General features: G+C 34.8%; 1 protein-coding gene across 1 annotated transcript; it reads right to left on the minus strand.

Annotated features, from left to right (window-relative positions):
* Positions 1 to 27,911: 27,911 nt before the first annotated feature.
* Pgap1 (post-GPI attachment to proteins inositol deacylase 1) lies at positions 27,912 to 104,806 on the minus strand. Its single transcript, XM_005324349.4, has 27 exons — positions 104,536 to 104,806; positions 98,395 to 98,548; positions 94,781 to 94,956; positions 85,490 to 85,661; positions 82,164 to 82,321; positions 77,708 to 77,760; positions 76,887 to 76,953; positions 74,270 to 74,375; positions 73,591 to 73,646; positions 71,057 to 71,140; positions 66,743 to 66,789; positions 66,320 to 66,371; positions 62,398 to 62,475; positions 57,346 to 57,421; positions 54,934 to 55,007; positions 54,778 to 54,829; positions 54,242 to 54,308; positions 53,680 to 53,788; positions 52,201 to 52,239; positions 48,602 to 48,695; positions 43,277 to 43,367; positions 41,978 to 42,175; positions 40,248 to 40,383; positions 38,978 to 39,028; positions 38,294 to 38,481; positions 36,799 to 36,903; positions 27,912 to 35,402 (listed from the first exon to the last, which is right to left on the minus strand). Exons 1-27 carry the CDS (start codon positions 104,680 to 104,682, stop codon positions 35,264 to 35,266), a joined length of 2,769 nt encoding a protein of 922 aa, XP_005324406.2. The 5' UTR covers positions 104,683 to 104,806; the 3' UTR covers positions 27,912 to 35,263.
* Positions 104,807 to 144,179: the final 39,373 nt, after the last annotated feature.

Here is a 144,179-nt window from a genome sequence, read left to right on the forward strand (position 1 = left end):
GTAAGACAAACTTTTATCAAATCCTTAGACCATAACATGTGTAAATATAAATGATGCTAATTTCTGTGAGGAAAAGGAGAATGTGATTCAGTCTCCAGGTCAGGGAAGGCTTCTGTGAGAAAGTGACCATCCATTAGGTGTTGCCTAGGCAACCGGAGGTAGAAAGAGGGAGAAGAGTTTCACACAGCTGTACAGAAAGAACTGTGGCTAAAAAGGAACATTGCACATTAACTGAAAATAAGTTAGTATGCCAGGAGAAGAGGGAATAAGGGGGAAGCCTGATGGGAAGTAGAACCAAGAGACTGATTATGATCTTTCTGCTGTAAGCAATGCTAAGTGATAAAAATGTTTTAAGCACCTAAATGTCTTTATTGGTCCAGAAAATTTTAAGATTATTCCGGCTACAGTGATGAAAACAGAGTGAGCTAAAAAAAGAAGAATGTACAAAGCCAATTAGGTGGCTACTGCAGGTAGTCCGGGTAGAAAACACATTAGCATAGATTAGGGCACCACTAGCACAAATGCAGAGATATTTAGAAGGATTGGTAATGAACTGCATACTGTGGTGGTGGTGGGGTGTGGGGAGAGAACTAAGGGAAAGGGAGGTTCAAAATTAATCCGAGGTCTTTGGATTATGTAGCCTATGGATCACAGTGCTATTCACTGAGATATCAGACACAGGCGTGGAGGAGAGAAGATCATGATTCCACCCATTTGCAACATGTTGAACTTGAGATCTCTAAGCAGCAATGGATAGAATTTAATGGCTATGCAGTTCTGAAACTCAGAGGCAAAGTCTTAGAAGGAAATATAAACTGAAGTGGTTGACATAGACATGGATGAGATTAGCTCAGTAAGGTTCAGAAAATGAAAAGAAAAAGCCCTAGGGCTTGAGCTTTGAGAGATTCTAATATGTAACAGCCATATATAGAATCTACGAGAGACCTAGGAGGTGGTGTTACAGGGCTGGGTCCTTATAGGAAACTAAGGCAATATGAAGACCCCGCCCCCACCTTCAAATCCCAACTCTTGCAATTAAGTCAGAAAGATTTCAAACATGTCAGAGTAACAGTCATAAATTTATTGAAGGGATTGGAAAAGGGAACGGGGACACCCTCAGGGGAGAGTGTGGGCCCTCTTGGAGAGGAGAGGAGTGTGTTTCTCCTGCACTCCAGTTTTATTGGCAATCCCAGAGAAGCTTCCAGAGAGTCCTACCTAGCTCCACCTCTTACAGCAGAGTGACATCAGTTTTTCAAGGCCCCACTGTCATGACAACTCTAGGACACTTTGGCCTATGCTGACCAGTTCTAATTGGATTTTTAACAATAAATTATTATATAGTTTATGATTAGGAGGAATTATCCTTATCTCTGAATTTTGAGTTTCTGGATATGGTCTGTGAAAAGGGTCATAAAAGTTTCCCCCTTCAGGGTAACTTGGGGTCCTCTTATCAACATTATTTGGGGCCTGCATTTTTCCTGTAGGTAGTTTGCTAGGAATGTGACATATTCTGTCTACTTAAGCTGGGCAGGGCTACAGGTAAATTGCTTGTTGAAAAAAGCATGTGGGGGTCAGCACAGTGGATCCATTTTATAGAATTGTTCCCTTAACCTCATGTACCCAGCACACACATCTATTTGTCCCCTATCATTCGGGAACTCAGGACAGAATGGAAATAAGAGCATTTCAAGAAGAGATGAGTAATGTTTTGAACGACCAACAATAAAAAAAAAAAAGACTTAAAAAAAAAAAAAAAGAAGAGATGAACTGGACAAAATGAAGCCTGAAAGGGGTCAATGGAACATTAGAGTTGTTTTGGTAGGTGGGAGGAAAGTCAGATGAGAAGGGATAAAGAAAGAAAATACAGCAAGCTCTTGAGTAATTTATCTGTGAAGGGAAAGAGAGAAGGCAGTAACTAGAGAAAGTGGAGTCAAATGAAGGTGTCCTTGTAGTTTTAATGTGAGAGACTAGTTTGTTTAAACATCAGTGGTTAATGAGTAAAGGGACATTCTGGAATTTCATTACTCTCCTTAAAACTCCAGGACTCTGAAATTAAAATACCTAATAAGATTGAAGTACTAAATTGTTGATGAGGTTACAGTAAACTCAACATACCATAAACTCCTTAGACACAGTTCACTCTTAATTTCCCAGGGCCTAGAACATTGAGCTCAATACACAGGCAATGCACTTTTTAAATAGAAGAGAGCCACTGAATAAATTAGATTTTCATAGCCATTGATCACAAGTAACTTCTAGTATTAATTCCATTTTTGTAAAACACAGCTCATTTGTTCTCCCTTTTCTCCCAGTTTTTGACAGGAAAAAGCAAATTTATCACGAGCTCAGCAAGGGATTATTTGATTCTACTCATCATATAATGTTCTCCCTTTTAAGAGCTCCCCACTTGGGAAATATTTATAGTTTCTTATAGTACCAATGGACTACAGGCAACAAATACATACGATAATCTCATTCATGAACACCAGGGTTTCCCTGATTGCTAAAAGAAACGATTAATTGATTGATTGTTTGGTTGGTTGATTTTGGTATCAGGGATTGAACCTTGGGGGTACTTAACCACTGAACTACATCCCCAGCCCTTTTTATTTTTTTATTTTGAAACAAGCTCTCACTAAATTGCTTAGAATGTCGCGAAATTACTGAGGCTGGCCTCAAACTTGCAGTGTTCCTGCCTTAGCCTTCCAAACCACTGGAATTACAGGTATGTGCCATCATGCCTAGCAGAAATTATATATTTAAATTAAAAAAATTTTCAAAAATTTCCTATGCTGCTTATTTTGAAATCTGTTTCAAAGGGTAGAAGAATGTACTATTATAACAACACTGCACTAATGGATATTATTCAATTTTTTTGTCAACAGGAGAGAAGAAGAGGGGGTGGGGGGACATTTCAGGTTCCTAACCAGAATTAGTTTCTGGTCTAAATTCTAAATGTTTTCATTTGGCTTCTTCATTAAAAAAAAAAAAAAGCATTTGTAAATGTAGCCATTGGGACATTACAGGCAAAAAGGTGCTTCTACACCCAGAGGCATCTCAGTGATTTTTCTTTTTCTTTTCTCTTTTCTTCCTTCCTTCCTTCCTTCTTCCTTCCCTCCTTTCTTTCTTTCTTTCTTTCTTTCTCTCTCTCTCTCTCTCTTTCTTTCTTTCTTTCTTTCTTTCTTTCTTTCTTTCTTTCTTTCGACAGTGGGCAGATTTCAAATTGCCGGTGGAATAAAGAGAATAAGAGAGATGAGAGACATGAGAAGTAAACCTCTTGCGATGCACAGAACAGAAGCCAAGAGCTCTTTGGTCCAGGGAGCAACCGTGACTAGGAGGAACAGGAGAGGAGAGTCTGGCTCATCCCTCATATCCTGGCCCTATGAGACCCTGGGGAGGTGAGGGAAGGCCTGGAAACTGCTGGAATCGTGGCACACTCTCTTTCTCTTTCTCTCTCTCTCTCTCTCTCTCTCTCTCTCTCTATATATATATATATATATATATATATAGTGAGTGAGTGATATATATATATATATCCCCCTGTTGGTATAGGGGTTTAAAGTTAAGAAAACCCATGGCATTCTCAAATATCTCCACAGTAAGGCTCACCATCTGTCCTTTTGCAATGTCAACACTAGATGTCAGTGTTTCTGATTGCATAGATTTGGCCCTCAGATTCTATAGCTATGGAGAAATCCCTGTTTTATTCTTTGCAATCACCAGCTTTGTTTAAAAATGTTAAAGGGAACCCAGCACGGGGGTACACACCTGTAATCCCAGCTACTAGGGAAGCCCAGGTCAGAGGATCACAAATTCAGGGTCAGCTTAAGCAACTTCGCACTTAGCAAGACCCTGTCTCAAAATAAAAGGGCATGTGCTCATATGGGATGTATCTCAGTGGTAGAGCACTCCTGGAATCTCCAGTACTGCTAAATAAATACATACAGACATAAGTAAGTAAGTAAGTTAAAGGGGTACATGTCTGCATAAATGACAGCTGTTTTTACCTCAAAAGACCAGAGTGTGAGCCAATTCCGGAAGCCTGAATCATCAAGGGAAGAGGCCACGCTAAGTGGGGTGACCATTCTTTCTTGAGAGCGTTGACTAGCCTCACAGCCTCTGCTCTCCTCAGGTCTTTATTATCAGTGGGTGGGTTAGGGCAGCGGACTCCTTTTCAACCTTCTCTGGCCTGCCTTCTTCACATCTATCAGCCATCCCTAAACATAAGTGTCACAAAATCAAAGAGGGCTAATCAGGACACACCTTTAAACCCTGCCCTAAATTCAAGCTCTCTCTCCTAACAAAGAGGAAGGAATTGAGGCAACAAAATGTAAACACCATGATAATCATGCTTGAACTGAAGCCAGCTGGCAGAAAGAGAACAGCAACTAGACATCTAGATTCACACAGGGTCCTAGTCCATCTTCTGTTGCTATAATTGAAGGTCCGAGACTGGGTAATTCATAAAGAAAACAGGTTTAATTTTGCTCAAAGTTCTGGAGCCTGGGAAATCCAAGATCAGGTGTTTTCATCTGTTGAGGACCTCAGGCTGTGTCATCTCATGGTGGAAAAGAAGACCATATGGACACATGCATAAAAGCAAATGGGGACAGCAGAACTCCTGTGATAGTGACCTATTCCTTTGAGAAAAGCTTTAATCCATTCATGAGGGCTCCACATTTATGACCCAAACACTTTCCAATAGACCTCACCTCCCAACACTGCCACATTGAGGAATTAAGGTTCTAACACATGAATTAGAAGGGCACACAATCAAATCTTTGCCTCCCTCTATGGCCTCCAAAATTCGTGTCCTTCTCATGATGCAAAATACATTAATTCCATCCCAATAGTCTCAAAAGTCTTAACTCGTTCCAGAATCAACTTTAAAGTCTAAAGTCCAAAGCCTTATCAGAGACTCCATCAGTGAGCCTTTAAAAAGTTATCTATTTCCAATATACCGTGGTGGGATAGGCATAGGGTACATATTTTCATTCCAAGAGGTAAAAATTGACCAAAAGATAGGAGTAACCATCCCAAGCAAATCTGAAAACCAAGAAAGCAAACATTAAGGTTTAAAGCTGGAGAATCCTCATTCCATGCAGCCTTCTGGACACACTGAGGGTTGAGCCCCCCAAATGTTGGACAGCCCCAACTCCTGGGCTTTGCTAGGCTCAGTCTATGCTTGTTTTCCTTGGGTTGGAGTTGCAACTGGTGCCTGCAGCTTTTCCAGGTGTGTGTTGCACATTGGTGGTGGTTCTGCAATTCTGGAATCCCAAGGGTGGCCCTACTCCCATGGCTCTATGAGGCATTTTAGTGAAGAGTCTGTGGGAATGCTGATCTTGGAAGAGATTTCTGTCTAGACTCCCAAGCAACTAGATGGAGCATCCTTCAAAATCTGGGTGGTGCCACTATATCTCCATGCTCTTACACCCTAATCATCTGCAGAATATGCCCCCTGTGGGCTCCACCAAGACTTACTGCTTGATCCTCTGGGGAGGAGGCACAAGCTGCGCTTGGGGCCACTTGAGCTCCCCACACTGCACCAGAATGCAGGGAGCAGAGTCCTGAGGTGGCCCTGGGTATGGTCTTGGACTAGTACCCCTAAGCCACTCTGCCTCCTGGTGCTCTGAGTCTGTGATAGGAAAGGCAGATTGAAGATTTCCAAAATACCTTCAGGGCCTTGTTCCATTGTCCTGATGAATAGCACCTGGCCTCCTTGCAGTTGTACTGATATCTTCAACAATGGTCACTTGGCCACACTCAGCATTCTCTGCCAAACATGCTTCTTCATTCTACATGGTCAAGCCAAGAAAGATTTTTATGCTTTGCTTCCCTTTTGATTATATATTCCACCTTTAGGTCATCCCTTTGCTCTTGTTTCTCAGCACTTATGGTAAAAAGTACCTGTGATAGTTAAATTTGTTCCTTCAACAAAAAGCTTTAACGCATTCATGAGGGCTCCACCCATGACCAAGCATCTCCCACTTGGCCCTTCCTCCCAGATCTACTGCATTAAGAAAGTGAGCTTCCAACAGGTGAATGTGGGGGAGACACACTTAAAACAGAGCAGAGAGTAGTTTAATAACTGAACTCTATAAACTGGATTTGAGACCCAAGTACTCCTGTAATATCAAACTATATTGACTCTGCAGAATTATAATAGAAGAAAAGGATTCTTCCTAAAGTATAGTAGGCTTTTTTTTTTTTTAAATTCTGAGACAGGGTCCTAGGAAGTTGTTCAGGCTGGCTTCAAACTTGTGATCTTCCTGACTTAGCCTCTCAAGTGCTGGGATTATAGGCATATGCCACTATGCCTCGAAAGGTTATATTCTAAGGGTTTTGTAAACAGATTTTTCAATAGGCACATTGCTTTTTCGGCAGAGACAGTGGGATCACTTTTGGTTTGACCCCAGAGCAAAGACAACTGAAATTTACTAACTACTTACCAACACCATGCCTACTTCTCGAAGCTTCTTGACAACCTAAAATAAAGTCTAAACTCTTGAATCATGATGTTCAAGTTCTCAATATGACCTAATCCCACCATCTAGACACCTGTTCTCTCCAGTGACCATCACCAATACTCATCCCTCAGTGCCTTTGAACTTCTTGTTGCTTCTGCCTGGTAGGTCTTCCCAACCCTTGTATGCTTCTCAGAATCTCTCCTTGTCCTTCAAGACTCAGATAGAATGTCACTCTTTTGAGAAGACTTCTTAGTCACTTCAACTGCTCTTACCACACTGAGTTTTAAAATAGACTGAATGTACTCCCCCCAAATTTGTAAAACCGACAATATGACTGTATTAGAAGGTGGGACCTTCGGGAGATGTTAGATCAGGAGGTAGTGTTGAAAGCCACAGCCGAAGGGGCCCCAGCAAACTTCCAGCTGCCAGCTGATTGGCTCCTCTGTGGTGATGCTCATTGGGCTGTTTCCCTGCCCTTTCAGACCACTGGGATGCTCATTGGGGGACTCTTTTAGCTGTGTGCCCGCACAACCCAGCCAATCGGCCTCAAGAGCAGGAGGGGGGGGGGTTGAGAGGCTTATGGGAAGCCAGTGGTGGCAGCTGGCTCTGAGGGACTTCCTGAAGAGCTCCTGTGGTGCTGCGTGTGTTCTAAAAATAAAGTTCCTTTCTGTTTGATAAGTGGCTCGTGAATTTTGCCCAGCCAGACTTGGGCAAGGTAGAGCCCTGATAAATGGGATTAGTGTGCTAATAAAAGAGACCTAATAAAAGAGGATCTCTTGCCCTTTCCCCAACTTGTAAGAATATTATAAGAAAACAACAATCTGAAATCTAGAAGAGGGTTATCACCAGAACTTGACCATAGTGGCACTCTGATATCAGACTTCCAGCGTCCAGAACTGGAAGAGATAAGTCTCTGTTGTCTATAAGTCATTCAATCTATGGTACTTTGCTATAACAGCTGAAATGGACTAAGACAATTAAGCAAATTACATTTGCTTCCACATGTCTCATAGTTTACAAGGTGAGCCCCTTGAAGTAGCAGTGTCTCTCTCGCTCTTTTTTTTTTTTTTTTTGGTTGTTTTTAATCATTGATTCTTCAGAGCTGTACCTAATACATAATGCCTGCCATAGAATAGTTATATCACCAATGTTTATGGAATTAAAAATTCTTTAGGTAGAATTTGACCTTAGATTCCTATTATATTCTATTGAAATTTGAGCCTTGTTATACATTTCTATTTAGTATAGTTTACCTAGAGACTAACATCAAGTTTTAATAAAGGAAAAGATCATTGTAAGTGGCCAACAAATATTGTTTGACTTGATTTGAATATACCATCAATGGACGAGTAAAGTACAAACCAATATTATATTTTATCTAGTGCTTACATCCAAACCAATGGAAACTGGGGGGAGTATGACACTTATATGACTTTCTACTTAAATTTGTCTGTATTTGAAAAAATGAGACAGATATATTTTGCCCAAGTTCAAAGATAACACAAGTAAGAAAAACAGTCAATAAGAAATACATATTCAGGGAACTAGGCATGATGGTGCATGCCTGTAATCACAGTGACTCAGAAGGCTGATGCAGAAGGATCCTATGTTCAAGGAACTCAGAAAGAAAGAACTGGTCTCAAAATTTAAAAAATAAATAAAAATAAAAAGGATTGGTGATGTAGCTTAATGGTAGAGTGCCCTGAGGTTCAATCTCTAGTAAAAAAAAATATATATATATATATATTTTTTTCTTTTTTTAGAATAATAGTTCCTTAATGAAGTGTTATCCTATTAGTTATCAATGAATAGCACCTTGGGAGTTCTCACCTCTTCTTTTGCACCTTTTAAATAATTGTTTAGATGTTTACCTCATTGCCAAATTTTAAGGTTGGCTTGCCCTTCTGATATAAAATGTATGGTATCTATTAGGTGATTTTGTCACCTATCATTGTTAATTTTCACAAACCAATAAATAGACCACATTCTTTTCATTTTATACATTGGAAGTGGTGTAGGAATGAAGGTTACAGGAGTTTTTCAACTGATTTCTTAGCTTGTTACTTTGCGTAAATATAAATGTGTTTTCTTATGAGTTTGCGCCTAGTGTGCATCTAAGGTTTCAAAAAATAGGAAATATATGAACAAGAATTCTATGAAATAATCCTTGTTTCTGAGATGATCCTGGGCTTCAGTGAAACTGGTAATGCAGATCTAAACTTCAGATTCTCTCTGAGGATTTGGGTTTCCTAGGATCTATATTACCCAAAATACTCTGGGGCACTGGGAGATGTGGAAGACTGAAAATGTCTCCCCAAAGACATTGACTCCTAATATTTATAAATGTTATGGTTTGGATGTGAGGTGTCCCCCTAAAGCTTGTGTATGAGACAATACAAAAAGGTTCAGAGAAGAAATTACTGGGTTTCGAAAGTCTTAACCCAATCATAGAATTAATCCTGATGGGATTAACTAGGGGGTAACTGAAGGCTGGTAGGGTGTGGCTGGATGAGGTAGGGTATTGGGGGCCTGGTTTGGGGTATATATTTTATATCTGGCCAGTGGAGCCTCTCTGTCTTCTCTCTGATCATCATGTGAGCTGCTTCTCTTTGCCACACTCATCCACCATGATATGTTCTGCCTCACCTTGAGTCCAGAGGAATGGAGCCAGCCACTTATGGACTGAGGCCTCTGTAACTGTAAACTCCCAGTTGCTCTGGTTGGGTCTACTTTATTTGGGAAAAGGTCTTTATAGATATAATTAACTTTAGGTTTTTGATATGGGAAGATTATCCTGAATTATCTGGATGTCCTCAATGCAACCAGTAAAACCTCTTGGCTTTAAAAAAGAGGCAGAGGGTGAGTCCATAGACACACAGAGGGTAAGGTGATATGAGCAAAGAACAGAGACTGGTGCCAGCCTTGAGAACCAGAGAGATGCAGCCACAAGCCAAGGAATGCCAGCGGCCAACAGAAGCTGGAAGAGGAAATAAACGAATTCTTCCCTAGAGTCTACAGAGAGAACATGGCCTGCCCACACCTTGATTTTGTTCCAGTAATATTGATTTTAGACTTCTGGCTGTCAGCACTCCAAGATAGTGCATTTCTGTTGTTTTAAGCCCTCTGGTTTTTGGTACTTTATTACAGCCAGCACAGGAAAAGAACAGAGGGGATGTGGAAATGTCAGGCCAATAACAAAGGAGGAAGGTCCATGACTCACCACAACTGCTTTAAGTTCTACTGAACATGCTGCATTGTAGACAGAAAAGTTGGATCCAAATTCTTAATTTCCTTTTGCGAAATCTGAGCTTGTTCTGCCATTCAACTTCTAATACAAAATGGGTATGGTTTGAAAGGTCTATTGTGAACCTGGAATTTTAAATATGGAAACCTACACTTTAACACATCTTTTTGATACAAAAGGGATTAGATCAGACCCTACGAATGAGTCACATAATTTTGTAATACACTGCATATTTTAACCCTTAATAAAATTATTCAAGTATTTGGGAAAAAACACATCTATTTTATAAATAGAACCTCCCTAAATTTCCAGGTACACATTTTGTGTGATAAAGGAAGTAGTTTCAGAGAAGGAGGAAAATGAGAACAAGACAGACAACTATTTCTTTGGATATTTTGGGGCATAATTGGGCATATGATTCTTTTAGTACTATTCATCAATTGTGAGCTCTGAAATAGAACCAATGAGCTTTCATCGTAAGGAAATAAAAAAAGTCAACAAAAAACAAAACCCAAAATACTCCTCCTCTTCTTGACAAAGGATATTAGCGCCTAGCATTCTGGCATGAAATTGTTGAGGGCCACAGCCGAGTCGGGATGACGCATGGCTTTATCTATTTATTTTATACAAAATAGAATAGATAATAAACCTTTATGCTCCACCTTAAAAAATGCATTATGTAAGTCTGGCTCTGGGAAAAATTCATGAGAAACCTCAGTAAAAAAGATGATTTCATCCTAAATCATCCAACATTAATATGCATCCAAATACTGGTAGTTCAAAGTTTCTGCTAAAAATATCATATGCTGACCACTGCTTAAGCATTTCACACTTATTTTTAATTTAAAGGAAACATGTATTTTTAAGTTCTCAAAAATATTTTTAAAAATTTTAATTGACAGGTAATAATTGTACATATTTGTGGGGTATGGCATGATACTTCAATACATGTGTACAATATACAACGATCAGATCAAGGTAATTGACATATTTATTAACTTCACATTTACCTTTTTGTCTTTAAAATTCAAAATACTCTCTACTAGCTAATTTGAAATATGCAATTAATTGTTGCCAACCATAGTTGTCAACCTACTTGCTACAGAATATTAGAAGATAGTCCTCCTATCCAGGGGTACCCCGTACCTGTTAACCATACTTTCCTCATCTATGCTCCCCAACCCTTCCTAGCCTCTGGAAACTACTATTCTACTATCTACTTCTGCAATTTTGTGATATTTCACATATAAGTGAGAAATGTGGTATCTGTCTTTCTGTGCCCGACCTATTTCACTCAACAAAATATCCTCCAGTTCCATCTATGTTGCTACAAATGACAGAATTTTATTCTTTTTTATGGCTGATCCATATCTTCACTATGCATTCACCTGTTGATGGACACCTGAGTTGCTTCCATATTTTGGCTACTGTGAATAGAGCTACAATAAATACGGGGGTGCAGATATCTCTTTGAAGTACTGATTTCATTTATTTGGGATATGTACCCAGTAGTGGGATTGCTGGATCATGTCATAGTGCTATTTCCAGATTTTGAAGAAGATTCATTGTGTTTTTATAAAAATAATGGCTATATTAATTTACAATTCCAACCAATAGTGTTTGAGAGTTTCCCTTTTTCTACATCCTTGCAAGCACTTTTTTTTGTAAATGTTTGTCTTTTTGATAAAAGCCCTTCTAATTGGAGTGAGATGACATCTCATTGTGGCTTTAATTTGCAGTTCTGATAATTAGCGATAACCATTTTTTAATACACTTGTCCATTTATGTGTCTATTCAAATAATTTTACTCCTTTTTAAAATCAGGTTTATTTTCTTTTTATTGTTGTTGAATTGTTTAGATTCATTATATATTCTGGATTCCCTGTTGGACAAATAGTTTGCAAACATTTTCTCCCATTATGTATTTCTTAATTCTGTTGATTATTTGCTTTACTGAGCAGAAGCTTTTTGGTTTGAATGAAAGAAAATTAAAATTCTGCTTTTACAAGATGGGTTATTTCTAATTATGAGTTGTACAAAGTCTTTATATATTTTGGAAATGAGTCCTTTGTCAGAAATATTTTTTTATAGCTCATTTGTTAATGCTGTCTTTTGATGAGCAAGTCTTTAAATTTTATGGAAGATATCTACCAATTTAAAAAATCATTGTTGCTTTCTGTTTTCTAAGCATCTTTGCCTACTGTCATGTTATATTCTTCTTTTTCTTCTTTCTTTTGGGGGATGCTGGGTATTAAACCCAGGGAGTCGCCCACCCACACTAGGCAAGCATTCTATCACTGAGTTACATCCCCAAACCTTTTCAAATTTCTTTATTTTGAGACAGGGTCTAAGTTGCCTGGGCTGAACTTGAAATTGCAATCCTCCTGCCTCAGCCTCCCAGATTGCTGGAATTATAGTTGTGCACCACCCAGATTGGCTCAGAAACTTATTCTTGATTACAATAGCTTTGGAGAAAGCCTTGAAAGCATGTAATGTGATTCTTTTCAAAAATATGACTATTCAAAATGCTTTGCTTTTTCATATAAACTTTAGAATAAACTTCTAGAATTTTAGAAACATGCTGAATTTTTGCTTGAGGTATTTGATCTACATCTTATTTTGAAAATTGACATTCCAACAATTTTGAGTTTTCCCGTCAATGAATACTGTATATTTATCTTAGGGTTCTTAAAATTTCTCAAAGTATGGCCAGGCATATAGCTCAGTGGTAGAGTATGTACTTAGTATGTGAAAGTCTCTGGGTTCTATCTGCAGCACTACTGAAAAGAGATGAGAGAGAGAGAGATTTCTCTAAGTAATATTTTGTACCTTTTGGTGTAGAAGTCCTGACCTTTTCATTTATTCCTAAGTATTAGGTCAGAATGCTCTAAGAAATCTCTCAAGACAGAGTCTCATGCTCAGAAACTAAGTTTATTAGCAGGAAAGGCCTGCCAGGCTGCCCAATATAGTGGTGCAGCAGCCAGAGTTATTTAAATAGGGGTTTTATATCTTTTTAAACAAGGGAACAAGAGCAAGCTGGAGATGACCTTGGGTGCAGCAAGTTAGAATTGATCTTGGATGTAGGTGGTTGGGTAACAACAGATTTTTTAAGTTAGGGAACTTGGGAGGGTGGGGTGTGGGAACTGGGCTCTTAAGTTTCTTTTTCTTGGTAGCTTTGGTTCTGAGTCCCAGAACCAAAATAGAATTGTTAATGTCTAGGATATCCCATTACTAAGTATCTTATTTTTGTGATAATATAAATGGTATTTTCTAAGATCTATTTTGCAATTGGTTGATGCTTGTATACAGAATTTTTGTAGTTTTTTTAATAGATTTTGTGATCTCTCTACATTCAATTATTACTACTAGTTGAATTGTATACTTCTTCCTTTTTAATCTTTATGCCCTTTGCCTTTGCTGTATTGACTAGGATTTTTAGAACAATGTTAAAAAGAAGTTGTGAGTATACAATCATGCTTTGTTCTTGACCATTCCCGATTTCACCATTAAATATGATATTAGCAGCCAGGTATGGTGGCCCACACCTGTAATCCCAGTGATTTGGGAGGCTGAGGCATGAAGATCACAAGTTAAAGATCAGCCTCAGCAACCTTGTCTCAAAGCAAAAAGTAAAAGGAACTGGGGATGTATCTCAGTGGTAGAGTACCCCTTGTTTCATTCCTAAGCACAAAAAACAAAACCATACATAAATATTTGTTAAGGACAAAATACTAGCAAATCAAATCTATATAAGAGATATTTGTTAGTTAGTAACATCATTTTTGTAATTTCTTTATCATGCCCTATTAACAGGTCACACTGTGTCATGAAGTGATTTGTGAAGTGACCCTTCCTTTTTTTGTTTTCTGAAAAAGTTGCCCAACATTGGTCTTACCCAACATTCAATGGAAACAACAGTTCAAAGAATTCACTAATAAATTATTGGTCCTACAACATCCAGAGTGTAGGGAGGAGAAGAATAGAAGTTAGTTGGATTAAACAAAGGGGAATGAAGGGAAGGGAGTGGGAATGGGAATAGGAAAGACAGAATGAATCAGACAACTCTCCTATGTTCAAATATGAATATGTGACCAGTGTAACTCCACACCATGTACCACCCCAAGAGTGGGAAATTATACTCCCTGTATGTATGATAAGTTGAAATACATTCTGCTGTCATGTATAACTAAAAAGAACAAATTTTTAAAAAATCACTGGAACTAGAGTTTTCTTTGTGGGGGCTCTTACTTTTTAAGTCAGGTTTATTGACTTATATGCATATAGTTGTGTAAACACCATGAAAATTAATGTTTAGGACATTTTTATGACCCTTCAATAGTTATTGGAAGCCCTTTTGGAATCAATTCACCCTGTAATCACTCATTTGTTTTCTCTCTATAGCTTTTCCTTTTTCTGTCACATACATGGAATCATATAGAAATGACATTTTTAAACTTAGCACAATGCATTTAAGATTGATTTATTTATACATTAAGGACTGAGGATCAAAACCAGGGGTACTGATTTCAAGCACACATCCCCAGCCCTTTCTCTTATTTTTTACTTTGAGACAGGGTTTCGCTAAGTTGCTATTAAGGATGCAGGAGCATCCTTAAGTTGCCAGGCTGGCCTCAAACCTGCAGTCCTTCTGCCCCTGCATCCTTAATAACCAAAATTACAGTTGTGTGCCCCCATGCCTGGTGATCATTACTTCTTATGTCAGCCATTTTCTCTTTTTTTCTGCCAAGTAATATTACATTCTATGGATGTGGTACATTTTTTTTATGCATGAGCCAGGTGACAAGACACTTGAGTTGCCTTCAATTAATGAAAATTAATAATAAAGGATCTATAAACATCTGCATATAGAATTTTATGTGGATACCTTTTATTTTTCTTGAGTAAATAAATATGTGGGAGTGGTATTGCTAGTCTATATGGTAATTTATGTTTGTAAGAGGTAGCCTATCATTTTGCATTCCCAATAGCAAATATGAGAATTCTAGCTGTTTCAAATCTGGTATTGCCAGTTTTTGAAATGTTCGTTTGGGCATTATTTTAATTTGAATTTTTCTAATGACTATGTTGAGCATCTTTTCACATGCTTTGTTTTGTCATCCACATATCTTCTCCAGTGAAGTGTCTGCCTAGGTACTTTATCCATTTTTTAAAAATAGGTTATTTTCGTTTTTAGTTTTGAGAATTCTTTATATATTTTGTATAATGCTCTTATCCAATGTTCTTAATTTTCTCCTGCCTTTAAGTTGGCTTTCCATTTTCATAATACTATTTTGAAGAAGTTTTTAGGTTTTTTTCCCCTTGTTTTTTGTCTGATCATTTGTTCAGGAGCTAAACTACTACTACTACTTCTACTACTACTACTACTTCTACTACTACTACTACTACTTCTACTACTACTACTACTTCATTATTATTATTATTATTATTTGGTTTGTTTTAGTTATACACGACAGTAAAATTCATTGTGATATAATTATACAAGCATGGAATATATCCTATTCTAGTTAGGACCCCACTCTTATGGATGTACATGATGGTGGTATTCACTATGGTATATATTCATCTATGTATACAGGAAGATTATTTTGAATTAATTCCACCAACTTTCCTTTTCCTATCCCCCTACCCTTTCCTTTATTGCCCTTTGCCTAATTTACTGAATATCTATTCTTTCCTTCTTCCCCCCTTATTATGGGTTAGCTTCCATATATCAGTGAAAACATCTGACCTTTGGCTTTTGTGGACTGACTTATTTCATCTAGTATGATGATTTTCAGATCCATCCATTTACTGGCAAATATCACAAAGTCATTCTTCTTTATGGCTGAATAATACTTCATTGTGTATACATACCACATTTTCTTTATACATTCATTTATTGATGGGCATCTAGGTTGGTTCCAGAGCTTGGCTATTGTTTTGAATTTTGTTGAAGACAATTTATGAATTTTTTCTTTTATGGTTTGAGCTGTGGGAATAATTTAATGTTTTATTTTATTTTATTTGTTTAAAGTTTCAACAATTCTTTGTGTTAAGTCAAACCAAAGTATTTCTATAGGTGGAGAAGAAATGTCTACGTAGCAGTCAACATGGCTAGTTTACTTAGGCCTCACATTTGTACTTCTACATATATTATATCACAGCACAAAATATCCCCCATCTTGCTCTCTCAAGCTACCAGATAAGTCAGAAGATTAATTCACACTGAGTGGGAGCATCCCTGGATATCTATGTAAAGGGTAAAGATGTGAAGTTGCCATTTTCTTGGGTCACTCTCAAGATCTCTTCTTTCTCTTCAGTATTTTTATACCCTTAATTTTCTTCTATTTACCAAGAATTGACATTGCAACATTTAATGGCCAATTTGCCACTTGTTTACACCAGTTCTTTGAAATAGTATTGCCTATAGTCCATGTCATGTTCTTTGTACAACATAATCTAAAAGTTGTAGACATCGAACAATTTAATTCAATGGTTATTTTCATAATAGAAAAGAATGAGGAAGTCAGTTCCTAAGTCCACATGATGGAGAGTTGGGCTTACATTTTCTTCCAGTAGGCACAGGGTCTCTGTTCTAATGCTTAGGTCCTTGATCCACTTGAGTTGGATTTTCTACAGGATAAGAGATTTCATTATGCTATGTATGAATATCCAGTTTTCTCAGCACTATTTGTTAAATAGGCTACCTTTCCTCCAATGTATGTTTATGAAGCCTTTGTCTAGTATGAGATGACTGTATTTATGTGGTTTTGTCTCTGTGTCTTCTATCCTGTTCCATTGGTCTTCATGTCTGTTTTGGCGCCAATACTGTGCCATTTTTGGTACTATAGCTCTGTATTATAAGGTCTGGTACTGTGATGCCTCCTGCTTTGCTTCTCTTGTTAAGGATTGCTTTTGCTATTCTGGGCCTCTTATTTTTCCAAATGGAATTTCATGACTACTTTTTCTGTTTCTCTGAAGAATGCATTAGAATTTTAATGGGAATTGCATTAAATCTGTATAGCACTTTTGGTAGTATGGCCATTTTGACAATATGAATTCTGACAATATGTATTCTGCCTATCCAAGAACATGGGAGATCTCTCCATCAACTAAAGTCGTCTTCAGTTTCTTTCTTTAGTGTTCTCTGGTTTTCATTGTAGAGATATTTCACCTCTTTTGTTAGATTGATTCCCAAATATTTTTTGTTTGTTTATTGTGAATGGGATAGTTTTTCTAATTTCTCTCTTAGTTGATTCACCATTAATGTATAGGAACACAATTTATTCAACTTTCTCAACAAAATTCCCAAAGTGCAAGAAGTAAAATCAAGAATCAATAAATGTAATGGTATCAAAATAAAAAGCTTCTTCTTAGCAAAGGAAACAATCAAGAGCATAAAGATAGAGCCTATAGAATGGGAGAAAATCTTTGCCACCTGCACCTCAGATACAGCATTAATCTCCAGATTATATAGAGAACTGAAAAAAAAACCCTGAAAATAAAAACAAATAATTCAATCAATAAGTGGGCAAAGGAACTGAACAGGCACTTCATAGAAGAAGAAATACAAATGTTGTCAACAAATATACAAGAAAATGTCCAACTTCTCTAGCAATTTGAGAAATACAAATTAAAACTATACTGAGATTCCATCTCACTGCAGTAAAAATGGCAATTATCAGGAATACAAGCAACAATAAGTGTTGGTAAGGATGTGGGGGGAAATGTCCACTCATGCATTGCTGGTGAGACTGCAAATTGGTGCAACCACTCTGGAAAGCAGTATGGAGGTTCTTCAGAAAACTTGGAATGGAACCACCATTTGACCCAGTTATCCCACTTCTTAGCATATGCCCAAAGTACTTAAAATCAGCATACTACAGCAACACTGCCACATTAATGTTTATAGTAGCTCAATTCACAATAGCTAAGCTATGGGACCAGCCTAGATGCCCTTCAACAGATGAATGGATAAAGAAAATGTAGTATATATACACAGTAGAATATTGCTTGGTCATAAAAAAGAATGACTTCATGACTTTTTCTGGAAAATAGATGCATCTGGAGAAAATCGAACTAAGGGAAATAAGCCAATCCCAAAGGCAAAGATTGAATATTTTCCCTGGTATATAGAAACTAACCCATCATAAAGTTGGGGGAGGGAAGAATAAAAGTTCATTGGAATAGACAAAGGGGAATGAAGGGAAAGGAGATGGGATTAGGAAATGAATTAGATATAACTTTCCTATATTCATATATGAATACACCACCAGTAAAACTCTATATTAGTTACAACCACAAGAATGGGATCCTAATTAGAATAAGTTATATTCCATGTATGTATAATATGTGAAAATGTACTCTACTATCATGCATACCTAAAAAGAATAAATTTTTTTAAAAAAAATAGAATACAATGATAAAAATTCAGTTGACAACTTGGAGGATTTTATACATTTGGAAGTATTCTGTTTTGTTTTCATGACCTAAAATTTCTCACTCAAGTAAACAGACTTCATTCCTTAACATTTATTATAGCTTTCTCTGCTAGAAACGGAAGCAAGTTTTCCAACATATTTGTCCCAGGGGAACAAAATAAATGCTTTCCCAAAATGGAGCATAAGTCTTCTTTAAATATCAGTGTTTCAGCCAAGTGGCACTCTACTATTGAGCTTAGCTGGAATTACAGGCATATGTCATTACATTACAGCACATATCATTACCTGAAACATACTACATGTTGAGTGCATGTGTTATGGTGAGATTGCAATAAATCACTGAGTCAATCTTAAAGCAGGAGACAGAACCATCTATTCACAGGTGGATGGTCAAAGGGCAGGCTTTTGATGACCTCCAGGGGTTAGAGCACACTTTTTATACCATAAGTAAAGCATGTCAGTACATTAATCATAAGCGGCTGTTGCTATGATTCAAAACTACAGACAAACATCATGAGATCTAAAATCATAAGCAGAAAGGGAAGTGGGTAAAAATAATCCTGGTTGAGTACAAGTTAAAGAATGGTTACTAACATCTAGACAAACATTCTCAGTGTCCATTGCCTGAGAAAAATGGGAACCATAAAGAGATAATTTTACATTGTATAAGAAGAACAGAAACATTTGCATTTCTAAGCAGGGTGTGCTAAGCAGGATTAGAATAGCAGAGGTAGAGTTTTCTCATGGGAGAAGCATTTCTTACATGACATTGAGTCTCGGGGTAAAATGGAGTCTGTTTGGTCATTGCCCGATATAGCTTGGCCCATAACACGTGGTACAAAATTCATTTAATCTTCATGTAAGATAGATATTACAAGGCATAATTTATGGATAAGGATACAGACTCAAGCTAATCAAACTTTCTTCAATCAGGAAACTTAGGTCAAGAACTGAGGGAGCAAGCCTGTCTGACTTGGTGAATCATCTATTAAGAATATACTGGGGCTGGGGCTCAGTGGTACAGAACTCGCCTTGCATGTGAGGGACCCTGGGTTCGATCCTCAGCACCACATAAAAATAAATTAAAAAAATAAAGATATTGTGTCCAATGTATAATTAAATATATATAAAGAATATACTAACATTGGAGTTGGATGAAATCTCTTAAAACAAAGCATAGCAAGAGTGAAAAAGAAGGCTGTGGACAGAACTTTGTAAATAACATTTTTTTTCAAGGTAAAAAGAATGTCAAATATGGTCAGAAAAGATTTTGACAGAGAGGAGGAAATGAACTATATTATTACATATTACAGGTTTTCTTAGATAATATTTATTTATTTATTTACTACTACAGGTAAATGGTTTAATTTCTCTGAGCCTATTTCCTTTTTTGAAATGTAGGAATTGTAATCTTTTCTCTAAGGTTTTTTTTTTTTTTTGAGAATAAAATGAGAAATTTTATTCTCAGTGTATTTGCCATGGATTCTGGTACAACTGGTCTTCAATCTCTGCTCAAAGGACCAGGTAGAGCTGAAATGGAAGTCTGCAAAACCTCACAATATGGTCCAGAAAGTTTTTTTCTAAAACATATTTATTTTTTAGTTGTATTTGAATATAATTGTGGGAGATCAACCTTACCTGTGACTGAGTCACACTCCCCGGCTGGGTGCTGAGGCGCTCTTCGCAGAAATGTGGCAGAGCTTTCCCCACCCTTGTTGGGTTCCAGGGTTGGTGTCTCATGCATGGGTGTGTCTTGCTACAGCCCCATGGGTGAAGCTATGCTCACCTGTTCCTTTGTAATGTAACCCCTTGCCCTGTTTAGGATAGAATCTTCCATGGAAGTGCCTTGTGTGTGTCCCCTGCTCTTACTGTGCCCTTGGGTGTGGCCTACCCAGGTGTCAGTCAACCTGCTGACAGTGGACATCAGGAAGATAGACTCAGCCCCCTGAAACCTGACCCCTTGCCTCATTTGAATAGCTTCTCCTCAATAAAAGGGGTCAGCACATGCCCTTGCTCTCTCTCTTCCTGCGGACCCTTAAGTTCGGCGGAGCCGTCACAGCGACCCCAAACAAAAAGGTATTTGTGTCTCTTGTGTGGTTATTTCATACAGCCCAGTTAGCCCAGTTTAACTGGAGTGATTCCTGAGCCTTTTAGTTGTGAGAACAGAAACCCAGCACACAAAACCATTTTATTTTATTTTATTAATTAATTAAATAATTTATTTAATTTATTTTTATGTGGTGATGAGGATCAAACCCTGGGCCTCGCACATGCTAGGCGAGCTCTCTAGCACTGAGCCACTTTGCACTCCCCAAAGTTGGCTCTATTAGTTTCATTCCCGCCTATCCCACTCAGAAGTTATGGCATTTAAGTTGTCCTACGTGATGAATACTCTCAAATCATTTCAATATTAAATGTTTCTAACACTACTGTAATGAGTCCAATTAAAATTAGAAAATTTCAAAGAAGTTCCAAATTGTCTTATTCTTTAGGTCCCAACCTTTTTCCTGCTGGGACCTGTTCCTTGTTTTCTCCAGCTTGCTACAGGCCATCATCTCAGGCTGAGAATGGAAACCTGAGGTGTCCTCAAGGCCTTGCCCTGGCACCAGGAGCACAAGAAGTCAGGAGAACCGGAACTGAAACATAGCACCAGCTCACAGTCTGGCTGAATTGACAGTGTATTTCCTGGCTTTTTGTTCCTCTACAATGTAATGCTTCTTCTGCAGGATGGGTGAAGGCAAATTAGCTGTTTTCCCAGTTTGGGCCAAACTGTGACTAAATTCATTTTTCCTTTTTAAATAGTTTTTTTTTTCTTATTTCTGATGCAGGTGGATGACTGAATCAAGTCAGTTGGGGCCTTGAATTCAGGGCTCTGACCTGGACTCTAGTAGCAGTATTGCCAAGAGGCAGAGAGACAACATTTCTGGCCCTGTGAAGACTACCAGGGAGACAATGCCACACAAAATCTTCGTGTTTCTGCATGGCTGGGCTTCCTCAGCAAGGGAACTGACATGCTATAAAGTTAATGTCTTCTTTCTCCGGAGTCATTTGCTCTTTAATGCTCTTCCTCTGCTGGCCTCCTGTCTGGTGAGGCCACATGTTTACATTTTAAGGGGGAGGAAGATGAATTTCTGAGCCATTTGTTTGTATTTCAAAGGACCATAAAACATTTAGGAGCACAGGTTCCCTCCCTTTCTCAGGAGGGAAGGAGGGAAGCATGTTGCTTCTACAAACTGTCAAAATGATAATTTTCCATTCCTCTTGTGTTGTGCAAAACAAAACTAAACTACACAAAAACTCCTTTTGCACTTTCAGGGTCTGTTGGCTCTCCTCACATTACTCTCAAGGGAGAATTAAAAGCAAGGAAAAATGACAAGAATATTATTTTTATGTAATAGCTTCTGATCCAGAAACCTCACTTTTCATTCAAGATAATATAAATATAGATATTAAAAACCTATTAAAACCTCTACAAACCCATTATTTATCTTAGAGACATAATATATATTCACACATGCATATCATTAAAGTACTCAGCAAGCCTAGTTATTTGGATTTCTTGCATAAGTATTTAGCTTTTTGTAAGTTCAACATGTAAATTTTGAAGTCATAAATAGAGAGATCTATGTGTTTGAAATATAAATGATATATATGGATTAGCATGTACCTGTATATTACTAAAGATGCAACAAATTGACTAGTGATGTCTAATTATATGGCTAGCAGTGTAATTTATTCAGACTGTATTTTTGTACAGAGCAGTACACACTAACCTATGCCTCTGTGTCCTGTTTAATGCCTAAAACTGTGCCTAGAAATTTCATCTGTCTTAAAAAATACAATATACTTCATGCTGTTTACACTGTTAATTTCTCTACTGCTATACTGTATTATTTTTAAATATAGGACATTTTTACTACTTAAATATGAATTTTTTAACCTGGTTACTTTTTAAAAACAGTCATCTGGGGTAAGCCTGTTTATCACTCCAGTGATTTTGAGTATGCAGTTTCATGATCAGTTCATTTCATTACTTTTGTAGTTGACATGAAGTTATCTATCTGGAAGAAAATAAAAGTGGTTTCATTGAAAAAAAAAACCCTCAACTTTGCACAGCAAAGGAAACTAGCAAAGGAAACAAAGGAAATCTGAGGAATGGGAGAAAATATTTAGACAGCACACATCTGATAAGGGGGTAATATTCAAAATATGTAATGAAAAGCAACTCAATAGCAAGAAAACAACCTGATGAAAAAATGGGCACAGGTCAGACATGGTGGTGCACGCTTGTAATCCTAGCTACCATTGAGGCAGGAGGATTGAACGTTTGAGGCCAATCTGGACAACTGAGGGAGAAGGGTCTCAAAATAAAATGTAGCTCAGTGGTAGAGCACCCTGGGTTCAAACTCCAGTACTGCAAGAAAAGAAAAGGACAAAAGATCTGAACAAATAGTTCTCTAAATAAGACACACAATGGCCAACAGGTTTAAGAAAAAATGTTCACCACTAATTATCAGGGAACTGCAAATCAAAACTATAAGGAGATAAACACATGGGCTAGAAAGGATGTTATCAAAAAGTCAAAGGAAAATAAATGCTGGTAAGGATGTGGAGAAAACTGCTGCTTGGATGGTAATCTGGTACAGCCTATGGAAAACAGTATGACAGTTCCTCAAAAAGTTAAAAATTGAATTACTATAAGATCCCCAAATCCCACTTCTGGATATCTATTCAAAGAAAATGAAATTAGTATCTTAAAGAATTACCTGCATTCCCATGTTCATTGCAGCACAATCCACGATAGCCAACATACGGAATCAACCCTAAGTGCTCATCGATGGATGAATAAAACAAGTGGTGTGTGTGCACACCCATATACTAATAATGGAATATTATTTCTCTTTAAAAAGAGAGAAATTCTGTCATTTTGACATAGATGTCACAGAGGACTATTACATTAAGTGAAATAACCTAATGGCACACAGGGAAGTCATATACTGCATGATCTTGCATATGGAATCTAAAAAAGGCTAACCACATAGAAGCAGAATGGTGGTTATCTGAGTTTGGAGGATAAGAGAAACAGGAAAATACTGGTAGACAAGTACAAAGTTTCAGTTATGTAGGATGAATAAACCCTGGAGATCCAATGTACATGTTGAGTCTTAGCAGTCAATAATTGTATCGTATACTTGAAATTGCTAGGAGGGGGCTGGAATTGTGACTCAACAATGGTGGAGTGCTCACCTACCACATTCGAGGTCCTGGGTTTGATCCTCCACATAAATATAAATAAATAAAACAAAGGTATAAAAAATTATTTTAAAAAATTGCTAGGAGGGCACATCTTAAATGTTTTCAACACACACTCGCTGGCGCACACACACGGTAATTATAAGAGGTGATATAGTAATTAGCATGATTGTGGTAATTATTTCACAATGTACACGTATATATCAAAACACCAATTATTTATTTATTTATTTATTAGGTATACATGGACACAATATCTTTATTTTATTTATTTTTTTATGTGGAGCTGAGGATCGAACCCAGGGTCTCTCATTTATGAGGCGAGCGCTCTACTGTTGAGCTATAACCCCAGCCCCAATTATTTATTTTTAAGTTATTTTTATTTATTCCTGAATAAAATTGGGGAAAAACAATCTAAAAGCATTACAGAATATATTCTAAGTTTCTCCAAATGGGGTTTGTACATTGTGAGTGATGTGTGTGCAAGACAATATATTTAGATGTGGGAGGAAAATGACTTATTTTCATGTATTTAGAATTGTTACTAGTATTTTATACACCAAATGACACCAACACACACCCATCTTTATCGCAGATGACTGCAATCAAGTGTGTGGGATGGAAGCTGAGAGAAGACTGGGGATGCCACTGCATGTAGGATGATAGGCATTCTACTACTACTCTCTTCATTTGCTTGTTCCCTTTAAGCTTATTGTGACATAACTGTACATATAAGTAAGTTAAAGAACTCACGTATTGTACTATGAAGGAAATACACTCTACTCCTTTACCAGCTTCATGAGGAATTGAAAAGAATAATCATATCTGATAATTTAATGTCATTTCTTCCCATTAAAACTCACCAGGATTTGAAAAATCAATTTATATCCATTATTGCCCTAAGTATATTTGATCAAGGTATTAGCTACTGATTGTATGAAGTATTATAATTAGCAAAATATTTTAAGATTTAAAAAACATATAAATCTTCATCATGTCATTGTAGATATTATTTACATATTAGCATAGTGGTATGTTTATGGGGGGAAGTTTAAACTTTTTTTTTAACAATGAAGGTGTGCAATCAAAAAGCTCTTGAGGTCATTATCTAACATAGCCACATTTCCCTTTGTGGATCTGTAATTTCAAAAATTAATTAAAAATTTAAAGTAAGTATCATGGAGAAAGTAAAATAGTAGTTACCAGAGACTGGGGAGGAGAATAGAATGGTAAAGTTTTAATGGATATTTCCAGTTTGGCGTTCCCCCCACCCCAGAGTTGGGGATCAAACCCAGGGCCTCACACATTAGACAAGCACTCCAGGCTGAGCTACATTCCCAGCCCCAGCACTCCATTACAAAGACGAAAAGTCATGCTGATGAATGGTGGTGATGGCTGCAATTATGGAGGTATTTAATATCACTACATACTTAAAGTGTGTAAGATGTAAATTGTCCTGTGCAATCTAAAACAAAAATTAGGGAACAAAACTAGTAAGAACAAAGATTTCTAAATATAGCAAATGTTATACTTTCTTAATTAGAACACAACTCTATTCTTTTATAAATGGTAAAGCAATGCCTTTCTAAACCTAAAATCCTTTTTTTCCCCCTCCAGTAGGTCAAAAATCTTTTACAGAAAAAAAATCAACTTCCTCCTCTCTTCTATCCCAATCCTCTGCCATCTTAAGGGCAACAATGCCTCCCACCCCATGTGAAATGCAGTTTCCTACATGTGAGGAAACAGAGACTGAATCAGAAAAGCTACTCTTTGTCATGTACAAAAAAGAATAAATTCAAAAAAGAAAGAAAGAAGTTACTCTTTAAGCACCTTTTAAACTTTTGTGGTTCTAGACCAAGTAGGCCTTCATTGCTTCAGCTGAATTTTACACTTTCACTCCTAGATTATTTTAACTCTTTTCTCTTAAGCTCTATAATTCTTTCTTGATCCGAATGGCACCACATAGTAAATGTAGAAAGCACAGTGACTGGGTCCTTTTCGTTGAACATGTGTTAATATGAAATATGAATATTTCTTATAGAACTATTCCATACAGGAGATGATTTGCATGACTATTTATCTTCATGAGCATGTAGCTTTGCAAAACCCAAAGCTTTCACTTCCATAGTATACAGGGATTTATGCACACTTAGAAAGTCTATGGAATTTAATTCTTTCTCTCTATATATATTCAAGAGAAAATTACTATAACTCTTTTTTTGATACTGGGGGTTGAACCTGGGGTGCTTAACCCTTGAGTTACATCCTCAGCTCTTTTGAGACAGGACCTTACTAAGTTGCTTAGGGCCTTGCTAAATTGCTGGGGCTACCTTTGAACTTGGAATCCTCATGTCTCAGAATCCCAAATTGCTGGGATTACAGGCATGCTATTATTTTTTAAAAGCCAGTTTGATCTATCATTTTACTTGAGTTTGTCATTATTCCCCACTCATACCCAACAAGAAATTATACCTGTTAAGTACAGTTAAATGCTACAACTCAATAAGGCAATTTGGTATACTCTTCCTTAATATCAGGCCACATCACCCCGCAAAAGAACAAATCCACCTCTCACCTAATCTCATGTACAAGAAAAACAACCCAGGAGTGAGAGACATAATTTAGTCTTTTAAAGGCCATTTAAAATTCAATGACTGCATCGAGGGGCTTTTTTTTCCCCCCACAAAAAATTTTATATTTAACTCATCAGCTCTCTGAATTAAAATTAAGGAATTATTACATATAGCAGTTATGCAAAAACACTTTAGTTCAATGTTTTATGTGGTAGGCAGAATTCTAAAATCCTTAAAATTCTCATGCCCTGGTATACATACCTTGTATAATAATGAATCCCCCCTCCTGGATGGTGGGTGGAACCTGTGACTATGATGGAAATATGATTATTACATTATATGGCAAAGAGGATTTTGCAGATGAATAATTAAGGTTGACTTTGAATTAACCAAAAGCGGGAATTATCACTGGATTCTAGCTATTCACTTAAGCCCTTTAAATCAGGGTTTAAAGATGAGAGGGAGAGAAAGTAAAGTGGTTTAAAATGTGGTTCTGCTGGTCTTGAAGGAGCAAATTGCCATGTTGTGAGGTGTTAGGTTGTAGGACATGGCACCAAAGTGCAACAGTCCCAGGTCAACAGCAAGAAAACAGGAAGCTCAGTCCTATCACCCACAAGGAAGTGAACTGGATAACTTGAATGAACCTCAGATGGCTTAACAGAGTCATTTGAGTGATTCCAAAAGTCCAAGACTCAATAGAGAACACAGTGGGTTGTGTTTGAACTTCTACAGAGTTGTGAACAAATAAATGGTTGTTGTTTTAAGTTGTAAATTTTGTAGTAATTGGCCATGCAGTCATTACATGGGAGTTAACTTATATATAAGGGAAAGGGAATGAAGAGGAAATCGAAAAGGGGGAGTAAAACTGGTGGGAAAGGCTCACAGGTTTTCATGTTGCATGCTCAGTCATTTCACAATTTTGTTGGTTTCAAGATAATCCTCTAGATATCCAAAGAATACACTAAGGTTTCTAGTTATGTATTTCTTATCCTTAAAACTTTACATTTTGGGGTATATATAATAATGTACACAATATTAGTGTATGTGGATAACTCAAATATTCATGTACTTAGGAATTCTGGTTAAAATAGATACTTGTCCCTCAAAATCTCTTATTTCTTCCATCTATTTTAATGAAGTTTGAATCTATTCTAAACTCTCAAATTATTTGGTATTCTTTTAGGCATCTTATAACCCTATAGATTATCTTTCTAATTGCTTCTAGGAACCCAAACAAGTTAATTTTATTGACCAAGGCACTGCCATCAAACATTTGAGAATTAATTTGGGTCACTTTTCAAATCAGAATTCCAGGCCTCTTTCCCCTCCTCCCCCCAGATTTAGGATTGAACCCAAGGTCTCAGCCATACTAGACAAGCAATGTAACATTCCTAGTCCTTAAAATATATAAATATATGTTTTGAGATAGGGTCTAAGTTGTCCAAGCTAGCCTTGAATTTGTTATCTTCTTGCCTCGGTCCCCATAGTAGCTGGGATTACAGATGGTTGTCACTGAGCCTAACTAAATTTCTCCTTTAAAGATCAAATTTAGTAGTTATGTGGTAACCTGGAAATCTGTTTATAATGTCTAAATCATTCTCATTCTTACTATACTGGGCACCCAGGAATACACTCAGCTTAAATAAGTGGAAAGCATGGTTTTTAAAAGAAACATAACTGTATAATTCCTTAAAACAGAATGTGAACTATAAAGTATCCATACATATGTATGTGGGAAGCTACAAAATACAAATTGGAAAGTATCTGAATGTATCTTGCTTTCAGTATTTACTTGTGATATATCATGCCCATGCTGAATGGACATTCTGGAATGCTAAAATATGTAAAGAAATAATTTTTCAAGGTTTTTTTTTTTCCTGCGATAGTATTATGGAAAAGTCTGTGAACTATTAAGCAACCTTTGTACCACATGTGCTTATTCACCAAATTTATTTTTGAACATTCAGAACACCAGATTATGACATTAAAAAGAAAGCACCAAAATTGCTACACATTAATACCTGAGCAGAGACTGAAGGCAAATATTCATCTATAAACTTACACCATAATGTGGAAACATAAGGAAAAAAAATTCACAACACTCTATGAAGCACAATAAGTAGCACTTTTTCTGAATTACAACCAGTTAAATGTAACAATATTAATTACATCATACCAAAAATACACACAAAATTACACATAAGTGTATTTAGTACACCATACATTGTACAAAGTACTGGAGAAGATCATGCATGTTTAAATGGAAAGATCCTCGAGGTGACAATAATTTTTCAATATATATACTACAGGACAAGTTGCTTTGCACTATTAAGTACTGTTATTATGCAATGAACTTTCTGGATGAGAATAAAATCAATTTGCTAATAAATGATTTCTTACTGAGTCTATCTCAGAACAACAAACTTTGTCCTATGTAAAATTTTTAACTGTGATATAAAAATTGATGTAGGTTGAAAGCCACTTATTTACTACATACCCTTGCCCAAATTATTTTCTTGTCAATTTGACCAGGCTTGAAGGAAAGACATATCATCTTTCTATATAGTTTTAGAGAAACCTACCTTCTTGTCTTTGAGGGATGGTAGTGGTGGTAAAATAGGAAGGAACAAATATGTTGAGTCTATGTTCAAAACTAAAATTGAGAAATAAAACACACACTCTGAGAACACAGAAATGTGGGCATCTTTTAGCAGAGAACATGACTGTCTTATAAATGGAATAATTAGAACTTTAATAGAAATTGTGCCATTATTTTAAATAAGCACAGTAAAGATACAAGACTATACATTAAAAAAACAAGCAAATAAAAACTGGAGCCAGTTTTATCTTGGTATCTTAAAAATAATTAGGAAGGAAAAAGAAAACAGAAAAATGTTAAAAATATACATGAATCTGAGTTTAGTTGCTAAAAACCATTATTGGATAAATGAATCTTATTTGACACATACAAACACAAACCTCAACAATCTATAGAAAAATGAATACAGGTCTTAAGAAAGAGCTTGCATCTTTGTTAGACTACTCATTAATATGTCAAAAAAATTACATTTTGAAGATTTGTTTTTCCATGCACAATATATGTTCATAGGTGCCATGACCTTCTCCTAAAATAATGTTGTTGTTGTTTTCACAAAAACTTTAGCCAAACTTAATTTTCTACATCTATGTGGCCTAAGTCAATCTTAATTTGAAAACAAGAACTCTGGAAATTAAGGGCAGCCTCAAGAACAATAGTTCTGCAATATTAAGTGAACTACTAATCAGCTTTTAAAATTTTTCTCCAACTTTAAAGAAAAGGATTTGGGATCAGTTTGAAAAGGCCACCCACAATAAAATATACAGGTATAAAACTGCAGGGCATTTCTTTATCATTTTAAGGCACAGTCTTTTTTACTCCAAATGACTACAAGTTAAAGGTCACAGTGATATATATTTAATTTTGGTCTGGTTTCTCATGGGTATGTTGCTACATTTATAGTTAGTCTTAAGTTTAAGAAACTGTATTACAATCACTTCAAAATAATATATTTAAGTCATTTTTATGTTTTTAAAAATGTAAATACATAATACAATTTCCTAATATATATACACACTAAAAATTGGATTTTCTTCCCACCCCCACAACAGAGGAGGACAAAGTTATTTCTATCAGTTTTACATCAAATACCTATTTGACAATGTAGAAAGCATGATTATGTTAAAATACAGACATCTCCTATTTAGGATAAATTGTTCAACACAGAGGACAAACTCATTCCAAAGGACAGTATATAGTAAGTTCAGATTTTGTACATTGTCTTTTCATTAATATCACCCACAGTCCCCATTAGATAATTGGATAAACTATTATTAAATCAAGGCCAAATATCTCAACATTTGCTTTTCTGTGCTATGTCTTTACTTCCAACAATACTTATTCAAACTGTACAAACATTACTGGGCAGAGAAATGTGATTAAATGATGGAAAACACTATGAAGGTCTGAAACGTCCTTAAAATTTATATGAGAAATTAAAGCATTTCAAGTAGATAAACAGCAGTTTCTGAGCCTATCATATTTCTACTTTTCTCTCACAAGTACTACCATATTAATGTAACCTTTAGCATTAACATTTTGATTGTTTTATAATATTTTCCTTTAAAATTCACATGTTAAAAAGTTTATTTCATTATACTTTGCTAGGGTCTAGTGGATAATTTCCCCATATGACCACATGAAGGGAATGAGTGGAAACATATAGAAAACAAAAGAAATTGCAAACTTTCAACTAACATAAATAAGACACCCATAACTATACAACAAAAATTAATGTCCTATATCACAAAATTAATCAAAACCAAAATTATTTCAAATGATTACGTCAATGATGAAAGGTCAGTATTGGGTGACCTGATTTTTACCAAATAAAATCAAAACATTAAAAAATCATACAAAATATAACATACTGTACCATAATTGAGTATTTTCAAAGAAAAATTAGAATATGGGAATTTTCATGATATACACATTTATTATAAGTCCTAAATGAAGAACACTGAAAAAGATTATTTTTGCTTTAATCCCAATATGTTAAGAAAGTTTCATTGGCACAAATATCCAGAGGTATTTTACAATTTCATTTAGCTTTGGTGGTAAAGTATGTTTACCAGATGAATACAGTTAGAGTTTTCAATACAGAGCTTTGATGCTAATAATAATTCAAATGTATTTTCTTTCTAAAAAAGGATGTAAAAGTCCAATATGAAACAGAATAAGTGCAACATGAAATACAAAATATGCCTATCATTTAGGCTTTTGAACAGTTAATAGCTATGCTTTGTCTATAAACTTTTTTACTCATAACATTACTACTATATAAATACTAAAAGTCAAAATAACATTAAAAATAGCATATGAACTTTACAAAAATGGCTACTTTTAGATTTCCTAAACTAGGATTAGAATTTGAATATGAGAACAAACTTATCCTAATTAAAATACACCAACAGATACAGTTTTTCATAAATGTTGAAAGTTACAATGTACAGAATGTTTACAGATTGATCTGAATCTTATGCAAAATCCTCAGAAATTAACTGGTTTCCTGGTATCTAAAATCTTACATTTTGAGCAGCATAACATGCCAAACACTTTTAGAAAGTACTGTACTTGATTTAAAAAGCATTATCTTAAGACAATTTAATCAAGATGTATCTTAGAATATCACTTAACTTTTGAACAACGCTGTTCACAATTTAGGTGTACTGTCACACTTATATTATTAATGCAATAACAGTTTGTCTATTCTATTTCCAAAATTTTTTCTGTTCTTTGAACTAAGATATAAAATTCAGTTTTCCCTATTCATAATATAATTTATTTAAAACAATATGAATTCTTGAGCAATCACAGTACACACATTTGCACTTGGATCACTGACTCAAATTTTCTTTCCTATTGTCCTTATGAAAAGTAAACACTTATTTTCTCAATTTACTAAAACTTATTGTGAAAGAATCCATGAGTAATGTGTATAAATAAACTTCAGAATTTGAAATGTTCTTAGTTCAAAAAGACTGGGATAAAAGTTCAGTTTCCACATAATTTTGTAAAAGTATCTTCTGCATTTACATTTATTTGCTAAGAAATTTCCTGGCAGGGTTTAATTTCCTGAAAGAAAGATAACTTTTATTGCTCCCTTTTATTCTGGTGAGCAAGTGGCATACTTTCCCAATTGATTTTCCCCTTTAATAAACTTCACAAGGTATTTTCTTTCCTATGGTATACAAATTCAAAAAATCCTATAACACTGAGAAAACACAAAGTGATGATGAAAATAATCAACAAATGCCTCGTCATAGAAAGTCTCAACACCTTTTTGGGTTTTCCTCAAATGGTTTTAGTAACCAGTTCCTAAAACTTCAAATGCAGCACTCTAAGGTTTTGCACTAAACTAAATAATAATATAAGACATTACACTAATTTAGAACCAATGTAAGATGGAAATTAGGCCAAGTGATTTATCTAGAGATTCAGGAATCAGATTTTTATTTATGTTTCCCTATTTTTCCCAGAGCTTTAAAAAGCTACATTGAAAGGTGTGTTTTTTCCTTTTACTTCCTTTTATTTCCCTTGACCACTTTCTTTAAGAAATGCTAACAGGTAGTCAGGTTAAATGAACACATTATACTATAAATGAGAAGGCTGGAGAGTCAAGGAAGCTATAGGAACTAGAAAATGAAAAAAACAACTTACTTTATAACAAGTAGTGTCTAAACGAGTGATGAAATAAGCAGTAACAAACATTTAGTAGGCCTACCTACTATAGTTCCTTATTTTTCTTTACTAAATTATCATGTGGATATTAGTATAGTTAGTTCATCCAAGAAAAGGAATTCCATCATACACATCTGAGTTTATCTGACCAAAATATTAAAAGATTAATCAATGTATTACTAATGTACATGAAAGGGATTCAAAATCAATGTTAAAAAAGGCATAGTGGCAAATATGATATATCAAGAACTACGTAATATTTTGAACCAACAATAAAAATTAAAAAAAAATAAAAATAAACAGCTTCTGTTAAAAAGGAAACTATTTAAAAAAAAAGGCATAGTGGCTTTTTAAAAACCACTGCTTTAAATATTTTCATTCTGGCAAAAATGAAGAAAATAAGAACCTAATTTAACTCTGGCATGAAAATGATTCAGAAATAAAAAAGTTTAACAGGTGCTGATGGTATACCTCAGTGGTAGAGTGTGTTCTTAGCACGTGAGAGGGCCTGGGCTGGATCCCAGGGACCTACCCCCACTACCAAACACCATGTTAATGATTTCTATCATATTATCAGTTCTAGATTATAACAGCAGCAACTCCAGGGAAGGCTTTAGAAACACTGAAAGTATCCAGTGTTTTTCCCTGTCCAATCTATATCCAATCTAGTATCAACAACAATGTCTAGGAATTATTTTATATGCAAAAATGTTTGCTCAAAACTTGATAATTTTCTAAATAAAAATGCCTTAGGAACAGAACACAGAAATTTGCAGAACTAGATTATCTCTAGCTGCCAATAAATAATTTCCTTTTCAGTAACTCTGCTAGTAGATCTGTGCTGTTTTGTAGGGTAATAAAGATTGTAAGCATGTTTCCCACAGTGTGTAATTTAAAGGCCAAGGAGTTTTCCTAATGATAGAAATAATCCATTTTGCTAATCCTCAGATGGAACCTACCTCTCACTTCTGGTAGCTACCTGAATTTAAAGTGCTTGATGAAGACCCTGTCAAAAATGTGTATATGTATGTATATTTGTATACATACAAATATAATGGCTAATGACCTAAAGTACTACTGTTTATAAAATATTTAATTAATTTTGTAGTCCTTAAAATGAAATATTTTGTTGGCTTAAGACTTTAGAACTTGTTGGTAAGTACACTCCCACATATATATGTGGTTTGCCACAAAGACAAGTGTATAATCTAATAAAAATCTCTTTCCTCTCAGGTATCGAACATTCAAGCATTTTGTGGTTTATTATTTTTGCTATTTCTCTCAAACAAATAAAAGTCTGGTATGTCTCTAAGTTTACTATGCCTCCACTTTAATGGTGTTGGTAAGTGATAATATGAATATTGAACAATAAGCATAAAATTGAAAATGACAACAATGGAATCATGCAAACTTACAACCCTCAGGTGAGAGTAAGACCTTCTCTGACTAATGCTAAAAACAAGGACCTGAAGAGAAATTAAGAAGGGAAATGAGTTTATGCCCCACAGTTATTAAAGTGGAAGGGACCCTCTATAGAATTAACAGCTTAGAGGTTGCAATGGAATCCAGATACAATGGCAGATGAAATAAAACTGATTCTCTAGGACGTCCCAGGGTACTAACAAGGACACAATTTTACATGTGTGACCATGGAATCACCAAACTTAAGGACATTACTTAAGAGGTTTGGAGTATTTATAGCACACACATCTAAAAGAAGGGCTCTATGAGCCAGGTATACTTCAGCCTGAGTTTATTCTATGTGAAGGCAAAGAGTACTATTTTCTTGTACTATGCTCCATCACCTTCTTCAAACTCTTGTTATTAGAGTGAATCGAAATTTGCAATGAAATAGAAACGTTACTCTTATTTGTCAAACAGTAATTCTAGAAGTCACATAGGCGAATCAAGATTCTACTGTTAAATCTATTGGCTAACATCCCAATTTATTGAGGTGTATTGTTTATATTTATGCTATTAATATGATAATACCTGTTTACTGTTATCCCATTACAGTATAGTTTCACACATCAAATGTGCTACTACACTTGTGATCATGTTGATTTTTTTTCACAGTAGACAAAAAATGGTGCAAACCTATAGTTGTTTATGACCACTGGAGTTGTTATTTCAATAATCTATCATAGCCTGAAAACCTTTTTGCAACCATGGGTGCAATGAATCAATCAAATGGTATAAACCAAACAAACTACTCCAATCCCAATATCTGTGAGAATGTTCTTTAAATTTAACAACAGATTTCTTAAATGATGCCCTGATATTCACCAAGAATATATGATAACAGAATTTCATTGTTTTGAGTCTGAATCATGTTTCCATCATCATTCTTGCTGTGGTTACCAAAAAGCAGGTCTCCTTATAATTCAAAGCTTTATTTCCATAGATGTAAGAAGACAAAAGGTCTATTCTGTTCACCCTGGCTGCCGAAAACCAACCAAAGACTCTTTGTGGTAATTTAACTTCTGAGAAACCAAACAGAGTGGATTGTGTCAGTCTTTTCTTTCTTTCATTTTTTTTTTGGTCAAATTTTTAGGACTTCTTTTTTAATATGTAAGATTACATATTGAAAATAGAAAACAGATAGCAAATATAAAACAACCTACAGAAGAAAGCTTGATGAAACAAGCAAAATGTTTGATGTGAGACTACAAACAATGTTGCATCTACTGAGTCTCTAGAAAAAGATCCTTGGTATGGCTGATGAAGTAGACTAGGTGATATGCACAGGAGTCCTCAAAGCCAGGGGCCATCATATTTCTCCACTAATTTTACAAAATGACTAATACCTAGATGCCACACCACAAAACAAAACCATGCTTCATCTGTTTTCCTCAAGCATTACAAAACTAATTTCCTATTTTCAATACTGTAAAAATAGACTTGTCTTCTCCAAAGGATCTTGCTGCCCATATTGGTGGATCTGTATGTTCACTCTTATTACTGGCCCTAAAGGCATAAATCATCTTTATCATCATGTAAGTCCAGTCTTACATAAAGTTGCATAATGCATGGAGTAAGAGAGGTATGAAGACAAAGCATGGAACCCTGTATAAGTGTGCTGACCCAAAAGCAATCACACCAACAGCCAGAGGAAGTGGAAATTGTGAGGCAGTCTTCAACAATTTACTGTCAAGAGAGAAATATACATTGTTATGTAAACTGCAATGTGAGTCAAAACAGAATATGTCAATCTTTTATAGTTTTGGGAAAGGTAAGTATTCTAAGTGATTGTAAATGAAATAATTTTTAATATAATAAATTTACCTATCCATGATTTTTTTAATATTTATTTTTTAGTTATAGTTGGGCACAGTACCTTTATTTATTTATTTATTTTAATGTGGTGCTGAGGATTGAATGCAGGGCCTCGCACATAGTAGGCGAGTGCTCTACTGCTGAGCCACAATCCCAGCCCTGTCCATGAATTTTTTAAAAAGAGAAATATGAGCTATATTTTGACCAGAAAAAGGGAAAACATTTCTACTCAGAAAACAGCCAGTTTGGTTTAGTGTTTCAAATTTTAACAACAGAAAAATATTAGATGGACTGTTACTCAACAATACTACTTCTAAAAATTTATCCTACCAAAAATAATGCTATTCACTAAGATATAGCTACAGAAATGTTTATTTTAATCTTAGTCATGGTAACAACAAAACAAGCAAACTCAGAAGGAATTTTTCTTTACTTATTGATTTGTACTGGGGCTTAAACACCCCCGGGGCACTTTACCAATGAGCTATATCTTTTGTCCTATTCATTTTTTATTTTGAGACAGGGTCTGGCAAAGTTGCTGAGGCTAGCCTTGAACTTGCAGTTCTCCTGCCTCAGCTTCCTGAGTCACTGGTGTGTGCCACTGCACCCAGCAGGAACCTTCTTTAATTTAAAAAATGAAAGAACTATGTAAGTTAAGACATAAATGTTTTAAAAACAATACTACTCCCAGAAAAGACTATCACCATTTTACTCTGAAAAGAGAAAGTGCAGATAAGAAGGGTTAAAAAGCTTGCTAAGGACATAAAGATATTGAATGGCAGAACTAATATATGAGCCCCAGGTTGGCTTGATTCCAGAATATTGGCATATATCTTCCAGAATCAACTGAAAAGGCTCCCAGAGCAAACAACCAGTAATGAAAAGCCAAATACTATTATGGAGAATTTAATCATATACAAAAGAAGTCTAATGGCATAATGAACCTTCATGTACCTGTTAGCCAACTTCAAAAATCATGGCCAATCTGAACTTTCACTCTTCCTGTACTTTTTAGAAGTAAGTCTTAGATATCTTTTAAGGGTTAACTTTTTAAAGAAAATAACCCATATTATTACATCCTAACAAGTAAAACTTATAATTAAAATAAGTATAGCATAATTACATAAAAACCCATAATACTGTTATTTTTAGGAATAATTAAATTAACTACAAATAAATAATATGCTTCAGAAATAAAAATAAAGTGTTAAAATAAAGTGTTACATCAGGAAAAGATGTAAGAAAAAGAAAGATTAATGTATCATACCTTGATTTTATTGAAACTGTGTAAGTATTTCCAAGAACTGCCATAGTTGGAATAAGGATAAATGCCAAAGGTTTACATGGATCAGGATTAAGTTTAAAATAATACCTATTATAAAAGAAAAGAAAAACCCCATAAGTCAACAAAACAGAACTGTTTGCTTTAAAAATTAATCAATCAATTAATTAGGTACTAGAGATTGAACCCAGGGGTTCTTTTATCACTGAGTTACAACCCCAGCCCTTTTTATTTATTTATTCTTTGAGACATAGTCTCACTAAATTGCTGAGGCTGGCTTCGAGCTTGCAATCCTCCTGCTTCAGGATACCAAGCTGCTGGGACTACAGTTGTTTGCCACCACACCTGGCTTGATCTTTTTTTTTTTTTTTTTTTAGTACCGGGATTGAACTCAGGGGCATTCAACCGAGCCACAACCCCAGCCCTATTTTGTATTTTTATTTAGAGAAAGGGTCTCACTGAGTTGCTTATCACCTTGCTTTGTTGAGGCTGGATTTGAACTTGTAATCCTCCTGTCTCAGCCTCCCATGCTGCTAGGATTATAGGCGTACACCATTGTGTCTGGTTTATCTTGTTCATTTTAAATTACCAGAATCAATCAAATTCAATAATTTTCAAAACATTCCAATAGCAACATGGATAAAAGAGAGCTCTAAACAGCTCCTGAAATCTTTATATGTACTTTTTGCTCTAGATCATCCTTATAACCCAAGGTTTTATATGGAGAATTATGGTCAGATACTACTAAAGAAATAAAAACACCCAAAATGAAAGACTTCCCTTTTATAATCAGTTTATATCTTAAAGGTATTATAAAGTTTTTAAAAGGCAAATTATTTAAAATACATTAAAGCTGCTCTATGACAGATAAAATAAATGTTTATATAAATTAGCTATCCGTTATCTTTTTAAAATTCAAGGATCTCATCTCTTGTATATATTTGACAGTAATGTCTGTGGCCTTTCAGAATGATAAGTATGTGCTCTTCAAATAATTGCAACTGCAAATCTGTGAACATAAATCTGGATCTTGACTAAAATGAGGGATAAAAAGATATTAACATCTGGTAATCTTTTATTTCATTTATTGAACTTTTTTAGTTCTACCAACTTAAAAAAATATTTTCAATACTTACATACTCTGAAAGCTTTATATTATTTTTTTTGTATGTGTGTGTAGGGGGCTTGACTAGTATTTGGAGGAGATGGCATTTTATTTAGAAATGTACCAATAAGTAAAAATACAAATTGCTCTCTTTTTGCAGATTTTTGAAGGAGGTAATATTCCAAAAGTTTATATTTTTATAGAACAGGAGAAAATATGAATGTACTGAAAATAAATTTCAGGTTCATAGCTTCTTATTCTTAAGGAATTTTCATGGACCATCAGGAATATAAGCAAGTCTCTACTTGAACATATTCTTTGTCTAAACCAAAAAATAATAATAATAATATTATTAAAATAATAAATGAAACACACCTAAGATTTTTTAACCAATAAATTAAAGATGGCATGCTGAGTAATACGATCCATGTTAATAAGTTAATCACAGTACTGTGCATGCGAAGACTGTCTTCAGCATCACTGGCAGATAAACGAAGATGGTGTACTGCAGAGTCTTTATGGTGATTGGATTTTTTTTCACTTCTTCTAGAGTGTTTGGGATTCTATAAAGCAATAAAGTAAAAACATCAAGTACACAAACACAAAACATTAAGTACACAAAAATAAATCAGAGATATTTATTTTATTTAGAATCATAACTACTAACCAGTTAAATATGTAAACCATTCCATTACCAAACTGAAATTACCTATTTAAATGGTACCTAATTAAATGATTACACTTATAAAAGTTTTATTCTTTGACTTGCTATTTTCACTTCTGAGAATATAGCCTCTAGGTAATTGCTCAAAATAAAACTTAAAAGATAATATTTTATAACAATAACAAAAATGGCATAGGTACTAACAAAGGTCAAATTAAATTTAGAATAATTTCAATGTATTTTAATAATCTTTTAAGTTCAGTTTTATTAAAGTTACTTAAAAATTCATAATACTTTCACACACTATCAAATTCTAACCTTTCTGAAAAATAAACTTATATTTTCTCATGTTCTTTCATATTAAAGCTATGTAGAGTTTTTAAAATACAACGTACCACGGGCTGGCTATTTTTAAAAGTTGTGAGGCTGGCTTGCAGATGAACAATCTAGGGGAAAAAATAACTTTAATTTACTTGTTTTGCAAAAAAGGTATAGGAGTTTCTATTAAAACCGAGAAGCACTGTAATCTGAAATTTTAAAAAATCTAAATAACTAAAAATTCATTTATACATTTAAAAACATTCTTTTAGGAAAGATAAAACAACACATACTTGCTACCATGGATTAAAAAAAGGAAATACTTGAAAAAAACAAACAAACAATACAAACTTCCAGAGTATGTAGGGACCAGGATATGTTGCTATACCTTTTGCCTCCTGTGAACCTATGTTTGAATGATACCTTGCTATAGACATTTTCTGTGTCTTATGGATAAAAAATTTGATTATCTTCAATATAAGAAGTACAAATAAAGAAGAAATACAAATTAATAATATACAGTGATAAAATGTTTACAAAAAATCTGTACATTTAATATATTTTAGTTCTTTAAGTATCTTAGAATGTTTTGCTTTTATGTCAGTTGTCGGAAATACCTAACTTAAACAACTATGTTGTATTTATGAATTGAAATAGGTTTAAATATTTTTTCAGATGCACATAAATTCCTTTGTAAAACTGAAAATAATCTATAATGAGCATATATTAGTGTTAAAAGCAGAGGAAAAAGTATTTGTTCAAAAAAAAAGTAATTGTTATCCATGTCAAGTGTCTACACATGAATGTATAGGGTATGCAGCTGTATAACCTCCTGAATTTTCCTGCAAAGTTGTCAGCCTTCTTGGAAGTGTTTTTTGCTTCTTCAGTTTTTTGCTTCCATTATTTTTATCATTATATTCTCATTTTTCTGTAACATTTCTTAATATTTTATGTTGTCTCAGCATGATTAGTAACTTGATTTCCAACTAAATTTTTGCTTTCTCTCACCCATGTTCAAAGAGAGGTACAAAAAAAACCTTTCTGTTACATTTTTTAAGTTATCATTTGCAAATGTAAGAAGCAACAACCTAAAACAGATTATGTGTGTTTTCCTTTGTCTTTTTTTCCTTAGCAAAAACCTCAACTCAAATGAGTAATCTCAGTTATACAGTAACTGTATACCATTTACATAACCAAGATGTTTAGAAAACCTTTATTTAAATCTATTATATAACAGAGGAGTGTTATAATAGTAATTAAAATTTTCATTAACAAAGTCTACAAGGCATTCTACACCTGCCTAACATAAAGCCCAGTCGTTCTGGCTTTACTACTGATTTGACCTACCTTAAATACGTAGTAAAGATAAGAAAGAAGTATGGCAAGTGCTCCACAAGTTGTCCAACTAATTATGATCAAAACAACTGTCAAAAAAGGTAAGTCTGGTGATATCATCTTGATATCTTTAGGAAGTTCAGAGGGTCTGGAATAAGAAGAAAGTTTAAAATAATAGAGTAACAGATATTTATACAGTCACATATAAGAAGAAAACAATATACAGGTTGAGCATCCCTAAACCCAAATTGGAAATGCTCCAAAACTCAAAAGTTTTAGCATTAACATGTTACAAATGGCAATTCCACACCTGATCTCATGTGATGGGTTACTGTTGAAATGCAGGTACACATTAAAAATATTGTATAAAATTATCTACAGGCTATGTGTATAAGGTATATAGGAAACATAAGTGAATTTTGTATTTGGACTTTGTTCCCATCCCTAAGATATCTCATTATGTACATGCAAATATTCCCCCCAAAAATAAGTGAAATCTGAAACACCTGTGGTCCCAGGCATTTCAGAGGACTAATGAACCTGAAGTACTCTGCCAGCCTCTTCTACTTATTAGTATATAAGTGTCATGTGGTAAACATGTGGTAAACAGTATCAATAAAGGCATGTGGTCACATTAATTTAAGTTCCATAATATAGTGTGACAGCTCCTTTCCCATTTAGATACATATAGCTAATACTTATACTAATGAAGACAAAAAGTTAATTATAAACCCTGTGCCATACATCTCCACTCTTGATAGGAAGAACAATTTTCCATTTTTTTAAAGCCTTGAGACTACTCTGATGCTTGTTGGTGTTATTGTCAGACACCCCTGCCAAAAGCACCTCAGAAGGCAAAGTAAAGAAGTACCACACCATAACCCCCATCCTCCATGAGAGTAAATCAGATAACATGTATGATACGGAGGAGTGGCGATGGAAATTAGATTGGTGTTTTACTTCAGATTCTAACTGTGTGTTTGGGCTCTTAATACAACTCTAGATTGTTTTAGCCTCCTTGGAGGTTTTATACATTTCATCTAATAGGATGCTAAATATATTGATTGGTGTCTCTTGCCCTCAGGTTTCATTACCAAATTGAGCATACAAAAGCACTGCAGAGAAACAATCCCTTGTGAGGGATTTACAACCATGAAATTTGTCAAGCGTTCTTGACTAACTCTTGGGCACTAAAGTAAATATCCAAGGTGGCATTTAATTTTCAATAACTAATAAGCTTTGATAAAGGCATAATTTGGAACTAATTCATGCTTTTGCTAGTTATACATCTTTCCTTACAAAATTGTTTAGTGGATCTTGTTGGGAGCCCCTCTGGAAATACATGCCCTTAAGTCCTGAGCAAGAGATACTGAATAATTATTGCACCCCTCAATAACTTGGGCTTTACCTCCACTCAGATAATGAGGCCTGACTCCAGGAGTAGGCGTCACCCGGTGGGTTTGAGTTACACTCACCTGTTCCTTTGTAATCCTACCCCTTGCCTCATTTGAATGGCTTCTCCCCAATAAAACTGGGTTCGAGGTGTGCTCTTTCTCTTTCTTGCCTGCCTTGCCTCCATTGTGGGAGCTGGGTCAGAACCCAAAGAAAAAGGTATTTCTCTGTCTCTGTGTGATTATTTCGTGCCAGCCCAGTTCACCTGGAGTGACCCCGACTGGTTTAGTTGTGTGTCACGGCAGAATCTGATTAAAAGAAGTAGGAAAGCTTTGAGTCATTCATTTTACCTTTTCAAAGTTAGCCATAATGAGGAAAGGAGTCTCACAGATGCAGAAGATAGTAGGCCACTCCAGTAGGCAGTACATGTTCCAAATAGAAAGAGAATCAAGGATACAAGGGGGAAACACATACTCTGACTAGTTAAAACAATGGCATCTAATTCTGGTAACAATAATAAGTCCCATAATTCCTTAAACCATTTATACCTGTGGACAAAAGAAAACAAAATGAAAGCAAAACAATGAATAAACACTCCCAACAACTAATATTCCAGGATTTCATATTTGAGGTGTTTGACCATTCACTAGAGTCTTTAATGTTCCATGATTCTCAATTTATAAATTTATCCTGAAAAATAAATTGGAAGTCTCTGAATGAAAAAAGTCATTTATCTCCCAAGAAAATCTACCTATCAGAAACTATCTGAGTACTGACTCTCAATACAGCTTTACTGTACTCTTGATTTCTCTATGAAACAATGCATTCTTATTCATGTTTTCTTTTTTTTTTAAGAAGCCAACAACAACTAGTTGGCTAAGCACCTTTTTTTTTTTTTTTTTTTTTTAGTTTTCGGTGGACACAACATCTTTCTTTGTATGTGGTGCTGAGGATGGAACCCGGGCCGCACGCATGCCAGGCGAGCGTGCTACCGATTGAGCCACATCCCCAGCCCTAAGTACCGATTCTTAAACAAAAAATATAAAATATAAATAAATTAAGAATGGACTGTCAACTACAATTAAGAGTTATAAAATATAGTTTCTTATAGTTTCTATAAGAACAGAAAATGATCAGAGGCACTATTTTATCAATATTCTATAATAGTTTGTCAGTCTGGGATACTCAAATATCATAGACCATATGTATTCATTTGCAAACCTTAAAGTAATGTTTTATTTACTGCCTAAGTTAAAACTGATGAAGTTCAATAATTATTTTTGGAATGACTATACTACTGAAATAAATGTAAATATGTTGATTAAGCCTTTTTCTTAAAAGAAAAATCCCATCCAATGAAACAAGTCAACTGCCAAATTTGTATGAACATTTACACTGCATTATATATCAAACATTTTTTAAACATATATATTTTTATAACTTTATTTATTTATTTTAATATTTATTTTTTAGTTTTAGGTGGACACAATATCTTTATTTTATTTCTATATGGTGCTGAGAATTTAACCCAGTGCTTCATGCATGCTAGGTGAGCTCTCTACCACTGAGCCACAACCCCAGCACCTCAAACATATTTTTATATAAAATAAAATTAAAATCATTATCACAGATAATAAAATAAAACTTACCCCAAAAGAAACTTAATCATAATTACGAAAGGATCAACTTTATATGGTTTGGCTTCTTTATCCAATATGGTAGCATATTCTAAGCAATAACCTGGTGATTTAAAAAAAATTACTTGCAACACAGAATTCACAGTAATTAAGTATGAAATATATTTTGCATTGTCAAGAGCAAGATGTTTTATGTCAGAAAAGCAAGGGATTTTGCTACCACCAGAGAAGAAACACTAAAAATTACTGTTAATTCAATGGTTCTTAGAAAATAGTAATTTGTGAAATAAATTTAGGAAGTCAAAGACACAGTTTCATCTCTTCACAATTCAATGATTCTTTTAGTATATTCAATATTGTGCAAGTACTTTACTTCTTTTTATTAATGAATAATACTCCACTGTATGGACATGATATTTTTATTAATATTCATTTAAATTATTTCTGTGTTTTAGCTAATAGAATAAATACTCTATAAACATTTGTGTACAAGTGTTTATATGAATGCATGCTTTCATTTCTCTCAGGTCTTTTCTAGGAATGGAGATACTGAGTCATATAAATAACTCTGTTAACCATTTGAGGAATTGTCAGATTGTTGTCCAAAGAAGCTATTCTATTTTATATCCCTCTCAGAAGCATATGAGGGTTCTAATTTTCTCCATAACCTTGTTAACATTTGGTATTATCTTTCTTACTATAGTCGTTCTAGCTAGTGATTTTCTTTTTTCCTTTTTTTTTTTTTTTTGTGCTGTGGATTGAACCCAGTTTCATGCATGCTAGGCAAATGCCCTATCACTGAGCTATACTCCCAGTCCAGGAGGTAAATTTGGATATGCACTCTTGGTATAGAACTACCTCTTTAATTGGTTTAAAATATATTCCCATACTTAAATATTCTAAAGTAAAAAATATATATATATATATATATATATATATATCTGGAGTTTCTGGGCTATCTATTTGTGAATTTCATATGTTTAGGAATCAAGTATCTAGTCTGCTGAAATTAAGAAGTATGAGGCCTCCCTTTCAGACATTCAAAACCTTATGGACAGGCTGGATATGTAACTCAATGCTAGCTAGCCTAACAAGTGTGAGGCCCTGGGTTTGATCCCCTACATTAGGGGTAGGGGGACCAAAACCAAACAGGTCAGTTTTTTTTTTTTTTTTTTTGTAGTTGTAGATGGACACAGTGCCTTTATTTTACTTGTTTATTTATATGTGGTACTGAGGATCGAACCCAGTGCCTCACACATGCTAAGCAAGCACTCTGCCATTGAGCTACAGCCCCAGCCCCCAAACAGGACAGATTTTACATTCAAGTCTGGTTGATGTCATATCACCAGAATAATAGCCCCCACACTCTCCTTTTCCCTTCTGATACTGAGGATCAAACCCAGAAGTGATCTACCACTAACCTGCAGCCCCAGCCCTTTTTGAGATAAGGCCTTGCTATTTCTGAAGCTGGTCTCAAACTTGTGATCCTTCTGCCTCACTCTCCACCCTTATTACTGGGATTACAGGTATTCCTGAAATATAGTTTAACTCAGGTATAAATGAGCATGGAATGCAAACCCAAAGTTATATGAAAATAACAAAAGGCATTAAGTAGCTGTAGGATTTGGGGAGATGGATATGGTGGAGGTGATTTATGGACTACTTTTACATATTTTTACATATTTTGGTCCCATTATTTTTTCCTGCTTCTATTACTGTCCAAGCCCAAGAAAAGAAAGATTAGGCTCTCAGGAAACTGTTCTAATTATTATATTCTAAGGATGGTTTTATCTATTTATCCTACATCTGCCTCTCCAGATCCATTCACTTTGCTGTTGACTCTGGGAGGCTTACTTTCATGCACAGGCTTCTAGATAGTTAGATTTAGTAAATGAAAGGTTCTAGTAGATAAGAGAGCAGGAAAAAATGGTGTTAGAGAATGCATTTCCCTACCTTTCCCCCTGCTGAGACACAGACTGGCGCTATTGCTTGTTTCTATACCCAAGGTTGCAGCTCTAATAACACTGCTCACTCCTACAGGTCTCTTAGGTTTCCTCCGTCTCTAGCTTGTACTTTATCATCTCTTGTTGGTTTCCCTTAACTCTGCACAAATCTTTGAAATAGTTCCTTCATTAAAATTTCAATAATTCCATTCAGTGAGCCAGGACCTAAATGACATTGCTGATACGGCTAGCTTACTAAATGTCTACTGTATGTTTGATACAATGTTAGGCTCCAGAAATAAAATGGAGAACAATGTGCCTTTGATGAGGTTCTACATCTTAAGAGGTCCTCAAGAAGGAAGAAGCTTCAGGCATAAAGGTATAAAGTGTATAAATAAATAAGGAATTTTCTTGGGGATGTCTTAAAACTTAGAGGATTCCTAAACTTAAGAACTTGGGAGACATAGGTCATGAATTTTCTGTCTTCTTTAGCCACATGTAGGATGAAAAGTAGCTCTGATGCACTGGCCCACAGAAATAAAGACGGAAGGAAGCAAAAAAGGAAACAAGGAAAAATAAGAAAGGAGGAAGGGAAAATGAGGAAGAATGAAGGAAGAGAGGAGAGGAAGGGGAAGGAAACAGACTAGGGTAACTCAGGAGGAGATTAGGGGGCAGATGCCTAATAACAAAAGTATACAACACTGAACAAAGGTGCCAAAAGCATATACTGGAGAAAAGACAGAATGGTACAGGCAAAACTGGATATCCATATGTAGAAGAATGAAGCTAGATTCCTATTTTTCAACTTGCACAAAAGTCAACTCAAAATGGAAAAAAATCTAGGAATTAGATTTAAAAAAATGCTGCAACTTCTAGGAAAAAAATATAGCATCAATGCTCTAACATAGGGACAGGCAACAACAGGACTTCCAAAGCACAGGAAATAATTGCAAGAATAAATGGGATTTCATCAAATTAAAAAGCTTGTGCATAGTAAAGGAAACAAGAGCATAATGAGAGTCTCCAAAATGGGGGAAATTCTTTGCCAGCCACTCTTCAACTGAGGTTAATATTGGGGATATATAAAGAACTCAAAAAACTTACCACCAAAAAAACAACCCAATGAACAGCACATGAACAGACACTTGTCAAAAGGACTACAAAGGGCCACTAAATATATAAAAAAGTGTTCAACATCTTTAGCAATCAGGAAACGCAAATCAAACTATACTGAGCCAGGCACAGTGGTGCACGTCTGACATCACAGCAGCTTGGGAGACTCAGGCAGGAGGATCACAAGTTCAAAAGCCAGCCTCAGCAACTTAGCAAGGCCCTAAGTAACTAAGTGAGACTGTGTCTCTACATAAAATACAAAAAAAAGGGTTGGAGATGTGACTCAGTGCCCGAGTTTAGTCCCTGATACCAAACAAACAAACAAGCAAGAAAAAACATTACACTGAGATTTCATCTCACTCCAAGTGGAATGGCAATAATTAATAAAACAAATAGTAATAAATGCCAGTGAGGGTGTTGGGAAAAAGGAACACTTAACATACTTTTGGTGGGATTGTAAACTAGCCACTATGGAAATCAATATGGAGGTTTCTCAAAAGATTAGGAATGGAACTACCATATGACTCAGCTACATCACTCTTCAGTATTTATCCAAAAGAATTAAAATCAGAATATTATAGTGATACATACATTTTAAAGCCGTGCAATTCACAATAGTTAAGTTATGGAATCAGCTTAGGTGTCATCAACAAATGAATAGATAAAGAAATGTGGTACATATATACAGTACAGTTTTATTCAGCCATAGAGAAAAATAAGATTAATGAGATTATGTCATTTGCAGAAAAATTTATGGCACTTGAGAGCATTATGTTAAGCAAAATAAACCAGACTCAAAAAGTAGAGGGTCATTTGTTTTTTCTAACACATAGAAGATAGGAAAAAAAAAAAGGGAGGTGGTTCATGAAAATAAAAGGAAAATCAAAAGATTAGAGGAAGGAGACGAGGGGAAGGAGAAGGGAAGGAAGAAGGAAGGTATTGGGGAATAAAGTTGACCAAATTATGTTAAGATCACATACAAATATATCAAGATGAATTGTATTACATTTAATTATAGTGAACCAATAAAAAATTAATTATAAAAAAGTACATAAAACTGAAATATTCCTGTAGCAGGAGCAGCAACAAGTAGAGGCACGGGAATACAATTTAAATGTAATCAAGCCTACAGTTCTAATTACCTATTTATTTATTTATTTAGTACTGCAGATTGAATTCAGGGGTGCTCTACTACTGCACTACAACCCCAGCCTTTTTATTTTGAGATAGGGTCTCACTAAATTGCTGATGCTAGTCTTGAACTTGTGATCCTCCTACCTCAGCCTCCAGAGTCACTGGGATTACATGAGGTGCCACCATGCCCAACTTAATTATCAACTTATAAAAAATAGAGCAGTTAGAAAAAATGTTCAACTACACCTAGGGGTGTAATCAGCAAAATTCAAACTGTGAGAGACATAAACGCAAAAAGGCGGTTGTGTTTAATAAATTATGAGGCAAAAATTAAAAAACATGGAGGACAGAACTTTTAGCTTAAGAAACTTAATGATCAAATTTAGTGACAAATGGTAATGTGTGAACCTTATTTGGAAACTGTTTATATTTTTTTAAACAAATAATTTCATAATATTAGAGCATTAAGAATTTTACATATATTATGATTATTTTGTTCCTTTTTAATACATATACTGAAAAATATTACATTAAGATTATTCCTCAAATTCATATATTTTAAAAAACAGTTAAATGTTTATTTTTTCATTAACAAATGATACTGTTACATAGATCAAATTAAAAAAAAAAAAAAAAAGAAGAAGACAGACCAGTAGAATAGAAGAAGAGGATCAGGGGAGAGAGGGAATGGAAAGGGGAGGTATTAGGGAATGAAATTGATCAAATTCTACTATTTTATTGTGTGCATGTATGAACATATTATAACAAATCCCACTGTTATGTATAATTATAATGCACCAATAAAAAGGAAAAAATTATACTAATAAAAAAGTGATAGGCTAAGAGAATATAGTAAACTGCAGATCTCAGGACTAGAAACTGGAGGTTTGTAGACTAGTTGCCCCAAACTAGTTTGGGATTGGTGGTCAGTAGAAGAAAAGTAAAACAATAAAATAAAATCATACACTATTCTAGAGTTTCCAAGAACAGTAAGTAGTGCCTACTAGTATTTGGCTATTTCTAAGAACTTCCTTATTATGTTTCTTAAGTCAACATAATTGAATTAAATACACACATGGAACTAACAATTGTTCCACTAATACTTATTCATAACAAAATCAACTTTAAAAATTATAAACATTTTTACCTGTTGAGAAAAGAGAGTATAACTGTCCTCCATAAGCAAGAAGGATACTAGATATAACATAAGCAGGAAGAGCTCCACCATGAAATCTAACTACCTAGAAAACAGATAAATCAATGGGCAATTTCTAAATATTCATGTTAATGAAATAAATGTACTTTAACACAAAATAAAAAATTTTAAACACACACAAAAATTTATTGTTTATACTTCTCCTGACACAGCTACAAAGGTATTTCCAGTAACAAGTATCAAAAACTCTAAGTAAAATAAATGCTAATAACATATAGCATAGTATAAACATCTGATTTTTTTCAAAGGCATAATTGAATAGCATATGCTAAAATTTTTCCTTCAAAGCATGTTTATCGAGTATTTAATATGTTCCAGCAAGACACTAAATATCTTATATACATTATCTCATATCTTCCTCCCCAAAATCCTTTCAGGTAGTTCTTTTCCCTATTTTATAGGTGAAGAAATCTAGGAATGAGGAGCCCAAGTACTTCCCACAATTGCAAATGTCATGGGCAAGTTACTTCCCCCTTCTTCTCTATGTGCTTATCAGTAAAATAGGAAAAAATAATAGGATTTATAGGTGATTATGAAGATTAAACATGCTCATTTTGTAAAGCATTCAAAATATTAACTTACACAGTAACTATAAGATAATATTAGTTATAATTATGAACTCTTAATGCCCTTCAGTATCTTGGAAATTCAGTAAAACTGTAATTTAGACTCAGAGCCTAAGTTCATAACCATTATGTGACAGTGCCTCAAGTCAGTTGATCTAATCTGCAGATAACATATCCATAATAAAAACAAAATATTGTTCTTTTTTAATATTAAATTTTAAAGAAAAATCAGCATGGACTTAATCCATAGAATCTTTTTAGAATATATATCAACTCCCTTGGTAATTTGATGAACTAAATCTATGAAAGTACAAGATTACCTAAAATGTTGCATAAAATTTCAGGAAGTTCAGAGTCTCCCTCCCTTAAGTTTCTCCATGGACTTCCAGGTTGAAAGAGATTAGAAAAATTTTTTAAAAATTTATATCTCACACTCACGATTTATAGTTTATAAGCTTCAAGTGGCAGGAAAGGAAGGTTGAAAAAAAGGGAAAAGGCCATTTTCTACCTATTACTAATGAAACTCACTGCTGCTAATGGTACACTAGGAAATACATAGCATAATTAAGTTACCAAGATTAATGTTAAACAGCCTAGCAGACTTATGAGTCAGACCTCTGGATTTAGACTCCAGCTTTGCTCTCACTATTTTTGTATTATTGGGCAAGTTACTTTGCCTTCTCTCTCCAGGGCTTCATCAGTAAAATGAGATAGAGGTGTAAGGCTTCAAAGTGTTTGCATCTGTTTAAAACACCTGGAATAGTAGTTGGCATATGGCTGAGAGACTGAAAATATTAGTTGTTATTATTAATTATTAACATCCTTAACTGTCCTTAGAATTCTGGAACAGATCTTACACAGAGTATTATGTTAATATTTATATATTAAACATAAAATTTCTCTTACTGACAAAGGGACATTGTTATAAGTATTAAGTATTTATTGTCTTGGGCTTTGGATACAAGGTATGACTAAATCAACAACCATAAACTGGCCTCCATGGGCTATAATCAAACTGTAAGACTTGCTTAATTTGGCTTAGTATTTAGCACAATATTTCTTTAAACTTTGAATAAGATAACAACACTGAAAAAATTTTAAAGATTTCACCTAAAAAATTTCCAAATTTCAGTTTCTCTTAACATCTGAATATTGAAATAATTTACTAGAATTTATGAAATTTACTCAGGAAAATAACTTTCAATTTACTTTTTTGTCCTCTTTTTTCCTAAAACTAGATTAAAGAACATAAACACATTTTCCTCTTTTTCTAGAAAGAAACAATTTTGTGAAAAATTTATTTAAAGGCTAAATATTCTCTTAAGTGGTTTCTATTTACTCCTTTTGCTCAGTTTCCTGTGACTATATCAGCAACATTGTTTTTAAATAATATACATTGTTTTAAAAAAATGAGTAAGACATATTAGACAACTTAAATTTGTTCTTTTACCACCCACAAACTGAAATCTTAAACAAGCAATAAAGAAGAACAGGCTATATTTTTCAATAATTTTAGGATTCAATTGCTATTCTTTGACACTTTAAAAGTACCCTCCTCTGATCTTGTAACACCAGTGCTTCCTTGCTCTTTAGAAAGATTTCCACATCTAAACAAAAATATTAGTCTGTCTTTTTTTGGTATACAATTATGCTTAGTTGCAGCATACCAAGCTAATTTGACTTTTCATGTCACTAATTTGGATTATGGGCCACAGAGATGATAAGGATAAGAGAGCATGTAGTATCTTCACCATAAACCACTGTGTACAATAACATGACTTTTGGACATGCTAAAAAAATAATAGCATGAACTCATCTCCTCTATCACAAGCAAAATTTTTATTTTAAAAAAATATTTATTTTTTAGTTGTAGATGGACACAATACCTTTATTTTACTTACTTATTTTTATATGGTGCTGAGAATTGAACCCAGGGCCTCACATGTGCTAGGCGAGTCCTCTACCACTGAACTACAACCTCAGCCCTGCAAAATTTTTCTTAATGCCTTTTAACTTTTTAGAATATCAACTACCCATGATGGTATTTTCCAACTTATACTAACATTTGATGTTCCCTTTATAATTTAGCACACAATTTTTTAATATAATTACTCAGAATTTTATTATGTTCACAAATTTAATAATAGTCATAATATAGCTCTAAGTGATTATAAGGAACAAATGAGATAATGCACATAAAATGTTTCTAATTTAATTTTGATTTGTGAGTTTTACAATTGCAGTATTATAACTTAAAGTAAAAAAAGAAAAAATTCTACTATGCTTGGATAGCAAAATATAACCAATCAAAAAATAAAAGCTAAATAAAATTTTACTGAATTTTGAAATTATATAATTTTCCTGTCTAATCAATATTAGTGTATTTATTTCCAGGTTACATAATTCTGAAAATTATAATGATATTGAATAATAATATCTATAGTTCTAATGCTGAATTATTTTTGTAACATTATTTGCAGATTAATTTTAACATTTATCTTGAATAAAATTTATTCTTAGCCTTTACATTATAACAGCATTCACAATATAAAAAGTTCTTTGAAAATGTTCACTTACATGACAAACCCTATCTTATTGTGTCATGAATTATAGTGTAGTATGATAAATATGAAGGTCTTAATATGACATTCATTTAGGCAAATATATTGAGAATCAGGTAACAGCTCTTATTTTTAGGATGGATCAAATATGAAGGGATCACCTTAAAGTAAGAGTTGGCCAACCATGGCCTATAGGTCAAGAATGGTTTTTAGATTTTATTAAATTGGAAGAATGAAGAATGAAGAAAAAAGGAGAAAGAAGAAACAAGTAGCTATAGCAGTGGGAGCAGCCAGAGATCGTGATCTGTTAAATTACTGATTTTATAGAAAAAGACTATAATCCTTTCTTTCTGGTATCTATTCACAAGACAATAAATAATTATGCAATGAAAATCTCTCTTACCTGTCCAAGTATTTGTGAAAAGGATGTCTTAACTGTCACCTAGTTTAAAACAATCATTTAAAAAGAGGTTATTTACCCTAGATTTTTCTAGTTCAATTTTATTAAACTATGTACTTCTACACATCTCTAGGTATAATAATTCCTATAATAATAAACCTAAAGGCATAAGAGATCTTCAAGAATCTTCTGCACCACGTTTAAATTAGACAAAATGTAGTTTCATCATTGAGTATATTTTCCAGTATTCTAATTCTTCAACAATTACAGCAATGCTTTAGTATATATGGTAACTGTTTACAACTGGAATATTTAATTAACTAGAATGTTATTAATAGATCATGCTAATTAAAAGAATTTAAGCCAAAATAATATTTGAAAAATAAATTCATCCTTAATAATCCTACCATAAGTAAAAAAAATTCATCCTTAATAATTCTACCTTTTTAAAGAAAAAAAATAATCCTTTATAAAGAAAAATTAAGAAGTCTGTGAAAAGGAGATAAATCTTTGTTAGGGAAATTATGAATGTTTTGTCTGCATCTGACCTTTGTGGAAATACGCAATTTGGTTAAAAACATGGAGCATGCAGTATTTGGATCCAAACTGACAACACAACTCTTACTATCACTTTAGTATTAGAAACATGAACGTGCAAGTTTAAAAATATAGCAAAGACCCTTTATTGTTAGAAAAGTCAGGTATCAAAGCATTCATAAATTCTATGAAATATAAAATAATTCATAATACAGGTCCAAATAAAACTTGGTTATAGGAACAGATTCTATTAATTTGTCAATGCGTATTCTAGCTCACCCTAAGAAAGTTCTAATAAAGAATTCAACAACTTAAAGCTTGAAGCTGAGCAGAATTAAGCTATGTACCAGAAACCTGTAATGTCACTACCATTAAAATGTGTATTTTAACCACTTAAATGTGAAATCCTTGGAACCTCGTATGTTCTGATATAGAGGACTCTTAGTTCATGAATCCATAAATAAATAAAATATTCTTTGTTCCTTCTTTTAGGAGACAGTGATCTTTGGTAATAAAACAAACACAATAGGTACTAAATTGCACATATTAATGGACTTAACAGAGCTTAAATAAATGAAAAGAAGATCCTTAAGCTATTCTGGTAGAAATAAAAACCAATAAATATTACATAAATTACTGTACTAAAGCCATGTCAGCTTCCAATTTTAGTTGATATTCAATTTACAAGAGTTTGGATTTTGGGCTTTCAAATTTAAAAGGTTAATCTGCAGTTTCGATTTTTGTTTTATTTCTATTACTTATTAAGATGCATACATTTTCAAATGATCCAGATAAGGAAATACTGAAGTATTACAAACAGGAAAAATATTAAAATATTCCAAATGTCTATATCTTATTTTTATTCACTTCCACCCTACCATGTATCTGCAACTTCTACCTTATTCTATAACTAAATCTTAAAGATTATAAATATATGCAACTTACCTCATACTGGCAATCTGATGATGTGTACATTTTTAACAATGCCACATGGCTGTCATTTTCTGGTTGAGCAATATGAAGTTTCAGAGAAATTTCTGTGTTAGATGGAACCCTGAAGAGATAACTTAAATATCAATACTCAAGTACAACATGCTGGTAAAAACTGACTTAGCCATGGCTAAGTCTATCCTCCCCACAATACAATGAAATAATGTAGAGGAAGCCAGAAGACAGACACACTATTACAGATGAACACTTTTTCAGTTACATTAGAATTGTTTGAACACTCCCTCTCTAGGACTCACGAGTTGGAGGAGTGTGCAAAGATAGGTGTTAAAGTTTTAAGCAAGTGAGGTTTAAGTTCTATGTCATTTAATAAGACAATTTATTAAATTAGATATATAAATAGATACAATTGATATAACTAAATTGTGGGCACGATGCTACATAAAGGCTATAAATATTTTACATTTTCCTTTCATAATTCATATAATTAAAAAAACTAAACTACACAGAGTATCTATTTTATTCAAAAACACCAAAGTTTAAAGTAAATTCTACATACTGTGCAATGGTTAGTGAATCTTCATAAGACCAGGGAATATGAAGTTTATAGATACTAGTTATTTCTTCTGTTAAAACACAAAGGAAAGATGTATTATTCACCATGTTACCTTAACTTTTACATAAGCTACTTAATACCAAACTAATTACACAACTGTCCATTTTAAAACAAAAAAAAATCAGTAATGGTTATACAGCATAAGAAATTATGAATTCTTAAATGCTTTCTTTAAGGCTTACAAAAGGTATTAAAAGTATATAGGTAATACTAAGAAACTGGAAAATATTAAACAGCCAAATCTGAATTACTACTATAATAAGAAATAAAGACATACTGAAACATGAAGATAATTTTAAGAAAGGGTCTATGCTAAACTCTTGGGAAATATAAGCATCTTTTTTATTACTTTTTTATGTCATATAAAAATACATGAAAAAACAGACGTGAAAAAGTATGACAGAAGATTCAAGTGAAGACTTATTGATTCTTCAATTGACAATACTATTTTCTACATATTTTTCAGAAAATACATTTACCTCTGACTCCTGAGCACTTGCTTACCACGTTGATTTTAAAAGCTTGGTATATCTAATAGAGTTTGACCACAAAAACAAAAAGCAAAAGTTTATTTGTTTGTTTAACTAAATGGTAAAGTAAAATCAACTCCTTGTTGTTGTAGTCAGGATAATTACCTGTCCAAAGTTCAGAAGCTCTATATTATAGTATAGGCCACTTGTATTTAATACCACTTTCCTTGAAGATAGTCCTGTTGAATTAAAAGTAGTGTTAGAGTACTAAAGAAATTTTGAAAATATACTGACTGCTTAAATAATAATAAAAAATGAAAACAATTTAGATAATAGGTTCTCACTTCTGGTATGGAGGATTCAACTCCTAAAAAATCCAAACCTCCCACAATAAACGCTGGACAAAACACAGTATTTATAATAACTTTTAATTATATCAATGTGCTTTTTTAGTCAAGTACTTGTTTCTAATTTCAGAAAGGTAAGCTTTCTTTGCAGATGTTTTATTTTATAAGCTTGGTATCTTTAAAAACATAGGTAATTTAGAGTAGTCATTTCTGTATTTTTCTGAGAATTTTTGTATCCTCCCCCCCGCAAAAAAAAAAAAAAAAAAAAAGAACATGTAGGGAAAGAGGAATAAAAACCTTATGGTAAGTTTCCTATCTTAAGTAACAGATTTTTTAATCTAAAAAAAGTTCCTAATATCCAAAACTGAACTTGAGTAGAACAATATACAATGATATTGGACTATAAATAGACCAATGAATAAGATAGATTCATGAGGTTATACTGTCATAAATAAAAAACTGAACAAGTACGTGGGAGAGAAGGGACGACTCTATACCTCAAGAAGAATTTAATAAATTCTGTATTTCTTTCTTTTTTTTTTAAAGAGAGAGAGAGAGAGAATTTTTTTAATATTTATTTTTTAGTTCTCGGCGGACACAACATCTTTGTATGTGGTGCTGAGGGTCGAACTCCAGCCGCACTCATGCCAGGTGAGCACGCTACCACTTAAGCCACATCCCCAGCCCCTAAATTCTGTATTTCTGTAGACTATCAGTAATATTTACTAAAGTCTAGATGAACCAATGGATGCTAAAATTGGTGAGTTATTTTGAAGGAAACAGGATAATTACACATTCTCTAAGCACTTCCCCCAAATATTTATTAATTACAACATAAAAAGCCATAACTGCAAGTAGAGAAATGTGGCAGGTACCACCTTAACCAAGAAATCAAGGTTAATATCACTAGTAATTATATATATTAATGTCACATATCCTGATGTGATGCACTGAGAAATACACATCACATCTGTGGAATTCTTGGCAAAAATGCATAACCTCAATCTAATAATAAGAAAGCATTAGACAAATCCAAAGTGAAGTATATTCTACAAAATAATTGACTAGTATTCTTCAAAGGTTTTTGAAGTTAAGTAAGACAAGGAAAGACAAAGAAACTGTCACATATTATTATGGGAGACTAAGGAGACATGACAGCAGAATGCAACATGAGCAAAGGGAAAGGGAAGACATCAGTAGTAAAACTGAGTAAAGAACAAATAAAGCCTGCACTTTAGTTTATATTATTGCACAAATACTGATTTCTTAGTTTTAAAAACTGCTATTTTTACAAAAGAAGTCAAGATTAGGGAAAGGTGGGTGAAGTATGGAAAGGACCTCTGTACTCTTTTCTAACTTTTCTATAAAATTATTTTAACACAAAGCTTAAAAGAACAGAGAATTCTTGAAATCTTCATAAGGTATACAGCAATTTTTACCCTTTAATAAAAATGTTATAAAAAGGCCGGGGGCAGGGGGGGGCTGGTGTTGTGGCTCAAGCACTTGCCTAGCATGTATAAGGCACTGGGTTCGATCCTCAGCACCATATAAAAAAATAAATAAATAAAACAAAGGTATTGTGTCCATATACAACTGAATATATATATATATATGTGTGTGTGTGTGTGTGTGTATACATAGGTAAATATTTGTGTATATTTATATAGGTATGTGTATATTTATATAGGTAAATATATGTGTGTGTGTACATATATATATATATATATATATATAGGTATGTGTATATATAAAGGTATTATGTACATATACAACTAAATATATATATATTTAAAAGGCAAGTATTCAGTATAAATTTCACATAAGGAAACATACACACACACCCCTACAAGTATATATGATTATGAAAATTTGTCTTTTAAAATTGACTCTTATCATAAGATGACTGTGGGCCCAGTATTAAATGAGAATCAAACCACGGAACCACATCATATGGTTATCTCAAGAAATATACTAGAAATATTATATTTAATGTTAGTAGGCTCTGCTTTATTGCAATGAAATGGCAAACTAAATCAGCACTCTGTTAAAATTAAAGCAATTCTTGGGCTGGAGTTATGGCTCAGTGGCACAGTGCTTGCCTGGCGCACTTGGGGTACTGGGTTCGATCCTCACAAATAAAATAAAGGTATTACGTCCACTTACAACTAAAAATATATATAGTAAAAAAAATTAAAGCCATTCTTCTAAGTTCCAAAAACAAAGTACTTACCAAAGGAAAAAAGATGAGTTACAGGAAGCTGTATGGATCTTGTCTCTTTTTTAAAGAATTCACAATCTACAACAAACTGAAATATAAATAATTGATTTATCAGTAAAGTAGAATTAAACTTATAGTGAAATGCTTTGATGTTTGAGTGGGAAGTAGAAGACTATAATATTATAATCTCAGCTTTGGAGAAAGTATCAGTGATTAAATATAATAATCTCTACTTAGGTGTCAAGAATTCCTCAAGGAGAGATGCCATACTGTGAAAACTTGATAAACAAGTTTAACTTGATTAAATAAGTTAATGAAAATTATTAGTGGATCATTTCTATAACAATAGATTCATAGCAAAGTTTTCTTATAATTTGTATTATAAGTATTTGCAGAAGGTCATTAAAAGATGAAACAAAGATTCATAATTCAATATTAAGGATTCAAATACATGCCTGAATAAGTTTATAGTTAAAAGGAAAATGAAATTTTGTTACATTTAAAAAAAAATCCTTCCTTTATCATGTGTTTTTTGTCTAATTAGACTATACAAGGCTTTTGGAGACTTACTGCCATTCATGGATTATTTAGATTATAGTAGACAGAAAAAGGCTTACTGTGGCTTACAAAAAAGAAACGTTTTTCAAAAAAGGAAACTTAAAGTTTAACATCTGCACCATTATCATTTTTGTAAGAACAACATTTCTTTTTTATAACATTTCTAACATGGAGTTAAGAAACTTTGTTCTCAGTTATCTGTAGGAGGAAATGTTTCTGGTAAAAGCTCAAGTTCAGCTAGGCATGGAGGTGCAGGCCTGTGATCCCAGAACTGGGGAGGCTGTGGCGGATCAACTGAGGTCAGGAGATCTGACCAGCCTGGTTAATGACACTCCAGCTCAAAAAAATAAAATCAAACAATGCAAGATCATTAAAATAATCCTCACAATTCAATCAAATTATTTTGATCACAGGAACTGAAGAAAAAATTAACACCTGTGGGATCAGACAACTAAACCTTGGATGGTTGAAGCAATGTCTTTTGTTTGCCTCTTCAGTAGATTTGGTCATTCCTGAAAGTGAAAAGCAGATGAGGGAACCTGCTATTAAACTATAGAACATATGTGGGGAAAAAAGGGAAAGCTTGTTAAGGTCCTTTGTTTTTAATTTCTCATAAGGCAAAGAACAACGACATTTTCACTATAGAAAACGGTTGTTAAAAGACTACAGAAGTCATTTATTGAACAGGATTATATTCATTATGTTTTTTCAAAGTGCTTTTGGTGAGTCATTACCCAAGACAAGGAAATAGTTTTTATATGCAATTTCTTTCTGTTTTTACATGTTTTTAGTTGTTGATAGACCTTTATTTATTTATTTATTTATTTGTTTGTTTGTTTGTTTATTTATTTATTTATATGTGGTGCTGAGAATCAAACCCAGTACCTCACAAATGCTAGGCAAGTGCACTACTGCTGAGCCACAGCTCCAGCCCCCTTTATATGCAATTTCAATCACTTTGACAGACCTTAAAAGAGCATGCTATAGGGATACTGCTACATCGATGTTCATAGCAGCACAATTCACAATAGCTAGACTGTGGAACCAACCTAGATGCCCTTCAATAGATGGATGGATAAAAAAAAATGTGGCATTTATACACAATGGAGTATTACTCTGCACTAAAAATGACAAAATCATGGAATTTGCAGGGAAATGGATGGTATTAGAGCAGATTATGCTAAGTGAAGCTAGTCAATCCCTAATAAACAAATGCCAAATGTCTTCTTTGATATAAGGAGAGCAACTAAGAACAGAGCAGGGAGGAAGAGCATGAGAAGAAGATTAACATTAAACAGGGATGAAAGGTGGGAGGGAAAGGGAGAGAGAAGGGAAATTGCATGGAAATGGAAGGAGACCCTCATGGTTATACAAAATTACATATAAGAGGAAATGAGGGGAAAGGGAAAAAAACAAGGGAGAGAAATGAATTACAGTAGATGGGGTAGAGAGAGAAGATGGGAGGGGAGGGGAGGGGAGAGGAGGGGAGGGAGGGGGGATAGTAGAGGATAGGAAAGGCAACAGAACATGACAGACACTAGTATGGCAATATGTAAAAAAGTGGATGTGTAACCGATGTGTTTCTGCAATCTGTATAGGGGGTAAAAATGGGAGTTCATAACCCACTTGAATTGAATGTATGAAATATGATATGTCAAGAGCTATGTAATGTTTTGAACAACTAATAATAAAAATTTTAAAAACCCATAAGTTTTATTATTGCTTTAAAATTTTTGCTATACCTTTAGTGTTGCCTAATGGAATAAATCCTTATCCAAGAAAGAGAATTAAAAGGTCTCTAAACATCTCTCTAATAGGATTAATTATTTTGTTTTCTGTCATTAAAAATGCAGATAATTGCATATCTATATTTTCAAAAAACATTAAGAAATGCATCAACTTAAAACTTTTTCACCCTGCTCATTTAAACATGTGTCATCTTCTGAAGATAATGCTTATAGACATGTAAACATTATGAAAGAGATAAGTTATCATCTTAGTGAGACAAGGTAGTGCAACAATAGATTTAGCAGTGTCACTTTCCAAAGAGCACTAAGACATATTACAAATTTATTAGGCTGCAAAGACTGTACATTTGCAGAAAGACTAATAAATTTCTTGTCATAATCGGGGAGGACCTTTCAAAGTTTGGGAAAGATGCTAGATTCATTCAAAACCAACTTACCTGGTAGAAAACCCCCTAAAGAGAGCTTTTAGTATTGAAGATGTTGAATTACCTCTCATTTGAGCTAAGCAAAACAAAACAATGAATCCATTATAAGGTACTTGTGAGACTCAGTCTTTGAAATGACTCCCAACTATATCCCCCTTTTCATTTCCCTATTTCTTTTAAATTTCCTTATTATTTATCTATAATCTCATTAATTTTCTCATTCAAGAAATATTTTTTAGGGACCTCTATGAGGTAGTCATTAAAAGTTGAGAATACAAAGTAGAATAAAACTTATCTGGTTGTTTCCCTCAAAGTTTACAATATGGTAATGGCAATAAGGACATGAAAATTATAATTTAATGTTATAAATTATTCAAAGAAGTTATAAACAGAGTATGAGGGAAGTAAGTAAAACATTATTGGGGGAGTCTGGAAAAGGAAGAGGGAACCCTTAGGTTGGATCTTGAAGGATAAATCTGCTAGGTTAAATGGGCAAAGAGGAGAGCAGGGAGCTCTCTTACCTTCTTTCCTCCCCACTAATTGTCTCAAAGTCAACATCCTTTTATTTACACTCACTTCCCTAGTACAGCTCATATAACTTCTTTCTTTTTTTAATATTTATTTTTTAGTTGTAGTTGGACACAATACCTTTATTTTATTTATTTTATTTTTATGTGGTACTGAGGATCAAACCCAGGGCCTCGCACATGCTAGGCGAGCGCTTTAACGCTGAGCCACAACCCCAGACCACCTTCTTTCATTTTCAAAAAGTATTTTTTTAGTTGTAGATGGACACAATAACTTTATTTATTTAATTGTTTGTAGGTTTGTTTTTCTGTTTGTTTAGTGGTGCTGAGGATTAAACCCAGTGCCTTACATGTGCCAGGCAAGCGCTCTACCACAGAGTCACACAACCCCAGCCTCAAATAACCCTATGATGTGCCTAGTCTTCTTATTTCTGATCCATCCTCTGCCATAAATAGATTAATCTTCCAAAATGAATTATCTCTGATAACATTACTACTGTGGTAAAAAGGCTTAGAGCTTCCTACTGACTTCTGAATTCCAAAGTCCTGAATTCCAAACAAAGCCTCTACAATACCAAGAACTACTTTTCCAGACTTTTCTCCCATTGTTACTCTACCCCTGGTGGCCATCCTTTTAAAATTATATACTCATTCACTGTATCCCAAATACATACCATGCTTTCACATTTCTGTGCTTTTTGTTTTCACTGTTCCTATGCCATTACAATTTTTCACAATGATGAGTTTCTGGAATATGGCTAGTACAACTAAGGAACTAAATTTTAAATTGCATTTAATTTTAATTAGTTTATGTTTAAATAGCCACATATGCTAGTGATTTTTTTTTGTTTTTAATTGACAACATAGGGCTAGAACGTTCACTCGACCTATAAAAATTCTAACTATCCTTTTAGGAAATTTTAAATATCACTCCAATATAAAGCCATTTATTTTTTCTTTACTGGGGATTGAAAACAGTGGCATTTTACCACTGAGCTAAATCTCCAGTCCTATTTATTCATATTATTATTTTGAGACAGAGTCTCACTAAGTTGCTTAGGGTCTTGCTAAGTTGCTGAAGCTGGCTTGGAAACTGCAATCCTCCTGCCTCAGCCTTCTGAGTTGCTGGGATTAGAGGTATGTACCACCATTCTTGACTTAAAGTCACTATTGATTCCTTCAACCAGATCTCTCTTCCTTTTATGCTTTTCATGTACTTGCTATATTCTAATTTGTATTATATATACTTGTATATTTCTTTTTTCTCACTGCTCCCCTACCTAGGAGGGTGACAAATGAGTGTCATTTGTGTATTTCCTATGATTCTTGTTAGTCTTTTGTTTTGGTACCAGGGATTGAGCCCAGGGTGCTTAACCACTGAGCCACATCCCCAGCCCTTTTTCTATGTTTTATTTAGAGACAGGGTCTCGCTGAGTTGCTTGAGACCTTGCCAAGTGGCTGAGGCTGGCTTAGAACTCACAATCCTCCTGCCTCAGCCTCCTGAGATGCAGGGATTAAAGGTGTGCACCCAGCCCTTATTAGTCTTGAATATGAGGGTATCTAATAAACAACAGATTTTCAAAGACTGATAGATAAATGGGAACTAGTTCTCACTTGGAACAAAGGGACTTGAAAATTTATTCTGCTTAGTTCAAGTTGGAGCAGATTATACTAATAAATTAACAGTCTGAAGTGAAGCATCATTGTTTTAGATACCCCTATAATAAGAATTCATCAAAAAATAAATTGAAAATTCAGCATGGATAGCCCCAAACATTCTGATAACAACCTTGATCCACTTGTTACCTTACTTCCATGAATAGATGGTACATAAACAACAAGATGAGACAAAGATGGATAGTCTTGAAGTCTTAACGTCAGAGACTGAAAAAAAGATAAAAAAGCTGCTTTTATTTCTTAGACAAAGATTAAAATATGCTAAAAGAAAGATAAATTACAAACACTTGTTTCTCAATTAGTTATTAAAAAAGACATTTCATAGACTGTGTGCTTAGCATATGTAAGAGATCCCTGGATTCAATTCCCAGCCCCGGCCCCACGCACACACTTCAAATTTATGTTCCAGACTTCATAATATGCCCATGTTTACACTTTCAGGTAAATAATTAAATTTACAGAAAATCAGATTCCTAATAATTATGTTAAATATGAACTTCTCAAAATATTCCTTGACATATCCCTTCACATAAAACAAATGGCACCTAAAAAACATTACTTTATAATGCACTATATACACTGTATTTTATATCATTATTTTCAGCATTGGTATATTTTTTGTAATCTGGCTATTTGTTACAGTTGGCAATACAGCATTATTTCTATGTTTTGGTAGTACATGATGAAGAACATTGAGTAGTTGATGAATGGATGACAGGTATGATGGAAAACTTTTATAATTTTAATCTCAAATGATTCTGAGTTTAAGTAGTAAAGAGTTGCAGATAAATGGTATAGATAAACATCATGCCCTGAGATTTATTTAAAAAATAACAAACACACAATATAGCTAATAATGTACCCCCCTTAAGGAAATAATTATTTCTCAAAGGAAAGATTCTATCATCCATGTTTTGAGGAATAAATAAGTAGGAGATTGATCTATTTAATAAAATAAAAGCCTCCCAATAGTTTTTTTAAATTTTATTTATTCTAATTTGTTATGTATATGACAGCAGAATGCAATTCAATTCATATTACACAAATAGAGCACAATTTTTTATGTCTCTGGTTGCACACAAAGTAGAGCCACACCATTCATGTTTTCATACATGTACTTAGGTATTGATGTCTGTCTCATTCCACCATCTTTCCTAGCCCCATCCTCCACTTCCTTCCCCTCCCTCCCCTTTGCCCTATCTAAAAGTTCATCTATTGCTTCTACACTGCACCCACATCCCCATTATGAATCAGCATCCTTATCGCAGAGAAAACATTCAGCCTTTAGTTTTTCTGGGATCAGCTTACTTCACTTAGCATAATATTCTCCAACTCCATACATTTACCTGCAAATGCCACGATTTTATTCTCTTTTAATGCTGAATAATATTCCATTGTGTGTATGAACCACATTTTCGTTATCCATTCATCTACTGAAGGTTGGTTCCACAATTTAGCATGGTGAGAGATAATGGCTTAATTTCACTTTGTTACATATGGATTTCCAGTTTTCCTAGCACCTTTGTTGAAGAGGCAATCTTTTCTCCCACATATGTTTTTGATGCCTTTGTCTAATGTAAGATCACTGTAATTATGTGTGTCTGTCTCTCTGTTCTCGGTTTTGTACCATTGGACTACAAGTCTATTTTGTTGCCAATACCATGCTGCTCTTGTTACTATTGCTCTGTAGTATAGTTTAAGGTCTGGTAATAATGATGCCACCTGCTTCACTGTTCTTGCTAGGGATTGCTTTAGCTATGCTGGGTCTCTTATTTTTCCCAGTAAAGTTTTTCTCCTGGAAATAGATGTGGGATGTATTAAGAAATTCCTATAGAAGTTAAATTTTTTCCACCTGTTTTTAGAAACATTAATGTGGCCAAGTAGGACAGAGGTGCTGAAGCTAAAAAATTGTCAGTGAGTTGAATAGCCCTCTAACAACCTGACAAAAAGCCTAACTTAGCAGTCTCTGGCCATACCCATGTGTTATAATTAAAGGACCACATAAATCAGTTACATCCCACCAGACAAATGGTAGATAATTAATTAGGAAGTACCTGAATATTTTTGTGTGGCTATTTACTCTAATAGCTTCTAAGTATTTATTTCAAACAATGGCAAAGTTTTGAATCTTGAAGTGCTTCGTTGAAGGATTCCATCTACTTTTTCACAGTTTAGTCAGTGGAGATGCCTAAAACTGATACAATTCTCATCTGACATTAGCTTTTTAAATATAATATTAGCATGAATAAAACCTACGAAGTTTTCACTCTAATCACTCCTTTAACCTTATGGCAAAATAATTTTTTGCTACTTACAAACAGTTAACTCACATTATATTAAATATTGATTTTCATTAAAAGTTTATATCTAATAATTATAACCTTTTAAATTTGAGAATGCCTGATTGTAGAGTATTATTAATATTATTATTATTATTATTTTATTTTATTTTTTGGTGCTGAGGATCAAACCTAGGGCCTTGTGAATGCAAGGCAAGCACTCTACCAACTGAGGGATATTTCCAGCCCAACTGTAGAATATTATAATCTTTGTTTTCTAACTTCTCTCTTCTGGCATTCTCTACAAAAAGCAAGCTGCTGGAATAGCTTATTCACCTGATGTTCACCCAGTTGTTTTTTAAATTCATAACAAATGGCACAGGGGCCTAGCTTTTGATGAACACATTGTTCAATCTTTGGAAATCTAAAAAAACAGTATTAGCATTTTATAATTTTAAACTACAGGAGCAAAGTACATTTTATAAAGTTTTTATTGGTTTGTTCCTAACTCTTACATTATAATATGGATAGAATATCTAAATTGGAATTCAAGGAAACATTTAATAAACCTTATGAATAATGATCATTAAATATATCCTAATACTTTTGTTGTTCTGAGCCTTCCTGGAAGATTAGGCTTGAACCAGTGAGTGATCTTAAAAATGTACATGAGTCAAATTACTTCCTTACAATCTGTAGGGAAATTAAATAATAGAAATATAAGTAATATCCATCTCATGAATGAACATGCACAAAGTAAAGACTGAACAAGGTGACAAAAAAATTGCAACCATTCAAGTGTAAATGATTTGCAATTATGTTTTCTACCATCATTCCTCTCTGTTAAAGTTTCTCTCTTCAGTACAAACTACATAGACAAATACGTATAAACATTCCTAAGCAAAAGTAACTTAATTGTTATTAATTAGAAGATAACTGGGACCAACCAGATTGATTTCATTTCTAAGCCTATGAGACTAGCACTCATTAGGAAAATATGTTTTATTTTTAAAGTACAGATTTATTCGAAGACTTTACTATCTATTCTAGCATAATATTATCAGTTATAATAAATACAAGTTGGAAATAACATTCTCATCAAATTTTAGGATTATTTTGCCTTTTCATTAATACATTTTGAGAATATACAAATAAACCTTTAAAAATACACTTACTAACCTATCAATATACTTAAGGAAATCACTAACAGTTACTAAGTAAATCTCTGCTGTGATTTATTATCCTGGAGAATTCTAGACAAAGGTAAATTATCCAAGTGGGTAATCACAATGTTAAAAGGAAGTTATCTGGTAAATTATTTCAAGTTTCTTTGGAATGCCCACTTCCCTACTATAGGTACTTCCTCCCAAAATGAAATGCTGAGTATAATACATTAATCAGTTTGTAGTTTAAGACAGATCATTTAAATAAACACTCATATTTAATATTAAAAATCTATCTAATTCTTTGGCATGATGCTGTAACATATAGAGACTTGGAATACTGTTTTAACTTCTAAGTTTCTTTTCTTTTTTGAAGGGTTAGGCACTGAACCCAGGGCCTCATGTATGCTCCAATGAGCTGCACCCCAGCCTTTAATATTAATTTCATGTTGTTTCTCATCACATAGACTTCTAAAGAAAATATTTCTAAAATGTAGTTAGCAATTTCATGTTTACTTAATAACTAAATTAATAAAAGTATATTTTAAAATGTCTATAGGCTCAAGTATCTTTTCACCTGAATATTAAAACTGTAAAGCTATAATTTACCTTAATTGTTGGCAGAAGTTCAGCTTTCCATGATAAATCAACTCCTTGCCGGCTTTGAAATAAATGCAAAAATATAATTAAAGAACAACTATATTAAAGTTTTATAAATTTAATTTCAGAGGAAAAGAATACCATCTACAAACCTAAGAGTTATAACTGAAGTCTAATAAGTCTATTCCACTAAACTCTTGTCCACATAGTTCCCCTGGCAACAAAAACACTTTTTCCTAACAATGACTTTCAATGTGTACAAAAACTACTAGTATAGTCACAGCTCTTACTTTTCATTTAAAAATCGATACTATGATTTAATACAGAATGAAAATGAGTATAAGAATATATAAAGCTATTCCAAAAATGTGACTTCTGAATTTGCCTATGTTGACAAATATGCACAATGAAGGGCATAGGTTCAAGACTTACCACATAGAAGTGCTGTTTATGCAGCCAAATATCCAACTGTTTGTATCCTGTTAATTGATAATGCAAAGAAAAACATATTAAATATTATACTAAATGATTATATAAAACAAGCATCTTCAACACTTTCCTATTATATAAGTAGGGGCAAAGGAAACAAAGTAGCTATGATTCTCACAAGTCACACAGGTCAAAGACAGGCAAAGATGTCCAATGTAAAACTGGAAAGGTAGGTTAAGTAGTTAACCTAGAGAGTGATCTAATAGGATCTCAGCATATCACCTATGCATTTTTAATTGTTGAACCAAAATTTTCAAAGAATTCACTAATGTCCATGCTTTATATAGTTATGCAGTAAGCAACCTACATTTAAAAAAAATAGAAATATGAATTAGATATAGACTCTTATAAAAACATAAATCCTGGGCTAGGGATATAGCTCAATTGGTAGAGTGCTTGCCTCACATGTACAAGTCCCTGGGTTCAATCCCCAGCACCACACACGCACACACACATCTACTCAAATAATTAACAATTAAAAATAACTTTTATTTAAAAATATAACAATTACTGCATTAGGACTTTTACTTTATTATTTTAGCTCCCATTTGATTATTAGCAGATAACTTCTACACAATTAGGAACATGTATAGACTGAGGCACAATTCCAAGGGCTTCACCAGCATGGGACTAGAATGCTGCATATTATTATGATGTTTTAACATTCTGTACTCAACTTTACCCACTTAAAAGTGATATGACTCAACATCTTCTAACTTTTAAGGAAGTCAGAGCAATGAAAAGTCAACAACTAAAATCCTACCAGAATGTAGGGAGTAGCATTGTTATCTATATAATTCGTTCTTAGTTATTACAGATAAAACCATGAAGAAATCCACCTGTTCATTCAGGAGCACTTTACCACTGAACTACATACCCAGTCCTTTTTATTATTTTGAGGCAAGGTCTTGCTAAATTGTTGAAGCTGCCCTCAAATTTGTGATCCTCCTTCTTAGCTTCTCAAGTAGCTGGGATTACAGGCAAGTACCACCATGCCCAGCAACAAATTATGTTAGGTCCTCAGGGAAAATAATGAGTTTGGCAGACACAGACTCTGCCCTCACAGAGCTTAAATAGAATGTTAAGCCATTTCTGAAGAATATAGAAAACAGGAAACAAAAACTTTGTGATACTTCTCTGCTCTCTTTGTGTGACTCCTATATTAATTACCTGTGGTTCCCCAAAAGATAATATGTCATTATAAAGCAATACAACATAATAGGCATAGCTCAGATGAAGAAAATCTAACAGTGTCTAAAGATCCAACACACTTTTTTTCCCTCCAGGAGTAGGTGTACCAGGGATTGAACTCAGGGGTGCTTAACCACTGAGCCACATTCCCAGCCCTTTTTATTTTTCATTTACAAACAAGGTCTCACTAAGTTACTTATTAGGTCCTCACTAAGTTGCTGAGGATGGTTTTGAACTTGCAATCCTCCTGCCTCATCCTCCCTAGCTGCTGGTATTACAGGTGTGCACCACTGCGACTGGCCCTAACTCACTCTGTAATGGGTTTTTGTAGCTCCTAACAAAGCCTATTCTCAAAGGTAAACTTCATTATAAAAAGTGATAATATTCCATACAACCTACTTCAGTGTAGAGAAAAGTCTGGACCATTCATCATAAGATTGAATAGATAATATACTATTCAAGTCCCCACTAATATATACCATGTTGATATAATCTCTATGTCAAAGAACAATTTCAAATCATCTAGAAAACTTTCCTAACTCAACTAACTACAAGAACTGGAATGAAGGCCTTAGAAGTTACTTAGGAATTACTAATTCCTAAATAGGAAAGAAAATACTACTATTCAAAAATGTTATTCTCAGATTCTGTCTGCAGTAAAAATAAAATAATAATGTCTTCAATGGCTGCTAAAATCATTAGATGTGATAAAATAGGGATATAGTTCTACTTATAGAACATTCTTACCACAAAAAAATTAATTTGAATCTAATCAAGATTCTAAATCTAACTACTAGTTTACAGAAAACAATAGGACATAAAGGGAAAAGGTAAGAGGGTTATTAGAAAGGAGACTTAAGATCCAGGAACCTAAGACAATGTATACACTTCAATTTTTTATTCAAATAATTTAAAATTTTAACAAGCTAGCCAGCCACGGTGGCACATGCCTGTAATCCCAGGAGCTTGGAAGGCAAACTAGTGAGAACATAAACAATTCAGTGAGGAGGTAAGCAACGTAGGAAGATCCTGTCTCAAAAAACAAAACAAAACAAAAACATGTGAGCTGAGGAAAATTGAATAATGAATACCAGATAATATTAATGAATCAGTACTAATTTGGTTAAATAAAATAACGACATTATAGTAATATGTAAAATCCTTATCTGATAGAAAAACATATTCAAGTATCTGTAGATAAAATGATAAGGTGCCTGGGACTTAAAACAAAAAAAGAAAAACACTTGAGCCCAAAAAAAGGTGGGAAGGAGCCAGGCATGGCGGTACACATCTGTAATCCCAGCAGCTCAGGAGGCTAGCGAGTTCAAAGCCAGCCTCAGCAAAAAGCAAGGTGCTAAGCAACTCAGTAAGATCCTGTCTCTAAATAAAATACAAAATAGGGCTGGGGATGTAGTTCAGTGGTTGAGTGCCCCTGAGTTCAATCCCTGGTACTCCTTACAAAAAACATGGGAAGGAATAAATGACATAAGAATGACAGAATGTTGGGGATGGGGTTGTGGCTCAGTGGTAAAGTGCTTGGTTTGATTCTCAGCACCGTACATAAATAAAAAAATTAAAGGTCCATTGACAACTAAAAAATATTAAAAATAAAAAAAAAGAATAACAGAAAGTTGGTAACTGTTAAAGCTGTGGGCCGGTTACAAACTAAGTCATTATTATTATTTTGGCTCTACTTTTAAATATGCTTGAAAACTTCTACAATAAAAATTGAGAAGTTTTTTTTTAATTCACCACATGACTTTATAGTACTTAATTTACAAACATTAAATATGATTAAGGGCCCCTACAATTAGCCAAATGGATAATTTGTACTTTGAGGAGCATTCTTCTCAATATAACAGGCTTCCTCCCTGCCTTTCTTCCTTTTGTGTTATGAGGAACTCAACCCAAGGGTGCTTTATCATTGAGCTATATCACCAGTTCTTTTTATTTTGAGACACAGTCTTCCTAAATTACAGAAGCTGGCCTTGATCTTGAGATCCTTCTGTCTCAGCCTCCTAAGGTATCGGAATTACAGGCATGTGTCAGTGCACCTGGCTGACTTTCTAATTTAAAATACAGTATTAAATTGAGTGTAAATATTTTAAGCCATCACTCTCAGGACCAGATTCTCCGAAGATAAACTCATCATTCAGATTTAGATTGAGAGATGCTAGGGTCTGAAAGAGTTGCAAAACTTTGGCTATTATATTAACTTGCAGTATTCTTTACAATGGCTGCTAGGCAAGTGCTCCACCACTGAGCTACACTCCAGTTCTCATTCCAGTTTTAGTATGTGTGTTGTTGAAGTAAGCATCTAACATTTTTTAAAACAATGCTTAGCATAGCTCATTAAAAAGAAACACAAAATCATTGTTTTGATATAATTTAAGTCTTGATTGCATTATACAGTTTACTGTTAACTGTTAGTATAAAAAGTATAGTATGTTTTAGTATGATAGTTAATGGAAAACTAGGATTTACTTTATAAAATTCTTATGAAATAGCCTTACTTAATTAACTATGTTCTTTAAAATATGAATAGAAGGAAGGGGGGATGGGATTAAGAAAGACAGTAGAATGAATCAGACATAACTTTCCTATGTTTATATATGAATACATGACCAATGTAGCTCCACATCATGTACAACCACAAAAAATGGAAAGTTATACTCTACGCATGTATATGTCAAAATACAGTCTAAATAAACTAATGTATATAAAAAAAATTTAAAAAATAAATTCAAGAAGTGGAAAGTGCAAAAAATATGAATATAATTTTAGAATAAAAGAGGCTTTGAATTTAATTCATTTATCTTGAACACAGTGTCTTTGTAAGTCTGAAAGACAGGAAGTCCTAAGCTAGATCCAAAGGTACACGTTACCAGTATATTATCTTACAGAAAAATTCTGATTAATACTTTTCAATGAAAATACAATTCTAAACAGGTACATTTCAGCTAATTAAATCTAATAACAATTCACAGCTAAACCTATTAGATACTAATTGAATCTAAAAATTGAACAAGTGTTTCAAATTAACATACAATGTACCAATTATCTTACCAGCATGGTGCTCTGACAGTAGACATGAGTGTAGATTTTTCTATGATTTGCAAGAGGAAATGTAAAATATATCTTATCAGATTCCTAAAAAGAGAAGCAAAATAATATAGCTATGAGAGGATAATTTTATCATTAAAAACTTAAGATAAATCATATGTATAATTTTCTCATTCTATTATTCTTGGTGTTGTTAAGAACCAATATTCTAGAAGTGAGTGGAAGAAAATAAGAAGGCAAGATAAAGATTAGGTATAAACTCAGTGGCCCTGAATTTTTGTCCTGGAAGTATCATTATGAATACCTATTACTTGTGAATTTTGGGCCTCTAAATTATAACAAATAAATTTCTTAGTTCTGGCTTCAGAAATGGTCTAGAAATACCAACCCAGTAACCAGGAATCTCTAATATTAGATTATGGCTTTGAGATACCATTTCCCAAAATACAAATAGTTCCTTAAATAAATAGCTGATTCAAGTTCTGGTGCAGGAGATGTAAAAAAATAAGCTGAAATGTCTTGTCCTACTGGACAGTGAGGAAACTATTAAAGACAAAGAGCTATACCAAAAAGACTATGGAGCCAAACCTTGAAATGGCTTGCACTGGTCAAACAAAACAATTTTACTATCAAAGGATTGAACCACAAATACATTTAAGTTCATGATTTCTTAATAACTCTGGGGAAGAACTTCTAATGATCACTGGAAGAGGTCAATAATGATCTAATTACTATTCTGATAACCAGTAAATATAAAAGTAAGAACCAAAGATCAATGAAATTATCATTCTCCTTGTTATGGTTTGGATGTGAGGCATTCCTGAAAAGCTCATGTGTGAGACAATTTAAGAAGATTTACAGGAACAATGACTGGGTTTAAGACTCTTACCCAATCAGTAAATTAATCCCTCAATGGGATTAACTCAGTGGTACCTGAAGGTGGGTAGGGTATGGCTGGAGGAGGTGTCAATTGGGGGTATGGCTATGGGGTATATATTTTGCCTCTGGCAAGTGAAATCAATCTCTTCTCTCCCCTCCTCTCCCCTCCCTTCCTTCCCCCCTCCTCCCCTCTCCTCTCTTCCTCTCCCCTCCTCTCCCCTCCTCCCCTCCTCCTCTCCCCTCCTCCCCTCCTCCTCTCCCCTCCTCCTCTCCTCCTCTCCTCTCTCCTCTCTCTCCCCTCTTCTCCCTCTCTCTCTCTCCCTCTTTCCCCTCTTCTTTCTCTCTCTCTCTCTCTCTCTCTCTCCTTCCTGATCATCAAGTGAGCCACTTCCCTCCGCCCCACTCTTCTGTCATGATTTCTGCCTCACTGGAGCCCTGAGGAATGGAGCTGGCCTTTTATAGACTGAGATTTCTGAAGCCATGAGCCCCCAAATTTCCTTTCCTTCTCTAAAATTGTTCTTATCAGGTCTTTTAGTCACCGAAGTAAAAAAGCTGACTAAAATACTCCTTTATTATTTGTTCCACTTTTGACAATTTAGTAGATGAGGGGAATTTTTTAATATAGTAATCCAGTTAATAAATGAAGAATGAACAATAAAATTAGAATATAATCATTTCTGCATCCTCCTAAATAAATTAATGACTCCAGACCTTCCTTATTAATAACTACTAATATCACAAAGAGAGATAGTTTAGCAAAAGTAAAAAACAAAAAGTAAGCTGGGCATGGTAGCATAGGCCATGGTGGGAGACTGAGGCAAGAGCATCCCAAGTTCAAGGCCAGCTGCAGCAACTTAGTGAGAACTTCTCAAAATAAAAAATAAATAAATAAATAAAAAGGACTGGGGATGCAGCTCAGTGGTAAAGTGCCCATGGGTTCAATCCTGGGTTCAATGACAAAAAAAAAAAAAAAAAAAAGGCAGAAAAACCTGAATCTTTCACACATCTAGACCCAATTACAAAAGCACAGGTTAAGAGGGAACAGAACATACTGAATGACCACAGGAATACAATCAGCAAAATCAACTATGAAACTCAATCACAAAAATGACCAACTTTAGCAGGGTAGGGTGGCAGACACCTATAATCCTAGCAGTTTGAGAGGCTGAGACAGAATGAGAGAGTCCAAAGCCAGCCTCAGCAAAAGTGAGGTACTAAGCAACTCAGTGAGACCCTGTCTCCAAGTAAAATACAAAATAGGGCTGGGGATGTGGCTCAGTGGATGAGGGTCCCTAAGTATAATCCCTGGTACCTCCCCTCCAAAAATGACCAACTTTTGTCAACAAATAAATTTCAAGAAAAAAAATAAAGGTGCAGGAAGTATTAAAGAAAAATAAGAGACATAAGAACCGATAACAATATGTAGGCCTTATTTGGAGCCAGATTCAAACAAACAAATGGAAAAAGAAAAAAAAAAGATAAATTTAAGATAAAAATGAAAAATTGAACACTGACCAAATATTTATTATTAAGGAATTATTATTAAATTGTGGGGAAACAGTATGTCAGTATGTGTTTATCATTTTGTAAAGCATCTTTAACTTTTAGAGATAAATGCTAAAATATTCCTGAAAAACATCCATTAATGCCATACTTACATTGTAAGCCACATAGGTCCATCTGGACACTTTTACTGGAACCCACATGGATGTCCCTTAAAGAGAAGGAAATTAATTTACTTGCCTTTTTATATAAAATATTTTTTTGAGTCCTGGTAAAATAATCATAACAAAAAAATGTTTTCCTGAACATTGGCTATTTTAAAAAATAAAATCGAAAAACATGTTCTCATTATGCTTACCACCAACTAGCATGTAAAGTATTATAAATCTACCAGGCATCTTTAACTCTGAGAAATTATCAATAGAAGTAAATAAATATTTCATTTCCAAAATATGACATTTAATTAAATAAACTATTACAGGTATTACTAAAATGAAAAGCAAAATTTATCAGCAAAAAATATGCTGGTAATCCAAAGAAAGACTGAAGAATAAATGATATTGAGAAACTAAGAGGTATCAAAAATAACACAGCTCTTATTTTTAAAACACCTGGTATTTTTCATGCTATTTTCAGCACAGATATTTATCAGTGCCTTACTACTTGCTTTTCTACTTTCTCCCTTCCAAATCAAGAAACTCGTTAGCATCACCAAAAGAAAATTAATAAATATTAGGATAACATCTGATGTATTAGTTTCAAATACTTTGTGTAACAACAAACTTAAAAATAACAATAATGAAAATTTCTACTTAAAATGTTATTACCACCAACCTGTTAAATCAGAAATTATTGATGGATTTTCCTCAAAATGTTTTGCAGGATGTCTTATAAAGTGGTGATTCAAAACTGACAATTTCTTCTTGGAATTTTGAGTAATCTAGAATAAACATTAACACATTCCATCATACCATGATAGTTCAATGAAACGCTGTTTCAAGTAATAATATTAAATACCAAATATTATTTCAAGTAATAATAATAAAGGCCAACATTTCTGAATCAGGGACTGTTCTAAGCCCTTAACATGTTTCCAAATTCAGACCAGCCCCAATCCCACAACAAAGAATCCATTGGGCAATAGAGAAAACACAAATTATCAACGTTTTTCTTGGAAACTACCTTACATAAGTGTTAAGACTTCTTTTTTCATCTTCGGAATTACTGGAAATATGGTTTTGTTTATTAAAATAAATTATAAAATTTTATTTAAAAATATATCTGTCTGAAGTATTGCTGATTTTCATTGATTGGCATAAGGTTTTTCCTACCATGTGTCAGTTTGAATACAAACTAGTTTCGAAATTTTAATTGATCCAATTATTGTATCTAGTTGTACTCTGTCAAGGAGGCTTAAAACTTCTGCTGGTTAAGCCTCACAATGAAAACAATGTCAACCAACCATAAAATGTTTGTGTTCCAGGATCAAGTCACAGTGTCAACTCCATGAAGTTCACTTATTTCAATAAATATACTATATCCATTAATATTATACACTAATATGAAATTTTCTGGCTTAAAATTTGGTAAAACATAAACACTTGGATCTTTAAGAGAAAACTAAGTATCTGTGATTCTAATTGTGGTTATTTAGCCTTCTGAAGAGTTTAGAAAAAAATACAGACACTTTTCCCTATCTCTCAAGAAAGTTTACCACAGGAGAAAAGTTCTAAGACACAATGATAAAGGAAAGTTTTACCTAGAAACCTACTGAGAGAAGCCACCAAGACTTGAAGACTTTAGGAAAGAGAATCCAAAAATATCTGGACTGTATGCTTTGAAAAAGATTGCCTAAAAATAGTAAAATTTTCTCTCCAAAGGAGAAGTCAAGAGCCACAGTTCTCAAAATATGTTTCCATGCAACAGTGAGATACTGCAAGATGACCTGAAGTAAAGGCTATTTAAGAGGAATAATGGCAATCTATTTCCAACTCAACAAAAAAGAAATTTTGCTAAAATCCTTGGTGTCTGCCACTATTTATTTATCTGCTAGCAGACAAGAAAGAGAAGAAAGAGTAAAGTGATGTTCTGTAAAGGGCACTATGATTTCCGTATGTTCTTCTAATTGAACAACCTGAAAAAAATCACCTATTTTAAGAGGTGAATTTATAATTGTGAAATCTCACTATAGAACAGGTTCAACTTATACAAACACACATTTTAAGTTCTTGTGAGCTTGGTTTATTCACTAAATGAACATATTTTAATCTTATCAGAAAGCTAAAATCCCTGTATATTTTGAATTTAGGTGTCCCCTACAAAGACACGGTATGGTTTTGATATTTGGTGTCCCCAAAAAACTTATGGTGAGACAATGCAAGAAGGTTTAGAGGAAAAATGATTGGGTTATGAGAATCTTAACCCAATCAGTGAATTAATCCCCTAATGGGATTAACTGAGTGGGATTAACTGAGTGGCAACTGAAGGTAGGCATTGTTGGGGGAGGAAGGTCCCTGTGGGGCATGCCTTTTGGGATATATACTTTCCATTTGGAGAGTGGACTCTCTCTCTGCTTCCTGATTATCAGGTGAGCTGTTTCCCTCCACCACAATCTTCCACCATCAAGTGGTACTTCACCTTAAGCCCCAAGGAATGGAACCTGATGTCTATGAATTAAGACCTCTGAAACTGTGACTCCTCAAATAAACTTCTTCCTCTACAATTGTTTTGATTGGGTCTTTTAGTCACAGCAGTGAAAAACACAATTGAAGCAGACACTGTTTAAATACATGGTCCAAAATATCTAATAAGATAAATAATGATGTTTACAATACTAAGAAAAAATATTATAAAATAGCTTGTAATAAGTATTTAAAAAACAAAAGAGATATATATCAGACTTTTAAACAGTGAAGGGGTAAACTGGGGGAAAGTTTAAAGTATTCTTTTACTTTTTCATTTTTATTGCATTTTGAGTTAACATTGATCAAAGGATGATGATGATGATGATGATGATGATGATTAACCTGGCATTATTATTATTATTATTATTATTATTATTAACCTAGAAAAGTGGTGAACACCTATAATCCCAGTGACTTGGGTGGCTGAGGCAGGAGAATTACAGGTTTAAGAGCAGCCTCAGCAACTTAGACCCTAAATTCAAAATAGAATTTAAAGTAGCTCAATGGTAAAGAACCCCTGGGTTCAATTCCCAGTATTGCTAAATAAACAAATAGTATGTGTGGAGGGGGCTTTAAAAAACAGTGGTCAAAATATGATCAAAAAAAAAAAAAGAAAAAGGAAAAAAAAGATATTCCCATTTGGTTCTTATTAAAATTGATGCAAGGTATAGGCTTCTATTTTCATCAATGTAAAAAAATGCATTAAATCATTGCTGTAACAAAAGCTTTCATTTTGCTGAAATAAGAATTAGTTTAAAAATACGTACTTGTTTAGTATTGGCATCAATAAGATCAAAGAAGGCTCGAATTGTAGTCAACTGCAATTGTTTACACCTAAAGAATAAATCGTTATGAATGAAACTTCCTTAAAATATACACTCTTGATACAAATATGCATTCTATTATTTAATGGAAGATTTTCAGTTTCCTTTAATGCTGCAAACTAAAAAGTTATTTAACAAATAATTCTTGTTAAGCATATATCTTAAGGTTGAAACCTATTAAAATAAAGCAAACTAAATCTTCCGTAATGTTTGTCAGAACTATCAGAGTCCTTCTGTCTTCACTTAATATCCTCACCTACCCTAACTCCTAGCTACAGATATATCATGTCTGCCCTATTCTTATATATGTGTGCTCTGTGTGGTTCTGTAGACACTACGGCTTACCCAGCCAGAAGACACTTAAGAGAATCTTTAACCCAAAACATAAAGAGACACTAGAATCTGCCCCTTTTTTGATCCATATTTAATCTCTTTTTTTTTCTCTTACATCAAGAGTAAATCTAATTTCTACTTGGTTTCCCATGTCCTGCCAGGACAGATTTGATTCTGCCTAACTATGATAAACTCGAAAATTTTAGTATCTGATGCTTAGCTTCCTTTGAAACTAAGGATACTGATTCTTTAGGAGATAATATTATAGACTCTAAAGGGAACCATGGTCAAACTGAGACAAGAGCCAAGTTTTGAATTTTAAATCCCTAAATTAATCTTTCTCCCACAGACTTATTTATGGATAAAACTAATTAATGCATTGATGAGAGAAGAGGACCATGACAAATCACCAAAATGTTATATTAACTTACCACACAATAGAGAGGTGGTCTGTTGAGACCCAGGTCTTAGGCACTGCTGAACTCTAAAAAGAAAGGGGGAAAAAAATCAAACTTAAGAAAACCACATTTGTTATTCTCTGAAAGGTCTGACATTCTTATAAGCTAATATTTAGAAACACAGTATTAGTTTCACTGCATTATATTCTTTTAAAGATACATCTTATAAAAGGTGATCCAAATAATATGAAGATATTTCTTGTATAAAATAATGTAACTCTGAATGTCATTACTGGTTAGTCAAGCTTAAATTACCTTTAAAAATTATTAAAGCATGCATTTAAAGAAACTGTGGTATATATACACAATGAAACATTACTCAGCATTAAAAGAGAATGAAATCATAGCATTTGCAAGTAAATGATAGAGTTGGAGAACATTATGCTAAGTGAAGTAAGCCAATCCCCCAAAACTAAAGGCCAAATGTTTCCACTGGTAAGTGAATGCTGATCCATAATGGGGGTGGGGGAATAGCATGGGAAGAATGGAGGAGCTTTGGATAGGGGAAAGGGGAGGAAGGGGTTAAAGGGGTGGGAAAGATGGTGGAATGAGATAGACATCTTACCCTAGGTACATGTATGAAGAACAAATGGTTTGACTCTACTTTGTGTACAACCAGAGAAATGAAAAATTGTGCTCCATTTGTGTACTATGAGCTGAAATGCATTCTGCTGTCATGTATAACAAATTAGAACAAAGTAATTAATTTAAAAAATTATTAAAGCATCCACAGATTCTGTACTGAAATTTAACATGTAACTTTTTAATTACTTTTAATAAGAAGATGAGTTTAAGACTCTTTAATAAATCAGTTTATGAAATATATTACAAAAGATATTTCAGTAATTTTAGTTTTAACTCAACTAAGATTCAAAATCATGACTCCTTAATTAGGAGGGTGCCTGAGAAATAAATGCTTTAAAATAGTTTTGAAAAATTAAATATGCCTGATCACAATTCTAAAACAACCAAATCAGATTTTTGTAAGTGGGGTCCAGGCTTACTTATTTTAGGAAAAACAAAACAAAACCTATATGGATTAGGAAGTACAGTTGTATAGTTATCTGGTTAGAGATATAAAAAGAAAAGGCTCCTAAACAACATAAATGATGTTTAGAAAGAAGGATTCCTTAACAATGTTGTTATGGTTTGGATGTGAGGTGTCCTGCATTATAGCATTAGCCTGCTCATGTGTGAGACAACGTAAGAAGGTTAAGAGGAGAAATGATTGGGTTATGAGAGCCTTAAACCAATCAGTGAATTAATCCCCTACTGGGGATTAACTGAAGGCAGGTAGGGTGTGGCTAGAGGAGATGGGCATTGTGGGTATGACTTTGGGGTATACATTTTGTATCTGGCAAGTGGAGATCTCTCTGCTTTCTGATCATCATGTGAGCTGCTTCCCTCCACCACACTCTTCTGCCATGATGTTCAGCCTCACACAAGCCCTGAGGAATGGAATGGAACTGTTTGTTTATGGACTAAGACTGTGAACCCTTAAATAAACTTTCCTCCTCTACAATTGTTCTGGTCAGGTCTTTTAGTCACAGCAGTGATAAAGCTGACTAAAACAAATGTATATAGCACCCTTCCAGAATTAAAGGGCCTTTCAACAAGTATTGACCTCTCTGTGAATAACAGACAATACAAACAATAAGGGCTCATTAAATAACTATGATTTTATTTTTTACAGCATTTCTCTCTGCACCATCAAAGACAGAATGAGCTGTCATCTGTCAAAACAACATGAAAACAGGAGACTAACAATATAGATGCAAGAAAATTTACAGAGGCCTAAAATGCCTCTTTAATCAATGAACTAAAAAAAGACAGGTATGTATAACTTGTAAGGAGTCACTGTCATATTTGTAAATAATGTACTTTGGGATTCCAGATTCTGAAGTGAGAAGAATCTATAGCTTACTTGTTGAATTTATAAGCATTGATATATTTAGGAATTCCTGCTGAAAACTTATTAAAAAATTAGACAACAAGAATTGACTGTGGTTTTATGATTATATTAGATGCTCAGTAGAGTAACAGTTCCCAATAGACATTTACCATTATCAAGAATATAAAACTGGTTTACTTCCTTAGAGTTGAAAAAGGAAAGGTAACACAAAGGTAACACATGACTGCTGTAGTGAAAACAGCTAGATGTATGTCAAAATCTACTTTTTTTTCCTTGTACGACTAGCATGACTACATCTCTTGGCCTCTCTTGCTTTCAAGTGTTAACTATATTTTTTCTAATGGTATGTGAGCAGAAGTGATGTGTGCTATTGCTAGGTCTTATGCTCTCCCCTATGTTCTTGTCTCCTTCCTACAAGTTGAACCATGATGACTAGAGCAATCTTGGAAGTAAAAGATGGGGTGCCTGTTTCCAACCTGTGTCCTATAATAGGTAAAACAATCAACTAACCTAAATACTCTCCTCCTAGGGCAGTTACACAAGTAAAATGTAAACTTTTATTATTATTACATGGATACATTATAGCATTAGCCAATTATGGTCTCAATCTTCAATGATTTTTCTAGTCCCTATGAACATAAATGTCATTTAACTGGTCTTGAGATAATCATTCAAAAATTGTTACTTTTGGTTTTTAAAAGTCAATATATATGTAGATATATGTATATAGACTATCTGGGGGCTAAAAACAATAAAATCAAACTCAGGTTATCCAACAGCCAATTTTGGGAAAACTTTATAAGCAAAATATTTTTTACCAAAGATATAGAAATACAAGTGGTCTCCAATAGAGTATTACTCTGCAATAAAAAATGACAAAATCATGGAATTTGCAGGGAAATGGATGGCACTAGAGCAGATTATGCTAAGTTAAGGTAGCCAATCCCTAAAAAACAAATGCCAAATGTCATCTTTGATATAAGGAGAGCAACTAAGAACAGAATAGGGAGGAAAAGCATGAGAAGATGATCACCATTAAACAGGGACAAGAGGGGGGAGGGAAAGAGAGAGAGAAGGGAAATTGCATGGTAAAGGAAGGAGACCCTCATTGTTATACAAAATTACATATAAGAGGAAGTGAAGGGAAAGGGGAAAAAAAAACAAGAGAAATGAATTACAGTAGATAGGTTAGAGAGAGAAGATGAGAGTAGAGGGGAGGGGAGGGGGGATAATACAAGATAGGAAAGGCAGCAGAATACAACATACACTAGTATGGCCGTATGTAAAAAAGTGGATGTGTAACCGATGTGAATCTGCAATATGTATACAGGGTAAAAATGGGAGTTCATAATCCATTTGAATCAAATGTATGAAATATGATATGTCAAGAGCTTTGTAATGTTTTGAACAACTAATAAAAAAATGGAAAAAAAAGAAATACAAAAGGTCTCAAATGCAATGTTATCAAATGACCAAAGTTCCTTAAAAGAATAAGTATCAGGATGTGATATCAATATAGCATCATACTACAGGTCAATACTGGGAAATAGGTTATGCCAACTTTTATATGACTAAATTATGTATGCTTAGTAAAGAGTTGACATTTGGTTTCTTAAAGACTTCCTACAAATAACTGCTCAATATATTCAATACCAAATGAAAACATTCATGCCATCAATAATGCAGTTTCAGATTACCAATTCAATACCAAAGCTGTTTCTGCTACTTCCCGATTCCTCCAGTTATAACAAAATGAGTGGTGATAGAATAGTGTAAAAATTTTTGCTATGTGTATTGCAAGCATTCAGTAAATACCTATTTGATAAATGAACAGCAATCTAAGGTGTGACAAGAGTAGATGAGATAAACAAGAATATCTATGAAGGGGAACAACTATGAAACAGTGACTTTCTACAAATAATCTCCTCAAAGCAAAAGGAACAGGCAGACTATAATCTAAGGATTTTATTTTCAGAATTACATTATATTTAAAGATGATGTTTATATGGAGTTATGAAGTTAAGATCTTAACTGAAGACTTCAAGGTTAAATATCCAAGAAAGAAATTGTAAAAGAAAATGTCAGCTCACTTCACATAGGTTATCTATATCAGTTAAAAACTAAATACTTGATGTTCTAGCAGAGAAGGATAACTAGCAAATTAATCAGGGTTCAATTTATACTTCAACTATTAGTAAACCATCATTAAGGTTAGCATTCAAGAGTATGTGGTTTGTCTACCATTTCTCTAATATTGTACATAATATAAGAATCAGATATAACTAGACTCCTTTGACTTTAGTCCAAACTTTCTTATAGTTACAATTCTAACCAATGTTGTATTTGGGACAAGAAACAATTGTTCTTCATAAATAAGAGTCATATATGCATATGCACATACATGCAGCAAGCCTACACCACCAACTTGGCAGCCATTTCCTACATTTTATTTGTCCTTTCATGTTTCATTGTGTCCATTATATCACTATTTCAGTAGACTCTTAAAAAAATAATTACCACAACAGATAAGGCACTGGTATGATGGCTTAATTTTGGTAGAAAAGTCAGTCCTGAACGAACTTGGTAATCCCGGAATCCTCCAGCAACAGAAAGTGTGGTCAAGTTTATATGTCGAGCATTTAGAATCCAATAGTTGTTTACAGTCATATAAAAATCTGGTAGAGAATAAAGAAGACAGATTGAGAAAAGTAACAGCTATTCTTTTCAATTATAGTTCTAATACTAATACTTACCTTAATTTTTGCTTAAGAGATCTGGTTTGTAAACAATGTATTATTCACATTTCTCTATTTTGAGAAAAATCGGTATCTCTTTGCATTCCTGCTACCCCATTAAGTCACAGTATAAATACTGAGTTACTAATCCCCCTCAATAAAGAAAAAGACACCCAAAGTGTCAGTCTTATCCATTCGTCCATAAGCAAACATGTGGTCTTCCACAAGGATGATGCTTTCTCACAAAGTCCAACAAAGAAAGAAAACCCTAAACTTCTTCCAAAGATGAAAGCTTACTCTGCTAAATAGTTGTAAACATTTGTAGAGTTGGTTTCATGGTATCATATGTTCAAACCCATTAAATTGCACACATTAAATATGTACAGTTTTTGTATGTCAATTACCAGTAATATAAGGCTTTAAAAAGAGCAATAGACCCCTCCTTATCAAGACATTATCCCTTTTTCAAGGACTTAGCAACTTTCCTGTGGTCAATGCCTATATTGTACTATTTAAGTTCTTAGACTATAATCTATCACAACAGTACCATAGCCATTAATCTTGGGATTATGCTGCAGTGGAAAATCACAGTGTTAGGATTCTACCCTTTAAGCATAATAAGCAATTCAAAGGTCAGAATCTGCAGACAATTTTTCACTTTGTCTATGGCTGGTAAGACAATTTTAGAGTTAAAAATTACTAAACAGAGACCATGGCAGAGGAGTTTTCAATTCTTATCATCAAAACTTAATGCATTTTTACTCTGTCTTTTCATCCTACCCAGGGCTTCAAACATTTGGTACAGTAAGCTCATTAAAGACCCCAGCATTATTTACTCAGACTACCACTGGAGCCAACTCAGTCCTAACATCTGAAACACCTGGGGACAAGAGTACCAATGGGAAACACATATATCTAAATATTTTAACAATCTAGCTAACAAACTATTAAATATATTTTGTGTTCCTACCTCAACAAATATATTATTGAAATAACCTAGAAGGTCAGGGTCAAATTAAGAATTTTTAGGCATTTGAGGAGTGGACACTGTACTGTGGCAGCACAAGAGAGCAGGTTGCTGTGCTATCTTTTCTCAGTCTTCCCAATGCAATTCCATCTTGCATTACAATGTCCTCATGTGCACATCCAACCTGTGCCTTCAAAGTTATAGTCTGGCCACATTCCAAGCTTAGTATTGTATATAACTGCCCTCAGGAGAACAAGGCTGGCTTTTACTGGGTAAAAAGGCCCACATGGGTCCTGGAAGTGGGCTTAAGGCACATTGGCCAGGAAGTCTGGATGTGTGGCTACTTAAATCATGATCTAAAAGTAAAAGAATGAGCTAAAAGGCAGTCTACTTAGACTGCAACTTTCTTACCCTGTGAAGAAGGGCAAGGCCAGAGCAAGGCCCTCTAAAATACACAACCCAGTGTAGAACCTCCTTCCTTATTTAAAGATAGCATTTCCCCAGAGTATGAACAGGAAATCTAATTCTGAAACTCATATGGAATTCTCTCAAAAACTTAAAATCCACGAACTCTTGAAGTAGGTCCTTTGTTTTCTTTTTATTCTAATTGACTTAATGCAATAAAAAAAAGACATAATGAAAAGAGGCTTACTATTTACAGGAAAGGCATCTTACCCTAAGAATCACTTTCAACTGACCCTTTTACAGATAGACCTTTGCCATCCTTCATAATATTAAAACCCAACTCCAAATAAAATTAATTCTTCAAATGCTATTTTGAAATGTTTATGTTGAGTCATTCTAATTTAACCTACGTGGCTCATCTTCATACCCCATGCAAAATACAATAATAGGATTCTTAACTGTGGTGACAAGCAAAGTGACTTTTAGCCTTTGGTATTTTTTTAAACCTGTGATTATTTTATAACTGTTATAATAATAAATATTTTTAATACTAATATTTTTGTTATTAAAAATTTCTACAGGTAAGATTTTAAATGTAATACAGAAAATAGAACTTCAGAATAAGAACTATTATACCAGATTCTTTCAGCAAACAAGTTATTCCTTGACAATATTATGATATTAAGATGAATACTTTAGAAAATGACTTTGGGGATATTTCTCACTTAACTATAAACAAAAATTTTATCAAAATTAATGTAATGAAAAATTTTGATAGGTAATAAATTGTATAAATTTACTAGCCAGGAAAAAGAATTCCTTCTAAAGATTTTCTTTTACTCATATGATATTCCTACAAGCACTTAAGTCTTAACAAAAATTTCAGATAGGCATTTAATTCTTATTCTGTAACTTTTATTATCACTATTTAATTTAGATATCAAAGACTCCCATAGTTTATTCAAAATTTTCTGCAACATAACATTACCCATAGTTTTATTTCTTATGTTATAATAATGTACCTCAAGAGACAGTATACAATGCAAAATTAGGAGCACAGGCCCAGAATTAAGTTCTGCAGGGTCAAATATTGGCTCTAGTACATTCTAGCCACATAATTTTGAGTAAGAACTTTATCTTAGCCTTTTTTTTAATCCATTAACAAACATGGATAATAATGGTATTTAACTTGGAGGATGGAGAATAATGGTATTTAACTTGGAGGACTACAGAGTAAATTAGCTGTTATAATACATCAGGTAAAGTTCTTAACACAATATCCATAAATATGAGTTCAATAAATATTAGCAATTCTACTTTACTATATAAGGTCTTAGCATACCTATCTATTAAAAACTAAACATTGTTACTGCTTTAATTAAACATAAGCTTATTTTGGATGAAGTACTGGAATAGTTAAAGCATAGAAATTAACACATATCTTAAGAGACAGGAATTGTTTTCAAGAATAACTAAAGTCTAGTATCTAGGGATTATAAAACACATGTTAAACTTGTTAAGATAATATGAAAAGAGAAAACTGACAGTATTTCCACTATAAGCCTAAGCTGAAAGACATTAGGATGGTCAGAAAGGAAGATGCTGATTTGCAATTGAGCTGCTTAATACCTACATAAATCTATAGCATGCCCTAAGGAAAACAGCTACAGAGATATGCTTACTTAATCATAAACAACTATGGGAACCTCAGTTAGTGTTTATGTAATAGTACTCACCTGTAATGAAACGATCTAATGGCATAACAGGAGCAACATGAGGTGTGGCTTGTGTAATGAGAAGATTTATCAGATCTTGTTTAAAATTTTTCAGAGTAAGTAATGCTCTTGCAACAAGTCCACCCATAGAATGACCAATTATTGCCACACTTTTTGGAGCAAATTCTTGACCCTATGAAAAAAATCACCATGGCATAATTAAGGCTTAGTGTCATAATAAGAATACTAAAAAAATCTTTTTAGTATTATTGCAAATGGACAACTTAATAGAAAATTAAACTATATAATTACCCATCATAAGAAATACATTTTCATGTTGTTCCAATTAATATATGCATACTATTATGTGCTCTGCCATTTTTAACTATTATTCTTTGGTTTTCTGATCAAAATCCAAACACTTGATCTTGCAAATCAAATTGTTATGTTGCATGTAACCTGAGGTATAATTATACCTGGTGTCTACCAGAATGTTTGATTGTACAAGGTAAAAGAAATCGGTTATCTGAAATTAAAAATATCACAAAAGCCAAGACAACTGTTGCCGTCATAGCAATATACTATTTCATCACGTCAGTAAATTTTATTGAATTATTTCTCTATAGTGTTTGGATTTAAAAATAAATCAGCATTCCCAACATTTATTTACTATGTAAAGTTAAAATATGTATTGCTTTTTTAAAAAAATCTTATTTGCTAGCTATTCCACACTGATCCTTCTTATAAGCTTTCTCTTCTGTTACTTGTACAGAAAAGAGTTTTAACACTGTAGGTCTGACACTGCTATCCTTAGAACAGTCTGCATGAAAGGATGGCTCTTAGCAGGAGTCCGGGATCTTATATTTTAGGAGGGTTCCTGCCATTCTCTAAATGAAAAGAATGGTTCACTGTACTTAAACAATATGGTTTATGTTGAACCCCTGCTGTCTTCCAGGCTGAAATTTTGGTATGTGCAAGGCAGCAAATATCTATGTGATTGACCTCCCAATAAAAATCTTGGACACAGAATCTAATGGGCTTACCTCGTAGGCAGTTCTTCATAAGTCACAATTTATTGCTATATGAATTAAATGAAAAATGTGACAGAACTTTTGGACTCTTGTACTTGGTTTCCTCCAGATTCTACCCCCATGCACCTTTTCTCTTCAGTGATTTTGCTTTGTGTCCTTTCACCTAATAATTAATAACCACGAGTACAATTTTATGCCAAATCCTGTGATTCTTCCTAGCGAATAATCAAACCTGGGATCATCTTGGAGATCCTCAACACGGAGTTAACTTAGCCAAAACCAAATTCTATTTTTGTATCTGAAGCTTATCAATCCTTTGGCCTTCTCTCAAGAACAATTTTCAACTTCCATATACTTTTAAATCCATTCTAATCAAGCATTCACCCCAAAACGCCACCAAAACTGCTCTTGCTAAGTCACCAATGAATCTAATGGTCAATTCTTAATGCTCATCTTATTTGACTTATCAACAACATTTGACAAAATTCGCCACTTTGGTTTACTTAACAACACTCTCCTCATTCTCATCTTCCCTCACTGTGTTTCCTTTTTAGTCTGTTGCTGATTTGTTTTCATTTCATCTCTTGAAACTGGAGTGACTCAGGTCTCAGTCCTTTAGACTCTCCTTTTTTAAAATCAATATTGACTCCATCAGTGACCTTAGTCAGTCTCACCCCATCTTTATACTATCAACCCCCATGTATTATATCCAAACTGAACCTCTTCTCTCTAACTCTTAGCCTTGGTCTACAATAGTACAAAAGGTATTCTTGAAATGTCTAATGTGTATCTTAAATGCAAACCTGTCTAAAACTGAACTCCTAATCTCCATATCTGTTCTCCTATGTCTTCCCCACCTCAGTTAATGGCAATTCAATCCCTTTAGTTGTTCAGCCAAAAACCTTGGGGCCATCCTTAACTCTTTTCCTTTTATACAGGCCCACCATACCTGATCTACCAGTAAATCTTGTTGCCTCAACCTTCAACATTTACATCAGTCTGATCATTTCTCACCACTTCAACTGCTAACAACTTGATTTCAACCACTATTATTTCTTTCCTGCATTACTCCAAAAGTCTCCTAACTGGTCTCTGTTTCTACCCTTATGTTCCTTCAGATAATTCTCAAACAGCCAAAATGATACTGTTAAAACTTTAATAAGAGCATGCCCTTCCCCTACTTGAAAAGCTCTTTAGTGGCTTTGCATTTTCTTACAAACAAAAAGCGAAAATCCTTAAATTGCCTATGTCTCTACAATCTGTCTGTTCCCCTCTCCAATTTCTACCAACTCACATGATCTGTTCCAGCTACTCCAGTTTGTTTTTCCTTAAAGAAAGCATGTGTATGCCTGCCCATATAATTGTTTCCTCTGTGTAAAGTATTTCCTCCCCCTTATATATTCAAACAGGCCACTCCATCATGTATTTGGTATGAATTAAACTGTCTAGTTCTCAAGAGGTCTTCCATTTATAATTTTAATCCTCTGCCTTTGATTACTTACTTTTCCTGTTTTAATTTTCTCCCTGACATTTATAACCATATAAGATTGTATGTTTTCTTATCTATTATGTTTATTATTTACTTTTCCCCACTAAAACGTAAGTGCCACAAAGACTTGAAGTCTGGTTTCATTCTCTGCTATATTTACTTATGGCCTCATGTGATAAATGAGGTTTTCTTCACCTAGAATGTTCTCCCCCTTTCTCATACCCAAATCCTATTCATTAAGATTCAGATGTTCTCTAACTCCTATTGTACTTTCTTATAACTGGAACCCTACTTTCTAAAAATCTCAATGTGAAAAATAGATTATTAGTTCTATTATAAACAACATGTAGTCATTAGAAAAATACTGAAACATAAACAGAGAAAGAAAAATACTATAAGTATATAGCAAAGGTTTCTTACTGTTTATTGTAAATGACAGTTATTATTTCATTTTGTGATCACATCTTATTTATCTTATCCATTAAATGTTATGTAAAGGCCTGTACCTAATATAACCTGTTTCCTCCCATAACACTCATGATTACACAGGTTGACAAATTTTGCTTCTATTACAACTGTGCTGAGTTTTGTGGGATTTTTTAAAATTATATTTAATCTTCTATTTTCATAAGCTCCCCTCCCACTTTTTAAATATTCTTCTCCTTACCCCAGCTTCTGCTTTATGACAGAAAACATTTGACCCCTGACTTTAAGCCTGGTTTACTTCACTTAGCATGATATTCTCCAATTCCACCCATTTATCCATAAATGAGGATTAAATTCTTTTTTAAAAAAAATTTTATTGCTTCTTTTTAGTTATACGTGACAGTATAATTTGTTTTGATATAATTGTACAAGCATGGAATATAGCATATTCTAATTAGGACCCCATTCTTATGGATGCACATGATGGTCGGATTCATGATGGTATATTCATATATGGATATAGGAAGATTATTTTGGATTCATTCCACTGTCTTTCTTTTTCCTATTCCCTCTCCCTTCCCTTTATTCCCCTTTGTCTAATCTACAGAATATCTATTCTTCTTCTCTCCCCGCTTATTATGGTTAGTGTCCATGTTTCAGCAAAAACATTTGACTTTTGTTTTTTAGTATTGAATTATTTCATTTAGCGTGATAATGGTGTACATTCCAGGTCTATCCACTTACTTGCAAATGTCAAAAAGTCATTCTTTATGGCAATTTCATCCTTTACAGATGATTAAAACTCTACTGTGCATATATTACACTTAATTTAACCATTCATCTGTTGATGGACAATTAGGTTGATTCCATAAGTTGGCTTTTATGAATTTTGCTACTATAGATATTGGTATGCATATGTTAATATAGTATGCTGATTTTAGAACTTCTAGAAAAGATCAAGGAGTGGGATAGCTAGGTCATATGGTGGTTCCATTCCTCGTCTTTTGAAGAATCTCTATACTGTTTTCTAAATCAGTTGTAATAATTTGCATTCCTAACAATGTAATTCCTCACCATCAATTATTCTTCATATTCTTAATTCTCATTCTAACTGGAGTGAGGTAAAATCTCAGTGTATTTTTTTATTTGCATTTCCCTGATTGTTAAGGATGTTGAACATTTTTCCATGTTCCCATCTGTATTTCTTCTTTTGAGAATGTATACTTAGATCTTTTGCCCATTTATTAATGAGATTATTTCTTTGGTGTTAAGTTTTCAAATTCTTTATATATTCTGTATATTAATCCCCTGATGGAACAGTAGCTGGTAAAGAAGTTCTGTCATTCTGTAGGCTCTCTCCTCCTTTTCCATGTGAAAGGTTTTAATTCAATGACACCCCAATTATTGATTCTTGATTTTATTTTTTGAGCTTTGGTAATCTTACTAAAGAAGTTAGTTCCTGCACCAATATGCTAAAGTGTTGCCTTTATGTTTTCTTAAAGGAGTTCCAGTGTTTCTGGTCTAACTCCTAGGTCTTTGATGGACCTTTGAGTTGATTTTTTGCAAGATGAGAGACAAGAGTCTGCATATGATATCTAGTTTCCCCAGCACCATTTGTTAAAATGGCTATCTTTTCCAACATGTGTTTTTGGCACCTTTGTCAAAGATCAGATTATTTTATGTGTATTTGTCTCTGTGGTGGTCTTCATATCTGCTTTTAAGTCAGTACCATGCTGCTTTTGTTTTATTTTTGTAGTACAATTTAAGATCAAGTATTTTAATGCCCCCATCATTGCTCTTATTGCTCAGCATTGCTTTGACTATGCTGGGTTCTTTATTTTGCCATATGCACTTTAAGACTACTTTTTCTACTTCTGTGAAGAATGTCACTGATATTTTGGTAGGAATTGCATAGAATCTGTAGATTGTTTTTTTTAATACAGTCATTTTGGCAATATTAAATCTTCCTAGCTATGAAGAAGGGAAGTCTTTACATCTTCCAAAGTCTTTTTAAATTTCTTTCATTTTCTTAGTTGGATTTATTCTCAAATATTTTATTTTTGAGGCTACTATGAACAGAATATTTTTTTAAAATTTCTCAGCAGATTCATTATTGGAGTACAGGAAACCTATTGATTTTTGTATGTGGATCCTATGTTCTGCAACTTTGTTCAATTTGTTTATCAGATCTAGAAGTCTTCTGGTAGAGTATTTTTGGGTCTTCTAAGTATATGAGCAACAGAGGTAGTTTGACTTCTTCTTTCTCTATTTGTATCCCTTTATTTCTTTCTCTTGCCTAAGAGATCTGGCTAGAGATTCAAGAACCATATTGATTAGGAGTGAAGAGAATGGACATACTTATACTTGTATTGTTCCTGGTTTCAGAAGAAATGCTTTCAGTTTTTCTCTGTTAAGTTTGATGTTGGCTTTGGGTTTGTCAGACAGAGCCTTTATGATGTTGAGGTAAGTTCCTTCTATCCCTAGTTTCTTTTGTTTTTAACATGAATGGATGCTGGGTTTTTGTTGAAGGTTTTTTCTGCATCTATTAAGACATTCGTGTAACTTTTATCCTTGATTCTATTTATGTGATAAATTGTACTTGTTGATTTATACGTTGAGCCAACCTTGTAGCCCTGGGATAAATCCAAGTTGATCATGGTGTACAATCTTCTTAATGTGTTTTTAAAGGCAGATTGCTATTAAGAATTTTTGTGTCTATGTTCATCAGGGATAATGGTCTGTAGTTTCACTTTGTTGATATGTCTTCATTTAGGATCAGAGTGATACTGGCTTTAGAGCATGAATTTGGAAATGTTCCCTCCCTTTCTATTTCATGGAATAATTTGATAAAGACTGGCATTAGTTCTTCTTTAAAGGTCTGGTAGAATTTAACTGAGACTCCGTCTGGTCCTGAGTTTTTCTTTGTTGGAAGGCTTTTTGTTGTTATTACTACTTTAATCTTGTTGCTTGATATTGGTCTGTTTAGGTTCTCTATATCCTCTTGTTTCAATGATTAGGTTATATCTACAAAGTTGTTAATATCTTCCAGATTTTCCAATTTATTGAAATGTAAGTTTTCAAAAATAATCCCTAATGGTTCCCTGGATTTCAGATATATCTGTTTTGTATCTATCAGTTCTAAAAGAGTTGGTTGTTTGTTTTTTGTTTTTTTTTTTTTTGTTTTTGCTTTGGTTTTTGTTTTTAGAGTTGTGTAAATTAAGATCAAGTCATTTGCAAACAGAGTTTTACTTCTTCCTTTCTGATTTGGATGACTCTTATTTCTTTTTCTTAGATAACTGCTCTGCTTAGGACTTCCATACTATGTTGATTACAAGTGGAATGAGTGGATAACTTTCCCTTGTTTCTGATCTTAGGGGAAAAGCTTTCAGACTTACTGACCATTGAATATGATATTGAACTGATTATTTCCAATGGTCTATTATGTTTCTCCATTTGCTCTTTAAGCATTCTTTCTTTTCTCTAGAAATTACACTATTCAAACTTAACATGAATTAGCATAAATTAATATTTCGCCATTCTTTCCACAAGAATCTTGCAGTGAAATACTTCTATTTACTTCCATCTTTTTCACAATTATTATCAAATATTTTTTCTTCTAAATAAGTTATAAACTTCATAAAACAGGGGATGGGTTTTGTAGCTCAGAGGTACATCCCTTGCCTAACATGCACAAGGCCCTGAGTTTGATCTGTAGTACTATAAAAGCAAATGCCTCAGACATCTTTTTTTCTTTTTGCTAAAATGAATGATTTCTTTAATCTTTTTGATTCAAGTAAGAAAAATTGCAAAAAGAAAAAAGGATGAAGGTTCCCATATATCCTTTACCCTAATATTAACATTTTACATAACCACAATTATCCAAATCAGAAAAATAACACTAGCGTAAAAGTATTAACTAAACTGTAGACCTATTTTAAATCTCACCAGTTTTTACACTAATGTGCTTTTTTTCAGTATTTTATCCAGCATAACAACATGCATTTATTTCTTAGTCTTCTCCAATCTGTGATAGTTCTTCAGTCTTTCTTTTCTTCTTTTTTTTAGTAAATGACCCTGATATATTTGAAGAGTATAGGCTTTTTTTTTCAGCCTGTCTTTCAATTAGGTTTATCTGAAGTTTTCTCTTAATTAAAATGAGGTTGTTTGTTTTTGGCAATAATGCCACAGAAATAAAGATGTATCCTTTTCACTATATCAGGTCAGGGGGATTTCTGATGTTGATATATCACGTCACTGGTATGTTAATCTTGGTCAAGATAATCTCCATCAGGTGTCTCCACTATAGTTATTCTTTCCCTTTGTAACAAATAATAAATATTATAGAAATGAAACTTTGAGATTATGTGAATATTCTTTTTCTTCTCAAACTCTCACCCACTAACTGTAGCATCCATTTGTTGATCTTGTCTGGGTTGTTCTCCTAATGATTTAAATTTTCTTCTTTCCTTCTACTGGTGACAAAACTACTCTAACACCTTTATTTTGCCCTCATTTCGGAAGGACATTTTTGTTGAATATGCAACTTTAGGTTGAAAGACCTCTTTCTCTAAGACCTTTACGATATTATTGTATTGTTTTTGGTTTTCATTACTTCTCATGAGAAACCAGTGGTTAATTTACTGTCTTTCCCTACAAGTAAAGAATTTTTCTTTAGCTGCTTTTAAGATTTTTCTCTTTACTTTGCTTTACAGCAATTTGACTAAGGTGTGATTTTCTTGTGTTTACCATGTTTGACATTCAGTAAACCTTCTTGGGTCTGGTGTCCATTAGTTATTCAAGTACTTTTTCTTCCCGTATTTCCATCTCCTCTTCTGGAGCTTCAAATAGAGATGTATTAGGCTTTTCAGTATTGTCTCCTAGTTCCTGGGTCTGTCCTTTTCATCCTTTTAGCATCTGTGCTTAAGTCTGTTTAGATTTTACTGACCTGTGTTCAAATCCAGAGACCTTTTCTTCTGTAATACTAAAAATCTCATTTAAACCCATCAAGTGATTTTTCAATTCTGGTATGCTTTTGTTTCAGTTCTAGATTTTTCTTGTTGTTTGTAGTTTCCATATCTCTCAGATGCCCTTTCTACTCTCATATTATGTCTATATTCTATTTTAAATCCTTACCTTTATTTGATATTTTTAAGATGTGTATTTAAACATTGTTAAGGTGAATACTAAAGTAGCTATTTCTTTAGAGCTAGGAGAGTCCATTCTAAATTGTGTCATGTATGGGGTCTCTGAATGCCTACTATGTTCAGATAGGTCCTTCCTCTTTAGTTAGTTGGAATGCCTGTTTCCTGGCACCATGCTCCTCTTGAAATCTCAATTCTGCTTATAACTCCACAGAAGCTATTGTCTCTAGGATTTGCACAGTGATGCGCCAAGGAAGGTAGTTGTATTTCATTCCTGACATTGTTTGGTTGCTGGCACAGAATAATTGCCAATGTGTTTTACTACTCTTTTAAATTTCTTTAAAGACAAATAGTCCCTCATATTTATTACACACAGGTAGACACACTGTATCACTTTCTCCTTGGTTTGCCATTGCCTTGCAGTTTCTTGCCCTGTGTATATGCAATATGGCATTCAAGATTGAAAGAATGTAAATTTTTTCTTTGCTTCCTTCCCTTCTTTCTCATACTCTGTCCCACAGAGCCAACTCAGCAGTCCCAAATCCCAATTTTCTGCCTTCTTATTGATATTAATATGCTCTGCTTAATCCCTACCTACTTGCCCCATGTCCAGAAAATATTTCTAGATAGAAAGCCAGGGAGATTAAGGAACTCACTTATTTTAGAGATGATAGTCCTTTGCTGCTTGGTTGGTTAACACCTCAAAACAGGTGCTTCAAATATCCGGATCAGTTTCACAACTGTTTACATATGCAGAGAGTCTACTCTAGTACCACTTACTTAGTCATGGCTAGACTCAGAAATAATTTTTTTTAATATTTATTATTTTTTTTGTAGTTAGACACAATACCTTTATTTTAATGTGGTGCTGAGGATCTAACCCAGAGCCTCACACATGCTAGTCGAGCACTCTAACACTGAGCCACAACCACAGCCCCTAGACTCAGAAATTCTTTTACCAATATTTTACCAATGGTTTTTAGTAATTGCATTGTACTCCTAAATTTTTTATATTTAAAGTTCTAAAAAACTACTTTTTTCTGTATTCATGAAAAGAAAGGTAAATTCAATTTAAACTTTAAAACCTCCACTAAGGTCAAGACAACAGACTCTAAAAAAAACCATGCCATCTTTGTCTCAACATCCATAGAAACAAATACATGATTTAAAATATAAAAGATGCTCATAGTTCACACTAATACAGATCTGAATGTTTATCTTTTACCTTGTAAAGTTTGAGAATTGTTTTAATACATTCATGCACAAACTTGGTCTGCTTCTGAAGACTTCCCCCATACAATGCCACCAGTTCTTCATTGAAATTCACACTAAAGAAGTCAAAGTGGTACTTAAAGTCAATGTCTTCTGCTTTTCTAAGTGCAATAGAGCCAATAGAACGAACTGCAAAGGAAAAGAATAAAGTGTACATTAAACAAACTTTCATCCATTCTTGCTTCAAAATCTCTTAACAAAGAAACCTTATAAATACATACAACTATTTTGGGGTAATACCCATTGATAGTACCAATTTAGTAGAAGAAACTAACCTAGCAGCTATATACCTTTAACAAACTCAGTATGCCCTAAATATTTTATAAATTAAACAAAAAGTGGACAGGTCACTCTGTACTTGCTTTCCCTTCAACAGGAGCAATAATAGCTGAAAGGGGAAGGATCCTTTGAAGAATAAAAAACAGAATTTTATCACACTTAATGAGAATTGTAAGAATAAGAAAATTCCTATAAGAAATGCTTGTCTACCTTTTGATTTAGAATATTCATTCATGATTTGTCTCTTTCTCTTAATCCTGACATCAAATCACCTGCAAGCTCTACTATGCTCTATCTTCTAAATATGTTCCCAGGTGAGGCTTCTCACCATTTCTACCACTATCATCCTAATCCAAGTACGATCACCTGCACTGCTCTAACAATCTCCTAAATGGTCTCTCTACTTCTACTCCTTTTGTTTCGTTGCTTTTTATAAGACCTCGCACAAAATTTATTATTGATTACTTTAAGGGGTATAAAAATTGAAGTATATGGTTTAGAAAACAAAATACCTGTTTGCCATTCCATGTTTTAGTATACATATACTATAATTCACATATTACACCACTCACCATGTAAAAATCACTGGGTTTTAAAATATGAAATATTTAGTACCTCTTACATATATTGTACAACCACCTCTGAAATCTAATGTTAGATATTTTTAATTACCTCAAGAACAAAATCCTGAGATCATTAATAGTCACTCCCATTCTGCTATGCATTCCATTCCCTGGTAAACACTAATCTACTTTCTGTCTCCATGAATTTGCCTACTCTGCATATTTCATATAAATGGGATGATTGAATAATATATGATCTTTTGTGACTAGATTTTTTACTTCTCTTGATGTTTTAAGGTTCACCCACAATAAATCATGTATCACTCCCACCTTTAGACTACTATGTATAGTACCATCATGAATACCCGTATGCAAGTTTTTGTGTGAATGTATATTTTCATTTTTCTTGGGTAGACACCTAGGAGTAGGATTGTTGGATCATATGAGAGCTCTATATTTTATATTCTGGAGAACTGCCAAACTGTTTTCCAAAGTGGATGTGCCATTTTATATTACCACCAGCAATGCAGAAGGGTTCCAATTTCTCTACATCTTTGCCAACACTTTTTATCTACCTTTTTGATTATAGCTATCCTAATAGGTAAGATTTTGATTTGCATTTATCTGATGACTAATAAGGTTTAGTATCTTTTCTGCTTCTACTCATGCTTAAATAGCATATTTCTTTGCAGCAAAACCAGAGTGATCATTTTTTAAAAGTAAGTTATACCTACCAGATTTATCAAAATTTTTAAATCTGACAATTTCAATATTATCAGGCTGTGGAGCAAAAGTAAGTATAATGTGCTAATTGTGAGAATGCACGTTAGCATAAAATAAAATAAGAAGGTATACATAACTTGCAACATGGAATTAACACTCTTTAAGTATCTGTCTTTTAAAAATACAGGTTTAAGAGCTTCAAGATACATGCAAAAGAATACACATTATTTGGATACTATAGACTAAAAAAAAGTGAACAGATCATTGCTCACCCAATAACCTGGGTGAATCTTATGCTGAATAAAAGAAGCCAGAAACAAAAGCATATATACAGAATGAATATATATTACAAAGGTTAGCAGCCCCAAATAGGTACATATTAGGGATAAATATTTGGGTATTAAAACCTTAAATAAAGTTAAAAAAAATTATTATCCTAAAGTTAGGACTGTGATTCTGTCTGGAAAGAGGGGATGGATTTTTAAATCATAATAAGCACACAGGTCATTTCCAGTATGCTGGCAATTTTCTAGATAAGACCTGGGTTTTGGCTTAATAGATGTTCACTTTGTAATAATTTTAAACAAAAATATAATAAATATATTTTATATATTTCTCATATGTTATAGTAATATTTCAAACATAATAATTATCAAAAAATCAGATTATATAATTTCTTATCCAACACTCTCCAAGTTTCCTACCTCCCTCACATAAAATTTCAATGTCTTTTCCACAGCTTATATAACAAGTGGATACTTTTCCATTCTCATCTCTATTCACTTTTCTCTACTCACAGTGCCCCGGAATATGCCAAACATATTCCTGCTTCAGGAGCTTCCCCCAAATAGTCACCTGCAATTATTCGCTACATTCAAGGCTCTGCTCAAATGTCATATCCTCACCAGGCCCTTCTTGATCACCTCATCTAAACTAGTCACCTTCTGACCCTGATTATCCTATATCTTCTTCACTGTTTTATTTTTCTTTCTAGTTTTTAACATTACTGATAGGTTTATTTGATGACTGTTTTCCCAACAAGAATATGTGTTTGGTGGAGGAGGGACTTTATTTGATTTTGGTTTGCTCTGGATCCCTAATACTGTCTGGCTTATAATAAGTATCCCATAAATATTTGTTAGATGAATAAACACCTAAGTAATTGTAGTACATGTTGAAACAAATCTAGTCTCATTATATTACAATTCTAGTCCATTTAATATCCAAGAAAGCAGATTTCACTTGAGAACAAAATTATTTGCAGATTTGCAGAGTTGGCTGTTATGCCAGAATTTATTGCCATTCCCCTAGACTTTAATGAATTTGGAATCTGCACATATAACTTCCCTATCTTCACCTTTCTGCATTATCCTCAGTACTTCCAGGTCTCTATATCTCCAAAAGAAAAAAACCAATCTCCTCTCTTGTTTGATATAATATAAATTAATGATTTGCCTCTCTAATCAATGCTTTAGGTCCTATTCCCTTATCATCCATTTCCAACATAAAGCTTTCTTCTGTTGATTCCTGATTATCTATACAATTTATTTCATTTCACTCCATCTCCTTCTTTTTCTCCTTCTCACTCTGTAGTCTTCCAACTCTTCTTTTCCAGTTCTCACATGTGTTCTCTCTCACTGGTATCATATTTGGGTATTCCAGTAATCCTAACACAATACTTACTAGAGTAAGCATTTCATTCATTTCATTTGATTCACTGACATGTGTACAATGTGAATTCTTTAATGAAGATTTTTTAAAAAAAACATTTTTAGTGGTTCTAGGGATGGCCAAGAACACTCTATCACTGAGTTAGGCCTCTAGCCTTTTTTATATTTTTTATTTTCAGTCAAGGTCCCGGTCCCGCTAAGCTGCCCAAGCTGGCCTCAACCTTGGTGATTCTTCTGTCTCAGCCTCCTGAGTAGTTGGGATTATAGGCATGTGTCACTATGCCTGGCTTTCCTGAATTTTATAGCTTTCAAAATTTATTTCCAGTACTTACCTTGCTTGTAACTTCCAGCATTACCAGGAAGAAAGAGAACTGGAATTCCTGTCAAAGGGAGAATTTTGTGTTCTTCAGCATAGGATCCTTCTCCATAAAGATATAACTCATATGCTGGATAGCGTTTTGCCAATTTCTTTGGAAGTTCTATTTTCTGTAGCAAAAGAATTATGTAAATAAAGCAGGTTCACTTATTAGTTTTATTAACACTATCAGACTCATATGTATTTCTGAATTATACAACTTTAGAATAGTGCAAAAATATATTAAACCACACTTCATGCAGAAAACAAGACCCAGTTACAGTTTATACGTATAAAAAAAGACTCATTTCTTTAGTTATATTAACTTGGAATCAAGTTGTCTTCAGAAAAGAATAAAAATGGGATTACCTGAAATTCTAATAAATACATATGGGTCAAAGAGCCTATGATAATGGCAGAAAAGCACTGGTATATGTCAGCAAGTTACATGTTAACATAATTGGAAATGCATTTAATTTAGAAACAGTACTAATTTTACTTAAAAATGATAAAAGCTTTCCATTACAAAATCAATCATTTTTGCCATTTAAACTGATCTGTAATGTTTCTACTTTCACTCAAGCCCAACTATATATTCCAGCTGTTACATCTTTAAAGGAAAGTAAGTTAGATTTACAGTGCAGTTTTCTGACCTCTCAACTTAATACACTTAACAAATACAACATGCTTACCAAATTAATCTGAACTTTTATCACCACATCTTGGTCAAGATGTGTACACTGTTCTTATCATAAACATTCCAGTGAATTAGCATTTGTTTCATTTTTCATGGACCAGGTGCATTGTTTCTCAGCAAACCTTAAATCTACTCTGCAATTCATGTTATTATATACAAAATAAGGCAGAAATTAACATTAAATTGTTGTTGTTGTTGTTGTTGTTTGGTGGTACTGGGGATTGGACCTAGGGGTTCTCTACCATTGAGCTACATTCCAACTCCTTTTTATTTTGAGACAGGGTCTCATTAAGTTGCTTAGGACCTCATGAGGCTGGCCTCCAATTTATGATTCTTCTGTCTTAGCCTCTCAAGTTGCTGGGATTACATGTATGTATCACTGAGCCTGGCTACTTTTTTACAATGTAATATAAATTAAGTCTTGTCATCCCCAAAGGGTAGACTTCTATAAAAGAGGCAAAGTATAAACTCTCCTCTATGTACACTGGATGAAATATTTAAGTAGATATCAAAAGATTAATGATCTAGTAATGCTATACATATGTGTTTGATGAAAAATTTTTACTATGTGAATTCAAAAACCATAAACAATTGTTAATGACTACTGAAAAACCTCATTCTTCAAAAAAACTCACTCTGATCATTCATGCATATTCCTGAATATTTCTTTGCAGATATTACCTTCCATAAACAATCTGTACCAATTATATCATGGAAACATCTAGTAGAGACTAGAAACAATAGTAGAGACTATTTTTTGTTTAAGAAATTAGTATCCTTAGTTATCTCCCCATGTACTCAAAATACAGAAATATTAACTCCACTGTTTGTTTCATAAGCATATGGATACTTCAATTCAAATTAGTTCCAATATTGATTATGTACAATATATAATCAAAAGTGAAAAAGATACATTTTATCTTTTTAGGTACATATCAAACAAAAGGAAACCCTTAAGAGAAAAAAAAATATTTTTAACTCCTCCCAAATAAGAACAAAATTTGATATAGCAGTACATGCATATTAGATCATTTTTCTTTTTAGTAGCTAAACAAAGTTCTGAACTAGTTGAAAAATTAACTCAGAAGAATAGAAACTATCAAATATATTTTTAAACAAATATTTAATTTCCTATATAGAGAAAAGCAAGCAAACAATATATTTTGTATATTTCATAATACACTATTATGAAAGCAATTTTGAAGTGAGAAAGAACATTCCTAAAACAAAGCAATGCAGGGGTAGGGCTGTGGCTCAATGGTAAAGCCTTTGCCTACCAGCATGCATAAGGCCATGGGTTCAATCCCCAGAATTGGGAAAAAAAAAAATCACATGCAGGGGAAAGTAGAACAAAAACAGAGGCAAGAATGGTGGGAGTTGGAGGAAAATGGAAAATGGCAAAACTACATTTTCAGATAGTTCAAGATGGAAGTGAGTGGCAGGAAGAAGGAAAGGTAACGAAATAGTTTAACAGAAAAGGTATAGGTATAAAAAATTGGTGTTGATGAGAAAACTAAGAGGGTCAATGAGTTATGAAAGAAATATATCAGTAGGACTCTAATATAAACTGTTTTATGTAGATCATCAAAAATGAGCAAACAGTCACTCCAAAAAAGAACTTTAAGATCAATTACCTTTATACTTAAATATTATCTCTACCATCCTGCCCCTGGTTGGGGCTGTTTGTCCTTTTCATCTATAACTTAATCCTCTTTCAAAAGACAAAAATTTAACAAACTCCCAATTCTAACAAACTCCCAAGAACTAGAAAAATGATGATTTAAGAAACTAAAATTCTTATATGAATATACAAATTGATAGGATATGTATCTTATAATTGTGAATAAAAACTGCAAAAGAAGTTTGATCTTCATAATTTAAAAAAGAAAAGAAAAAATTATCAAAATAAACACACTTATAAAGTTCTTAAAAAGGGTTCTAAGCCTTTTGTTCATGCTACCCCAGAAAAGTCCTTTGTGGAGGGAATGGGGAGAAGAAACACATCAAGGACAACTCTTTCAGACTGGCCTCTTCCTTTCACAATCTTCCTACTACAATCTAAAGTCCACACTGCTTTCAAGAAATACCTCACTAAAACATACATCTTATGTATTTTCTCACTGTACATAAAAATAATGAAGACTCGAAGAGATCTTCAAATGGTTTTAACTATTTTCACCCATTTTTTCATAATTTACCATGTTTTAAAATTTATTTTTAATACATTTTTAAAAATCAAGATTCAAAGATATACACTGAAGAGGATTTCTACTACCCTTGGTCCTTCAGCCATCCAATTACCTTCCTCAGAAGGCAACCAATGTTAACTGTATGTTTGTGTTTCTAGAAATATTTTACATATAGCAGTAAATATATTTAAAGATTATTTCCTCCTTTTTACATAAATGATAATATATTATAAATATCACTCATGCCACATGACCTGGTGTCCTCTTTCATTCATATATGCTATATAAGTCTGCAATTTTATTTCTGCACTTCATGAACTACACTTCCCACATGCCAAATTCACTACATCTTCTTTAAAACCTCTGAATACCCAAGACAAACTTAGATGTTTTCCCTTCTTGGAAGAGTCCTGTCAAACTGCCTATAGTGAAATTATGACGCCACATTATATTGTAACTATATATTACATTCCTGTCCCCTCATTGTATTATAAAGATATAAGTTAAAGGCACAAGGACTGATTCTGACTAATTCCCTCTCAGACTAAGTATTTAGATATACCTGGAACACAGTAATCATTCAATAAATGACTTGCTAAACAAACATCATACTTAATAACAAAATATGACTCAGATTTCAATATCAACATTTCCTTTCTGAGAGCAACCACTGTGTCATATATGGAGAGAATCAAACAAATTAATCTATAAGAGAAAACAAGTAATTTCTTCACAAATTTTACAATCTACTTAAAAGCATGGCTATCAATTGTTTTGCCTTGCTATCATCAAGAAACTTTAAAGGATAATGTTATTTAAAGGATATCTGGCAGACTTAAGATATGTTCATGAAACGTTCAGTTAACTCTGACAAAATAAATCTAGGAAAATAGGTAGAGGATGAACAGAAATTAACAAATTTAAATTCAAAACTTCATTTTTGCAGTTTCAAACTCCTGTTCCACCTTAAAAAAAAAAAAGGACAATAAATTTAAATGTTTCAACTACCTTTCTATTTCTTCTGCTGGATGACAGAAGAAGATGCAAATGAGCAGTAAAAAAAAAAATGTCATAAAGGAAGAGAAGAAAACCCATAGACTAGGACAACCCACATGTGGATATCAACATGAGAACAATAAGAAAGCTAGATAAAATTATAATTTAAAATCAGGCAATATTTAAAACGTTTTAAAAACATTATTATTTATATAAAAACCATTTGGTTCTTAAGAGAATAACTTCACTTATCTAAAAATCTCACCATATTCAAAATATCTCATTTCTACAGACAGGTTTTAATTGTATTTGCAAAATAACATAACTGGTGTGCAAAAATAAGAGAGTCAAACATAAATACTATAGTGAATTAACACAGCCTTTGCAGCCTAAAAGTAAAATTTCTAAAAATGTATATCAAAAACTCCTGCCATTATATATTACCATATTAACAAACTGACAAAAGTATATAACCCCCAAAGGTAATTTGAACCAAAACAACTAAATACAGACTACTCACAGCAACAACAAAGCCAAATAGCTCTTCTGCATTAGCTATACTCATTTTCTCTTTCCAGTCAATTTCCTGAGACAGAAAATTTATCTGTAAGGTCTGTATGCTTTGTTCCAAATAGGAATTCCTATGATGGCAAATATTAAAATAGCTTCAATAACTGTGGGCAATCTGAGTAAATGGAATTAGTACAGTTGTTCCAAGATGATTTTATTTTAACCAAAGTCTTCAACGTATAACAAAACTAAAGTGACTACTTCATTCTACTGGGAGTTCTCTAATTATTAAACCACAGGCAATGAAAGGGGATTATAATAAGCTCTACTTCCAGTTTAAAAAAACTAAACTAAAAGCCCATGCATTTCACTATTAGACCCTGATAACCATAAGCCAGCATATTCCAGTTTATTTGCTTAGAAATTAACAATGTCCAGTAACATATTAAAATCTCCTTCAATAGCATCGGAAATCCAGTGTTCCATAACTATTTGTGCAAAACCAAGGTAAGGATCTCAAAACAAAATCTAAACTTACTAGAATTTTGCCTATGTGGAAAAGTGTGTTCTTCAGCAATTTAAATCTTAAGTTTTAAGACTGAAAATAACAGCAATGCAATCAAATACTAAACTCCCTCCATAATGATCTACACACAGAAACGATCCCATCTTGCATTCTTCATCACTCTAAAGAAAAAATCTGCTATGATTTTAAAAGCATACTAAAAATGTACATTATCAATATGTATTATAGTACATATACATTTTATAGGAGTTGTTATATAGGTATTCCATTTAGAAATAAAAGAATCGCTCGGGAGAAATTTCTTTGGACAGCTGTGTAATTTGTCATCTTTTCTTTTTACAGCTGGTCATGAATGAAATTCTAGATTCTACTATGCCCAACTAATGAAGCCACTGACTGAAAACATTTAAAATGGAACAGATGAGATGGGGGGCGGTGACTGAAGGGCCGAGTCTCTCTTAAATTGCGAACACAGGTGAAAACACAAAATAATACCATGAATAGATTTTTCATGCAACTGGTAAGAAAGCCTGGCTGCTTGGCAATAAGTATGAAAACAGGTGTGCAGAAGCACGCACCTACACCCAACCTACAGAACAGGTGGATCTGCAAAAATCGCTACAGGAGGGAAACGGAGGAGTTTCCAGTTTAATTACTCACCAGGTTACTCTTTCGCCCATAGGTAAAACCCTGCAGCCTCTCCAGGTGTATATCTAGCCAATATACACTCTGCAGACGCTCGGTTCTTTCCCAGCAAAGCGAAATCTGATGTGCGTATCACTGGGCGCGAAAGGAAGAATTTAGGTGCATGAGGAGCAAAGAAGGGTGCAGGGGCACCTGTTAAGGCAGGAATGCGAGGAGGACGGAGTTTGGGAGCAGGGGGAAGGGCTGGGCCCCGCTAGGAGAAGAGCTGGTGCCCAGGATTTGGGGCGGGCGAAGGGAAAAGACCGCGGAGTGAGTAGGACCGGGCAGGGAGGACGCTCAGGAAACCGCCTGTCAAACACCCTGCGGTGAGAGGCGGGCGCGAAGGGCAGGTAAGGGAATCCGAGGAGGTCTGCAGAGTATTCCCGGGCGGAGAAAAGAGATGCAAGGATGGGGTACGCGGGGCCCCAAAGCTCCGCGAGCCAAGAGGGGAAGCGCACAGGAGGACCAGGCGTCTGGTCCGAACCTCTGAGCATCTAGGTGAGGGCGGAATCTTACCTGATACTCGGGGTACTCAAACATGTAGCTCATACTGCATCTGTTCTCCTCGAAACCGAAGAAGACATCCCACAGCCCCAGGGTCGCCATAAAGACCATGAAGACATAAAACGCCAGGTTCCAGAGGTTGACCGAGTGAAGAAACATGGTGGTGCTGCCAAAGCTGCCGCCACCGCCGCCGCGGGGCTGCAAGCACTGACAGAGCGAGCCGAAGACTCCGGGCCGCCCCAGCCGGAGCCAGCCGAGCAGCGCGCGCCTGCGCGTAGCCGGCCGCCCGCGAGCCCGCCGCGCAGTGCGCCTGCGCGCAGCTACCCCCCCCCCCCCCCGCCCTGGCGCCTCGGGCTGGAGAGTCCCGGGGAACAGGGAGGGGGTGGTGTTTGCAGCGACCACACGAATCTGCCGGAAGAGAGAAGGAGCGAGAAAGCGGAGTGGGCTGGGCTGGAGGGTACAGGGGAAAAGAGGAGGGGGCCAGGAAAAGGAAAAGGGGAGGGAAAGAAAAGAGAGGGGGATGGGAGCCCGGAGGCGCGCTGGCAGAAAGGCTGGAGTGGGCTCCGAAAGGAATAAGCTAGGGAGGGGGATGGAGCCCAGATCCGAGAGCCTACTCTTGACTTTTAGCGGTCTGGTCCACGGGCTGAGGGACACCTAAGGCCAAGTGGCCATCACTGTCCCCTCCCAAACACCTTTCCCTGCAGCAGTTTAAAAGCCCTTCCCGTTGAATTTTGAAATGCCTCAGGCCTCCACGATTTCAGTTCTCCCAGTGGCAACTTAAATTCACTGCTCTCTGGACCAGTTCCCTTTAGGGAACTGATGGTTTCCCCCCTATATTTAACCTCCGACTTAGGCCCTTAAGTAAGAGGCTTAAAAGCCCCCCCCCCCCCCCGCAGTGGGTCGGGGAAGGGTGGAGGGCTTTTCAGCAGAGAGGAGTCTGCTTTTGGTGTAAGATGAAAACCTGAATCACAAAAGGCATCCTTAATTTTAAAATACATTATGAAAATGTCTGCTAGCGCTGCAGTTCCCAACAGGTATCTGCTTGCTCAGGTTGATGTTATCTTGCCTTGTTCCCTAGAACCTCCACTTCGTTGGGAATTGGTTCCATATTAATGTAAGGAGGCAATTTTACTCTAGCTTCCACTCATACCCTGAAGTGATTTAATTCATTTTGAAGAATTCCGTTTTGGTTTTTGCACAAAGGAGGCGGTAAAAAGAAGCTCAAAACCATTCATGACATGTAGCAGCTTCGAAACACTAGACTGTTTTGAAGAGAAAGACACCACAGTGGTCTTTGAAACTGACCCAGTAGCAGATGGGCTGTGTGTGTGTGTGTGAATGGTTTTTGGCAATGACTATATTTCATTTCACTAGGGCTGATTTTCTGATACATTTCATGGGCAAAGGATGTTTGGCTCTGACAGATGAAATCAAAGAATTTTAAAACTAAAATGAAGCCTATAGTTTATTTTTTTTATAACACACCCGTGTTAGTAAAAATGATCCTGAAAGTGAAGACATTCTTTACCGTACACAGAAACATTTGCAAGTCTAAACAAATACAACTAGCTATTAGATGTGAAATATTGATGGAGAAGGAAATAAATGGGGAAATGCAGAGGCAGGTTCCTTTTATGTATGGAAATGAATTTAGAAGAACCAGAATACCAGGTGGGGGAACTGTAGGTAACAGTGACCAACAAAGTAGAAGCCTCAAGTAATGTGTATTTGGGATGCATTATATATGAAGTTCTTGTGGTGGTGAATTCACTTGGGAATGTCTTTTATATTCTGTTGATAGGAATCGAGTGTATTAAATTTGTAAAAATAACACCAACATGACTGGATTATCAAGAAAATCCTGTTTCAATAAGCACAATATTTAAAGATAAATATGATAAAGAGGAATATACTGTAGACTTTTGATATTGTTAAACCCACAAAAGAGAGCGCTTAGAGGTTGTGGGGTGGAATTGTTACAGAGCTGGGGCCTTCTGAAAAACTGAGGCAGGGCAAAGATACCCATCCCATTCCCCCACCCCCACCACTTCAAACCCGGATTCTTGGGACCAAGTCAGAAAGATTTCAGACAGATCACTCAGAGTAATAGGAATGAATTTATTGAAGGGATGGGAAAAGGGGAAGGGGATTCTAAGAGAGGAGAGGGACAAAGATGTCCCTCTCCTGCACTCCAGTTTTATTGGCAGTCCCAGAGAAGTTTCCAGAGAGTCCTGCCCAGGTCTTCCTCTTGACTTTTACGGCAAGATGACATCAGACCTTCAAGTCCCCACTGTCATGGCAACTCTAGGTTACCTTGGCCCATGCTGACTGGTTCTAATTGGCTTCTAAACCATATATTCGTACAGATTTTATGGTTAGGAAGAGCTATTTTTATATCCTAGAGTTTCAGGATCTGGTCACAAAAATTTCCTGGGTTCCTCCCATGGACGGTATCTTGGTCATGCATTTATTCTGCAGTTAACAGGTAGTTTGCTGAGGAATGTGACATATTCTGTCCACTTTGGCCAGGCAAAGCTGCAGGTAAATTGCTTCTTGGAAAAGAAAGCACATCTGAGGGAGCAGTCAACACAGTGGGCCCATTTTATAGAATTATTCTCTTTGTGTTCCCACCATTCAAGTCATTCTGTTCCCTAACAGAATTACTAGTTAGTGGAGAGGGTTATAGATCTTGTAGGGAAGGATTTAAGTTATAGATTTAAAAAGGGATATATTGAGTCTGTATGCTCAAGAACATCACAGGCAGAACATCTGCCCCTTATTTCTCTTTGCTTATTATAGGAAATATTATAATAAACAAATCAGAGATAATTCCAGTTTCCCCTATCAACCTATCCCAGCACTTCTTAGTGTGTATATGAAGTATTTGGAAGTTTTGTTAAAAAGCAAGTCTGATTCAATACTTTTGAGATCGGCCCAGATTCTGCATGGCTAATAAGCTCCTGGGTGATGGCAATATTGCTGGCCAAAGGACTACACTTTGAGTAGCAAGGGTCTACCTTGCCTGAGGACAGCTACAATGAAGAAAACCCTGAACTTAAAGATGACAGAGTTTACTCTTGATGTGGCTTTCATGAGGTATGGCAATGAGCTTCCTTGATTATCCTCTCAGGACTGAAATAGAAAGTCAATTGAATGGGTATGTTTATAATCTTCCTATACTACTTTTTAACACCCCCCTCATCCATCATTATCTTCTTCTGACCTCACTTTCTTTATATCTAACCTAACCCTACCAAATATTACTTCAATATCCTCTGACATTGCTGTCAACTTCCATGAAGTCTTGTCTTTCTATCCAACTGTACTTATAGACTTCCACCCTTGGTTTAATATAGTCTTACTTAGCTCTGACACTAGTATATCTGAGTACTACTGGATAAAATGACACAATCATTTGAATTACAGTCCCAAAATACCTGTATATGATTCTGGTGAGCTTCCTCTCCTATTTTTCAAACCACTACTTTTTAAAAAATTGTTTATTCTAATTTGTTATATACAATATCAGAATGCATTTCAATTCATATTACACATATAGAGCACAATTTTTCATTCCTCTGGTTACACAAAGTAGAGTCACACCATTGTGTCTTCATTCATGTACTTAGGGTAATGATGTTCATCTCATTCCACCATCTTTCCTACCCCTATGCCCCCTCCTTTTCCCTCCCTCCCCTTTGTCCTATCTAGAGTTCCTTCATTCTTCCCATGCCCCCCCACCACATACCCATTATGAATCAGCATCCTCATACCAGAGATAACATACGGCATTGGTTTTTTGGAATTGTTTTACTTTGCTTAGCATAAATATTCTCCAACGCCATCCATTTACCTGCAAATGCCATGATTTTAACCTCTTTTAATGCTGAGTAATATTCCATTGTGTGTACATACTACGTTTTCTTTATCCATTCATCTAATGAAGGACATCTAGGTTGGTTCCACAACTTTGCTTCTGTGAATATTGTTGCTGTAAAAATTGAAGTAGCTGTGCCCTGTAGTATGCTGTTTTTAAATCCTTTGGGTATAAACTGAGGAGTGGGATAGCTGGGTCAAATGGTGGTTCTATTCCCAGTTTTCCAAGGAATCTCCCAACTGCTTTCCAGATTGGCTGCACCAATTTGCAAGCCCACCAGCAATGTATGAGTGTACCTTTTCCCTCACATCCTTGCCAACACTTACTATTGTTTGTATTCTTAATAGCTGCCATTCTGGTTGGAGTGAGATGAAATCTTAGAGTATTTTTGATTTGCTTTTCTCTAATTGCTACAGATGTTGAACATGTTTTCATATATTTGTTGATTGATTGTATAACATCTTCTGAGAAGTGTCTGTTCAGTTCCCTGGCCCATTTATTGATTGGGTTATTTGGGTTGGTTTTGTTTTGTTTTGTTTTGTTTTTTTGGTGTTAAGATTTTTTAGTTCTTTATATATCCTGGAGATTAGTGCTCTATCTGATGCATGTGGTAAAAATTTGCTCCCATTCTGTAGGCTCCCTATTCACTTCACTGATTGTTTCTCTTGCTGAGAAGAAGTTTTTAGTTTGAATCCATACCATTTATTGATTCTTGATTTATTTCTTGTGCTATAGGAATCATATTAAGGAAGTCAGGGCCTACTCTGACATGATGGAGATTTGGGTCATTTTTTCTTCTATTAGGCGCAGAGTCTCTGGTTTAATTTCTAGGTCCTTAATCCAGTTTTTGTTGAGTTTTGTGCATGATGAGAGATAGGGGTTGATCTTAACCAAAAGGCTGAGAAGTGATCAAACCACTACTTTTTAAACACTATACATCTTTTCTCCCCTTCTCTTTTAGAATATTAGTACTTAAACTTATATTTATAGAGTTAATTTTTAAATTTTTTTTTAGTTGTAGATGGACACAATATCTTTATTTACTTATTTGTATGTTGTAGTACTGAGGATCGAACCCAGCGTCTCATGCATGCGAGGCAAGCACTCTACCACTGAGCTACAACCCAGCCCTATAGAGTTAATTTTGACTTTCTGGGTGCACTTGCTTAAGCTTTTCATTCCCAAGTTCATCATCTCCACCTAATCCTATTTAGTTAATACATCTAACTGCCTGGAAGAATACCTGGTATGCAATAGGTGTTATCATTTTACTTTGCTGTCCTTCAAACATACTAAAAGCAATCTTCCAGTCATTCCCACCCTATTCATCTTTCTTTTCAGGGAATTAGTTCTACCAACTTAAGTTCTCTGTCATCTGTTCTCCATTCCCCCAAATCTATAAATTTGCTTAGGTCTTATTTATTCTACAAAAGAAAAATCCTCCTTGTAACTATCATTTGTATCTTCACCTTCTCATCCAGTCCGGGTTCCTAAAGATCCTAAGAGATCTCCAATTCCTTATCTCCTATTCATGACTCAACACGCAGTAATGTTTGCTGCCCGCCCCCACTCCAGTGGAACTTTTCTTGCAAAGGTAACCTTTGATCTAATTACAATAGACACTTTTCAGTCTTACTTGATCTTCCTGTTTCTTCTTTAAAACATTCTACTCTGTTGTCTTCCTTAATAACATTGTCTACAGGGTTTTCTCCTACTCTTTTAACCTCTCAGTTTCCATCCCTTCCAACTTACTTTTCCTTGTCTAGAGTCAGTGTGTTTTAGTCAGCTTTTTCACTGCTGTGACCAAAAGATCTGACTAGAACAACTATAGAGGAGAAGGGTCTCTTAGAGGGCTCATGGTTTCAGAGGTCTCCATCCATAGACAAGAGGCTCCATTTCTTGGGGCTCCAGGTGAGGCAGGACATCATGGCAGAAAAGTGTGGCTGAGGGAACCAGCTCACATGGGATAAGGAAACAGAGAGAGAGAGCGAGAAATTCCACTCTCCAGATACAAATATACACACCAAAGCCATGCCCTAATTCCCACCTCCTCCAGCCACCCCCTACCACTTCAGTTAATCCCATCAGGGATTAACACACTGATTAGGTTAAGGCTATAACCCAATCATTTCTCCTCCAAACCTTCTTGCATTGTCTCATGTGAACTTTTGTGGGACACCTCACATCCAAACCATAACACAAGTGTTTTCTTGGTTGCAAGAAACTCAGAATTCCAAAAATAAGATGACAAGTTAGGACACATGCTGACTACAGGATGTACACTGTTCCCTAATGTCACTCCCAGTTCCAAATCTAAACCATCTTTTAGCTGATCATCACTAACTACAGCTCCTCTCTTTGTCAATTTAGTTCAAAATCCTACTTTGGATAGTGGTATTAGGGAGGAAGGAAAGCAACCGCTGGTTGGTCTAGGTGATCCTTTTAAATCAGGCCTCACTTATAAAAAACTATTAATAAGGATTTGGAATAGGTGAGACTGAAAGAGTAAACTGGAGCCAGAACCATAGTAGACAAGGAAATTTGAGTTTTATACAATAAATAATTGGAAGTGAGTGAACATTTATAAAATGGGAAAATTTTAGAGTTGAGTGTTGAGAAGACTTAGTCTTGTATCAATGTCTGGCTAGACCACATACATCATGAAGTTTCCTATTCAGACTAGCAGGAAGGTGTGGATTTAACTCAAGTGGAAGGAAATAAGGAATTTTTTGTTGTTCTATATTATAAAGAAATATACAGCATATTTGGATAACTAATGAAGAATGATTTGGTCAAATAATGTGGAAAGATCTCCAAGATATATATTTTAAGGGAAAAAAACAAGTAGCAGAACAGTGCATATATATCCTGTGCTTTGTACAACAAAGAAATACTGAAAAGAGATAAATGTTAGCAGGACAAAGGAAGGAATGAGATGAAGGAGGCAGGTGTATAAGCACTAGTTATGGATTTCTATCTTTTTTTTAACTCTGAACTGTAAACATAAAATTACTAGCCAAAATTAAATAATTTAAAAGCAATTCTATAAGTAAAAACCAATTGAAACAATGAATGTAACTGCTAGAGTTTAAATTTGGAACGTCCCCCAAAGGCTCAGGTGTTGAAGGCTTAATTCCCAGCTGGTGGTGCTACTGAGAGGTGGTAGAAACTTTTGAAGGTGGGGGCCTAATTGGAGAAAGTAGGTTACTAGGGCAAGTCTTGTCTCTGCCCCAGCTCTCCCTTTCTTGCCCCTTCTCTCTCTTTCTCTTCTTCCTAATCACTATGAAGTGAGCAACTCTGCTCTACTACAGGCTTCCCACCATGATGTCCTGCCTTGCCAAAGGTCTAAAGCTATAGGTCCTAGTGACTACTGAAACCATGAGCCAAAAAAATCTTTCCTCTGTTAATTTTCTTAGGTATTTTGCCACAGTCATGGAAAGCTGAGTAACAGTAACTACATAAAATTAATAAAACCGTATCTCTGTCCCCCCAAAAAAGGTTTATCTCAAATGATTTCAGAACGTAATACTTTGTACATCCTTAGTGAAATGCATTCTAAGAACAAAAGGAACTACAAACAAATATTAATCTCCAGTAGGTTCCTTGTAAACAGTAATATTAGTTTTGTTATTTGGGAACTATTCTCTTTACACTGTAGGAGAATACAAACATGTACTTATGATAAACTATTCTTAAGAATTAAGATTTTTCAGTGGAAGAAAATAAACAATTAAAATTCAAAGAAATAAAAGAAAATGATGCAGCCCAAGTCTCTTATAGGTATTAGTTTGAGAAATACAGATTATCAAGCCAAAATAAAAGAAACAAAATTAATTTCTTGTTAAAATAAGTGTATCTATTTTTAATACATTCTATTTCACACTTTAATCCAAAATTGCAGTTATTTAATTAATTTTAAAATATTGAATTTGTTTACTTTCAAAAAGGAAGGAGAATAATAGCCTATACAAGGATAATAGCTTTGAAAATAGAAACAAAGCAGAAAAAATCTGGAGGACTATTGACTGAATTATTATACCAGACAGGGGAAAAGGATTCAGAAATGACTCCTTAGTTCAAGTCCTGCTAACTAGAAAACTGTATTGCTATGTAAAGAAATAAGAAGAGGAAAATCAGAGAAGAGGCCATTTGGGTGGGAAAAGTAACTTTCTGTTTTAAATATAATTTAGTTGGATATTTTCAGCAAACAATGGGAAATGTAGAGGCTTGCCATGAAAAAGAGTTCAGCATTCTTAGAATCCAAGGGTGGGGGGACTTTAGTAGAAATCCTCATTTATAAGACCCAAAGCTTAGAATCCAAAATCAAGTGAAAACTTGGAGACCAAAATTCTAAACCCAGGAACATAAAACTAAAGAAGTAAAAGGAAAGAGAATACAAGAAGACTGATAAAAGTTGTCAGAGAGGAGGGAGAATCAAGAAAGTAGTATTTCAAGAAAGGGAGAGGAGATAGTAGCCATAAGTGTCAAACAGTTCACATATCACAAAGAATAGGCAATGGATTTGGTGACTATGAAATCTGTCTTTAGGAAATAATCCAAATATTTATGCAAAAATAAAATAACCACAGCATTGTTTACGATATTAAAAAATGTTTGAAATGCCCTACATACAAATGTTCCCTATTCCCATTCTTCTTAAAAATAGGTAAGCAAATTATGTTATACATATACTATGTAGTACTATGCAGCAATTAAAATTATGTTTTAAAGAATGTTATAATAGAAGATAATGTTGAAGAAAATGAAACAAAATTATATACACAGTATGTTCTCAGATATACACAATCCATAAAAATATCTTCAAGAATTATGAGAAAATGTTAACATTATTTACCTCTTGGTAATGGGAATATGAATGACAATTTTAGGCTTCTTTCTATTTTTTCTCTGCTTTCCAAATTTGTTATAATAAGCACTTTTTAAAAAAACTCAAAACATTTAATAATTATTATTAATACAGCCACTATATCATCAAATAAATTGAAATTTGGTTAAGATATATTTACTGATGTGTTCTATATTATAGAAGTTTTGAAAATGTATGCATTGTATGATACATTAAAATCTCTCTAAATATGATACCTCATAAAATGTAAGATTATTATTTTGTGTTTGACATATGAGGAGAAAATTTCCTGGTTTACTGGAGGAGTACTGGTTACATGTCATATTTAAAGTTTTACATTGGGATAATAACAAGAAATGAAGTCTACAAATACATTTAATAAACATTTGCACTGTAATATCCATTGCTTCTTCTGTTTCTCTGCGCAGAGTTAATTTCCATTCTTGCTGAATTAGATCCTTTAGTAATTCTTTGAAGAAGGGTCTATGGGTAAACTCTCCTAAAATAGGTATATCTGACAATGTTTTTATTTTCTTCTAGAATGATAACCCAGTCAAATATATAATTCTCCATAGATTTTTTTTTTACTTCAATACTTAGAAGATGTTTTTTATTGTTTTCTGGCATCTGTTGGTGCTGATGAGAAGTCTGTTCTCAGTAAGATTTCCATTTCTTTGTTGGAAAGCTGCTGTTTATCTCTTCTCATTAAAAAGATTTTTTTTTCCTTTCTTTGACATTCCTTAGTTCTCCATATGCTTATAAAGGTATAGTTTGGATTTTATTTATTTTCCTTTGGATTTAGGATACTTTTTCACATTTGTGTATCACCTTTTTTTCAATTCTGGAAATTTCTCAACCATTATTACTTCAATGTTCCCTATACCCATTCTTCTTAAAAACATTTAGATATATTTGGAGGCATCTCATTCTATCTTACAGATCATTAAACCCCTCATAGCTTTTTATTTCTCTATGCTATGTTCTTAATGAATTGCTTAAATACATCTTCCAATTTATGCTTTTAAATGTTACCTGTTATTTCTAATAGCCACTGAAAAAAATTAACTTTTCTGATATCAATGACTATATTTTTTGTATCAAGAATTTCTGGTTTTTTTAATATTTATTTTTTAGTTGTAGTTGGACATAATGCCTTTATTTTAATTCGGTGTGGAAGATCAAACCGAGGGTCCTGCACATGCTAGACAAGCATTGCACCATTGAGCCACAACCCTAACCTCCAGAATTTCTGGTACTCTAAAAAACATTTTATTCTTTTTTTTAGACACTTTTTAAAATATTTATTTCTTAGGTATAGATGGACACAACACACTGCCTTTATTTTTATGCGGTGCTGAGAATGGAAAAACATTTTATTCTTACTTTATGACATCCATTCTTGTTTTTTAAAATCTCTTTGTATATTTTAAGCATAATATTTCTCTGTTATGTAGAGTTCCTTCTTGTTATTTCTCCCATGTTTTGCATATGCTATCATTCATAATGTCAGATTCTCTCAAATGCTTCATAATTTTGGTTCATGAGCTCATCTTTAACATGAATTATATACTGCAAGGTCTTATGCTTCTCCTATTATTCAGGTGTTCCTCTGGATGAATTACATAAATTTCTTGATTCTGGATTTTTATAACATAAAAATAGCCTGAAAAATTGGAATCACTCCCACACATTAAAAGTCTGAGATGGTATTTTTTTGTGTTTGATCCTATTCAATCAATTATCAGTATAGAGTACAGAGGTTCAAAACTTGTGACTCTCTCTCTGTGGCACTTTATGAATTTTTTCTTTTTATAGAGTTTGGCAGTGTAGCAAAAGAAAAATATTAATCTAGAATTTCTAAGAATTTGGAATGGAGATAAAGGGATAGAGAAACTAATTTTCTCTAAGTTAGTTCTTTGGCAATACTAACTAGTACCCCTTATACAACTTAAATACTAAAAAAGAAAAGTCACTTTAGGAATGTTATTTTAAGTGATTAGTAAGGTGAGGATGGAAGGCAAATAAAAGTGTTTTTAAAAACATAGAAGTAAGAAAAAACAAGACTGAAAAGATAGATTATAAAAAGGGGGGAGGGAGATAGCCTATCTCTAAGAAAGTACTGTGCTCACAATTTTTTTTTTTTTTACTAGAGGGGCACCAAAGTACATTTGAGTGGTAAGATAGGAGCTAATGAGGAAAGTTCTTAGATGAAGAAAATAAGGAAGAGAAACATCTTTTTTCAGATACATGGAATGGAAGAAAATATTGAGGCAGAGAAAATTAAGGTGGGGAAGCTTTCACTGGATGGTCTTAATTTCTATGTAGGAACAAAGTCTACTTCTTATAGTGAGAATCAGCACTCAAAAGAGGGTATAAATGTTTGAGAATTGTTTTAAGAAATGAAATTGCAATCAATAAGAGCCGATCAATACTGAGGACCCTGTCGGCAGTGTTTTGCACTGTTGCTCCCTAATTTTCCTGGTCTTCTCAGCTAATATAAATCTCTGACTTTTCTGTATCTCTCTCATGAAGGCAAAAAAAAACAAATAGGGGCTATGTTGTCACAAAATATTTAGTTGACTATTTGTGCTAACGTCTGTGATAATGACTGGGATGAGAGATAAATGAGATATAGTCACTGATATCAAGGAACTAACTGTCATGAGCAGTTATTATTGACTCAGTCTGAGGTTCAGTTAGATTCAATTTTATTGATGCTCATCACACTTCAAACATACATCCTAATTCTAAGTCCTAACTGAGTCTACACCCAAGGGTCCCAGACGCTCACCTGTGACATGCATGTCTTAAGTCTGGATTGCTGGAACTTAATCTGGGCTGGAGGAGTCTGGTGCAGGGGGGACAACAGTGACAGAGACCTCTGTCTTTCTATCTTGGTGAGGTCTGGGGTGTCTGCCCCGGTGTAGACTCTTTCATCACGAACTTAAATCTAAGTTCTGCAGTTTATCTAAGTTTTGCAGTTCACTTTACATCATGGGCACATTACTAATGGTCTTTAATCCAACACATACACTAATTAATATAATCAACAATCAATAATCCTATAATATTTCTAGTACTCATATCACTAATGGCCTTAAGGTGGGTACAAAAGGTAAGTGCACTACAGTGTGGTGTTAGAAAAGAGACATGAACAAGGAGTATTGGAACATAAAAGAGGAAATTTAACTGTGTAGGGAGAAAAGGATCCCAGAGAAGAGTAAGTTATGTATACAGTGTTATAATCAGAGACCAAGGAGTGCATATTGAATTACTGAATAATAGATACATAGAATGGACAGAAACATGGCTGTGGTTGGAAGTCTTGAGAGGGTGAATTTCCCACAATTCAAGATACCAAGTGGCTTTCTAATCATTCAGATGATGTTTGCTTATGACACTTTCTGAAAATCATACAGATCCATAATTTACTCCAAACTTAAATATGGTTATTAAAGCCACATTTGTCAGTTCTTTCATTTGTATACATGGTCATATCATGTTTACTTCTTATACCATATGGCTTGTTTTTAAACAACAGATAAGATTTTTGGAGCAATATTACAGTGAAATACTTATAAACTTTAATGAAGATATAAGGAGGACTGGATCAGGAGATTGGCCTTCTAGACCTATAGGTTCTGCCACCCAAGCATGACTTGGGGCAAGTGTCTTGGTTCTCCAGTCTTCTGTTTTCTCACATGTAAAATGACTTGACAATGATTTCTGAAAGTTTATGGCTCATATTCTAAATCAATTAAAGGTTTAAAACTTAATGTAATCTTACATAAGCCACCACATTATAATCATTTGACAATCAGCTCTCAACTGAAATACTTATTAAATTTATTAATATATCAGTTTCTCAGAAAACATTATAGGTTTAAGCTCCCTTTAGTTTTTATTTACTGGAGGAAGTTTAGAATTGTTAAGAAGACAGTCATGTTAACTAGATTTTATGCACTGGAAGAAAATTTTGCTGTCAGATATACAAATCTAGTTGTTTTCTAAAATTAATTTCACTAAATTATACTGGTCTCAATGCTCACTATAAGTTTTTAAAATAAGCTTTATTTCTTCCTTGTCTTAAGAAAATCCCCAATATATAGTGGATTGGCTTTTAGAAACTAACATTTATCACACTCAGTTAGTTTAAAGATTTCTCACGCTTGTTACTTATACCTCCTAGTGTCTTTTATGTAGTAGACATTCAATAAATATTTATTTTTAATTTATTTGAAAATAAGTCAGATTCTACAGCTATAATCATAAAACCTCACCTTTTCTTTGATGCTTCAAAGCTTAAAAAGAAAACAAGAAAATATAATGCCAGCAACTCTGTGGCTGCCAGCTCTGTTTCCAAGGAAACCGAGAGTAGATCATCAAAAACAAAATAAGGTTTTCCAACCTGATTACCCTTTTTTCACCAGTTCAGTCTTCATTGCTGCAAAATGAAAGGCAACATAACCTCAGCCTTGCAATCCAAAATTTAATTCTGTTTGTGCTGTCTCCCACGATTAAAACCAGGCAAAAAATTGTAATCTCTTGGGTTCTATGTTGGTTTGCTTGTAGAGAGAACTAAACTCCTTCACAAGGATGAAGAATACCCTGTGAATATAAAACACTATGTACGTTTACTAAATAGCCTAGTATATTTTCACCTCTAAACTGTCATATAAATATTATTGAATCCCAGATTTTATATTTTTTGGGGAATAACATAAGAAAGTAATGGGAATTTATAAGAAAAGGATAAATACTTCTAGCATGAAATATTCTATTTAAAGAGATAAGGAGAAAGTGAACAGGAGAGAAATTAAGGGTAAAATAATCAGATATTGATTCAAATGAGTAAAATGCCTCCATAACTTGATATTTGTTAAAATATTTGTACCTACTAAGGATAAAGTTATAATCATGAAAAATAACAGCTATAGATATTCTGTTATTATAGATAACAAAAGCTTGGTTTAGCATTATTGTTACCCAGTGTAGTACTATGTATTTTATAAAACAGTATTCTTCTATTTAAAATTTTAGTTGAAACCAAAGGATTCTTTCTGGGGCAAAATTGTTTTAATGGAAGTAAGATTAAATTTAAGAGACTTTAGTTGACATCTTAGTAATTTCAGATAGTAAATAATGAAATTCAGACACTAGCTTTAAGGGAAGAATGCCTCATATAATTATTATATGAGGTCTTCTTTACGCATGGTTTCTCTTTATATATCTATTTCCTCCAAAAAATTACAGCTTTTCAAGGACATGGGCTCTTGGTCATTTTTTATATCTAATCCCACTAAAGGACCTTTTAAGTGCAGGTATTACATATTTATTTTTGAATAAAATTTTAAATTTATTTAAGTAACACTCTAATCTTTAATTAAATGTTTATCTACTTTGGGGGCTTGTTGCAATGAAATGCAAACTTTGTGATATTCAAACACATTTGTATTTTAAACATTAACAGGCATGGTAGATTACATACTGTAAAACAACTCTCAATACTTAGTTCTTAAAAAATACTTGGAGAATAAAATATGAATTTGAAAAATTAGTTTAGCTAATAAAATGCTTTATGTTAAAAGAATAGCAATAACATGGTTATGTTAAAAGAGGCTACCAACAACATGTGGAACAAATATGTACTTATTTTGAGAACAGTTAGGCACTAACATGGTTGGTTTGGTTAAAGCACATGTTCAAGTATTTAAGCAAAGCATGGAACTTGAGACCTATGGAAATAATAGTGAAACATATGGACATGTGTCCTCATCTGAATATTGAGGAAGTTGAACTAAATCAGGAGTCAGCAATCTTTCTGTAAAGTGCCAGATAATAAGTGTTTTTGTTCTTGCGGGTCATAAGGTTTCTGTTACAGCTAATCAACTCTGGCACTGTAGCATGAAAGGAGCTATAGACAATAGTTAAATGAATGAATATTGCTGTGCTCTAATAGAATTTTATTTACAGAAACTTTCAGGGGGCCAGATTTGGCCTGTTAGCCATGGTTTGCTGATCCCTAAGCTAGAAGATATCTACTTCAGTATTCCAGATTCAATATTCTTTATCTGTAAATATTAAAAATTAGCCAACACGGATTTTCTAATTTTCCAAACTCTTTAGACATCAGTCAAGACATGTGACCAAGGGTGAGATTAAGTTAACAAACTTAGGCTTTTAATTCAAATTTAGCTAAATATATGTCAATTTAACCAGAGTTCTATCTAGTATCATTGTGTATATATGAAAGATTATGACATTCCTTTATATAGTATTATGACTAATTTTATTAATAAATCAATTCTAAATAACTCCCTAATATATTTTATAAGTCACACTCAAACATATATGGGTATAGAAAAATCCCTCTGAAACTTTTAGGCAATATAAATATCTTAAATTTATTTTTAATCTTGTTACTATTCAGAAGGCTAGGGACCAAAGTAATAGTCACATAAATGCTAGGACATTTATACAACAGAATCAGAAAGCTAAACCTTCACAAAAAACTATATTTGCCATTCCTACCCTATGTCTCATTTACAAAATTCTTAATGTATCCCTTCCCTGGGTTCTGATGCTAGGCCACTGAGAAGTGGGGAAAGCAGTTAAAAAAAAAAAATCAAGCTAAAACCAAGATTAGCTAAGGGGTTCTATTCTACTGAAGGCACAAACACCTACTTAAGACCCAGTCTCAGTCAAAAGGGGATGATGGTGGATATCTAGTTCTGTTGTGGATATCTAGTTTTCATTGGTTAGTTAGCCGTTTTATGACAAATTACTTATGACTTGGTAAGAAGCAGAGGGAGTCTCCAAGGAAATTCAAACTCCAAAATAAACTTTTCCCAACTAATAATATAACATAAGGTAGCCTAGTTTAGTTTCACCTCTGACTCACTATTTGTACATTTTAACTTCTTTGAGCCTCACTTTCCTCATCTGGAAAATTAGAATAATAATTCTATCCTGGGGACAGTTGAAAAATTATAGATACCTGTGTAAAGTGCTGGATATATAATAGATGCCTAAAAAGCTAGTCATTGTTCCATTAAGCTTCTTAGCACTTGCTTGTTTAGAGAACTAATTCTTATCCCAATAAGGTGAGAAGAACTTTCCCAGTACCAAAAGGGAAAGAAAAAGGAAAAAGTAACAGTTCACTGAACACGAGTACTATCATCTTTCTATCAAAGAGATGAGCTTGGAGCATTGCATGAAATTGACATTCAGAAATTTTGACTTAATGAAAGAAGATGGGAAATTTAAATGGAGAGATGGGTATGCTTTATTTATAGGCAGCAGAGAGACAGTGAAAGATGTTTTCTTAGGGGCTAGGGAATCCCTCCAAGGGAAGCAAATTTTGGTGAAATACACAATTTCTATGGATTGTTGATCTTGAACCCCTGTCACACCTATGGCTTAAAGCAGCTATCATGAGCATTTCAGTTTGAGTGCTCTTTCTGCAGATGTGTGACTTTTTTCTCTTTTACTGAAAGGTCTGCTGCAGAACCTTAGAGCTGTTGTTGTGTATCTCAAAGCTTCTATGCTGGGTACTTTCCTGCTGCCAAAGTTTTGCTTCAAAGCCTCTGAAAAAAGAAACACATGGAAGATTCCAGGCTTACATTGCTGGGTATTGCAGGGGCCAGTGGTACACAGAAGATGAGTACACAAAGGCCCCTGGCTCTGCTGTTCTCAAAAATCTTCAGTTCAGTGAGTCATATTACATGGGCTCCAAGAACTCCCCTCCAGGAGATTTTGCATGACTAATAACCATTTGGTTTTTTGAGGAGCTACAGAGGCAGCCATAGAGTCTGTTTGGGAGGGGTTGGCCTGATTTTCAATCTGTTATTTCCTTTTCTGTGTCTTGTGGGTGGATCACTTGGCATGGGCATTAGGCAGACAGGTATGTGCAGGCATCCATATCTACTCAGTCTAGCCCAACAACTCCTTCGCCAGTGCTCCTGATGCTTTGCTAGATGGAGGGTGACAGATCTTTCTTTTTCACATAATTGGCGCTGAGATAGGTCCCTTTAAGTGGTTAGTGAAAATAATCCAAAAATAGCAGCCAGGTGGAGATCGTATTCTGAAGGGGCAGCAGGTTGCTAAAGTTTAGTCAACAAAAGCAGGGTAAGGATCAAACAAAGCTAACAACCAAGTCAACAACCAGAGACACCAAGTCTGAAAAGAAGAAAGGAGAGAACTAGAGTCTAAGGAGCAAAATGAAAATAACTAGAGAGCAATGGGAAAAAAGGAATTGCAAATGTGCTTATAGTAAGTTGACTATAGAGCATTTCACTATGGTCAAGTGCCAGTATCTCTTAGGGGCCCCCAGATATGCTTATGTGGGGCCATTACCCTTTCTCATTGCTATCTACTTCACCATCCTAAATATAGGGAGTGTCTGTGAATTGGCAATGCTGAATGAGATGTGAAAGTGGATGATGGCTGGGTTCATAACAGCATTATTTGCAACAGCCAAAAGGTAGAAGCAACCTTGGTGTCCATTGACAGATAAATGGGTAAACAAAATATGTGTGTATATTTTTCTTAAGGGCTAGGGAAATCATGCACATACACATGAATATTATTCAACCTTACAAAGGAAGGAAATCTGACATGCTCTAAGATATTTGGGCCTTGAGGATATTATGTGGGGTGAAATCAGTAACAAAAGGACAATATTGCACGATTCCACTAACAGGAGGTACCTAGAGTAAGCATGTATGTAGAAACAGAAAATAGATTAGGGGTTCCCAGGAGCTGAGGGAGAGGGGAATGGAGAGTTACTGCTTAATGAGTGCAGAGTTTTAGTATTGCAAAATGAGAAGAGTTACGTAGATTGGATGGAGGGGAGAGTAGCACACCCATTACAAATGCACTTAATGCCACTAAACTATACACTCAAAATGATTAAGATGGTAGAAGTTTTAGGTATGTATATTTTTCCAGAATTTTTTTTAAAAAATGGGTGACAACCTTGGAAGATTGTCATTTATCATGACTGTAACTGGTTATACGTCAATTATACATGAATTCTGTCCTCCAAGCATTTTCAATGAGAAATCCAATGATATTTGTTTTCAGGAAAGAGACAGTATAAAAAGCTATTTTTAGAATTTTTAGGAATAGCTTTTAATGGAAGTGTCTTTCTTCTGACACTGCCAAGAAGCCAGTACTTATCTGCCAAAATGACACTTTCCTGAGGAGTAATTAATAGCCCAGTCTACCATGAGAGTGAATAGGAGAGAAAAAGATATTAGAACAGTGTGTCGTGCAGAGCTCAGTGAGCTCAGGAAAAATCCAGGAAGAGAAAGTGAAAAAAAAGGGGGAAATGGAGAGAACAAAAATGAAAACCAGAAAGCCATGTAAAATCAGAAGAGGAAATGGTGGCAGTAGATCCCTGCTGCAGAAGTGTGTGGGCAGCAGCAGCAAGTGTACTAGCAAGGACTGTGAAACATAATGATCTGTCAGGAGAAGAGCTCAGCGGAGAAAATATTGTGGAACAAAACAAGATGAAAGAGAGAGAGAGAGAGAGAGAGAGAGAGAGAGAGAGAGAGTGTGTGTGTGTGTATGTGTGTAAAATGCTGGGCAAAATAAGACTTGAGAGAGAAACTGAGGCATAGACCTCAGCCATCTCTTACCTGTCAGGTTTATAGCCCTCTGTAGAGGAAAGGCCTAAATAACAACCATATATTCTCTTTAGAACAAATTTTTACACACATCAGAATCAATTGGGGGGGGGGTTAAAATAGAGATATAGTGGTCGCACCCAGAGATTCTTCTACAGTAGGTCTTAGATGGAGAGTGAACAAGTTTCCAGGTGATGCTCAGCCAACTGGTTGAGGACCATATACTATAAGAACCATGGCTGTAGGATTAAAGAGGTATAGGATATTAATAATTCATTGTTTGTTTTGTTTTTTCAAGTGCTTAGAAAGGACTTTAAATCAAGAATTGTAGTAAAGGACTATACTGAAATTATTTAGATGCAGACAGACCTTATTCACCATTTGGTCTCCTTAGTGAGTGTTTAAGAGGTTGAACTTGAGAGTCATACTGAACTGGGCAACATCACAAAATGCCTTTGGTCAAACTACTTAATTTTTCTATACCCTATTTTTTTAACCTATAAAATTACGGTAATATTATACCAACCCAATGGGGTTCTGGGGAATATTAAATGATTGATGAGGGCTGAGAATATAACTCAGTGGTAGAGAACTTGTCTAGCATGTGCAAGGATCTGAGTTTGATCTCCAGCACTAAAGGAAAAAAAAAGATGAATGCATGTACAAGAATTTATCAGAGTATTATAGCACATAGAAGGTGTAGCAGGCATTTCTCTTTGGCAATCTGGAATCCATTCCTGCTACTTTTGTGCCAGCCCCAATTACCTGTCCACTATTGTATATAGTCTCTTGAAATCTGAATCTTAGGAACAAAGCCAAAATAATAACCTGCCCTTCTGATGCTCCCAATTTACCATGAAAACCACTTCATCCTGTGGCAGGTGATTTATAGACAAAAGTATAAGAATATATATTGCCTTTATGGAAATGTTTAATCCTTGAGTATTCCCTCCAGTGGTTACTAGAGAGGGAGAAAGATAGCTCTAGAGGCTTCATGACTGAATTAATTAGTTCACAACTGCAATATTATGCAGTGTCTTATATTCATAGCACTGTACAAAAAGTGTTGCAAGGGAAGCAAAGGATTTCTGTCCTTTAATTCATTGAAAAGCTGAAGCTAACTGATAGGATAAAATGTAATTTTTATTATCTAAAAACTCAATAAAGATAATTTGAGAGGAGACTAACATTTCAATAAAACTGAAATAAATGACCAGTTTCAGTCCTCAACTGTTGGAGGATGTACTTATATTTGAGAAATGCCTGGATTAATAGTTTCCCTTAAGTATATCACAAGGGAATACTCTGGGCTATGTCTTATTCTATATGCTATAACCTCTTAGGGGGATGCAAATCTTTGCCTTCTTGTAACCCCTAAACCTATCTTTAATCTCTTTCAGAAGAAAAACTTTGACATGGTTCCATTCCACAAATGTACTCCCCAGGCATCCAGGGACACACAAATGTGCTCTCAGGGTTGGTGTTTTGTTGTGTGTGTGTGTGTGTAGTTTTTTTTTTTTTAATGCTCCTTTGTGTCTTTGAATGGCATTGTGTAGCAGACACTTTAGTTACTACCTATCACCTTTTCCTTCTTTCCTGTGAGCTGTACTTTGTCTTCAACCTAGTCCAGGGCTTCAGCAACACGGAGAGACCAGTTCCAGTTCTCACTCTGTGACGTGGGGCTTTTGGTGGTATTTCTTAGACTTTATCAGCATGTGATAAGGGTTTGTGACACAATTCTGACTGACTAAAATGAGGGGGAAGTCTGATGGGGATTATCAGAAACCTTTTCTCTCTCTTAAAAGGAGTATATAAAAAGAAGTTGGCCTCCCCAGGCAGGGTGGCACATGACTGTGATCCCAGCTACTCGGGAGCCTAAGGCCCTGTCTCAAAATAAAAAATGCTGGGGATGTGATTCTGAAATTTGTATTTGGGGTAAAAATGGGAGTTCATAACTCACTTGAATCAAAAGTATGAAAGATGATATGTCATGAGCTTTGTAATGTTTTGAACAACCAATAAAAATAAATTTAAAAAAAATGTTGGGGATGTTGCTCAGTGGTAGAGTGCCCCTGGGTTCAATCCCCAGGACCACACACACACACACACACACACACAAAAAAAAAAAACAAAAAAGACAAAAAATGGCCCTTTTTTTTGTTGGGCATGTGTAAGTCTGCATGTGAACTGGGTCAAAGGGCAATGTCTTATACCTAGAAAGGTCACTAACCTGAAAGATGGAAGGACAGAAGGTTATAAAAACCCTAAGGCCTTGATATTATCACTGAGGGGCTATAATCAGTGACCCTGAAAGTATCTTCTCTCAGGACTGTTAAATGAAAAAACAATTTCCCAATTATCTGGTCTACTTCAAGTTTGATTTTCAGTTAACTTACAGACAACATTGTCCTATTAGCCGCTTACATGAAACTAATCCTTTGAGTAGGTGAAATGTTCAGTAAAGATTGCAAAGAGACATAAGAAATTCTGAGGGTGATGAAATGTTCTATTATTTTGATGATGCCATGAGTGTTTACATATGCTACAACTTATCAAATTGTGGTTTTTCAACACGTGTAACTTATGGTTTGTGAACAATACCTTAAAGATGAATCTCTCTGGTCCAGTGCAATTAGTTAGAAATTCATAATAAAGAGAAAATTTAGGAAAATCCACTTGGAAATTTTAAAATATTTCCATATATTCATGTGTCAAAGAAAAAAAATCACAATAAAATTTATATATTCTTTAGACTTAAACAATGAAAACAATTTTATAAGTGTAGCTAAAGTGTTACTGAAAGATACACTTATCGTCTTAAATGCTTACATAAGAAAATGAGGGATTAATAGTATCAATCTAAGTTAGAAAAAAAATGAAGAAAGAAAATAAAAGAATAGAAGTTATTGAAATATATACATATAATAAAAATGGTCCACAAAATATTGGTTCCTTGAAGTAACTAATTAGACAAACCTAAAACAGAAAAAAAAAGACAAAAATATATGAAACAATAATTTTCAAGACACTTTGGCATCAGGGGAGAAGGGTAGTGATTCCTAAGAGATAGAAAACAAGTGAAGAGAAAGCTACAATTTATTCAGTTTTTTCACTTTGTGACTAAAAGACCTGACAAGAACAATTTAGAGGAGGAAAAGTTTATTTGGAGCTTATGGTTTTGAAGTTCTCAGTCCACACACAGCCAGATTCCGTGCTCTGGTCCCAAGATGAGGCAAAACATCATGTCGAAGGAGTGCCGTGGAGAAAAGCAGTTCAGGACATGGCCACTCTGAAACATAGAGAGCTCAGCTCACTAGAGATAAAACATATACCTGAAGGCATGCCCATAGTGACCTATGTCTTGCAGTCAAACCCTACCTGCACACAGTATCCTGCTAACCCATTCAAGTAAATCATTGCATGATTAGAATAAGGTTCTCAAATCCCATCATTTTACCTCTAAACTTTCTTGCATTGTCTCACACATTAGGAAGGAGGATTAAGGTGGAGCCCAGTTACTGAGCAGTTGCTTCTCTGTAAATACAGAGCTGAGAGTCCAGGATGAACAAAGAAGCTAGAGTTTGCAGGATGAGCACAGGACCAAAAGAACTGCAAAGAACCTAGGATATCTGCACATGAATGTGAAGAAACTACCTGATGATATTTAAAAAAAAAATGAGCGTGAAGAAACTACCAGATGGCATAAAAAGGAACATCTCAAGGTATTAAAAGAAACAGTACTCCAGTTCACAAAGGGCCAGGAATAGTGCCTGTTCCCACCATCTCATCTGTAGAACTAGTAATTTACTAGATGGAATAACCTGAAAGGATCACAAGGGAAAGAGAAAAAACTCTTGGAGGTAAAGGATATATTCATTAACTTAATTGTGATGATGGTATATACATATGTCAAAACTTGTCAAATTGTATACTTTAAATATGCAAAATTTATTATCTGTCCAAATATATCTCAGTAAAGCTGTTTAAAACTTTAAAAATTAGTTAAAACTAAATAACTTTTTAAAAGAAAACTAAAACACTTTAAAAAAATAGGATATATTATACATTTAATATTTGAGGATATATTACACAGCTTCAGTGGGAATGTAAATTAGTACAGTGGTTTGGCAGTCCACATAAAAGGTGAACATGTATATACCATAACCCAGCATTTCTATTCCCAGGAATGGAAGCTTTGCACATGTACACTATGAAACACACGTGAGGGTGTTCACAGTAACATTGTCACTTCCAAAAAACCCAGAAACATCCTAAATGAAGGGAAAGGGAGGAACGAGAGATGGGTAAGCGAAAAATGAAAGATAGACCTGGCGGAGATACACACGAGAGTTTATTCATCTCAGAGCTAACAAATAAAGGCCATCTCTCTATAGGAGAGAGAAGCAAAACAGGCTTGGATTCTGAGATTTTTATAGGACATGCTCAGGAATCAGAGCCAGGAGGGTCCTAAGGCAGATAGTTAAGGGTTGGGTTGGTATGAGGGAGTGGTGAGACTGTCTCAGAAAGGCCCTTAGGTGGGAAAGCAAAACTTTTTTCTTAAAATAGCAGCTGTCACTTAAGATGGTCATCCAGATGCTAAGCAAGGACCTTATATTAAATATCCATCAACAGTAGGATGGTTACCATATTTATATACTATACCACAGTGAAAATGAATGAACTACACTTAAACATATCACCCTAGAGATATCAGGAAAACAATGTTAAGTAAAACAAAATAAAAGAAAATAATTTATATAAAATATATAAAAACATGTAAAAGTAAATTATACATGTGTTAGAGATATATGTTAACATTATGATAAAAAAAAGTAATAGAACAAGCAACACAAAATTCTACCTCTGAGGGTAGAATGAGAGTGGGGCATATAAGGGCCTTCTTGACTAGTGTATAGGTACATGGATGCTCATTTTATTATTATTATTTAAATCATACATTTATACCACAGATACTTTTACACAGAAATGAAATATTTCACAAAAGCAAATAAACATATTGTAAATTATTGAGATACTTTAACCAACAAAAATGAGATAAGATCTTAGCTCTGTAATAGAATGCACTTCCTGTGAACTGGGAGACCCTATTGCTCTTTATTTCTGAATGACTAGCATTTTTGTTTGGATTCCCTTGAACATAGAGCCTGCAGTGAGGACTTGAGGACCAATAGTATATTTTCCAGATGACCACAGGAAGCAGGATTGTAAAAGGAAAGGAGAAAAGTCAATAAATTGTGTGTTTCTTGAGGTCTTCACTATAAACATTAGGGGCCCAACTCAACCAGAACCTCTGGGAAGCACCTAGAATGCCTCCTGAATTCTGTGGAAGAACAGGAGGCTGTGCACTCCCTGACTTTGCCCCTGTGTTAGTCAGCATTTTATCACTGTGCTCAAAATGCCCAACAAGAACAACTTAGAGGAGGAAATATTTATTTTGGCTCATGATTTCAGAGGTCTCAGTCCATGGTTGGCTAACTCCATTGCTCTGTGCCTAGGGAGAAGCAGAAGATCATGGTGGAAAGGAATGGCAGAGGACAGCTGCTCAGCTCATGTCAGACGAAGTAGAGAGAGCAAACCAATGCCAGGGTTGAAATATAAATCCCCAGGCATGCCCCCAGTGGTTTACTTCCTCCAGCCACACCCTATCTGACCACAGTTAGCACCCAATGCAGTAGTCCTTTCCATCAATAGATTAATCTGCTGATTAGGTTTTGACTTCATAATCTAATCATTAACATTTCTGCATTGTCTGACACATGAGATTTTGATTCAAACCAAAACAGTGCCCCCTGGTTGAGAGCTGGTTCTGGGGGTGTTAACTCACCAAACCCACTGGGCTGTACCAGTACTTGGGCTAGGCTCAAGGCTTCTAAAGAAGTTCAGAGGCAGAAAAGGTATTGTGCAGAGAGTGACACAGGAAGTAGACTCTGCTGGTATGCATAGAATCATCCACCACAGCTGTGACTGAAACCAGAGGCAGGCAAAGGTGCACTAAATCATCCACCACAGCAGGCATAACAGAGCCAGGCATCACATTTGAAAAGCAGGCTTATGATACACAAGTTTCGCAAATTCACTTTCTTGATAATGGAACTGTCAATGAAAAAATGTTTAATTACATAAGAGAATTTTTTTTTTCACCTATCTTTTACAATGCTGCTCAGATGCCACATCTTCCCAGGAGCCACATTTGACGTCCCTTGGCCAGATCAGATGTCCCACTTCCACCTTCATAAACCTCCATACACTTCCCTGCCACAGCACTGATCCATACAATATGCACCAGCAATGTGTTTGTATAAGGTCCTTGTTTAGCATCTGGAGGCCATCTTAAGTGACAGCCGACAATTTAAGGAAAAAGTTTCACTTTCCCACCCAAGGGCCTTTCTGAGAGAGGGTCACCACTCTCTCATACCAACCCAACCCTTAACCACCCACATTAGGACCTACCCAGCTCTGATTCCTGAGCCTGCCCTATAAAAATCCCAGAACCCAAGCCTGTTTTGCCACTCTCTCCTATAGAGAGATGGCCTTTATTTGTCAGCTCTGATGAATAAACTCTCTTGTGTATCTCTGCCTGACTTCCATCTCTCATTTCTCTCTTATGGGTCTCTCGTTCTGTTCCTTGCTTTTCCTTCAGTTTGTCTGTCTCTTCCACTAGACTCTGTTTTAGTCATCTTGGAATGCTCATCCTCAGTATGGCACATGGAAATTAACTAAATGTTTGCTAAAAAGATGAATGAACAAGTAATGAGGAACTAGTAAATATGGAAATAAGATTGTATCTAGAGCCAGGAAATAGAAGGAGGAGACAAAAATAGGGAGAGACGAACAGGAAAATAAAAGCATATGAAATTCGGTTTGATACTAAACTTTCATAGTTTTTATATTTTTCCAAATTACCAATATACCTTCTATATCTCTCATTTGGATCCTTTTCTAATTTTTTTTTCAGGACATCACTGAAGAAAGACAGTGATGACCACTGGTGAAACTGCAGATTACCCCTGTTTTTCCTGCTTGGGTTTTAAAGAAAGAAATAGGCTTAGGTTAAGACAGATTCAGTTCTGCGTAACTGTTTTGATTACTGATAAAGCAACTATTGGGAAATGTAATTTATTTCTGTGTGCAATACCAAATCTCAGAATTAGACTGACATTCCCACTGGGGCATGGCCCATTACTGCCTGCCTATATAGAGGCTGGTCCTGTAACACAGGCTTGAAGACATGGGTGCTTCTGGTGGCCAACTGGACTCCAAAAAGAGGGAGGTACAAGCATGGGACTCTGATTACCCAGCTCCTGCTCCCACATTTGCAGTTTGGTAATGAGGTGATGCAGAGGCATCAGGAGAGTTCCCTTCATGTGGAAGAAAACACCAGGAATAAGGAATCAATGTTCCCATGAAAGACAACTGTTCTATAGTTCAGGCAAAACGAGTGGAGAGACTTTTACAACAATGGGTTTACTTGATGTTTGTCATCACCTAACTGGACAGACCGAAGTTCAACAATAGAAGAAAGAGAACAGAATTTAAAGAAATAATACCTATTCATTTTCACACTAGAGAAATGTTCTAAAAAACAATTTGGCAGTCACTTTAACATGTTTAAAATATAATAAACCTTTTTGGGGGAATAAATATATCAGGGGAAAAGATACAAAATTCAAAAGGCACAACAAATGCACAGTGAAAATTCTCTCTCCTACCCTGGAAATTACTCTTAAAAGTTATCTTTCTAATTATATATGATCAGAAGTGTATTTGATTCATGTGCCCTTTCCTCCCGATTTGATGAGCACAAAGTTCCCAATTTACAAATGAATGTTTGGAGTATAATCTGCCTGCAAGGACTTTGGAATTTAGAGTATGGTAAATTCAATTTCTAGTTTTTTAAAGGTTACTCATTAGCTTTTAATTATGCCTTAAATGCAGCACACAAAGTAGTATAAAACCTATGTGTTCAATCACATTGCCTCTATGAACTTGTGTTCCAAGTTCCAGCAGAAATAAATCTAATTCATCACCATTTCATCCTACTTCAAGATCCCAGCAGAGATCTCACCCCTCATCTCCCAGTATCTATATTAAAACTTTCAAGCTAATTCCTAAGGAAGTGGGAACAAAAAATTTTGTCTATGGTGGTCAATGGGTTATTGAAGAAACTCTTAGGAAGGTAAGCATGTCCACCTGCTGGGGATTGGACAGCTGGAGCATGGTGGCACTAATAGCACTCCTGGGCATTGGAGGCCACGGCACTCCTCAGGTCCCACAGGCTCTAGTTTTGATCTGGAATACAAGGTCAGAGGTAGCAATTACTGTTGTACCCATATGTATCTTTTAACTTATAGACAACTGGAAAAAGTTGACAATCTGTTTAACAAATATAATAATACCTTTCCTACCTCTTGGTTTTAGTTATTTTAACTTGAAAAGGAAGTATTTTTCATGGTCATTTTTTTTTTTTACTTTACTTCAATGAAGCATATTTCTTTTATACTATGTTTCAAAACCAACTCACCATCATGATATGTGACAAATATTTTAGCTCGGAAAACCAGAGAAGGGATATTGACAGTTGCTTACCCCAGAAATCGAGATAGCAACCATCAAATAATTAAGCTAAACATTTTCTTTTCTCTCTCACTCAATATATTGACCAGATATATTAGGGCAAGGTGTATACCTGGAGAGAAGTCATGATGATCTCATGGGAAGAAACCAATCTGAAAATGAGCAGGGTTCCCAAAGTAACCTCAAGAAGGAAATTGTAAATGCTCTTTGGAGCTGAGGATAGGGGGCTGGAGAGAGGAGGGCACTTGAGATACTTCATGGAGCATGACACTTGAAAAACCTTCTGTTTTTCCCCTGAAAGATGCTGTCAAGCACAGAAGTCTGAAATAGCTTGCTGTGGGAGGGACTGCAACTAGATGGGACTTGACTAGCACAAGGAAAGTGAGTGGGTGGGATGTGGCAAGAGGTGTCTGGAGGCTGCAGACCATTCAGGATTTATAGGCTAATGTATTACATCTTAGTTCATCCATCACAATTCCCCGGGGAAACTTAAAAAAAAAAAGATTAGTTATTCTTATTCCTATTACTAACTAGTTTTGTTTTGAGCTTTATAAACAGTGTTAATAATTCAACCAGGATTTATAAGATGAAAAGTCAAAATTGTTCTTATCCCCACATCTATTCCTATTCATTTGTAGAAATTTTTTCTCCCATTGATAGAGTATATTTCAAAAATCCATACGAATATATCAACTATTATTTCTTCTGTGTGCTTATTATTTCTTTATATAAGGTTATTAGTTTATTTGTATCCTTCTTCCTTACCAAATTCTCTTATTATTTGTATTAATTTTTCCACTGTTGTCTTCCAGATATTTAATCAAGCTTGCTTCAGAGACAGTTTTTGTTATTGTTGTTGTTGTTATCTAATTCTTGTGCATTTAAAGGCTTTTTTTTTTCTTTTGTATAGTAGTAATGGCTTACACTCCTGTTTTCCAATATTAACAACAATGGACATGGTGGTTATCTTTGTTTTCTTCATATTTTTAGTAGTGTTTTCCTATTAAGAAAGAAGCTGCCTTTTAGACTAAAGTATCCCCCAATTCTTATTTTTTAATATAAATGGATGCTAAATTTTGTCAAATGCCATTTTGGCATTTATAGAAGCAAAAATCTGATTTTTTCTCTTTAACTTTATGAATAGGATCAATCATATTAATTGATGTTCTACTGTGGAACTGCTCATATTGTTGGAATATACTTTGTAATAATGTATTGTTTTTAAATGTGCTATTGGTTCTTTTTGGTAATATTTAAGATACTTCTATCTCTCATAAGTGAGATTGGTCCATAGTTTTATTTTTATCTTATCTTTGATAGTAATATTATACTCACTTCTTTAAAAGATTTTGGAAGTTTTCTTACTTTTTTAATGCTCTCAATTAGATTAAATAATATTAAAATTATTTCATCTTTTATGGTTTGATGGAATCCTTCTGTGAATCTTTTTTCTTTTTTTTTTTTTCCACTACTGTGAATTGAACCCAGGGCCTTGTGCAGGCCAGGCAACTGTTCTATCTCTGAACTACATCCCCAGTCCTTTTTATTTTTACTTAATTTTGAGATAGGGGTTTTACTAAATTACTGAGGCTGGCTTCAAACTTGCAATCTTCCTGTCTCAGCCTTTTGAGTAGCAGGGATTACATGTGCATAGAGAAATCAAATCAAATGTGTATCAGCCAACAGATAGGTAAGCAAAATGTGATGTATGCTTACAATAGGATATTGTTAAGTAATAAAACAGATAAATCTTGAACACATTATACTAAGTAAAATAAGCCAGTCACCAAAAAAACCCCACATATTGTATGATTACATTCATATGAAATGTTCAGAATAAGTAAATCTACAGACACATAAATAGATTAGTGGTTACTTATGACTGAGGGGTGGGGAATGGGAGGAGGGTCTCTGCTAATGAGGATGAGATTTCTTTTTGGAGTGATGAAAATGTTCTAAAATTAGTGGTGATGGCTGTATGATTTTGTGAATACATTAAAAACTACTGAATCGTACACTTTAAAACAAAGGTGAGCTGCATGGCATGTGAATTGTATTTGTGTGAATTATGTCTCATTAAAGCTGATTTTTTGAAAAAGAGATTACTATATCATGAGTCCTGGATATCTACTTAGGGGATCAAATGAATGGTGATGCTATTTACCAATAATGGGGATGTTATAGCTTAGATCTGCAATATGCTACAAAGGCTCATGTGTGAAAAACTTAGTCCCCAATGCAGCAATGTCCAGAGAAGAGGCTTTGGGGGAGTGATTAGATCATTAGGGCTCTGATCTCATCTATGAACTAATCTATTGAGGAATTAATAGCTGATTGGATTACTGGGAGGTGGTGGAAATGTAGGAGATAGGGTAAGAGAGTAAGTCCTTGGGAGTGTGCCTCTAAGAACTGTATCTTGTCCTCTGACCCTTCCTCGCTGTTTCCCAGGTGCCATGAGGTGAGCTGCTCTGCTCCACCATGCCCTCTCTACCATGTTGCTCTGCCTCATCAAAGGCCCATAGCAATGAAGCTATACAACCGTGATCATGTTTTTGTCCACAGTGCAGCAATGTTCTGTGTTGAGGCTTTTAGGAAATGATTGAAACATAAGGGCTCTAACCTCATCAATGGATTAATCCATTTGATGGATTAATAGTTTAAATGGATTATTGGGAGGTGGGACCTAAATTGGAGGAAGTAGGTCACTGGGTGTGTTCCTTAGAAGAGTTTATCATGTTCCTGGTCCCTTCTACTCTCTGCTTCCTGGCCTCCATGAACTTACAGTTTCTTCCTCTTCCTGCTTCTGCCATGATATTTCTGCCTTATAGTCTTGCCAACCATGGATTGAAACTATTTCCTCCTCTAAGTTGTTCTTTTCAGGTAGTTTGGTCATAGCGATGAAAAACTAACACACATGGACACATTCACTCTGCAGCACATTATCCTGAAATTTTATATTAAGATAAATTGAGCCTCAAGTTTTTAAAATATGAGTTGAAATCTCCCTTTGCTTTCCATTTTCTTGTTATAAAGATACTTGATTAATTCATCACAACCATTATTCAACAGGATGTTAACATTGACTTAATTGTTAAAATTAAGTTGGCCCTCTTGGAGCATCCACAGTATTTTTGCTTGTCTGCTCCAGTTCCCATTTGTCCACATTTGTTGCTGGCAAATAACTGGAATAAATTTTTGACCATTGGGGCCTGGGGATGTGGCTCAAGCAGTAGCGCGCTTGCCTGGCATGCGTGCGGCCCAGGTTCGATCCTCAGCACCACATACCAACAAAGATGTTGTGTCCGCCGAGAACTAAAAAAAAAATAAAAATATTAAAAATTCTCTCTCTCTCTCTCTCTCTCTCTCTCTCTCTCTCTCTCTCTCCTCTCTCACTCTCTCTTTAAAAAAAAAATTTTGACCATTGCCTCTGCTAAGAAAGTCTACATGAAAAAAATGTGCTATTATCTGATAATAACAATTACAAAGACGATTTTTAAACATTTATCTGAAAGTGGATATAAAAAAACCAATTTCCTCTCTGATTGGCTTCTTTCTGAAGGTTAAAGGAAGTTTGATCTATTTGTAGAAGAATCGGGGGTGATTGAATAGGGAGTATATTAATCAAGGTGAATAAGTTTAAAATGAAGTTGGGTTAAGACTCGCCTAACAATAAATCCAACGATGGAGGATAACTTGTTTCAGGAACTGGAGTTTTTGTTATTTTTGTTGGGTAAGGTTTCAAATTGACTTCTCACAAGGAGGCTACAAGCAGATTCTGTGGCAAATTGGCATCATAGGGAGAGTCAGGTACATAGACCATTTCTAATTAGGAGAAGTTAAAGGTTATATAAGCCCAGCTGCCAAATTGACTGCCTGACCTTCAAAGCCAAATACAATCTACCTTTTTTCCTTCCTTCTCCTCTTTAGTCCAGATTTCATCTAGAAACAAAATTTAAAATGCAAACATAAAATTGTATGATAAGTCAGGTCTGAGAAAATTAGAAGGGAGCTCATTAGTTATAACTGAACAGACTCTGATGACTATTCAAAATCTACATCTTTGCACTCATAATCTTAAGTGATCCCATATTTGGCTTCAGTTTCAATTAATCAAGGGAGAGGATAAAAATGCTCAGAAAATCATATTGTATCTGCAGAATTTTTGTCTCTAAATATATTGCCTATGTTTTTTTTTTAAAAAAAAAACAGGATCATTTCAGTCTTGGGTTACAAATCCTATTGCATGTAGAATAATCTAATGAAGACCACAATGGATATGACCCTATTTATAAATGTTATTCCTGCCAAAAATAAATAAATAAATAGCTTACAGGTCATCTAGTTAATAAATTATTTCACTAATTGTGATTTAGAAAATATTTCTAATTATCACCTGTGTTTACAGTAGAAACAAATGTGGTTATACTTTTTACAAAGCCATATTTCAGCTTTCATCACTACATGGAATCATTCACCCATTCAAATAATGTGTCACAAGCCATTCATGGGCTGTGTGTGGGTCACCAAGCATTGAAGCCTAGTGGGTAGAAACATCTGGTGTCTGGGAATGACCAGTGGACATTTTCTCTGGTCAATTGCCCAGGGACAGTGCAAATTTCTATCCCGCTCTGCTATGGTCCACACAGCAGCTGAGATGGGTGTGACCTGCCAAGATGTCAGTCAACCTGCTGACTGCAAGACATCAGGAAGCAAGACTCCACCCTTGAAACTTTATCCTTGCCATTAATGTACCCCCTTAAATAAACCACCAGAGCCATTTTTCCTTTGTCTAATGCCAGCACCCATGTGGAATTAGGGGCTCTGCTTCATGTAAATATATTTCTGACTATTTGTGTTTTGTTCTTCACTAATTATTTGAGACTTTAGGTTTTTGGGTGGCTTACCCCCTCCTCGGCAGGAAGAAGAACCCCCTCAATGAGACACTGGCCATCACCCCCATTAAATCTGTACTGAGCACTGTGGGGAGCCACCTGTGAAGCTACTTGAATGGTCTTTCACTCAGTACGGAGCCCTGGGGGACTTAGGTCTCCCCTTGGGAACAACCCCAGGATTCCCATGTGTAGACTGCCCAAGGCATGAGATCTCTGTCCTCATTCCACTAGTGGGACAGTTCTCATAACTCCAGAATTGGGCATAACCCATTGGGCCCTGACAGCCCACCTCCTACCTTATTTGGCAGAAGAACATTCTATGGAAAAACTTTGAAGTTTCCCCATATATAATAAAGCAAATACAGGCAGCTGGACCCCTACGGTTGAAGAGCTGTCCCACTCCGGCTTTCTGAAATTACTTTCTGTGTAGTGTGTTTTTTTTCACCACCTTCTTTTCTTAGCTTTATGTCACAGCCAGCTCTTACTCCATGCAGAGGAACTCCGAGGGAGTACCTAACACCTGTTGTATGAAGGCATACAGCAGAATCTTACAGATATCTCCCAGGGCCTTCTTGGGGCATCCATAGTATTTTTCCTTGTCTGCTTCTGTTCTCATTTGTCAATATTCACTGCTGGCAAATGGCTGGAAGAAATTTTTTTTACCCTTGCCTCCACTAAAAACGTCCATATGAAATACGAGAGTGAGAATGTGCTAAGAGCACTCTCTTCTAATGTCCCTAAAGCCTCAGATCTTATGTGCCAGAACAATGCTGGATTCTATATGGAGTCGGGGAAAATGCCCTCCTCAATTCTATGCTACTTTTAGACATTTGAGCCCCAAAGCAAGGCTTCTTCATGAAAATTGTTTTTTATGGAGCTTCAGGGGCTCAAAACCCATTTGGCATCCTCATTACCCCTTTTCTCTGCTCTACCTTGTTACTAAAATAAAGCACTGGGACATGTCAATGAGAGCAAACACTTATTGGGTGTTAGTGATTCTATTTGTACTGAGTGTCTGGACTCAGCTGACATGGCCTATTGCATTATAGAGCGTTCTTTAAATGTTTGGCCTACAATCTGGCATATAAAGTGAAAGCACTTGAAGATTCTGCCCAGAGCTATGGCAATAAAGCACAGAGTAGCAGTTCAGTGCACTTTATCTACTCTTCCACCAGCTCAAGACTGATAGTCAGATGTTGGTATTGATTGCTTTAGTTATTTGCAGATAAATATGAATAATATGAAACTTGAAGTTGTCTAGAGGTAGATGCGGTGCTGAGTCAGAAGTGGCAGCTAATTTTCATGGAAATTGTAAAGAAAGTGGTATGTTAACTCTAGAAAATACCAGGCAAAAGCATAAAATGTGGTCAGGAAAAGGATTCAACCCAACCATATTGAGAAATCATGTTTTCAGGGAGAACATGTAGCAATTTTGAAGGACAAATAAAACCAAAATACAAACAAAAAACAGACTGCAGGTCTCAGATTAAGGGGTTTACTAGGGGAGAGTTACTGCTAAAATAAATCCAACCAACATCAAGTCTGACCCACTACATGGGTGAGGATACAGAGTTTTGTTGCCTTTAAGAACAATCCCATTGGCAAGTTTCTATTCTACTGTGAAAAAGAATACAACATGAGACTAAGGACAATGATTTCCCCAATAGTTGGTACCAAGTACCTATGACCAGAATGTAGATCAAGTAGCTCAAATTTTGAAATTGCTAGTATTTTTCTCATTTTCTTCCATCATTTAAATAATCTCAAAGGAAATATTTACAATTGATAAAGTTTTCTGAAATCTAATGGGTAAATTCTCAGTTTATGACTTGAAATAGTAGCAAGTGACTTAATTAATTAATCAATTTACTACAGTATTAAACCCTGATATTCTCTTCCAACAAGATACACCCCTGCCATTTTTATTTTATATTTTGAGACAGTGTCTTTCTAAATTTTCTCTGGGTTCCTGGAAGTGGCGATCCTCCTGCCTCAATCTCCCAAGTCACTAGGATTATATGCATGTCCCACCATGCCTGGCTTATTGTTTTTCTTTCTAAATTGCTTATTTAAAAAGTAATATCTATTTGTTGTAAATAATTTTTTAAACTACAAAATAATTAAGATAACAAATATCTCTTTCACTCCTGTGCGAGAGCAACCTTGCACTTGACTGAGTCACACTCCCCGGCTGGGTGATGAGGCGCTCAGTCACAGAAATGTGGCAGAGTTTTCCCCACCCTTCTTGGGTTCGAGGGTTGGTGTCTCATGCATGGGTGTGTCTTGCTACAGCCCCATGGGTGAAGCTATGCTCACGTGTTCCTTTGTAATATAACCCCTTGCCCTGTTTAGGATAGAATCTTCCATGGAAGTGCCTTGTGTGTGTCCCCTTCTCTTACTGTGCCCTTGGGTGTGGCCTACCCAGGTGTCAGTCAACCTGCTGACAGTGGACATCAGGAAGATAGACTCAGCCCCCTGAAACTTGACCCCTTGCCTCATTTGAATAGCTTCTCCTCAATAAAAGGGGTCAGCGCGTGCTCTCGTTCTCTCTCTCTTCCTGTGGACCCTTAAGGTCAGAGGAGCCATCACAGTGACCCCAAAGAAAAAGGTATTTGTGTCTCTTGTGTGGTTATTTTGCGTAGCCCAGTCAGCCCAGTTCAACTGGAGTAAACCCTGAGCCTTTTAGTTGTGAGAACAGAAACCCGGCACACTCCTACCCCAATTCCTACCTCCCAGAGGTATTCACTATTAAATTTGCAATATATTCTCAATGTCTTTCCCCATACATACATATTTTCTTCCTAGAATCTGAAATTATGTATGTAAATGTTCTGCAATTTGACTTTCATTACCAAATAATTTAAATTGCATGTCTCTGCAAGGCAGTAAATAAAGGTCTATATCCTTTTTAAAAAGTCCTGTATCTTATCCCACAATATGATGAAACATTACTTATTTATACAGTTTTCCATTGATGGACATTTGGGTTATTTCCAATTTTTTATTTTTAAAGATAGTACTATAATATCCTTCTATATTCATATTTATGCTTAATGTAAGCATTCTGGGAGATAAACCTCTAGGTATTGAATTTCCTGGCAAGATGTTATATATATTTATACTTTTTAATATATTTCCCAAATTACTTCCAAAATGTTTGCACCAGTTTGCACTCCCACCAATAATAACCTGTTTCTCTACATACTCACCACATTTGTATCAAAGCACTGACTAGTTAAATTAGGGAATGTGTCTCTTGTTTCTAAAAGACCCGTTAAGGGGCTGAGGTTGTGGCTCAGTGGTAGAGCACTCACCTAGCATGTGTGAGGTACTGGGTTTGATCCTCAGCACCACATAAAGGTAAATAAATAAAGGTATTGTGTCCAACTACAACTAAAAAATATTTTTAAAATAGACCTGTCAATAAAGGCCTTACCTCATATTCTTATTTTCACTTATAACTGCCATTTTGTTCTTAGGGAGGAAAAAAGAAATGCTTGTTTGATTTTTCAGGACATTCCTGAAAGATACAGACATTTGTGTCAGTCTGTTTTGTCTTACTATAATGAAATATTTGAGGCAGCTTATGTTATACAAAAAAAGGTTTTTATTGGAACATGGTCTGAGCATCTCAAGTTGAGGGATGCATCTGGTGATTCTTTTTTTAATTTCTTCATCATAGTTTTATTAATCCAAATAAACAATATCTTAACATTGTCCTCATGGAATAACATTTCATACATTAGATTAAACTAACAAGGCTGTGTTTAGAGTTTGCCATGATTTCTGGGGCAGAAGCGGTTCTATTGATTTCTCCTTCTTACCAAGCTGGGCCTTGGTAGAAGTAAGCTGTGAGACACTGTAACAGGTGTAAGGATTTCGTAGCATTGTCTGGTCTTTCACAGGCTCCTCCAAAAGTGGTGATGAGAAATAAACGGAGATTTACACTACTTCTTTGAATCTTGAGCACACTGTGTGTCTACTCAAGGTGAGACTGATATTTATCATTCAAAGTCTGCCCCATAATCAGCCTTGAGTATGGGCAGCCTGAAGGAAAGGTCATCCAGGCCAGCAATGGACACTGCTGGGACTCATGGTGCTCTGACCTATGCTGATGACCTCGTCTCACTCTTCAAACACGAAGAATAACTCTGTGTATGTGTGTGTGTGTGTGCTTGTGTGCACGTGCGTATGCTAGCACACACACATGTGGTGTTGTGATGCTGGGGTTTCAACCCAAGGCCTTGCACAAACTAGGCAAGTACTCTACCCTGAGCTACATCTCCAACCCCAGTGATTTTTTTTTTTAAGTTGGAGATGAACACAATACCTTTATTTTATTTATGTGGTGCTGAGGATCGAACCCAGTGCCTCACACATACTGGCCAAGAGCTCTACCACTGAGCCACAACCCCAGTCCCCAGTGATTTTTTTTTAATTCTAAATTTTTGTTTTAATTAGTTATACATGACAGTAGAATGCATTTATGCACTTTGCTATATCTTACATTGATGGGATATAATTTCTCATTTTTTTGAGTGTACATGTTGCAGAATCATATTCGTCATGTAGTTACATATACACATATAGTAATATGTCCGTTTCATTCTACTGCCTTTCCTATCCCCACGTCCCCAACCTTCATGTCCCTCTACCTGGTGATGGTTTTTTTTTATTGACAAAATCCCCAAATAGTGCAGGGCGTCACATGGCAGGAGGCAGGAGTGAGTGTGTGCATGTGTGTCTCCTCTGGTCTCTGGTCTCTGGTTTCTTTATAAAAAGTCACCAATATTCGATCCTGAGGGCTCCAACCTGATAGCCTTACCTACTTAATCACCCTTTCCCCAAAGGTCGCACTTGTAAACACAATAATTGGATTAAATTTCCATCCTCTTCACACCTCACAATGCGGATTAGATTTCAACACATAGATTATAGGGGACAGACTCAAACTGTACTCAGCCCAGCAGCATACTCCAACTTATGAACACCTATTTTGTAAGCACCCATGCCTGAGAAATAAACTACTCACTCAGATGTAAATGTTAAGTACCCAGAGGTAGGAAAATGTTCCCCTTTCAGGTCCTGGAGATGGAAAAATAGGTTCCCATGTCTCCTTGTCATGATTTTCTGACTCATTCATTCATTTATGAATGGATCCATGTGTTAGTTCATGCTTCATTCACACCTTCATCCAGGACTTAACATCAATTAGGTTCTGGTCCCAAGCTAACCACTGTGGCTATGGAGGTGATACTGCCTCTGTCTTCACCATCAGTCTGTCCAGCCTAGTGGACAAGAAAAAGAAACCAATGGTTACAACAGAGTAGAAAAGTGCTGCGTTTACAGCTGGAGTCTGTAATGGGGTGGGGCGAGTGCACACCTGAGGTTGAGAGCTACAGAGGAGATCAGGAATCTGGTTCTGGGAGGAACCAGGCAAATACTATCTCTAACAGGTCAGGAAGGAAGTGACTAAACTGACTCAATAATAGTTATCCCGAAGGGAAATCTTTGGCTAGGAGTTCCATTAGCAGCAGAAAATCACATTTTGTAGATATTGTTTTGTTTCATTCAAAATTCTTAAATGAAAAAATAAAAGTCTCAATTTCGTCTTCGCTGAAAAGAGGGGAAATGGAACAGATAAGATTTTGATCTTGTCTATCAACTTTGGCAAGAGGCTCCACGTCTCTGTGCTGCTCCTCATTGTTGACACTGATGAGTCCTGTGGAGGCAGGGCAATCACTGGAAGCTCTGAGAGGTGACAGGGTGAGGACAGAGTGGCTCTACACTGAGTGTCAGCTCTCCCACATCCTGGTCTTTATCTTAAGTGTGAAATATATTCTGAGGCAGACCTGTGGTTCAATATTTGACCACAAAAATGTTTATATATGATCTACAAAGGTCGAACTTGTAACAACCTAAATGTCTGCCCATAGGAGATAAATGAGATACCTCATGGTTATTTCAGATCCATGAAATGGAATAATATGTAACCTTTAAGTCATATTTTCAAAAACTATGGCAAAGGGGGAACATTTTTTAATAAAATATTAATCTCCCAAAGATGATGCTGTAGGAGACCACCTTCACGTGAATTTTATGTATTTACATACACATACAAATATCTATTTATTTTTTTCTCTTAGCCAGGACAGCCTGAAAATTTTTCCATACGTTTTTCAATATTTCCCAATATTGTTTTTATAGAAAACTTGTATTAATTTTATTTTTTTTAAAAAAGAATTTAAACATTTGTTCTTTTTAGTTATGCATGGTAGTAGAATGCATTTTGACATATAATACACACATGGAGTATGGCTTTCCATTCTTGTGATTGTACATGATATGGAGTTACACTGATCATGTATTCATATATGAACGTAAGGAAGTTATGTTCAACTCATTCTACTGTCTTTCCCATTCCCATCCCCCTCCCTGCCCCCCACTCCCCTTGTCTAATCCAGTGAAACTCCACTCCTCCCTCCTCTGGCTATTGTGAGTCATCATCCACTTATCAGAGAAAACATTCGGCCTTTGGATTTTGGGGATTGGATTATTTCACCTAGCATGATAGCCTCCAGTTCCATCCATTTACCAGCAAATGCCATAATTTTATTCTTTTTTTATGATTGAGTAATATTCCATTGTTGATATGTACCACATTTTCTTTATCTGTTTATCTGTTGAAGGGCACCTAGGTTAGTTCCATAGCTTAGCTATTATGAATTAAACTGCTATGAACATTGATGTGGCTGTGTCACTATTGTATGCTGATTTTAAGTCCTTTGGGTATATGCTGAGGAGTGGGATAGCTGGGTCAAATGGTGGTTCCATTCCAAGTTTTCTGAGGAATCTCCATACTGTTTTCCAGACAATTGCACCAATTTGCAGTCCCACTAGCAACATGAGTGTACCTTTTCCCTCATATCTTCTCCAACATTTATTGTTATTTGTATTCTTTTTTTAAAGATGGACACAATATCTTTATTTATTTTATTTATTTTTATGTGGCACTGAGGAACAAACCCAGTGCCTCACATGTGGGAGGCAAGTGCTTTACTGCTCAGCTAAAACCCCAGCCCATATTGTTACTTGTAGTCTTTGATAATTGCTAGTCTGACTGGAATGAGATGAAATCTGAGTGTAGTTTTAATTTGCAGTTTTCTAATTGCTAATGATGTTGAACATTTTTTCATACATTTATTGAATGATCGTATTTCTTCTTTTGTGAAGTGTCTGTTCCATTCCTTTGCTCATTTATTGATTGGGTTGTTTGTTTTGGGATGTTAAATTTTTTGAGTTCTTTATATATTCTGGAGATTCCTGCTCTATCTGAGGTGCAGGTGGCCAAGATTTTCTCCCATTCCGTAGGCTCTTTTTTCATGTTTTTTTTTTTATTATTTTCTTTGCTCTGAAGAAGCTTTTTAGTTTGATAAAATCCCATTTACTCATTTTTGATTTTATTTCTTGTGCTTTCAGAGTCTTGTTATAGAATTCAGTTCCTAAGCCAACAGGATGGAGATTTTGACCTACTTTTTCTTCTAGTGGGCATAGGTATTTACCTAATTAATACATTCCTATATTCTGTAAACAATTGAACTATAGAATGAAGTGAAACATCCCCTTCATCTTACCTTATTTGAATCCCAACCACTGCTTCTACTCCCACAAATAACCACTGAATACAGTTTGGTGCATATCCTTCCAGATTATTTTTGTATATTCATTCATGAATGTAAATATGAATATACATACATTTCTCTTATGAGAGGAAAAAGCAGTGTGTAAGTTAAATC

The sequence above is a fragment of the Ictidomys tridecemlineatus genome, chromosome 7 (assembly GCF_052094955.1).
Source record: "Ictidomys tridecemlineatus isolate mIctTri1 chromosome 7, mIctTri1.hap1, whole genome shotgun sequence".
NCBI classification, from domain to species: domain Eukaryota; kingdom Metazoa; phylum Chordata; class Mammalia; order Rodentia; family Sciuridae; genus Ictidomys; species Ictidomys tridecemlineatus.

Excerpts from the sequence above, each read along its gene's own strand:
- Pgap1 (XM_005324349.4), bottom strand. The coding sequence starts at position 104,682 with ATGTTTCTTCACTCGGTCAACCTCTGGAACCTGGCGTTTTATGTCTTC. Across the intron at positions 66,372-66,742 it reads ATAAACAGCACTTCTATGTG|CCGGCAAGGAGTTGATTTAT; the intron begins GTAAGTCTTGAA and ends TTTATTTCAAAG. Across the intron at positions 48,696-52,200 it reads TTTCACAAATACTTGGACAG|GTAGTTAGATTTCATGGTGG; the intron begins GTAAGAGAGATT and ends TCTGTTTTCTAG.